The sequence below is a fragment of the Phymastichus coffea genome, unplaced genomic scaffold (genome assembly GCF_024137745.1).
Source record: "Phymastichus coffea isolate CEN01 unplaced genomic scaffold, Cenicafe_Pcof_1.1 PCOF00018, whole genome shotgun sequence".
In the NCBI taxonomy this organism is placed as follows: Eukaryota; Metazoa; Arthropoda; class Insecta; order Hymenoptera; family Eulophidae; genus Phymastichus; species Phymastichus coffea.
Genome location: NW_026706829.1, coordinates 5,192,517 through 5,336,695, shown reverse-complemented (window position 1 = coordinate 5,336,695; position 144,179 = coordinate 5,192,517). Strand labels below are relative to the sequence as shown.

The 144,179-nt window shown below is 35.6% G+C and overlaps 1 protein-coding gene across 1 annotated transcript; it reads right to left on the bottom strand.

Annotated features, from left to right (window-relative positions):
- Positions 1-28,115: 28,115 nt before the first annotated feature.
- LOC131675296 (ubiquitin-like modifier-activating enzyme 1) lies at positions 28,116-124,452 on the bottom strand. Its single transcript, XM_058954224.1, has 3 exons — positions 124,387-124,452; positions 123,822-124,313; positions 28,116-30,277 (listed from the first exon to the last, which is right to left on the bottom strand). The coding sequence occupies exons 2-3, from the start codon at positions 124,189-124,191 to the stop codon at positions 28,116-28,118; spliced, it is 2,532 nt and encodes an 843-aa protein (XP_058810207.1). The 5' UTR covers positions 124,192-124,313; positions 124,387-124,452.
- Between the last annotated feature and the right edge of the window lie 19,727 nt (positions 124,453-144,179).

Sequence of the window (144,179 nt, the reverse complement as noted above, 5' to 3'; positions counted from 1 at the left end):
ATTCGTCGCGGATAGGTGCGCACATAGCGGGAAAAATAGTCTTGGACGCTGAGGTGTGTCGGAACATTGTTTATTTATAACTTTTATGGCAAAAAAAGCTCTTTTTTTAGTTTTTTGCCAATATCTTTTTTTCTATTCATCGTATAGAGATGAGACCGGTGGCATTCGATTCGTCATTAAATTTTGCACAAGGATTAATATATAGTAAAAATGATTTGTTTTTTTTTCATAACAATATATGGGCTTAATTGCAAAATTCTCAAAATGTTCAAATCATTGTATATTGATCAATTTTTCAAATATCGTATCAATTTTTTCAGAATCAGTACATCTTTTTATAGTCAACATTATAGAACAAACCCGGTTCCTTTACAGTTAATTGTTTACAAGCTAGAGCGCTGCGAAATTTCAACTTTGGCGGTGTACCCACCTCGTCCTAATTTTTTTTCGACAAAAATAATCATTGCAACGCATAAAGGACTATTTTATCTATGAATAGTAACTTTTTCAGAATTTTTCTATCAATATTTTGCAAGATATAGCCTAAAAATCAAAATTGCTTAGTTGCAAAATAGAATTTAACTATGAAGGAATAAAGATATTGAAATCAAACAAACGGCGTTGTATTGGCAATAAAAAAACCTTTAATTTAAAAAAAAATGGTCATCCTGCGATTGATAGGAGCTGAGATAAAGTTGTTTTAGTTTTTAATGTATAACTCCGCTTGTTATGCATTTATCGGAAAAATCAATGCAGCGTTCGGTTTGGAAAATATTTATTTACACGCTGAATTTTTTTCTAACCGTTAGCAACTTAAGTTCAAGTCGAAAACATCGTGTTAACTACGAGCGCGGCGCGGCCGCGCCGACCGCCCGCCGCGCTGGTGGGGGTAAGGGGAAGGCGCTGCCCCTCACCGCCTTTCGGCGGCCGAGCTCTCTTAGTTGCAAAATAGATTTGTCGCGCTTCTAATTATCGTAGACAATTGATCTTTTTTTTTTTTTTAATAATTTTTCCCGTAGATTCCAATGCAAACATTAGTTTTGACCTACATACTGTCTTTCATGCTCAAAATACCATTGAAACATGTAAATCACTATAATTTTAGGTTTTTTTATCGATCAATTTTTATCTATAACCCAATTAAATTATAGGTAATTATAGGTACATTGTCAGATGAGAATATAGGAATAAATCATATTTTTATTGGAAACATTATTGTATTTTTGTTATAAATGAATAGTGTACACTATATCATTTACATAAAATTTAAAGTATTTACTTATATTTAAATTTTGTTTGATTAAATCGAATAAAAATCGCAGGTGAAGTCGGACATACAATTTTTCATAATCAATTTTTCCTTTTTCTTTTTCGCAAAGTAGTATTATCGTCGTTATCGCTATTTCATGATTCCGAATCTTCATACAAATTTATATAATTAGGATCCGATTCGTCATATTCAGGATTGTAGTTCAATCCAACAGTTTCTGATGATTCTTGCGAATATACAATTTGTTCGTATGCATTATCTAATTGTTCTTCAAGAACATCGATATCGTCGTCTTCTTCATTATTATTAATATTTATATCTGCACAATTAGAGCAATTTATGCCTTCGCAAGAACGACACAACGCATTACATAAAACACCTTTTTTCCGACAACCACAGCGGTTACCGCAACCTAATTTACACGAGCAAGATAAAGTGGAGGTTATACAATCAGGCAGTAATGCCTTAGTGGTGGTAATCGGCATTAAACCATATTCTGTTTTTTTCCACCCCCATTCTTCAGCATTCAATTCAACATTGTCCCATAATTTTACTTGGTAATATACTCTGAAACAATGTTGAACTGCAGCATCTTCTGAGGGTGGCAACGATTTCATGTGGAAATTGGTATTTATTTTTTTTTTGTTTGAACATTTCATACCTAATTTCCCGAAGGCTTTTTTCTTCGTACGACTCTACGACACCGTACATATAAGCTATTAATTTAAAGCCAAGTAACGCAACTATTGTAGGGAGTAGAATCTCGTCTTTCCTGCCTAATTGCCTGCATAAATACTGTAAGCTAGGATCTCTAGCTACTAATTTAATAAAACTATTTTTACCCTTTCTATAAAAAGCCGAAGTTGTATCACAACCCGTAAAAGCATGAATCACAGAAATTAAGTCCCTAATATTAGCATATTTAAAACAAGTACTGTTAAACAACTTTGCCGGTTCGGTACCAGCACTTTGTTTTAAATAAAATACTTTACTACTTTCACTAGCAATACGTGTTAATAGTACAAGTAAATCAATGTCCTGTCCAACTATAATAACAGAGTCATATTCTTTTTCTTCACTAATCGCGGTGTGTACAATAAGGGCATCAGCATCTTCCAGCAAGTTCAAGTCGAAAACATCGTGTTAACTACGAGCGCGGCGCGGCCGCGCCGACCGCCCGCCGCGCTGGTGGGGGTAAGGGGAAGGCGCTGCCCCTCACTAGTTGCAAAATAGATTTGTCGCGCTTCTAATTATCGTAGACAATTGATCTTTTTTTTTTTTTTTAATAATTTTTCCCGTAGATTCCAATGCAAACATTAGTTTTGACCTACATACTGTCTTTCATGCTCAAAATACCATTGAAACATGTAAATCACTATAATTTTAAGTTTTTTTTTAATGGAACAATTTTAAACTATATTATAATTATAATCCACTTTCCAAAATTACTATCGGATTAATGGGTTCGAATTAATTCCTCAATTTGTAATTTTTGTGTAACCCAGATTATTATAGGAAAAGATAATAATTAAATAACTTTTTACCCTAGGTAATATCTGTGTTGAACATTTTACTATAGGTAATATCTATGTTCAATCTATACTCATCCATCTCTTAGTATTCTCAAGTAATATAATAGGGCTCCTTCCTAAAGACGGCAGATGTTTCCAAAAATCCGACCGTTCGGGACTACTGGCCTTTGTTAGTCAGTCTGCGTCCTTCGACTAAGACGCTTCGGCCAGCTCAAGCCAGCTCCAGTTGCTTTCAATATATAATCTAACTGCGAGTTGTGAATGTTATTTCATTTGTAAATTGTTGGAAAGTAACAAAATTATCAAGTTTTGTGCTACGTTGAATAATCTTTATGGTCATCAATAGCCAATGTAAGTAACTATAATCAAATTTTACTAATATGCTATTCATAAAGTTACTAGGCAAGTCAGTGATTGTGCACTTATAAATTGTCTGCAAAATTATTTTACACCCAATTAGAATAAATAACTTTTACGCTGATGACCGTGAAAGTTTGTTTCGATACAATATAATTATGTGCACAGTCGTTGGCTTGTATTCTCTCTCTCTCCCTCTTTTTGTTAGTATACTTCAATCTACCTATTTTTTTGTCTTAATTTATTTGTACTACATTTACGATTGTACCGAGTATTATTATATATATAACTCTTGTATCGCATATATTTTTTTAAAATTCAAGATATGATATCAGAAACGAAGACGTTAAAATAATTCCAGCGTTGACACGCTTTACTCCGAATATTTCTTTTCTACAATACGGGATCTCTTCAAGCAATAATTCAGAGAAGACGACAAGATGGGCGGGGAAAATACTCTGAAACTGAAAGAGAGAGAATTAAGCAAATCGGTCGACCTTTTTCCACTCTCCTTTCTACATGAGTTTTATTGCTAGCCTAGAGAGAGAGAGAGAGGAAGAGAGACAGACAGACAGACAGAAAGAGAGAAATAATAATAGACATTGCCTGTTATGAACCATATTGAACACCCGAATAATATATTTCTTTTATTATTTAGAGTTCAAGTTTTATGACATGGAGCCGTCAACGTCGACGGGCTCCAAAGGAGACCGTTCAACAGCAATGCTGCATCTGCGCCAGTGATTTATTGCAGGACATCGTGGACATCACCGAGAGGCGCAGAGCAACGCTGCTAAATTCGAGTCGAGAGCGGAAAGATAATTATGGCGTGACTCACTTTCGTAATGCAACAAAGGTACACAGTAGCTGTTACAATAACTATACTCATCACAGAGTTGTCAATAGGACCACAAGTAATAAAAAATCTGTGCAGCCGTTGTCCTTGAATCAAGAAGCACTAGATATCGAAAATTTCGATTATGATCTATTTTGTTTTTATTGTTTAACCGACGCGACGGTTGATGTAAAAAAAAATCAAAAAAGACATTGCATAACGACGTCAGTATTATTTCGAACAAAGCTAGCATCGAACGTATTAAAAATAAGTTACAGGAAAAAAATGACACAGATAGAAAAAAATATGCTCACATCGAAGATTTATTCTCATCTGTCAATTTTAGTGAAAAAAAACCTAGGTATCATCGAAAATGTGCACAAGAATTTTTTAAAAATGTTCCTCTGCTTCTAGAAAACAAAGTATCTCATTTAGGATCTGTTACGTGTTACATTCAATCATATATAGAGGCTCATAAGGAAGATTCACAATTTTCATTGAACGAAATTTTAGAAAATTTTGTTGGAGATAAACCTTCCAATTACAACATTATTCGTAAATTAAGAGCGGTTTATAACGATCGATTAATTGTAAGCGTTAAAGGCCATAATTATATTATTGGTTTCAAAGATAATGCAGAAAAAATTTTGGCCGATTATTGGTACGAATCTAGAAATATTGACCCTGAACAGGAAAAAATGAGAATTATAGATAAATCAGTAGATATTTTATTGGAAGAATGCAGGTCTCAAATATTTGATTTAACATGTTATCCTCCAAGTTCATCTTTTCTTAAAGATGCTGAAAATAACATACCCCCGTTACTAAAATATTTTCTGGATGGATTTATAAAAAGATATAAAAAAAAACCAAAAAATTACGATTCCGTTGTACTCTCAATAGGACATGCTCTATTAAGTGCCGCAAGGCCAAGAACGTTTTTATCGCCTTTACAAATTTGTCTCGCATTTATATTAAACAAAAAATACGCTTCAAAAGATTTGATCACGATATTAAATAAACTTGGATTTTGTGCGTCGTATAGGGAATCGCTAATTTTTGAAAATTCGTTATCTACGCATCCTGTCAATACAAATATACTTACTTCTTTCGCACAATGGGTTTATGACAATGCTGATCACGACGTGAAAACCTTAAACGGGCATCGAACTTTTCACGTAATGGGAGGTATTCAGATTATTACACCTGAATGTCCGTTCAATGAAGATAACCCTATTGTAAGAAAAGTGCGAATTTCCGAAGAAGAATTAAGAAGTCATTTTTCAAGTACACCAGTCGTTCATTTTCGACGTAATAGACAAGGCCTACGAGAAATAATTATAACAAACATTGACGTGACTGAGACAGATGACAATTACGATAGTGATGTACTATCTGCAGATTTTTTATGGTTGTATGGAAAGAGTATAAAATCAGATAAAGTAAAAGGTTGGAATAGCTATATGGAACGGTTTACAAAACATAAAACTTGCGATAAATCAAAAATTATTTTTCTACCTTTCATCAATGCACCAGCAAGCGATTATGATACCATATACACTGCTATTAGTGACGCTGCAAATAGAGCCAGAAATTCTAAACAAAAATATTGCTTTATAACATTTGACCAACCGTTGCATTGGAAAGCCAGAGATATACTAGAGAATTGTGCAGAAGAATTTCGGGATATTAAAATATACATTCGTTTAGGTGGGTTTCACCTGCTAATGTCTTATCTCGGTGCAATAGGGTACATCATGGATGGAAGTGGATTACAAGATTTATTTGCTGTAGTTTATGCAATGGGTTCCACTGACAAGATGTTGAATGGTAAATTTTATGCGAGGGCAGTACGCGCTCATACCTTATGTCAAGCAGCCGTGTTTAAGTTGATGTGTGATGAACTTCATTTGGAAATGGATGAGAGTAAGTTTTTGAAAGATTTATTGAATGAAATCGAACAAATTAGCGATGAAAAAATTCAACAACCCCAGTTCAAAGCCGTTCAACAAAAATTTATCGACCATTTAAAACATTTATCGACATTATTTCCAACATCAAAATTATGGGTTCAATATTTCTATGCTGTGTCGCTGATGAAACAGTTTATTGAGGCAGAGAGAACAGGAAATTGGAAATTGCACATCGAAACTGTGCAAAAAATGATACCGTTTTTTCATGCGAGTGGACACTTTTTATACGCTAAATCAGCCCATTTATATTTGCAAGACATGTTATGTTTAGATATCAATAATTCCGAAATTCAACAGTATATTAATGGCGGGTATTTCACTGTTCGGCGTTCTAATGCCTTCAGACGTGGTGTTTGGACAGATATGACAATAGAGCAGACGTTAATGAAGTATATGCATTCCAGTGGCGGTTTAGTTCATGGGCGGGGAATGCGTGAATTTGTGATTGCCAGGTGGTTGAATGGAATACCTTCTTTTTTTGAATTTTCGGAGCAATTATTCACTTTATTAGAAATTTCATTTCAAACATCCAGTGAACAGCACGTAGATGCCGGTGATGCGCGATCTAAAGAAGATAATAAAAATATAGAAAGTTTTTATGACTGGTTGAAAACGCATAATCCTTTTAAAGAAAGCACTGATATAATATCATTGAGTACGGGCATGAAAGGAAGCGATAACGTTAATTGTCAAAACGCAATAAATGTCGGGCTTCAATCATACAATAAAATTATCGGTGGTAATATGAAAGACGTTAAATTCTCACGTAAAAACAAAGTTATAAATTTGAAACAAATAGATAAAGTAACATTTTCTAATATACCTACTTTAAAGCTGACTGAGAATGCAATTTTACATAGATTACTTGTAGCTGATCTAAATGACAATCAATTGAGAGACTGTTTTGTACACGAACTTGGGCCGTACCCAGTATCAATTTTTGATGAAAACGGAATGAGAAAAACAGAAAAATCGGCACTGTATGACTTGTTTGAACCTTTAGACGAAACACCCGACTATGGCACTCACATCCATGTAATCGATGGCGGCTATTTATTGCGCAGAGTTGTGTGGCCTACTCAAAGTACTTACGGGCAAATTATTGAACAGTACATTAAATTTTTAAAATCATTTTGTAATCCTAACTCTATAGTAGTTTTCGATGGATATCCCGATGAGAGCCAGCGAATGACAAAATCTGCTGAAAGATTGAGACGCGTGAAAGATAAATTATGTCCCGATTATATTATCAATCTTATAGTCATACCGTCGGTGTCTCAGGCTACATTTTTATCAAATGAGCGTAACAAGAAACAACTCATTTTCCACTTAGAGCAGGAATTAATGAGGTCGAATTTTAGAGTCAAGCATGCCAAGGAAGATGCTGATGCCCTTATTGTACACACCGCGATTAGTGAAGTAAAAGAATATGACTCTGTTATTATAGTTGGACAGGACATTGATTTACTTGTACTATTAACACGTATTGCTAGTGAAAGTAGTAAAGTATTTTATTTAAAACAAAGTGCTGGTACCGAACCGGCAAAGTTGTTTAACAGTACTTGTTTTAAATATGCTAATATTAGGGACTTAATTTCTGTGATTCATGCTTTTACGGGTTGTGATACAACTTCGGCTTTTTATGGAAAGGGTAAAAATAGTTTTATTAAATTAGTAGCTAGAGATCCTAGCTTACAGTATTTATGCAGGCAATTAGGCAGGAAAGACGAGATTCTACTCCCTACAATAGTTGCGTTACTTGGCTTTAAATTAATAGCTTATATGTACGGTGTCGTAGAGTCGTACGAAGAAAAAAGCCTTCGGGAAATTAGGTATGAAATGTTCAAACAAAAAAAAATAAATACCAATTTCCACATGAAATCGTTGCCACCCTCAGAAGATGCTGCAGTTCAACATTGTTTCAGAGTATATTACCAAGTAAAATTATGGGACAATGTTGAATTGAATGCTGAAGAATGGGGGTGGAAAAAAACAGAATATGGTTTAATGCCGATTACCACCACTAAGGCATTACTGCCTGATTGTATAACCTCCACTTTATCTTGCTCGTGTAAATTAGGTTGCGGTAACCGCTGTGGTTGTCGGAAAAAAGGTGTTTTATGTAATGCGTTGTGTCGTTCTTGCGAAGGCATAAATTGCTCTAATTGTGCAGATATAAATATTAATAATAATGAAGAAGACGACGATATCGATGTTCTTGAAGAACAATTAGATAATGCATACGAACAAATTGTATATTCGCAAGAATCATCAGAAACTGTTGGATTGAACTACAATCCTGAATATGACGAATCGGATCCTAATTATATAAATTTGTATGAAGATTCGGAATCATGAAATAGCGATAACGACGATAATACTACTTTGCGAAAAAGAAAAAGGAAAAATTGATTATGAAAAATTGTATGTCCGACTTCACCTGCGATTTTTATTCGATTTAATCAAACAAAATTTAAATATAAGTAAATACTTTAAATTTTATGTAAATGATATAGTGTACACTATTCATTTATAACAAAAATACAATAATGTTTCCAATAAAAATATGATTTATTCCTATATTCTCATCTGACAATGTACCTATAATTACCTATAATTTAATTGGGTTATAGATAAAAATTGATCGATAAAAAAACCTAAAATTATAGTGATTTACATGTTTCAATGGTATTTTGAGCATGAAAGACAGTATGTAGGTCAAAACTAATGTTTGCATTGGAATCTACGGGAAAAATTATTAAAAAAAAAAAAAAGATCAATTGTCTACGATAATTAGAAGCGCGACAAATCTATTTTGCAACTAAGAGAGCTCGGCCGCCGAAAGGCGGTGAGGGGCAGCGCCTTCCCCTTACCCCCACCAGCGCGGCGGGCGGTCGGCGCGGCCGCGCCGCGCTCGTAGTTAACACGATGTTTTCGACTTGAACTTAAGTTGCTAACGGTTAGAAAAAAATTCAGCGTGTAAATAAATATTTTCCAAACCGAACGCTGCATTGATTTTTCCGATAAATGCATAACAAGCGGAGTTATACATTAAAAACTAAAACAACTTTATCTCAGCTCCTATCAATCGCAGGATGACCATTTTTTTTTAAATTAAAGGTTTTTTTATTGCCAATACAACGCCGTTTGTTTGATTTCAATATCTTTATTCCTTCATAGTTAAATTCTATTTTGCAACTAAGCAATTTTGATTTTTAGGCTATATCTTGCAAAATATTGATAGAAAAATTCTGAAAAAGTTACTATTCATAGATAAAATAGTCCTTTATGCGTTGCAATGATTATTTTTGTCGAAAAAAAATTAGGACGAGGTGGGTACACCGCCAAAGTTGAAATTTCGCAGCGCTCTAGCTTGTAAACAATTAACTGTAAAGGAACCGGGTTTGTTCTATAATGTTGACTATAAAAAGATGTACTGATTCTGAAAAAATTGATACGATATTTGAAAAATTGATCAATATACAATGATTTGAACATTTTGAGAATTTTGCAATTAAGCCCATATATTGTTATGAAAAAAAAACAAATCATTTTTACTATATATTAATCCTTGTGCAAAATTTAATGACGAATCGAATGCCACCGGTCTCATCTCTATACGATGAATAGAAAAAAAGATATTGGCAAAAAACTAAAAAAAGAGCTTTTTTTTGCCATAAAAGTTATAAATAAACAATGTTCCGACACACCTCAGCGTCCAAGACTATTTTTCCCGCTATGTGCGCACCTATCCGCGACGAATGCAAAAAAAAACAAGCTGTTACCAGAAATGAGTTTTGAATATACTTATTTGACTGGACTATACATGTGTTTAGCTCTTTCGAGGGTCATAGAACATGAAATTACCAGCATAATCTGCGATTAATAACTGCTTATATTGTATTAATAAAATTAAGGGGTAGTTCACCCTCGAAATTATAGATAATAGGAAAACCCCGAAACACGTTAATTTTGTTTTATTATTTTCTACTAGAATATCATTTTTTAAATTTTTTTAACATAATTTTTTGATTTTGTAAGGTAAAAATACACTTAAAAATACAGTTTTTCCTCTATACAACGTAGAGGTTGCAACCCCCGGGGACCAAATTGTTCTGTGTCTGTTAGTTTGTATATAAGTATCTTGTGTTTTTTTGTTTCATAAAAAAATATTCATTACAACTAAAGATATTACTATAGAACTGCTTTTGGGGCTGTTTTTTGGGGGTGTGTTTCATCCATTAGAGAGCTATTTCCGCCGATAAAAAAAATACGGGTCTTTTATTTTTTTACGAACTATGACATATCTCAATTGCAGAAAAATCGAAGGCGGAGGGTTGGGGCGGTTCCCTAGTTAGTAGCACGTATCACCAGATACCACTCAAACCCGAATCTCGACCCATCACTGCCTATACCGTGCCCGGATTGGGACACTTCCAGTTCGTATGAATGCCATTCGGTCTCTCGTACGCCGGTGCCACCTTCCAACGGTTGATAGATAGCGTGATCGGACCTGAGCTTGGCGATTTCGCCTTCACCTATTTGGACGATATCATCGTAGTGTCATCCAAATTCAAATATCACCTGCGGCATCTTAGAACCGTGTTGGATAGGTTAAGCCAAGCCGGACTCTCGATTAATCGAGAGAGAAGCATCTTCTGCAAGCCGGAGGCTAAATATCTAGGTTTGCTGATTAACTGAGAAGGAATCAGACCCGATCCTGAAAAGGTGACTTTATCGTGGAGTACCCCCGACCAGGAAACGTACGACAGCTTCGTACTTTCCTGAGAGTTGCTTCAGGGTACCGCCGTTTCTTGAGTGATTTCGCCACACACGCTCAACCGTTAACGAAATTAACAGGGAAAAAGTGCGAATATGTGTGGGGACCAGACCAAGCGCAAGCCTTCGCCAAACTTAAGGCACTCATGATATCCGCACCGTGCCTCGGATTATCAGAACCCGATGGAATGTATGTGTTGGAAACGGACGCTAGCGCTACGAGAATCAGCGCCGTCCTGATTCAAAGAGTACGGATCGAAGACCGAATCGTCGAGTACGCTAGTAGAGTCTTTAACCCGGCGGAGCAGAACTACACTGCCACGGAGCGCGAATGCTTGGCGGTCGTATGGGCTATACAAAAGATTCGTCCATATATAGATACTGATTGTACTACTAATTAGACTGTCATCTAACCTGTACCGAATCAAAGTCGTGACGGATCATAACAGTCTGAAATGGCTGTATAACTTGAAGAATCCTATAGGACGTCTAGCCCGATGGGCCTTGCAACTCCAAAGCCATACTTTCGAGATAGAGTATCGAAAAGTGGTTGACAATGTATTGCCCCATGCGTTATCACGCGCGTTCGAGCCCACGAACGCTGAGGTCAATGCGATGGACCAGCCGAAAGAAGGGGACGACGCCTGGTACTCGGAACAGTTCCAACGCGTCAAAGCCAATCCAGAGGACTACCCAGATTGGAAGGTAGTTGACAAGGTGATGTACCACTAAAAGGCTAATAGTGATTACCAAGATGAGTACGGGTACGAGGATATCTGGAAGCTTGTCGTGCCATCGGAAGACCGAAAGGCGGTTCTGTTTGAAAACCACGACATTAAGACCGCCGGACATTTGGGACGTAAGAAAACCTTCGCCCGCATCGCCCAGTCCTAATATTGACCAAACATGCACGCAAATGACAGAAGGTACGTCCAAAAATGTCAGATCTATCAGCAGTGTAAGGTTGAACAGCGACTACCGCGCGGACTCATGAAGGATCGGATGTTGTCCACACCTAGGCAAGTTGTCGACTTATTCACGCGATGGATCGAATGCATACCTACACGTAGTGCCAATGGTAAGACGATTGTAAAGGAACTCCGGGAACGAGTGATCCTGCGCTTCGGCACACCTAGGATTTTTTCTCTCAGATAATAGCACTGAATTCCGTAACCAGCTTGTAGACGGATATCTGAGGGAACAGGGGATAAACCGGGCCTTTAGGCCGATCTATACCCCACAAGCTAACCCTACCAAAAGAGTTAATAGGACTCTGAAGATAATGATTTCCTCGTACCAGCACGAAAATCATAAAGAGTGGGACCGAGTCTTACCTGAACTCGCGTTCGCATTGAACACTGCTATCCACAGTTCCACGAGAACCAACCCTGCTATGTTCAATTACATGAGGCAGCCGGAAGCCCCGAATACCCTCCGTAAGCAAAGGGACGAGTTTGCGACCCGACAGGAGGACTTGTTCCGAATAGAGTAATGGAATGAGCATATGAAGAGTAACCGATTCGTTATTCAAGAAGCCCGAGAGATCGCCTCTAACGAATCCCTTAGACAGGAGAAATATTATAATGCTAAGCATAGGGCTTCAGGATTCAAGGAAGGGGACTGGATATGGAAAAGAAACCGTGCGACACAGGGTATTTCCGTAAAGCTAGCGCCGAAATTCGTGGGCCTTTACGCGATCATTAAGGTATTCGGAGTCAATTCATACTGCCTTGCCAACCAACAGGAAGAGGTCAAAGAATTGGTTCACGCCAAAGACGAAGGTAAAAGAACCAGTCGAGGATTAGCCATCCGAGCATCAAGAAGCACATTGGAGCCAGACGCAGACACGAACAATTAAGAGTGCGGAAGCGAGTTCTTAAATAGTTCCCGTGATTGTTATCGTGCGGAGTGAGTGGTGACAGCGCCATCGTAGGCCAACCACGAGGCTGCGGAAACCCTCCACCCTATAGAATAAACATTTTATTGAGAGGGAGAGACGGCAACCTGTGTAACAAGAGCAAGCGTTGCGCTTCCTCTTAGATCAAGATAAAGATCAGATTAAAGTAGATCAAGTGGGGAGAGAAAAAGAACGACGAAGAAGCTGTAGATCGCGAGGAAAAACGAGCGACACAGACGGTAGTAAGTCGAGAGCAGAGTCAGAAGTTTTTCCGAGTCGATCGGAGCAAGCCGGTAAACGGCCAGCGGTGAAAAAGTCAAAAGTGCACCGAGGACAAAGGGCCAGCCGAACGCACACACCGCCAAGTGCCGAGAAGAAAACCGAGAGGAGAGGACGACTGCCTGGTTCCGGCATCCGCTCGGGACGTTACTGGGGCAAGCCAGCAGGAGTTGCCCAGCGACGACCAGCAACACCGTGCGCAGGGCGCAGCCAGGCCTCCCGTTCCAGTATCAAGGTCAAGTTTTGTAAATTAATTTCTCTCTCTTTCTCTCTCTCTTCAACGACGGCACTGTGCGTAAATTTAAATATTAGGTGGGTAGCAAGGCGTGCACACGCCGGCTACCTGCCCTAATTACGGTCGGTCTCATAAATCGCTTGTTACGTGACAGTTTTGATGTCTTTTCAAAACGGCCACGTGTTAGACCGTTTTTAGCTCCGAGTGGTCCTGACTCGGGCGAATTAAACCTTTAGTACGGTACCCCGACCGTGTCAGCGAATGAATCGCGTTTTTGCCGATAATATGCGAGGTTCGTCCGCACGAGCGGTAAGCGAGAGTAATGGGAAAGAAAAGGGGGGAGGCTCCCTTGTTTATTAAAATGAACTTACACGGGTACGTTGGATAGATTTATATATATTTTGATACATCAAATAACACGTCTAGTAACAATATCGCGCTACTATCTAGTTCGCGATTTATTAAATAAATATTCTAAAATGCGCGGTCGGTCGTGCTTACACACCTGGTCCCGGTACGCAAACAAATGGATTCACCAAAAGGGGAACCTTGAATACGGTAAGTAGTATTGAAGCGAAGAGAGAGAGATAAAAAAAAACAATAAGGAAAAGATTTCGGTTTATCGAGAATAGAGGCCGTGAGTACTCACTCTGTTGTTCTGGTCCGAAATATTGTTTGGTTCGTTATGTGGGCAATCACTCCTTTTGAATTCGGTTTGTTTAACTGGTCCTATATATATATTTCTTTTCCTTTTGTCCAATAATATTCCAATACGAAATGAGCGAATATTGCTACGATTTTTGTTTACACAGAATTTCTAGAAATAATGGTACTCGGTACTTCGAATATTTGGTTATAACTCTTATATTTTCAAGCTCTTAACTTATAGATTGCAGGCTTCTTGGTTGAGCGCTCACTCCTGACTAACTAAGGATTGCTGCGTTGTTTTCGCCGGTTCATTATATATCTTTTTTTCCCTCGCATTCCGTCTCTCTCTCGCACATATACTTTAAACGTTTACGCTTCTCGTATCGGCTCGTCTTACCTAGCTAAGCACGCTGACCGAAGCATGCCGTCGCAGCATGCTGCCGCAGCGTGAATCAGCCTCTGCCGCACGTTCCCACCGAGTCGCACACACGAATACTGCTGATTATACTATGTCCGAACGGAAATCTCGGGTCCGAGATATTATTTGACAAAATACAATTATAATACAATGAAGCGTCACGTAACATCGCTCAAAGAGAAATCGCCCAGGTGATCCCTCGCCAGGCGACTTTCTCTTTTAGCTAAGTCGCTTAGTCGGTTTTTCATCAAGGCGATCATTTTCCGGACGACGCGCGTTGTTTTGTATAGATTTGTAAGCGCGATTAGTTAGTTAACTTATTCTCTTTTGTAATAGGTGTTAAGAACGTCGTTGTGTTTATTGGATTAAGAATTTGTGTAATACGGCTTATTCTTATGCGATTTGTTAAAGTGCGGTATTGCGAAGTTTAAGTGTAGTTGATTTAATTAGATTTGTTAAAATGCGAATTTGTGTTTTGAGCGTATAATTCATTAACAACTTCCATTTCTTTGCCTCTTTCCCCTTCCCGCCTCAATTGCTATGAGTGAGTGCGCCTCACTTGCCCACCTTTAAATAATGGTTAACGAACGAGCTTTCGTTACAGCTGATATACGGGAGGCGATAATAATCTACTCTCCCTGATAGTGCGACCGTACACTTAAGGTAAGCTGGCCAGATTTGCGTCGCGATTTTGTTAAACGACCGCACTTAATTGCTCTCCCCTCGTACCGGCGATCATGAGAAATTCGGTAGCGTGCATGCAATCGAATGTCGCAAAAGAAAGATTGTGGACGAACTAGCGATGCATGATATTGTCGCGCGCGCCGTATAAACATAAACATGCGGGCTAAGCGTATTGTAGAGTTTATTGAAAATAAACTAGTCCATTTTTAATTGAAACTATAATCTACTGTTGTCATTAGTAGTAAGTTGGTTGACTGACTCCTATCCCCTGCTGCTTTCCGGTTAGCAAAACGTGAATATTGCATAACGGCACGATTGCGCATCGCGCGAGACAAAGGAATAAAACGGAATTGGCACCCCGTTACAATATATATATATATATATATATATATATATATATATATATATATATATATATAATATTAAAGGAAATTTGCCAACTATGTCTAATAAATTTAAACTGTTTTCTTCAATCTATTTTTATTAATTTGAATTAGATAGAATAATATTTTTATTATATTATTGTCAGAAAGAACTCTTATTATTATTATTAATAACTATAGCTTATCTTGAAAGAAATTATATTTTCAAAAAAACACTTTTAGCAATGTAGAAAGATGCACGAATGCTTTCTTTACAAACGCATTATTTTATTATTGAAATTCTAAACTTTTATAGTAGTGGAATCAATATAAAAACCAGTTACAGTTCAGCAGCGGTTGAGTTTGGATGTGTCTGTTGACTATTGATTTATGTGATTGTGTCTTGTATCTACTTCGCTCGTGTGCTTAGATGAGTTATTAATTTATTGTTTTTGTGTTTTGTTGAATATTTCACCTGTCGAAGTCCGAGTCTCACAATCGATATGTCACTTTTATTCTTGCAAGAAACTATCAAATATTGATGTTTTTCCTGCTCGACCAAAGGCTCTATTAATGTTCCTGATGCGGTTTCATATTCAGGATGTTTATGTTTAACAATAGTATGTATCATAAAAGTTGCACTAACAAGACAACAAAATTGTCAAATGGATCAATTAAAAAATGCTATAGATATATTGCGAGTGCTAAATTGTTATCACATCTCTCAGTAGATACGTCTACAATCACTTCTTAAGGAGGAATGGGGGCTATTCCGATTAGCCAAGTTAACCCATTAACGCTCACAGGACGGTTTTTCGAGACCTGAGTTTGAACTATTACATGTCATGAATTCTTATGGAACCATTGTTTCTTATGTTTTTGAGTGTTCTCTTTCCAAAGATGCTGGTTAAAATTGTCGCTGAAAAACTTTTACGGTCCAAAAATCAAAAATAAATAAAAAAAACATGATTTTCTGATTTCATTTTTTTTTAAATCGACTTTTCGTTCCCAAAGCATTTTTTTTAATAGCTAAAACCTCTATAGATTGCGGCCTCGAGGTTTTAACTACAAGTTAGTATGGTTCTCCGGATATTAAAATTTTTCGTATAAACAAAATGGCGGCCGAAGTGAAAATTTTTTATCTAAAACTTTACAAATTTTTTTCTCGAATACTATAGATTTTCATGAAAATGTTCTAAGAACAAAAATGTCTTAGAATTAGTTATAAAATACTCTCACATTTTTTCAGAATCATCCGAGACAATTTTGGGATTTCGGAAGTCTGAATGAAAATTTAAAAATTATGTCGGAAAATTCTGAAAAAATTTGAGAGCGTTCTTTGTTTGTTTTTAAGACAAACATTCTCAGAAAAATGTTCCTAAAGAGTATATTTTTCGAGAAAAAAAATGTTAAAGTTTGCTAAATAAATATTTTGTTTACCAAAAATGAAAACGTCTTCAGCAATTTATATTATTTAAATGTTGCCCAATTCTTACCACGAGGAGGTAGACGTTACCGAGTATCTCGTTTTTTTTTTTTTTTTTTTTTAATTTTATAATTTTTTTTTATTTTTTTTTATTTTTTATGTAATTTTTTAATCATCAGCCATTATAACAAATGAATTTTATTGAAACATTGGACACAGAAACTTAAATTGCAGCCCTTACAAATTTTGTTACTTCTAACTGCACATTTTTCTTCATTACAATTTTTCTTTGTTTCATAAGTTTTTAGTGAATGGTACTTCTTTTTCTTTGATAAATATTGTCGACTAATCTCGAGAGCAAATTCTTTTGTACCAACTTTTCGACTATTTTTGTTGCACATTTTGTACAAAACAGTAGCATTAGTTATGGATGATTGTATCAAGCGTTGGAAAATAACGCATGTCCACTTTTTTGATCTTATTATCGGAAGGAGTCTGTTGAAATGCTGATCATGTACATCTACGCCCCCCATAAATTTATTATAATAAGTAAAAGCATTTGGATATTGTAAATCGGTTTTTTTCTTCTCAATTTTATCGTAACGTTTAACAGTTGATAGTGCAGTGACACCCGTAGCTGTAGAAAGAATTGATACAGACTTTGAATCAACAACTGTTATGAAATTAATTTTACTGCCTTTTTCATGTTTCACAACATAAGTACTTTTAGGAGCTTTTTTATCTATATCATTTTTTTCTGCAACTCTGTCACTTCTAACTGTTCCAGTTACTCTAAGACCAATTTTTTCATATGAATTAGTAAATCTGGACTTGTGAAGAGGTTATCAAAATAAATATGGCAAAGAGATATCTTTCTAGGTGGAGTACTGATAAGTAATTGTTGTAGCATTCCAAGAACGACCCTACTCCCCTGAGCACAGTTCGGCAAGAAATCGGATGCATTCGATTTCTTTCCGCAGTATACAGGGTGTCCAAAAAGTTCCGAGACACCCCAGTAAGTCCTGAGATATAACTATTTCCGAGGAGATTAAGGTCATTCCTTTAGTAACTTTGAACGAGGAATCCAATGGTGACCTTGGTTTTGACCTTGAGCTTGAACTTCAAGGTCATTTCAAGGTCAACTTTTTTTTTCAAATGGGAACCCCTATTTTTGACAACGGCAATCGAAAGAGCGGTAAATTTTACGTCCAAAACGGTATTTTAAAATTTTTTTTCATTGCCTTGAGAAGGTCGATTTAAGGTCAAATGCTTGAAAAACTGCCTAAAAGCGTTTTTTTAAAAATTTTTAAGATATCGAAAAATGACCTCTAGAAAATTTGTTCAGAACAAAGTGGGCCACTCAATGCACCAAAAACCTTTGACCTTTAACCTCATTTTGAAGGTCATTTCAAGGTCGAAGTGTTTTTTGTAATGGAAACCCCTCTTTTTGACACGGGATTCGCACATAGCGCGAAATCCGACGTTTGGATAAGGTATTATGTTGAGTTTCGATTGATCCACGACGTTCATCGCTAAGGTCATGTGAAATTCAGATCCAATATTATTCGCGAAACATTTACAAAATGTTTCGGGCTAAATTTATTAAATTCTACTGGGAGCATGTTACAGTGACCTTATCTTTGACCTTCAAGATCATTTTAAGGTTATTTCAAGGTCACCTTTGATTGTTTGAATAATAAAGTAACGGGTTATCCAAACCGAAAGTCAAGTTGTTTTAAATGAGGAGCAAACAGAGACATAGGTACAGTTTTTTTGCCGGATAAGTTTTTTCCATTCACTGCGTTTTGAATGTTTCTTTCTGATTTCGCGCTATGTGCGAATCCGGGGTCAAAAATAGGGGTTTCCATTACAAAAAACACTTCGACCTTGAAATGAGCTTCAAAATGAGGGTAACGGTCAAAGGTTTTTGGTGCATTGGGTGGCCCACTCTGGTCTGAACAAATTTTGTAGAGGTCATTTTTCGATATCTTAAAAATTTTTAAAAAAACGCTTTTAGGCAGTTTTTCAAGCATTTGACCTTAAATCGACCTTCTCAAGGCCATGAAAAAAAAATTTTAAAATACCGTTTTGGACGTAAAATTTCCCGCTCTTTCGATTGCCGTTGTCAAAAATAGGGGTTCCCATTTGAAAAAAAAAAGTTGACCTTGAAATGACCTTCAAGTTCAAGCTCAAGGTCAAAACCAAGGTCACCACTGGATTCCTCGTTCAAAGTTACTAAAGGAATAACCTTAATCTCCTCGGAAATAGTTATATCTCAGGACTTACTGGGGTGTCTCGGAACTTTTTGGACACCCTGTATATCGCAATCAAATAAGTAGCCATCTGCACTGCATAAAGCCCACATCTTTATTCCAAATCTAATAGGCTTAGATTTTATAAACTGATTCAGGGAATTCCTTCCAAAATATTTCACTATCATTTCATCGATGGAAAGAGCTGTCGAAAAAAATCCAAATTGTCTGATGTTTTTTCTAATAATCCTTAGCATCTTTCTTACTCGCCACACTTTGTCATTATCGTCCTGATCTTCAGGCATTGAGTATTTTATAGACGATTTTATTTTTTCAAATTCATGCCTCGACATTGCTGATATTACCACTTCTGATTTCAACATAGGATCAGTAGACCAATAGTCTCTTTGAGATAGCCTTCTATTGTAAATGGTGTGTATAATTATGCCAATAAATATGTTTGATTTATCCTCAGTGAGGTTATAACCGTTAGCAAGAGTAGAAGATATAATGTACTTTTTAAATTCTAATCAAAAAAATATCTCGAAAAGTTCAATAAATGAGTAAGATGACAATTTAGTTTTATCTTTTTCAGAGAGCAGTATTTCATTGGACAAAGTTTCGTTGAAAGGGTGTTCCTTCGGTTCCCATCTATACTAATAATTATTTTCCAACTTTTTATGTGTTGTAGAATGATTACTCAATACTTTTTCGTAAGATTCATAATGCATAAAACCGTCAACTTCAGAATCACTGTTACTAGCCTCAGAAAAGTTATCATCTTCAAACTCAACACATCCATCAGCTTCGAGAAAATCCGAGTCTTCAGAATCATCAGGATTCGGAATGTAAACAGCATCAACAACATCGTCCTTTTCTATGGCTTCTATTCTTTTTTTCTTCGTACGCGTTACTATCGTTGATTCAATAGCGCGTTTTTTCGTAGGATCAGGTTCACAAATAGGATCACTTTTCGTTTTTCTAGGCATATTTCTTAGGTATTCAAATTTTTTGAAAATCAAGAAAATATACGATACACTGTATACCGGTATTTAGAAGCATTAAGAGTGCAAGTCCGCTGGGATGGTCCTTTACATACGGTTAACAAATAAGACAGTAATTTGTATGTCGCACAAAAATTGTGTAACACAAAACAAAAAGATGATTGACAAATTCAATAATATTATTATTCAGGAGTATTCCCAAAAGCTATTGATATACAATACGTGAAATCATTAACTGGCATCATATAAATACAAGAATACATCAAGGTTCCTTGCGGTTTGAAACTTGAAATTTTTTCTCAAAAACCATGCACTTTACGAAAGTTTTTCTGAGAATAGAAATGTCTTAAAAACAAACAAAGAACGCTCTCAAATTTTTTCAGAATTTTCCGACATAATTTTTAAATTTTCATTCAGACTTTTCCGAAATCCCAAAATTGTCTCGGATGATTCTGAAAAAATGTGAGAGTATTTTATAACTAATTCTAAGACATTTTTGTTCTTAGAACATTTTCATGAAAATCTATAGTATTCGAGAAAAAAATTTGTAAAGTTTTAGATAAAAAATTTTCACTTCGACCGCCATTTTGTTTATACGAAAAATTTTTATATCCGGAGAATCATATTAACTTGTAGTTAAAATCTCGAGGCCGCGATCTATAGAGGTTTTAGGCATTAAAAAAAAATGCTTAGGGAACGAAAAGTCGATTTAAAAAAAAATGAAATCAGAAAATCATGTTTTTTTTATTTATTTTTGATTTTTGGACCGTAAAAGTTTTTCAGCGACAATTTTAACCAGCATCATTGGAAAGAAGACACTCGAAAACATAAGAAACAATGGTTCCTGAATTTTTTCCACGAGAATTCGTGACATGAGAATAGTTCAAACTCAGATCTCGAAAAACCGTCCTGTAAGCGTTAATGGTTAATCCCATTCATGAGATAATATACCTACTTCTTATTCGGATCAAGTCTAATCGTTAATCTCTATAAAAGATAACACAAGAAGCTATTTTGAAGCTATATTTCATGGATTAACTGAGAAAGTTGATATATTAACTGAAAAGTCTAGTAATTAAGCAGTGAGATCTGACTCGAAAGAAGTCAAGATCATCTCTTTCCAGCATTACTTATCGGTTTTTTGTGAAAGTCTTTCCTCGCAGATTGACTATCTCAACTCTGCTATTTCTGAATAGTCCGTTCGGATTGATGATATTTATGGTAGTTTCTATTGTTGAATTTAGTTACTAATATACCAGCCACTACCAAGGAGAACATTGTTGCAAAGTTACATAATCAACGCAAAAGAATGTATAATGTATGATTTACCTGAATATTTGTCTTCGTCAATGGATACAACAGATTTGATCTCTCATCTCACTAGTGTAAATTTTAACACCTCACAAATTAGCACTAATCTTCTTGGCAAGAAGGTTGGTGATAAAATTAGACCAATTCAAATTAGCTGTAAATCTGCTGACGATGGGCAGTGGTTAATTATAATTCAGCAAAATTAGTTAGCTCGTATCAGAATTTCAAATGTAGAACTCTTAAACAACGTGAACAACTTCGATGCAGAATTTCGGAGATGAATGGGAGAATTCAAGCTAGCGAGGTCTCTATCAACCTTAAATTCATATTAGTAAATGGTGTTCCTAAAATAATTGATTCAAGAAACACATAAAGGCAGCTAATAACCCTGCTCATGTGTTAATCTACTATCAGAATATTGACAATGTGAAAAATACGAGGGGGGTCAATAAGTCTTTACAAAAAGAAAGAAAAAAAAGTTTTGCGAATGTAATTTTTTTTATTTTTCAATATAATCTCCTTGAAGGTCGATACATTTTATTAAACGGCCTTCCAGTTTTTTTAAGCCATCAGAAAAATATGATTCCTGAAAACCCTCAAAATAGGCATTTGTTTCGGCGAAGACTTCTTCATTCGACGTGAATCATTGTCCGGCAAGCTATTTTTTGAGGTTAGGAAATAAGAAAAAGACACCGGGGGTCAAATCAGGTGAATATGGTGGATGGTCAATTAATTCGAACTTTAAGTCATTAATTTTTGCCATCGAAACTGCACACGTGTGAACTCGAGCATTGTCTTGAAGAAAGATTTTTTTTTATTCAAGTGAGGACGTTTTTCTCTGATTTTTGCTTTTAGCTGACCTAATAACAACGCATAATATTGTTCAGTGATCGTCTGGCCCTTTTCCAAGTAGTCCATGTAGATGATTCCATACGCATCCTAGAAAACCGTTGCCATAATCTTGCCATCTGACTTTACTGTCTTTGCGTTCTTTGGGGCTGGTTCTCCTCGGGTAATCCATTGTTTGGACTGTTTTTTGGCAAAATTGAAATAATTTTACCCTTTGATACCCCTGTGGCCTCAACTATTTTCTCGTAATTTTAATCATTCTATCACTCAACACCATATCGTGGATTTTGTTGACCATTTCGAGCGTACTCACTTCTACAGGGTGTCCTGAACGAGGTTCATCTTTTGTTGTTGTACGGCCGCGTTTAAATTCATTTACCCAGTTATAAACAGTCTTAAACACAGGGGCAGATTTGCCATGAACGGCGTTCAACTCAACTGTGATTTCTTTTGGTGTAAGGTCTTTTAAATGAAAATGTTTTATCACCGCTCGAAACTCTGTTTTCCCTTTTTCAAATAAACTAATAACTTTTTGTTCAACCAACGCTTATAAAAAAACGACTTAATGAATCGAGCTTAAACTTTGTACGATATCTAGTTAGTAGTATTGCTTGCCAAAAACATCATTATTTAAGCGTGACGAGCGCCATCTCTTGGATTTTGTAAAGACTTATTGACCCCCCTCGTAAGATAGAACAATTCATCAACAACGTGCCTTTCAACTCTTAACATGACAACATTATAATTCTTACTGAATCTTGGTTGGACAGCTCCATGGGCGAAGCTGTACTACGAATTCTGAACTATAAGTGCGTTATAAATGATCGTAGTTTCCTAGATAGTGGCAAAGCGAGAGGTGGTGGAATTCTGGTTTGGATTAAGGATACATGTTCCTATTCTATTCTTTACTCTTCTGATTATAATTTAGAGTATGTGATTCTCAGGCTGAACTTTGGTTCCGATTTCTTACTGGTCGTAAACTATCTACCTCCAGTATCTTCATTATTAGGTTATTGGGTTATTATCTTCGTCTGTATTTTCATCACCCATGCACTCCTGTTCAACACTTGATGATCTTTCACAACGATACCCATCTAATCTTCTACTTTTCATCTGTGATTCTAATTTGCCCAACTATTCCTGGATGAGCGTATATAGATTAATTGTAGCCTCTGTAACACATTCTATTGCTGATATTAGTTCTGCAACCATATGAATATTGCATGAATTTCTTGCAATTTCTTAATTCGTATCTTCCGTTTATATTACAGGAAACATACTGAACCTTGCTTTCTGCAATAACGATATAAAGATAAGTAATTCGATTGATCCCTTGACTATTTCTGACAGATATCATGAACCTTTTCTTATCAATATCCCGTATTCTATTACCTCAACTTACTCATCTACCATTAATAGGCCACAAGAATCCTTCAACTTCCTCAAAGCTTATTATAATTCCATTAATTCATCACTGCTTTTCATAGATTCCTGTAACTTCTTGATTATAAATCATCAATTGATGTACGTATCAGTGAATCGTTCCTACAACAAATTGTTTGAAATCATTAGTTGTTATACCCCTACCGTTAATCCATTCACCCCATAATTTCCTCAATGGATGTCTAACGAACTCATAACTTCTTCGATTAAACTGATAATTTTAGCACTATAGCATTATTAAATCTGAAAATACTAAAAATATTTAAAAAAGAGCTTCGGCGATGACACTGTAACGTCGAATAATTAATAATACCAAATAATTAATTTTATTGTTATTTTTTTAATTTTTTTTTGTATTACGACTTCAATGCATCAAACTGTACAATTTCGAGAAACGAAAATACCTTGGAATGTTTTTCTTCTCAAGGTTTCTTCAAATTACAAGAGAAGACAAGCTGACCAAATAGTCTACGATTAGAAAATAGGTATAAAAAATTTTACGACTTTGTTATGTGCGTTCATATGCTTCGGATGTCCTTGTACTAACAGCATGGCTGCCGACGCCCAAACCCTATACAGAACGCAGAAAAAAAAAGAAAAAACTCCTCTTATGCGTTTCCCACGGAGTTTTCATTTTTCTGTTTAGTTTAGTCATAATAAAGTTAGAAAATTATTTTATTCCATTGAGTAGTTTGTGCAGTTAGATAAAATTAAGTCGTACGATTTACAATGTAAGCTACGTTTCATTTAAGTTCCATTTTATTTTAGATATTTAAAGATGTAAATAAATAACATTTGAGAATTAAATATAACTCTCAGATTGTTATGTATATATATATTAATGACTTATAATAGATAATAATTAAGTAATAAAAGTATGTTAAGTCTTTGCACGGTAAAATTTTAAATAATAGTACTTTTATACGTGATTTGGCATGAGTAATTCCATCTATCTTAAGGAAACTGTACGCTTCCCTATTGCGGAAAAATTTTCACCAATCAGTTTTGAAGCTTTCATGCCCAAATCCTTCAGAGCCCCTTGCGGCTTTATTTTGAAAGAGAGCACATCCCGAGGGAATGTGCTAAGTAAGGCGCGAACAGTTTGCCACTGCTACGCTACCCGCAGCAAGAAGTGCTACGCTCGAAGGATTCACTCTCTCTCTCAAGAAGCCCAAGGATTCTTTTTTTGGAAAGTCAGTTTTAGTTTCAATTTTTGCGAGCGTGCAAGGCTCAAGTTTTACAATTAGTTATCAAGTTTTACAATTATCTTTTTAAAGGACTGCACTTAAAATAAAAAGTAAGTTTTATTTCAAGTATTTATTTATCACATTTCTTCACCTTTCACAATTCATTTTTCCCAATTCCTTATCGCTCGGTCCTCTCATTGAAAAACGAGCTGAATAGACTTGATACATTAGTTTAACGCTTAGAACTTAGATCATTTGGATCTTTATAAGTCTGAGTGGAATATTTTATCAAGTGTTCACTGACTCTTCTGAAAAGATTGGCTCTTGAATACTGGATTTTAGATTCAAGAAAAATAGGTATTTATAATCAACACCAATCTTTCCTTAGGGTAAAGTGAGAAATCACACAGAAAGACTAAACAAGAGCGAGCGAGACAGACCGTATGAGAGAGAACAAGACCGATTATAATAAGATACGACGGAATTACGAATTCGAGAAGAAATTGAAATTGGCGCTGAGAATTAATCGTGCATAATAGAATATTCACTAAATTACATAACTGACTCTCACATTAGACCGACATGAAGAAGTATGCGTCAAATAGAATTAAATTTGAAATAAAGCGAAATAGGAAGGCGCTAAAAAAATTCACCAACGAATCATTGTAAAATATACATAAATAATTAAGTAGCAACGAATAAAAATGAGTGAAATTAGACACACACACACACACGCGCGCGCGACTATCCTTCAACGACCACCTATCAAAAATAGGTGTCAAAGCCGCAAACGCCCTAGCAAGCGTTGGCAGATATTATACCAAACGTCGGGGGGCCAAAGCAACCGCGCAGAACCCTCCTGTCGTCGGTGGTAAGCTCGGTAATCCTCTACGGAGGGCCGTGTCGAAGAGCCTGCAGAACAGCAGCGCTACGAGTTGCCCGTACATACTGAACGGTATTGGACATAGCAGTCTCGGTAATCACCGGGATAGCGCCTATCGACCTATTAGCATGCGACAGAGCAGAAAAATACCGTGAAGGAGGGCGTACCGAGAAGAATCATGCTGATAGATATGTCCAAAGCAAAAGATGGACGCAAAATCTAATGCGAGAATGGCAGAGAAGATGGGACAATGCAGTAAAAGGTCGCTGGACTCATCGCATTATCCCGGACATTGACAAGTGGACAGGCAGGAGCCACGGACACCACACTTACCAACTGACACAGGTGCTCACCGGTCATGGCTGCTTCCGCAGTTATCTCCACCGCATCAGTGTCTATACGAGTGTCGAATGCCCAGCCTGTCCAGGCATGGACGAGGACGTAGAACATGTCTTATTTGTGTGTCCCTGCTTCGCTGAAAAGCGGATGCATTTCCACACGGAGAGGAATGACCCAATGAGTCCCGAAGGGCTCGGAACTTGCCTGTTTGGCTCGCCAACAGGATGGGAAACGGTAGTGACCTTCGTCACGTCAGTGGTAAACCGGCTGACCGACACAAGAAAAGATAAAGAGAGAAGACGCGACCGGTCTATCATGCATAGATAGAGCGAAGTGCCAGACTATGGGACTAGAAAGCGCTCCTAAACTGCCACAAAGTAGTTGGTAGAGCGTAGGTACCCCATCCGATGCAGAGGAACGTAGGCTCTGGGGTGTCCATAGGATAACAAGGCGCCAGCCTATCCTAAGTGCTCCCCTGCCTTTGCGAGAGAGTAAGGGACACTGGGTCGAGCTCAGACTCCCTCACCCGATGCAGAGGAACGTAGGTGTCGACGTAGAGTCTGTCCAGAGGATGACCGAACAATGCCGATAGAAGAAGACGACCGGAAAACGCCGAAAGAAGATGACGAGGCTGCTCTAGCCGAAGACGATGAAGACAGAAGAAATTGACAAATACGACGAATAACCATGAAGACAAAGCTGACACAGCAGAAGCCACCCTCCGCGAAGTAATGCCTAGCGGCGGTTTCCGCGGGGGATACAGGCTGGACACAGAGAGATGGGAGTTTAATAGGTATACCATGCTTAGGAGACTCCCACACAGAACGAGCCTGACGGTCGCTATCGTGCATAAAGCATTCTCCAACTCTCTTACAAAAAAAAAAAAAAAAAACACACACACACACAGAGGATGCACGAGTAAGTGAAGGATCATATAAATCTGAAAATTAAGATAAACTGTACTAAAGTATACGAATAACTAGACTTAGGAGAGCTACTGACGTCACGTATTAATTAAGCCAATGAAAAGGTGGCTTCTCGAAACTGATTGCCACCCTCATCATCGATGCGCAAAAAAGTGTGAGTAAATATTATACAGGCGGCGAAATATATTGAGAGACCAAGTAGAGTAATTAATCAGGAAAAAACGATTGCAATTACAAGAATGAGAGGGTGCATCTGACATCCAAATAAGAATTTAAATCAATGACAAAATTTTGAACACTAGTCAGGAGTCAATACACCATATAGATCGTATTATCATGCTATTGCTGTCTTAAATAGTACAACATCCGTGCTGTCCCATTGAGTAATAAGATAATATCACACAATGTCAATCGATGTTCAATGCGAAATTGGGAAAAGAAGTGACGCATATATACAGAATTAACTCTGATATAAACTCTAATATATGCTGCAAGAATTATGATATTGTATATATAGGTTTAACAAAACGTGCACTAAAAATCCGATCTCTGAACATAAAAAAAGCAAATTAGTTGGCTATGCGATACACATACGCAAGGCTGAATTTTAATTTAATTGAAAGAATGTAAAAATTATCGATTTCGATTGCCACTAGGAACGATGATTGATCTATAAAATGATAAACATCAAATATCACAGTACTAGAATTAACATGAAAGATAACATTAAAAGTTAAGAGTTAATTAATATGTATAATCGACTAATTCCATTATTGAGTGGGGAAGGCAATGGGTAGATCTGCCGATTGTACTATGTAATTTTAGCTATTTAACAAGCTTATTTTTAAATGACAAGACTTTTTTAAAACGGTTGAATTATATAAATTAAACATTTGTGTGTGTATTTTCAGTGTACTGTTTGTTAATTTCTTTCTTATTTTAGTTATGTTTTCTTGTGTTCTAATAAATTGATTCTGATGAAGTAGACAAATTGGCTCAACGAAACGTGATCGGGTACAATATATCTTTTATACAAAATCATGAAAGACGAAAATGTAACGTTTTTTAATCAATTATAATCAATAAATCACTATTAAGAACTAATTGTAAATCAGTTAGATTAAATTTTTCATACATGTAATAAAATGGTCTTGGTATCATATCATACCTCTGGAAAATTGTAAAAAATTGAATATACCATGTACTAAATTATTAAATGACAACCTCTAATAAAGTATGGACAAACCTTCTAATTCTTCAATCTTTGGAAGTTCAGCAAGTAACTGACTCAATCTTTCGTGATCAATATTTCCATTTCCATTTGAGACTTGAACTTGGGAATCAGTTTCAGCTATTTTGACTCCAGATTTAGGTGTGAATTCGGGTACTGGAACCGTTGATACAAGTTTTGCAATTTGTTCTTTATTCAAATTGATATTGATTCCATAAACAGTTGCTTTTAAATTAGCAGCAGCTACTATGTAATCTAGATGTAACTCATCATCAATGTTAAATTCTAAAGGAATAGGGCAACGCTTCGGACCAGACCAAAATGGTTGTCCACTCGAAGTAATTTGTTCGGGAGGAAAATTGAACAACAATTGTCTTATTTGATTATTATATTGATCTTGCCAGTGACAACGAGCCCAGATAATGCAATCTTCAAAATTTTTCGGCCTTTCATCAACTAAAGCCGCTTTTACTGATTCCAAAACTTCTAATGGCTGTACACCTGGCAGTCTCAATGTTCTCTCAACAAAATGGGGATCACTTATATATTGCGCAGCATTTTCAGCATTTTGTTTAAATAAACCTTCAAAATTATCTCTCGCCCATTGTAGTGTGTGTTCAATAGCGTTAGGAAAATTCTTTAAAGTACAGATGGGAATGCTCTTCTCCGGAGGATCTTGAGATGAACTATAAGACTCTGTTAAAAATGGTACCACCACCTGAGTATTTCCTTTTGTGCCAAGTGTTCCAGATTCAAGTAGCGGCTTGCGATAATAAACACATCGTCGATCAACATATATTCTAGCATCAACATTATCAAGTGCATTTGCAACACCATCCAAAGCTTCGAAAAATTCATCATTGTATATTTTCTCAGTCTCCGGTCCAACTCGATTTTCATGTGCTATTATATTAGTAGCCGGATTCATTTTTTTTATAGCTCTAGCAGCAGTAGATGATTTTGATTTTTGAACATCTGAAGGACGGAATAAGAATTGTCGATTAAGGTTCGATTTTTCTATAAAATCCATATCAGTAACAGTTATACGACCATCTTTAGTCGCGATCCCAAGCATAGCAAAATTTTTTAATAACTCACATCCAATAGCGCCAGCGCCTACAATGAAGTAATGTAAATTTGCAAGTTTATCGTGAAAATCTTTGCCAAATATTGAAATGAAACGAGTGTAACGGTTGTTTTCTGCAACTGAATATGCTTTACATTCAGAAATATTTCTTGGTATGCATTCAATGGCATCGAAATACAACCATTGAAAAATTGGGTGAAATTTTCCAGAGCAAGCTTTCATAACTTCTTGAGCAATAATGCCACCAACAATTGCATTCATTGGACTAAGTTCACCAGCGGATGTTTTACAAAATAAACTTAAAAGTTCTTCGTTCAAATGAATATCGAACTGATAATTCTTCTTAATATTTTGTGCCAGCTTCAAGAATTCTCGACAATCATCATCATTCCATACTTCGGGTAGACGTTTAAAATTTTGAACATATTGATGTAACGTAATAAATGATAAGTGAACCTGATATGGAGTATCTGGTTTTGCAAAATCACTTATAATAATGTTTGGTTTTCGGAAAGATTCATTTAATGAAAGAAACTTCAATGTTTTCGGCATTTTTACTTGGGTAACAATACCGCTTTGAATATATTCTGAAAATGTAGACGTATCACCAATACTAAAAGTGTAAGGTCCAAGAACTTTTATTTTTTTAGGATCACATCCATTTAACTCTATCATTCCTTCTACTTCTGAAAAAGTAACATAATCACCATCTTCCATGCCGTGTCTAGTATCATCTAAACAAGTTACAATACCCTGACTATCTCGTGAAATACTAGCTATCATAGCAGTCACTGGTGGTTCGCCATTAGCGTCTGTAATCAAAAAGTTGTCTCCAAAATCACAAAAAACTTGTGAAAATACACCACGAGTATCACCAATTATGAGAGCAATATTGTTTTTGTGAGTAATTTCTGCAAGACGAAGCTGTTCTTGCAGTGATGCTTCAGTTATGACAACAACCTTGAACTTAAGAATGAAATCTTCTGTTAATGGACCAGAAGAAAACTTGGTAGGTACATAATTGTTCAATTCTGATAGCTGTTGGCAACAAGATTCTGCTCTATTTTTTCCTGAAATACAAAAACAAAAATATTATTAATGTACCATTACTTTCTGATATAAATTGGTTTATTCCGATTTCTCTAGACATTACGACATTGAAAATTACGGTATATCATAATTAAACTAAATAAATTATTAAAATAGCCATTGCCTAAAACTTATTGTTCTACAGTATTCATTTCTTACAGACATTAAAAGCATACAAACTGATAATCTTTCACTAGTACTTAGCCATGAAAGTTAAAAAATTAGTTATTTTATTATTTTTGTGATCTTTATGACGAGACATTACAGTGGGTATCGCTATGCTTCGTTTTTTTCGCTCATTAAACCTGTTACAATGGCTAGGTTGAGTTGCGCATATGTTTACATGCGTGTTAATCAAAGTCCATTATTTATTGCAGACACAGTAGTGACGTAGCAAGAACGGAGACGACCAAACGGTAAATGCAAAGACAACACGAAAGACGGATTGAAACAAAAAGAGAGATGATTAGAAATACACACACACACATACACATACACACACACACACAATTAGACCAGTCGTTTATTAGTTTTGAGAGCATTAATCTTTCTAGTATTGTATTTTATGTAGAAAGAACGTTATTTGTATTCCGAAAAGTATAGTTGAAATTAAAATATTAAAACAAAAAATGACTTTTTAATTAATAATATTATTAAAATGGTGTATTAATTCTTTTAATCAATCTTTTATCGAACGAAAGTGTTGTATTAGTGAATAAACTAATAGAATACTCGGCAAATAGTCCAAAGGAAAAAAAGGACAATATAATACAAAGCTAAGAAAAGGAAAGATTGATTGTTAACGTCCCAAGAAGCCTCTTTTTAATTAAAAGGGAAAATGAAATTGAGATAACCGGACTACAGAAGTAAGGATGAACTTCAGATTCACAGAGTTCCCTAAATCATTATTCTTTTAACCATAAAATATTTTGTGGTACATATTTACATATTTAAGTAAGTGTTTGATTATTCCTGTTATGTCTCGATAAAACTTACACAGGTAAGGTCGATAAAACTTACACAGGTAAGGTCGACAAAAGGACACCGTAAATTCGGATGCCTTTGTTGCTGACTCTGTGGAAGAGCTCTTAAAAAAGTCTTCTCACGAAGTCGAGCGGCAAAGGCGGGCGAAATTAGTTAATACCACAAAAGTTATAACCGATTCGCAAGCGCGCGCTAGATGTAAAATGAATCCACCTGTACGAATGGCAATAAGAACGGAGCGCACTAACTTCGGCAAATACCTCATTTTCCGAACTCGCTATGAGCCAAGGTGGGGAAATTAGCGCCTCGGCAATGCATTCTTTATCAACGATTGTCAGTCTAGCTCGAGCATCACGACCAAGTAGTAGAACTTTCTTTCGATAAGTGTCGAATCGTTCAGTTCTAAGCCTATTTTTTGTCATTCTGATTTTTCAAAAGTAAATATCTAATCACGCAAGTGCAACTGGCAGATCCACGTATTCTTATTTTATATTTATATTCTCTCGGCGAACTTTTGCTAAATACGATTGTCTTAGAATAGCACATTCGTGCAATCGTTGCTGCATATAGAAGGAATCACATAAAATTTACAACAATAAAATAAAGAAGCTGACGCGCGACCATTAATAAAGGAAATATCAAAGCCAGATGAACAAAAAGGAAAAATAATAAATCTAACTAACGGACTGTACCTAACACATCGATAAGTAGAATTAATGAGAGTTGACATCTCCCATTAACTGAGATTACATTTTTGTTAATAATTTATTTGATTTACAGTAGGTTTGCTAATTTTATTGCTTTCACGCTATTGGATACTACACTATTTCGGCATATAATCCGTTTTATTTCATTAACCTTTTCTATTCGTGCGGAGACGTGAATTATCTCCTTAAAAAATAACATAGATACAAAACGTAACATCCAATTAATCTACAAGGATTTTTCTTTATTTTGTTAAAGTAATCGCATGAGCAATGCTTATGTATTGCTCCGCTTGACAATTTGAGCACTATTTTTACAGCAAAAGTCTGTTATAATACATATACGCATAATTCTTAACAGCGCTCAAGTTATATGTCGGATAATGTGATTTCCCCAACCAAATATAATATTCGCGTACTATTTTAATGCTATTGTGTCCGAAATCCGGATTAATTATATTAATTAATTAAAAAACTACATCAACCTATTTCTTCCCAAGGCGCCATTTTATAGTCGATTTGTTTTTGACCGAGGAAAACCTCAAAATAATCGAAAATGTATACTAGAAGTCACTTTTCTATTGTAAAATTTCCCGCTCTTTACGAATCTGCAGTCAGAATTAGGATATTTTTCACGGAAAATTACAAAATGGCGTCTTGAATGTTGATGAAAATTTAGTATTACATTAGAATTTTTCTTTCAGAAATTAGTTGCTGAAATTTATAGAATCTGGATGAAAATGTAGATTTACATTGAAAATGTTAGTTCTTTGATAAACCTAGGCATTACGAATTTTCCTGGAACATTTTTCCAAGATGGCGGCCAGCAACATGTTGAGAAGCGGGGAAATCTAAAATTTTCTAAATAAAAGCCGATTTAGAGAATGAATATATACTACCTATACTTTCGATGTCGCTGAATACAATGCTAGTGTCAATTTCAATTTTACAAAATGGCGGATCCAATATGGCGTCGTTAATACCAAAATGATGAGCACCAGTGAGTGGGTACTCAATTCCTATGTTTTCGATATCGCTGAATACAATGCTAATGTCCGTTTTCAATTTTACAAAATAGCGGATCTAATATGGCGTCGGTAGTACCAAAATCAGGTAATGTTGATAAAATTGCGAATCTAATTACTATATTTTTTTCTGGATTCTTTGTCCCTACAGTTGGATAAATCCTTTGTCTTCTCGAGTATTGTAAAGTGTGTATTTCTCTAACGGTCTTTTTCAAGATAGTTGGAGCATATTCACTCTTTTTCTTCGGCTGCCTCTCCAATAGTCCTTTTCAGGATAATTGGCGAACTTTCCCATCTTGTGGAGGATTGAAAAGTGCGTATTTCTCTAACGGTCTTTTTCAAGATAGTTGGAGCATATTCACTCTTTTTCTTCGGCTGTCTCTCCAATAGTCCTTTTCAGGATAATTGGCGAGATTTTCCATCTTGTGGAGGATTGAAAAGTACGTATTTCTCTAACGGTCTTTTTCAAGATAGTTGGAGCATATTCACTCTTTTCTTCGGCTGTCTCTTCAATAGTCCTTTTCAGGATAATTGGCGAGCTTTACTATTCACCGAGTATTTTTTCAAGATAATTATTTATTAGATTCGGACTCAAAAAGAAGTTTCATAAAACTGGCAAAATCATGCCGAAACGTAAGTCGATGAGGAATGCCAGTGTTGATAGCAGTGTTGTAGAAAACAATGATCATAGTGATGAAGATGAAAATGATCATGAAGTTATGTGGGTACCCGATGATGATAACAGTGACGTAGAAGGTCTCAATAATGACGGAGAAGCTGATGGAACTTCTAGATTCACTGATGCAGTAGCCTTATCTTATGAAGAAGTGTATCAAAATTTTTCCGCGAACGAGAAAAAGTTAGAAGCCTCACATAAATACGAATGGATAGATCAAGAAAGACCATACGATGTTCAACTTGAATCAGAAATATATAGTTTTGAAGCAATAAAACAAAATGTATTAGGAAAGGAACCTCGAGAATTATTTGAAATGTTTTTTTGTGATAGAATGAGAGATTACATTATTGAAGCGACAACTGAAAATGGCTTTGAATTAGATGCAGATCATTTCAACAAATTTTTAGGTATTATCATTTTTTCCACTTCCAATATTCGTAAAAGCTATTACTGGTCGACTGATGAAATATGGCATTCCGATGTTGTTTCAGAAACGATGAATAGAAATTTGTTTGAAAAAATTAAGTCTAATTTGAAAACTTCGAAAAATTCGGATAAGACTGATAATGACAAAGTTTGGGAAGTTCGTGTAATTTTCAACATTTTCAGAGAAAATGTAAAACAGTTTGGATTTTTTTGCTCTTCTTTATCAATAGATGAAATGATGATTAAATTTTTCGGTCGCACGCTTCTAAAACAATTCATCAAAGACAAACCAATACGTTTTGGAATAAAATTATTGGCCCTTTGTACTTCTAATGGATTTGTTTTAGAAATAGATATCTATTGTGGAAAAAATGATTGTCAAAGTGACACGAAGTTCTCTAAATGCAGTTTAGGATCTCGGGCAGTGATGAAAATGCTTCATGTTTTTCTAACATCGGTCGATAAGAATGATGTAGCTAAATATCATCTATATTTTGATAGATTTTTCACATCCCCTGATTTACTGGTACACTTGAAAAAACAAAACCTGCGTGCAACAGGTACGGTTAGAGATGATCGTGTTTTTACAAAGGAGATGTTTCCAAAAGAGTTGGATAAATCAAGTAAAAACTCGAAAACATTGATCAAAAATCCCGAACAGAAGACATTGATAGATAAACATAAACTAGATAAAAAGAAAGCTGTTAGAGGATCTTATGTTGTAAGTCATGATAAAACCAGTGGTATAAATTACATTACGGTAATGGACTCGAAACCAGTGTCCATATTATCTACAGCCGTTGGCGTTACACCTACTATTCCAATGGAACGATTCGATAAAGCAGCTAAACGTAAAGTACCAATTGAATTTCCTGGAGCATTCAAGACATACAACAAATTTATGGGAGGAGTTGATCTTCATGATCAATACTGCAGTGATCTAAAAACGAATATTGGTTCAAAGAAATGGACATGGCTTATTTTATGTAGATTGATCGAGTCTTCACTGACAAATGCTTTGATTTTGTACAATATGGTGAACAAAAAGAGAATGTCTAGTAAAGATTTTGCAAAAAGTGTTGCAAAGTCTTATTTAGAGCAACCGATTGAAAAGTTATCAAAGCATTTGAAACTCACAATACCTGATCGTAGACGAATGTGTATAAAGTGTACCATAAGAACAATATTTTATTGCTATGAGTGCAAAACTCATTTCTGTGATACTTGTTTCAGAGAGTATCATCATATCCACAATAAATCCACAAAATCTTCACAAAGAATATGCAAAGCTAGCAATGACTGCAAGAAACGTACGAATATTTATTGCGAACAATGTCAAGAGTATCTATGTGCAAATTGTTTTGACTCTTACCATCTTGAAAAAACAGGTACGCTTGATGAATAATTTCTTCCACTATTGCATCAATTATTTTGGAAAATACTAGAAAAAGTGCTAAAAATTCAAGACAAAATGTAGCACTTAGATTTGCGATTTTATCAACACAAACTGATTTTGGTATTACCGACGCCATATTGGATCCGCCATTTTGTAAAATTGAAATTGACACTAGCATTGTATTCAGCGACATCGAAAGTATAGGTAGTATATATTCATTCTCTAAATCGGCTTTTATTTAGAAAATTTTAGATTTCCCCGCTTCTCAACATGTTGCTGGCCGCCATCTTGGAAAAATGTTCCAGGAAAATTCGTAATGCCTAGGTTTATCAAAGAACTAACATTTTCAATGTAAATCTACATTTTCATCCAGATTCTATAAATTTCAGCAACTAATTTCTGAAAAAAAATTCTAATGTAATACTAAATTTTCATCAACATTCAAGACGCCATTTTGTAATTTTCCGTGAAAAATATCCTAATTCTGACTGCAGATTCGTAAAGAGCGGGAAATTTTACAATAGAAAAGTGACTTCTAGTATACATTTTCGATTATTTTGAGGTTTTCCTCGGTCAAAAACAAATCGACTATAAAATGGCGCCTTGGGAAGAAATGGGTTAATTATTTACTCGGTAGGTTCCCTAAAAGAAACTGTTAATACATTCATAGGCAGCTGTATACGCGTTGCCAATTATGAAATTATAACAGGCACGAAAGGCAACTTTCTGGCTTGAGTCTAATTACCCGCTGAGTAGCGTCACCTCACCTCCCATCTTTACCTACTTCATGGACTCTTTCATCTAAGCGACAATGTTTCGAAGTAATAGCAAGTGCTTCATAGACGAACTTCAGAATACCATAGTTTACCGATTTCGCATGCAGCGCCACTACACTAATACTAACTCTAATACTACTAAATATTAATGAATTTATTTATTTATTTATTTATTCCAGAGTCATATAGATAAATTATATGACAATATACATCCATACATTACACATTAAATGTAATCCAGGAAAGGAAATTTATTCCTGTTTGCTGGTCTAGTGTAAAATTAAAACTAAAAACTTAAAACTACATGGAACACATACATAACTTAACTAGAATAGTCTCGGCGTGTCTGCTTATGCTGAAGTAGCAATGCACTACTTTAGTAAGCAGATCACCGTTCATTTCACCTATTGGTTCTATATTACCAATTTCTGTTTAATATTTGTTTTGCCGTTGTATAGTATCCCGTGGTCGCATTCTTATTTCTTCTGTATATCAGTTTTTCAAAATTGTTAGGTCTTGCTGGGCATGTAAGTCCTATTGCTCATATTTCCCGGTAATGTGAGTAGATGTCTTTGTGTTGCATTATGGTAGAACATTTACTAGGTGATCTGAATACAATGTCATCAACTACAACTATATCATGGTAGCTTGGTTGAGTTTCTAGATAAGATATTTAGTCCAATCAACAGAAAAATTTTCGTGCAAAAATTAAAGGATGGATTCAGCAAACGTAAATCGCTTCGGAGTAACGCAAATAGAAACTCTATAAAAAATGCAACTCGAGATTTCGGTCAGATTTTTTTTTATAAAAGCTCAAAGTTGTCGAAAACAGATTATTTCAATCTGCAAGTCACGGTATGTATTTTACCTAAAAAAGTTTAAGATAAAAATTGTAGACAATTCCAAAAGCTACACTTTAAGTCATCGCGCGATTATTTCCATTTGTTAGTTATTGTAAAAAGTCAGAAAAACCCCCGAAAATAGCCATTTCTACTATATCGAATATTTATTGTAAAAACGACTTTTTTTAATGTTTATCTCTCTTAAAGGAAAGCTCTTGTGATTTAAAAAAAATGAGTTGTCACACGATTATATATTTTTATTAGTTACTGAGTTCTCCTTATTAGTTAACTAAGAGACACCCGAAGTACGGGGCTGTAACTTTTTTTTGGCCGAAGACATCGAGTTGCAAAAGAGCTAAATCTCTTTGTTAGAACGTAAATTTTGATAAATGATTAGGGGCGAACGAAAAAATTAATTTGCAACACCTTATTTTTGACGTAAATCAAGTGCACCTCTTTTTCTATGTAAACAAATAGATTTGCGGCTTTCCTATGCATTATAGAAAATTCTTTCTTAGAAATATATGTCACTGAGTTGAAAACGAATATTTTGAAAAAAATTAATTTTATTTTCGATTAATAGGAGCCAAGTTAAGGTTTTTTTTTTGAAAAATCGCTATCGTTGTACTAATGAAAATTAACAAATCGGATTATCGGCTTTCGATTGTTAATACATTACATTTTCTTATTACGATACGAGGCTTTATATAGTTTGGCTCTTTAAACAATGATAATTAGGTTTTAATTCAACCACGAGAAAAGCCGGCGGCCGGGGACAATGGTGAGGGCCTCTCTCGCCCGCTTGATAATACTGAAAGTCTGCATTCAAATAGACGCGCTCCGCAAAAATCAAGCAGTGATTCAAATTGTAGCATTTGGAATTGTCTACAACTTCTATTTCAAACTTTTTCAGGTACATACCGTGGCTTGCAGATTGAAATAATCTGTTTTTGCCAACTTTGAGCTCTTATAAAAAAAAATCTGACCGAATTCTCGAGTTGCATTTTGTGTAGAGTTTCTATTTACGATACTCCGAAGCGATTTACGTTGGCTGAATCCATCCTTTAATTTTTGCACGTAATAGGCTTTGTATGTCTCTGTTGATTGGACTAGTTGAGTTAATGAATTTTTTGTAATGTTTTCCTTGTGTACCCTTGTCGAAGTACAGAAGAGCTTTCTTATTTCCCGAATAGTTGATGTCTCCTTATTTTTTCTATTATTCAAACTATCAATAGTCTTGAGCTCGTTTAGTAGATTTTGTTGAAGAGCATTATGGCTCTCGCATAACTATTCTTTATACTAATTTTTTCTGCTCTTTTCGGGTATTCCAGTTTGTTAAATCTAGTATTTTATACTATATAAAAAAATAACAGACACGTAGTTTTTTTTATCGACGGAAAAAACTGTCTAAGGGGTGAAAACCACCCTCAAAAGTCACGTCTAAAAACAGTTAAACAGCAGTTACTTTTGTTGTAATGAATATTTTTTCATGAAACAATATAGAAAAAATTTCTTACTTAAAAAACAACAAAACCACATAGTTTTGGACTCGGGGGGTTGCAACCCGTACGATGTACATACTAAACTACATTTTTGAGTGGATTTTTCATGTACAGAATCACAAAATTATCATAAAAAAATTGAAAAAAAAATTTTAATCTAGGAAATGATAAAATAAAATTGACGTATTTCGTCGTTTTCTCATTTTTATGTATTTCGGGGATGAACTACCCCTAAACCCTATTAATACTATATGAATAGTTGCCGATCACCAATTTTGCTGATTTTTCATATGTTATGATGTTGAAAATTTAGCTAGACAATGACACTGTTAGTCGGTAGGAAAAGAGATGTAAGGGCTGAAGACCACTCTCAAAAACTAACCCTAAAAAAACTATTACAGCAATATATTCGGTTTTGAATATTGCTTTGCAATTGAAGAAGATCTTATCTGCAAGATTTGTGAAAACATAGCAATTCTGCAATGTGCATGGTGCAAGACACTACTATGCCTGCGGCGTTTGTTTACGTTTGCGTTGCGGCGTTTGCGTAGTATTATTATTGCTCACAATATCAATAGTGACAAGAATACGGATCTTATATACAATACAATCATGACCTTTAAAAATTTGATTAAATTTCAAGAAGAATATGATGATACCATCAAACATATTAATATTGTATTAATAAAATAAATAAACATACATCACTTGTCCTGAATCAACTTGTATAGGGGTGAATTTTTCTGCGGGTTACTCTGTCTATGGAAATATTTGTCAAGCGGTTGACCGACCTTGGGGTAAACCCGTCCGATAGCCATTCACATTAGGTTAAGCCTTCAGGAGGTGAAACTGTCTTAAGGATGAACTGAGAGCTTACGTTTATGTGAGGGTTAACTTCACGAGTGGATTATTTAAGAGGTATGCGAGTGAGGTTAATCAAGAGATGACAATGATCAGAAGGTATACGGTTGGAATTAATCAGGGGATATGAAAGTGGGCTTGATGAGAGAATGAGGTTATCCAGGGGGTACGCCAGTATGGTCGATCAGTATTTATCAAAGAATATGCGAGTGAGGTTAATCAGGGGGTATGCGAGTGCGATTAATCAGGCAGTATGCGAGTGTGGTTAATGAGCGTTAATCAACGAATATACGAGTGTGTTAATCAGGGGGTTATTCAGGAATGATTGTTATTAGGGTGATTGATTAAGTTGATTAGGGGGTATGCGTATGGATTTAATCACTGGGTGTTTAGGAGATATACCGGAATGCTTTAGATTTATTCGTATTATTTTTCGCAAGATAAATCGTTTTTTTAATTTTTCTATGATCCGTTTTTAAATTCGGATGGTAAAAATATATACTCTAAATACAGTTTTACCTATGTACAACGTAGGGCTGGCATCCCCTAGTGACAAAATTCTCTATGGTTATGTTTCTCTTTCATATAAATTTTTTCAAAGTTTTTTTGTCGAAAAGTAGTCATAAATACCGAAGATATTGCTGTACAGGGTTTTGGGGGTGGCTTTTGAGGATGGTTTCCAGATCACATATTCCTTTTCTAGCATAATAACAGTATAATTCTCTTATCAATTTTGTAAACGTCATAGCAAATGAAAAATTAGCGAAATTGGTGATTGGCAACTATTCATATAGCAATGGTAGGGTTTGGGGATGGATCACCTTCAAAATATTGAATAACGAAGAAACTCCGAAGCTAATAAATATTATTATATCATTTTCTAAATAAAAATTTATTTTTTAATTTTTAAGGTAATTTCGTGATTTTTATGCGAAAAATCCAATCAAAAAGGTTGTTCTTCCCCTTTACATTGTAGGAGTTGCAACTCCCAGAGACAAAACCTATATAGTTACATTCACTTTTTTATAACGAATTTTTCAAATTTTTTGTTGTCGAAAAATATTGATATAAACCAAAGATATTGCTGTAATAGTTTTTTTAGGGATAGTTTTTGAGGGTGGTCTTCAGCCCTTACATTTCTTTTCCTACAGACTAACAGTGTCATTGTCTAGCCAACTTTTAAACGTCATAGTATATGGAAAATCAGCAAAATTGGTGATCGGCAACTATTCATATAGTATTAACCCTTAACTGCTATGTGGGGTAGATTTACCACAAACAATTTTTAAAAATAAATAAAATTCATTTATTTTTTTTTTCAACAATTTTTTCAGTGTGTGTAACATTAAAAATTCTTAAGCTGAATATTTTTTTTGTAATAAAAGGTTTGAAATATACTAGAAAAAATTTTCATAGCAAAATATCTCAAATTCTCTGATTTATTCGATGTTTTTTGGGCTGGGGTAGATTTACCCTACCGATCAGTTACGTGGCCAAAATGAGGTGTGTAAGTTAAGGATTAATAGGGTTTATGGGTAGAAATACGTAAAAATGAAAAAACGCCGAAACACGTCAATTTTATTTTATCATTTCCTAGATGAAAATTTATTTTTCAATTTTTTTATGATAATTTTGTGATTCTATACATGAAAAATCCACTAAAAAATGTAGTTTTTCCCTGTACATCGTACGGATTGCAACCCCCCGAGTCCAAAACTATGCGGTTTGTTGTTTTTTAAGTAAGAAATGTTTTCCATTTGGTTTCATCAATAGAGATTCATTACAATCAAAGTTACTTATGTTTAATTGTTTTTAGGGGTGACTTTTGAGGGTGGTTTTCACTCCCTACACAACTTTTTCCGCCGATAAAAAAATACGTGTCTTTTATTTTTTTATTAAGTATATCATATCTCAATTGCAACAAAATTGAAGGCGGACGGTTGGGAATGTTAGATCTGTTCCTATGTTACAAAAGAATTTGTTCATCTCATCTGCTATATAACCTGTGATTCTGTTATTTTTTTATTGTTGTTTATTATATAGTTGATGTTGTTACCTTTTTTTGTATTTCTACCTATTTTGTTATAATGAACCATAGTTTCTTTGGGTTACGAGGCAGGGTCAATAAGTCTTTACAAAAAGAATGAAAAAAAAGTTTTACGTATGTAATTTTTTTTTATTTTTCAATGTAATCTCCTTGAAGGTTGATACGTTTTATTAAACGGCCTCCCAGTTTTTTTAAGCCAACAGAAAAATATGATTTTTGAAAACCTTCAAAATAGGCATTTGTTTCAGCAATCACTTCGTCATTCGACGTGAATCGTTGTCCGTCAAGCCATTTTTTGAGGTTAGGAAATAAGAAAAAGTCACTGGAAGCCAAATCAGACAAATATGCTGGATGGTCAATTAATTCGAACTTTGAATCGTTAATTTTTGCCATCGAAACTGCACACGTGTGAACTCGAGAACTTGTCTTAAAGAATTGTCTTAAAGAAAGAGGTATTTTTTTTGTTCAAGTAAGGACGTTTTTCTCTGATTTTTGCTTTCAGCTGAACTAATAATGACGCATAATATTGTCCAGTGACCGTCTGGCCCTTTTCCAAGTAGTCGATGTAGATGATTCCATACGCATCCCAGAAAACCGTGGCTATAATATATTTGCCTTCTTTGGGGCTGGTTCTCCTGTGGTAAACCATTGTTTGGACTGTTCTTTGATTTCAGGATGTGAGTGTGTCAAAAGTTTTTCGGATTACGACGTATGCGTGCCAAAAGAGCCTTAGAAGTGACCACACGGGTTCGTTTGTTTTCAACAGTGAGCAAACGCGGCACCCATTTTGCTAATATTTTTTTCATCCCTATTTTTTCATGCAAAATTAAAATAATTGTACCCTTTGATATCCCTGTGGCCTCAACTATTTTCTCGCAATTTTAATCTTCTATCACTCAACACCATATCGTGGATTTTGTTGACCATTTCGGGCGTACTCACTTCTACGGGGCGTCCGGAACGAGGTTCATCTTTTGTTGTTCTACAGCCGCGTTTAAATTCATTTACTCAGTTATAAACAGTCTTATACACAGGGACAGACTTGCCATGAACGGCGTTCAACTCAACTGTGATTTCTTTTGGTGTAAAGCATTTCAAATGAAAATGTTTTATCACCGCTCGAAACTCTGTTTTTTTCCATTTTTCAAATAAACCAATAACTTTTTGTTCAACCAACGCTCACAAAAAAATGACTTAATGAATCGAGCTGAAACTTTGTACGATATCTAGTTAGTAGTATTGCTTGCCGAAAACATCATTATTTAAGCGTGACGACCGCCATCTCTTGAATTTTGTAAAGACTTATTGACCCTCTCCTTATGTTGAGCTGCTTGAATAAGATTTTTTTATATTTTTCTTTAGCATTTTTTTATTATCTTATCCATCGTTTTGATATTATTTTCATATTCTTTGTGTTATTAATTGGATCATTTTTCATATATTATATAACTTTTCTTTAGTTTTATAAGAATTTATTATTTATTTTGGAATCCATTCTTTTCGTAGTAATATACGAGGTGTGTTCAAAAAGTAAGGTGACTTTGTATTTTTAAGAAAAAATATTTATTTATTTATCAATATTTATGTTGTCCCCTTCAAAGTAATCCCACTCAGATACAATACACTTATGCCAACGGTTTTTCCAATCCTCAAAGCACTTCTCATAAGCACTTTTCGGTATAGCCTTGAGCTCTTCCAGCGATGCAGTCTTTATCTCTTCAATCGTTGCAAATTTCCGTCCTTTCATAGGTCTCTTTAGTTTTGGGAACAAGAAAAAGTCACATGGGGCCAAATCCGGTGAATATGGTGGCTGAGGCATGATTGTGGTGTTGTTTTTGGCCAAAAAATCTCTCACAAGCAAAGATGAGTGAGCAGGGGCATTATCGTGATGCAAAAGTCATGAATTGTTTTTCCACAATTCTGGGCATTTTCTTCGTATTGCTTCTCGCAAACGGCGCATAACTTCAAGATAATACTGTTTATTGACCTTACGTCCATATGGTAAGAACTCCTGATGCACCACGCCATGGTAATCGAAGAAAACAGTGAGCAAAACTTTGACATTTGATCGAACTTGGCGTGCTTTTTTCGGTCTTGGCTCATCTGGGCTCTTCCATTGGGACGATTGGACTTTGATTTCGATATCATAACCATATACCCATGATTCGTCACCAGTTATAACCCTTTCGAGTAAATATGAGTCGCCGTTGACGTCATTCAACAGTTCTTGAGCGATGCTCATGCGACGGTTCTTTCGGTCAAAATTCAGCAATTTCGGAACAAACTTCGCTAACACACGTCTCATGCCCAAAACGTTAGAAAAAATTTCATGGCACGAGCCAAGCGATATATCAACATCCTCAGAAACTTCTCTGATAGTGATTTGACGATTTTCCAGAACAATTTTCTTCACTGCTTGAGCGTTTTCATCAGTTATTGACGTGCTTTGGCATCCAGAGCGAGGCTCGTCATTGGCATCTTCCCGGCCATCTTGGAAGAGTTTGTACCACTTGTAAACATTTTTTTTACTCAGAACAGTTTCACCGTATGCCACCGTCAACATTTCAAGTGTTTCGGAGCACTTTTTTTTATTTTTTACACAACATTTGATGCAAATCCTTTGATCCATATTTTTCGATAGCAAGAAATCGCTGAGCACGCAAAACACTTATAACCTTTACGCCTCTCACAACCAAACAAAAAATGCTATACACTTGAAACTTGGTACAGACGTTCGGGAAGAGTGTACCAACATAACAAAACAAAAAATCGATAATCGAAAGTACGTTGACCGTGAAATTTGAAAAGTCACCTTACTTTTTGAACACACCTCGTATTGTTACTGTTTGTATTTGAATTTTAATTTTTTTCTTCTTTATCAATACAATATTTAATTTTTGCGATCAACTCATTTGTCAATTGATTTGGACCATTCGTTATATTGATTTTAATCTAATATATTATGTGGGCAATGGAATTAAGTTTTTGATAATTAATTTTTTTGATTTTGTAAAATGAGCTCTTTGTTTTTGTTATACTGTTTAATATCATTGGTAGATAATGATCATTGAATGGTATGTTTAAAAGGAAGGTTTCGTAATTATTATCTTCTAATTTGATGAAATAAGTATTTATGTATGATCCCTTATTGTTATTATCTAATGATGGTCGTGTAATATCTCTGAATGCTGGATGAAATCCATTTTCCATTAGTGTTTACAGAAATCCTTGATCCATTATATCTTGACTCATTATATCACAGTTGAAATCTCTTATAATAAGTGTGTTCTTACATTTTTTGTTTGATTTAAATAATTTTTTGTTGACTGTATGAATTGTGACTTTCGTAAATCACGTGATTTATAAATGACTAATAATACTATTTCTTTAACATTGTCTAGATATGATTTAATTTGTAGGATATTTAGATTATTTATTTGCATTATTTCTGTGATTTCTTTTACATCATTTATAATATATTTTACCACTTCATCTGATTTGTTAATTTTACTATCATTATAGTTGTAACAAAGGGAATTAGTTGTGCAAATGGGGAAAATGGTTGTTCAATATCCCACGGTATAGAGCTAGCCGCCACTCTGTTATCTACGTATGAGTATACGTGAATCCGCCTTTATGATTAATGCAAGCTGCCATTTCTCGTAGCTCTTTCAGTTGAACTCATCTTAAGTTACTGACTTATGATTCTTGTCTTTCGTGTGCTGTGTAGAGGGTGTTATTTATCTCCCATAATCCCCTAGACAAAATCTGTTCAAATATTTCTGGAAAACGAGTTTAGGGCAGACAAAAGTAATGAAAGAACGTAATACAGCGAATAATACGATAATCCTTTTAATAGGATTAGCAATACAGTCCTCAATACGGGCCGAAAGACTTTCGCGCGCGTGTATAGATTTACATACAATGCCGGGGAGAGAAAAAGAAAAAATATAAAATTTGTCGCGATCTAACGCTCGGTGCGGCGTACTAAAAGGGTTATTCGGCGCATTCACTACCTACTTCGTGGTACTATTTTAACGTGAAAGTCGCGGTTAGGGTAGATGCACCTACCGTGAGTTGCGGTCACGATCAGCCGTAACCGTTAATGCCAATGCGTCTATCCTCACACCTCTGTCCGATGTGGATGCTGCTACTATTAACGTGCGCTGGATACTTATGTCGGGTGTCACTACTCGCTAATATCTGTCACTGCTACTGGTGATGTGGTGGCTCAAAATTGGTCACTTATGCTGCTGCTTGTTCTCTGCTCGCGTAATACCAATGACACCTCACGTAATTTTGCTCGGACACTTTTTTTAATGCACAACTCTTGTTTCGATTGTCGATTCTAACGATACTGTTGATACTTTCCGCGCGCGCGCCCCCTCTCTCCAAATTGCTAGCTCGTGCTCCTCAAGTGCTGCCCAATCGCAAACGAATCGATACGTATAATCGATTACCGTTGCATAGTACATATTGTAACCTTCACTATTATATAATAGATGGTGTTTCAGATGCCAAGTTTCCGTGCATATTATCATACTTGGTTTTTTTTGCAAGGTATTAATGAATGTTATTAATTTATTATAATTTGCATTCAAGCTCCTAATATTTATATTATATAATTTTATTTTCTGTTTTTATATGATTGTTTAGCGGGTAGGTATCATTAGTAATTGAGGAGAATGATTGAGTACTCGAGACTTTGATAATAAATATTTATTTTGTTGCTATTCAGTTAGCTGTCAGAATTGCGACTCAAGAAAAAATATAGAGAAAACTAAATGATGTACAAATAACAAAAATGCGCTGCAACGGCAACTTCACACGAGAACGCGGAATTCGGCTGTTCGTCGCGTTCGCCACATAATTATTTCATTACTAATATTATCTGTATTACTATCCATTTTTATTTGCGCTTCATACTGTTTTTACTGCTCGAGCTAATTGTTGATAAAGAGGCAAATGATGTGGCATTCGATAATCTAAATCGCGCTTCAATTACCTGTTGTTTTGTAGTAACGTGTTCAATTTTCCCAAAGTAGCGTTGATGTCTTGACTGAATGGGGTAGTCAGTCATTTCAATGTATTTTTTAATTTTGTTTTTTAGTATTTCATTAAAATTATTATTTGACTTTTACTGTATCAACTTTTAATACGTTGACTTCCGTGAGCGTTTACAGTACAATTTCCATTAGGCCACGCGTACCGCTGTATATAAATAAGTGTTACACCGATATGGATAACGTAGCCCGATCAGAAACTCTACTGTCACCTGAATACGGGTGACGTTGCAATCAGTGTGTTAATAAAAAAACAATGCAAGTAAATAACCAAAATAGAGAATTATGAAAAAACAAAACAGATTTTTAGGGAAAACTTTACAAGAAAACAATCGAAAAAACGACAAGTAGAATAGGTTAATGATTGTCGAAATCAAGTATTATTTATCGTTAGTTTTACAAACAACGTAGAAAATAAAGAAAGTACAGAAATTGAAAATTAAGAATCCTATGAATATACCACAAATAATGAGAATAATAAAATTAAGAATACAGATTTGATAAAAAACGAAGATAAAGAAATCATTTTTGATAACGCACAGCAGATAAATCGTGATGCCGAAGCTTGTGAGAATTTGTTAGAAATTTTTTTACGAATCAAGCCTCGTTGAAATTAAAAAAAAAAGTTGGAAAAAGATCCTTTAAAAGTAGAGGCTTTTATTGATCATGAAAGTATTAGAATGTACAAAAATAATAGCTCCAGCAAAAAATGAAAACATAGATAATTAATAAAGAATTTATAGTAATAGTTAAAAAAACAATGAAATTATTCTTTACGATAAAAATGAAATATTTCATAAAACGTAACAGTACAATTAGATTTCTTTTAATTAAGAAAATTTTCTAAACAACATTAAATTAACCGAAGATGCAAGCTTCGACATTGATGAAGATAAAATATTACATTCAGGTAATATAAATTTTTTAGGCCAAAATGGAATAAATTCGAAAAATGATTTAGAAAGCCACAAAGAAAACATAAGAGAAAAATGAACTTAAATGAGGAAGGTAATAATTACAAATAAAACACAATGCCTAATTAAAAATATTGAGGATATATTTTAGGAAGAAGGTAATCCATTAAGCACTTGTAATGTTGAATAACACGGAATTAATTCCAAAAATGATAAACCTGTTTATGTAAAACAAATCCTATTACCACACAACTTGCGAAATATATCTATCGAAGAGGTGAAAAAATTCATTTCAAGTAAATTAGTCAGCAAATCTAGAAATGATTTCAACGTTATCATATGGGTAGTGAAAAAACAGTCTGGCTGATGGAAAAGTTAGATGGCATTTAGCTATCGACTATAAAAAGTTAAACGAGAAAACTATTACAAACCCACATCTAATATCATACATAAATGAAATGTTTGATCAATTCGGGTAAGCCAAATATTATCACGTGGCTGACTTCAAATCTAGCATTCATCAAGTGAAAATCACCAAAAAGACAGTATACACCATTGGGTCGATTTAAATTTATAGTTTTTCCAAATGGTCTAGTTAACTCACAGAGAACTTTTCAAAAAATTCTTCATACAGTATTAGGGGACCTCATTGGCATAAGTTGTGTCATTTTTATTGATGACCTCATTGTATTTGGAGAAACAATAGACAAAACTAATAAAATATTTTACGAAGTACCTTAAAATTTAAGAGAAGCAGGTTAATAGATATGCTGTGTTCATTCTGGCGGATGACATCACCGTGACCGATAGAGATGGCACACAACGTCACGTTACGATGGGAGTTAGCGGAAGACGTTATGTGATGATGGGAGCTGATGGAGACGTCATGAGACCGATGGGAGCTGGTGGATGACGTAATGATAATTTAATTCATAAATTTATTGTGGGACAGCTGCATTAGTACCACGATAAGTTGTTTATAGTTTTAATCAGTCCCGCTATTAGTTATATATAAATTGATCAGTCTCGCAATCGGTTATGATAGCTCTGCCATAATGTATTAGCATGCTAGCAGGAGTATGCCTGCAGCTAGACAGTGTAGCAGTTAAAGAGTATATCTATAGAGACGGCTATAATAAGGGCTATAGTGTGAAGCAGTCAGCATGCTCTAACGTAAGTATGGTCCTGCTGGAAGGAATAGTGCGAGCGATAGTTGCTGCCATGCTCCGAGGACATGAGAAAGAGAGTAAAAACGAGAGAGCGCAGTCATTCGTCTGTCACAGCCCTGTGAGCAGGCTGCTGTCTTAAGCCTGCTCAGCAGTAATATTCAACTCTCTCTATCTTACTATCTATAATAAATGATTAATTAAATTAATATATATTGTTTTAATACTTTGTAGAGATGACGATAAATGAAATATTTTGCTATATTTTTTATAATTATTTTCAAATGTTTTCTTTTTACATGCGTCCAATCTATCACTCATATGAATTAATTATGAGCGGATTTACAAAAGAGCGCTCTACATAAGTACTGGTTAAGTTTATCCCTACCATTTTTATAGTTACAAAATACATTTCAGTGGCGCTGTTAGCAGTTGAAATCTCCCAATTTTCTACATCCCACTAGTACAAATTACCTTCTCAAGCTGAGCAGCGCCGAACAGCTGCGTACAGCACCAACATCTTCCATGAAAGCTAAGATTCATTCGTAGTCAGTACAGATTTCCAAATCACTCGACTGAGAACTATATATATATAATGCCTTCTATTGAATATTAAAAAAAAACCATACAAAATTTATTGAGAACATATTTACAACGGAATATTTCTGATACTGAAGATTTTATTCGATAGAGATTTAACAAAGGCAGCATCATATAATGTTAGGGAATATATACATAGTAGTCCTAATTTTAGTAGGGCGATAGCACAGAGATATCAGACATGTGCTTCACATTTTATTTCTCTTGAATTTCAATTCAATATCCTTATAGAAGTCGGTGGCTATATACCAAAAACGCAGTCTTCAATTTCTCATGATCAACAATCTCAAGAATTGAAGGTGTAGTATGGTGACCTATACAGTCTGCTTTCAAGAATCAAATTCAAACGGCTATCATTGTCAATCGTATTCATTCAGATCTCAATTCTTTCTGACTGGAGCATATAAACTTTTAAAATCATAAGGAAAAAGTTTCTTTCTACACATAATTGTTTGAAAATAAATACTGAGACGGAGGTTCAGTTCACTGTTAAAAAACGAAATGAAGAAGAGACTATTGAAATGGAATATTTCAATACTGAAAATATTCTTATCAATAATATAATCCATTCGATTCTTGGTTTGAAAATAATATTAAACAAGTAATATTAAGCAGTATAAAAGAATTTCAAGAAAGAGACTCAGCTTGGACTCTGAAAACAGTAGTTGATTTAACAATCATTACAAATAAGCATAATCCTTTGTAACGGAGAATCGTCCGTTCCCGCCTGGGTAGCTCGCGGTCGTCCGCAAAAATTATTTATTTCGACGATTCGGGAAGTAAAAGACGTTCCCACAACTGAATAACGCGCCGACCAAAACCACGTTAAACGCACAAATTAGGATTCCGGATGAGGAACGATATAGCGGCGAATAAGCACAACAGCGGATTAACCCACTAATCCTTTATTCGTCAATAAAGGCTTACAAGACGGCAATCTCGCGCCGATAGACTCTACGAGTGGCACAACAACAAATCGCGAGCACGAAGGTGAATCGGTGTCTGGTTAACCTACCGATTCCCTTTTAAACCTACTTATTACAATCAATACCTGATAAACAATTCCGCCATTAATTTAGCCGACGAGGTAGATGGCAGATCTGTCACAATATTAATTCACTAGCTGGCGTCCGAACACGGCACCAATCTCGACCGTCAGCCCTTCTGACGGTTGGAACACGTCGTTGGATAACGTCACTGGTGCGCTTCTTCTCGATGAGCGCTTCGCTGGTGTTATTGTCGTAGCTGTTAGTTCTCTTACTCGACCTCTCGATCGCTCTACAAATATTGCTGACTAAAAACCGTTGTCGCTCGTTGTCGTTCCTGCCACTGCGATTGTTGTTCCACTGTCCTTCGCACACTCGATGTCTGCAGCAGTGACGATGACCGCTCACGCACGTACCCGCGCACCTCGCCGGTTACCCACACGCACCGGTGCCGGGTATCCTTCGGAACACGGCTGGGTGCGATCCAGCCACAACATCCTGCTTCTCATCCGTGCACCAGGCGTGCCTCCGAAAACGAAACGTTGGCGAAGTCACGGGAATGGCTCCGGAAAAACCGTTAATAACTCGGTCTAATCCGCCCACGTAACGTTCCCTGCTACTCTCCAGCAGTTACTCTCTCAAAATTGGCGCGGGGATCCGCAGCTGGAGCGCTCAACGCTCTCTCCTCTCTCTTTCTCTCTCCTCTTCCGAGCCACCTCCATCGCTCCATCCATCTGTCCAGCCCGTTCGCCGTACCTCGAACAGAAAATTCAAATATGAGTGTACGTGCCACACACACACTCTCAGCTTGGCGCGGCGCGCGGACAATGGCGAGAGCCAAATGGACGAAATCGGCATAGCCGAAATTCTCCGCCATACCTCTCCAACTATCCCCATATATTCCAATGCCAGTTAAATTTTAATGTAATATGACGTTAATAATCTTTATGGTTGGGCTATAACACAGTCTTTATGATACGAAAATTTTGAATGGATTAAACGTATTGATAATACAGACCTTTTTTATGTTTCGGATGATGATGATATTGGGTTCATTTTAGAAGTAGATTTGGAGTATTCCAAAGAACTACATGATAATCATAAAGATCTACCTATGTGTACAAAGCATAGAGCGCCACCTGGTTCTAATATGAAATGTTTATGAAAATCAATGTGTTTCCACAATGAAATCTAAACATGAAGTTTATCCTTGCTTCCTTGACTATATAAATAAAGGTGAAAATTACACAGGTAAAAAGATTAATTATAATGGTATACAAGATCTTGCACCACAAGCAAACTATAGTATTCTAAAAACATTTTTGTACGCTGAATCCAAATCTATCCTCAGAATTATATTTCAATATCATTTCGGTTTTAGGAGCTCAACCCAAAAACAACACAGGGCAACAGTCAACAGACTTAGAACCGTGACTAGGTACTCCCGAAGGTTTTTGAGTTGCTGAATCCAAATCCAACGGCAGATTTTGTCCATCACGTCAGGTTCCCGAGATATCCTTACCTAAAAGTGCAAAAAATACTATTTTGGCTAACTTTAAGGTTATGTCAGATCTCTACTAAAAGTTTTTTTTTAACAGCCGACGGCATCTCAAAGAAGAACTCTAACCCTTCAAAACCCTTCTTTCAAATTAAAAAATTCTTTTTTTCGTTGAGATATCAACGTTTAAAGTTTTATATTTTAACGATATTTGAGAAAATGAAATTGACCTTCAAATAACCTTGAAAAAGGTCAAGTTTGATGTTCTCGTCAGTTGACCCCCTCTGCACCATACAACTTTTACTTGAAACATTTTTCGTATACTTGGCAATGTTTTTAGTTATTCTACGGTCAAAGTTAAAATGGGACACCCTGTATATATACACTGCCGGCCAAAAGTTTGGAAACACTTCGTTCGGATTTCGAAATATGTATTTTTCCAGGAGTTTTGCCTCGAAAAAAGTATTTTTTGCTCATAATGACACAGAATCAAGCCTTTCCAGGTAACTTGAGGGTTAAGGTTTTAGATAAAAGTAGTATGAACTTAGAATTTTTGCCAGTCCGTTTGTTTTCATAATATTGACGATATGAGAGTTTATTATCGATGAGAAATTTATTGTGATGTTCTACTTTTGTTTCCTTTTTTGGCTTTAAACTTTTATCCATATTACTTTGGTTTGTCAGTATTGTTTTTTTATAAGTTTTGTATTTGATTTCCCTCATTTGAGTCAAAACTGTAAGCGTCTTTAAGTTGTCTCGAATATTTTTTTTTATTTAGGAATTTGTAAAAGTTTTGGCTTACATATTTATATTATACGGCTCAGTCATGGGAAAACGTAAAGAAATTCCACTTGAAAAAAGGGGAGCTGTATTGGCATTACATAATGAAGGTATCTCATATCGTGAAATTGCCAAAAAATTGAAAATTTCATTGAAAGGTGTGCATTCAACGATCAAAAGATTTGAAGACACGGGTAATCATCACGATCGTCCTCGAACCGGACGTCCAAAAGTAACTATTTCTCGCGAAGGTAAGCATATAGTGGTTACCAGTAAACGGAATAGACGGTTAACAGCTCCCGAAATATGCGCAGACATCAACAGAAGTCGTGAAAAACCGGTTTCACTAACAACTGTAAAAAGAAGATTAAACGCTGCCGGACTCAAAGGATGTGTTGCAGTGAAAAAACCATTACTACGTAAAGAGAATAAAAAGAAAAGACTACAATGGGCTAAAAGGCATCGAAACTGGACGATGGATCAATGGAAAAATGTGCTGTGGAGTGACGAATCCAAGTATGAAATATTTGGCTCTCGACGTAGAATTTATGTGAGAAGAAGTGCGTCCGAAAAAATGACACCTCAGTGTATAGTGCCTACTGTGAAGCATGGAGGTGGCTCAGTGATGGTGTGGGGATGTTTTTCTGGCCATGGAACCGGAGATTTAGTGAAAATTGATGGAATAATGAGAAAAGAGCAATATAAAAATATTCTCGTTCGTCATGCGATTCCCTCTGGATTAAGAGGACCCGGCCGTGGTTTTGTCTTCCAGCAAGACAACGACCCAAAACATACGTCGATCCTCTGCCGCAGTTATTTAGAGCAAAAAAAAGCTGATGGTGTCTTGGAAAATATGACATGGCCGCCGCAATCGCCAGACCTCAACCCGATCGAACTTCTGTGGGAAGATCTCGATCGAAAAATAAGAACATGTTGTCCAACATCCGCTGGAGACTTATGGGAGAAGCTAAGAGAGGCGTGGGCTTCTCTGGAACAGGAAACTTTGGACAAACTTATCGAAAGAATGCCACGGTTGGTGAGAGCAGTCATCAAAAGCAAGGGTGGATTTTTTGATGAAAAAAAAATCTGATATATTAATACCTTTTCTTTATAGACTTTTGTATTTTTCTTTTTATGTCTAGATACACTTTTTCTTGTTGTCTAGATATATTTTTTCTTGTTGTAAAATATACATTTTTTGTTGTTATACTATGTTTCAAACAAGTGAATCAATAAATTTCCTAATTAATTCATGAATACATATTTTTTCAACACTGTTTCCAAACTTTTGGCCGGCAGTGTATTATAAAGCGAAGCACCGTGTTGTTCGCTATAACGTCGGTGATAAAGTCTGGGTTCGAAATCGCGTGCTTTCCTCTGCAGCACAAGCTGTCGCAGCTTGTGCTGGACCCTTTCGTGTATCATCGCGTGTGGGTGCCAACACGTACCAACTCCAAAGTGATCAAAGATCCAAAGTATCCAAAGATGGAGTTGATGTGGGTAAAGCCGCCGTATGCGATCTTAAACCCTGCTACGCCGAGGAGCAGTTTCCCGACGAAATAGGAGATGATGATTCGCCTACTAAAGATGAAGATCATAAGGCAATGGTCCTTGAGCACAACACTGAATTAGCGTTTTCCCATGACCGTAGTTTGAGCCCTGCCGACACTAGTAAAACGCATGCGACAACGATGCCGAAAAGACGAGGTCGACCGCGCGGTTCCAAAAAAGTCACGCCAGTGATAACGGTCACATCGCCGCGACGTTTGCGCTCCAAAAAGGTAAACCTGCGAGCGTAACTAACGTCCATAATCGCCTATCTTTTCCTTCATTTTGTTTTGCTCCATTTGCTTTGCTTTTCCACTTTCACATGCTTGCTTGATGCTTTACACGCATATTTATCCTTGTTTTGATCATTTAACATCTTCTATTTTGTTCAGTAGCACTATGGTTATGACCCTTGAGAAGTCAATCCTCCTGTGGGAAAAGGACCTTAAGAAGGTCCAGTCCTTTGTGGCCGGGCTACCAAACGATCTCGAGCCCCAGTCTCCACTGGAGTGACGCTCGAAGATGTCTTCGAGCTGACCGGTCAGCTTAATGCCACAGTGGATTGGTCAACGGGCCATCGCCGCCGCCGATGATACGGCACCAAGGTCAAGCCCAGAGAAGCCAGATGTCATGGACCACCTGGCCCGCATCTCCGAGATGCTACAGACACAGCTGGAGGAACCGGAAGAAGAAGAAAAGGCCAAACCTACCCCCGAAGAACACTACTGGGCCGCTCTCCAGGAAGAGTGGGCCCCGCTGGAAGCGAAAGCCCGAGCAGCCCAACGTGCCCGCATAGCAGCCGACACCGAAGAAGCGGCTTGTGCCAACGTCTTAGAGTTCGCTGAACGCCACTGAGGACGCGCCTGGACCCTGGCTAGTAATTTTATTGACAAGGTCCAGGGTGCGGTCAACCTCAAGAAGATACATGAGGCGGCCACGATTCAATGGCAGAATGAAAGGGAGCAGCGCCGCAAGGCTGAAATGAAGAGGCAAGAGTTGAAGAAGGAAAGGGCTGCCAAGAAAAAGGAACTTGAGGCCATCTAAGCTCAGCTGGCTGAGCTGCGCAAAAGGCAGGAGTTTCTCCAGTGTGAGACCCGAGCCCGAGGATCTCGAGCCTCTAGCCGAGACCGAGCCGGCACGCGCCCAGCTGCAGCTATGGCTCGCCCTGCGGACCCTCCGGTCCGTTCCGCAGTCTCGACGGCCGAGCAACCCTGCGATCGATGGGGAAGTCCCCGAAAGGATCTTATTAACAAGCGGTATTGCAACGTCTGCTGTTTAACAGGCGTTGCACGAGCCTCCAGCTGCCCAAACGCCGCCATACACCGGATGTGGGTCGACGGATACCTGGCCAGATATTTCTACGATTTCCCATCCCGGTTTTGCCGCTCTCCATCCGAAGAGGAAGACCATTTCTCCGGCCGCATAAGCGCGAAGTATCCTGCGCTTAAGCGAGGGCATTTCCTATGCCCCGGCACCGATCGGCACTGACGCTACGTTTTCTTTGTTATATTTTTCTTTGTAAGAGAGAGAGGCATTAAACTTATAGTTCCTTCCTTTATTTCCTTTCTTTTATTTTATTATTCAATTATTTATTCTTATTTAATACATTTTTTTCAGTCCATTATAATAATAAATTCATTTGACTATACCCATAGTATAATTCATTTATTGACCCCACAGAGAGAGACCAAAGTTTCGCACCGGTACGCCCTGGCTACCTGTGACTGGGAAAGGGGCATATAACAAGTGTGACTGCTGCTCGTTATATCTCTCTTCCATGTCATAATATACTTTTATAAATTAAATGTATATAACATGTATCACTTAAGTTTCAGCGGGACAGAGAGAGAAAGAGAGACGGATTCTATTATCGAACGCGCAGACCGCGAGGAAGTCACTCGGTTTCTTGACGCGAGAGATTCGGCTGTTAGATTTCGACGCGAACGCACGTGCCCAGCTAGCGATTCAATTCCCTTGGTCTAATTAACCGAAGCCTTCATCGACGAGAGTAACGACGAGAACCAAGGGAGAGACGACGGATAGAGGAAGCGAGCGAGACTGTTTGTGTGTGTTGTGTGACGGCATTCTGCCACCGACGCCTGCCTCTTTGTAAATTGAGAGCCTGCTGTGGACTGACTTCCACGGGGCAGCGACCTGTAAGTAAAGTACCGTCGCGCACCTTATCTCTCTCTTAATTTGGCTTCTTGCTCTCTCTCTCTCTCTCTCTCTCTCTCTCTCCTTCTCTTTCTCTCTGCTTATCCGCACTTATATATATTTCCTTATTATTTATATTATAAATATCCTTATTATAAATATCCGTGTTATCGCCAATAAATATCATGCCTGTTGTTCACGCGCGTTGTCTTAATTCGATATTCCGCCTATACTGTCGATCCCTCGAATTTCGCATTTAGGCATGCGGGTCTAGCACCCCGACCTAGCATTGGAGCCACGACGCCCCGACAACACTTGGTGAATGAGAGTCCCCGGTAAGAGACGAGCCGAGTAAGACAGCCTAACCGAGCCCGGATTCATTTCTTTTCCACTTACTATTATTAATCTTCATGTCAACGAGACAATGCCCCGTTACAAATTTAAAAAAATATTTAAATCTTTGTTAGTGGCTTAGACGATGCTACGAATGAAACAGGTAATGTAATTGATCTAATGAAATATTTAAAAAAAAGTACCTACTTTTTTTAAATGTTTTATTAGATAGTAAGTAGTAATAAGATAGGCTTAAAATTTGGATATGACGCTGTTTAACAAAAACGTGGGACCAGTAGAACTTATAATAACGTTTTAGGTATGATCTTTATTAGTTATATTTAAATTCACTCGAAAATTGCATTTTAATTGGATGTAGATTATACTGTTACGAGTTGGTTATTAATTTAATAATAAACAACGCGTACCAATGTGACTTTAATAGGTAAGGCTCACTTATGTTTCGAAATGTATATTTATCTAGCTATGGTATAAAAATACAGGCAAAAGGGAAAGCAAAGAGATATCGTATATGATGTGTTACAATACCTGGAATCTTATCGTTGAGATGTCTGTAAATCGGGGCAGGAAATATGGAAGGAGACTAGTCTAGTGTTTTACTGACCAAATAATGTTTATGGAGGATTTGACAAAATGTTTTAGGCACATTTAAAGCTGCAGTTCTTAAATATATAAAGACACCGAATTCACGTATGGGTTTAGTACGGAGATCTGAGATACAGTCCTTGACTTGAAATTTTTTTAAATGGCCGCCACGGCGCACACTGTGGTATTATATTAAAACATCAAAAAATTATATTCAAAATGAAATATCTCAACTTAGAATTGACCGATTTTGATAAAATCGATTTCAATGTAAAGCTAATTACTTATAGAATACAGGAAAACCTACAACGAGTGTCGAAATAAATTTCCTATCCTTCAAAAAGTTCGTGGAAATGCAAAATTTTTTGAGACTGTAGATCTTTAAAGTAAAAATTAAAAATAATTATATCTAATAAGAAAATATAAGTTTAAAGATAATTTACTGAATAAATAGAAGTTGAAATTCATCAAATGTCAGGTAATAACAAATTCTTGGTGATAAAATTGTATTTAAATATGAAAATTCTGTTTGACCGATAGTTGAAAAGTATTTAATAAGCCACACAAAGGAAATCACAGTATTGAACTTTTAATTATACTTCTGGGTGTTTAAAGTACTTAAAAATTCTATAAAAATATATGATGAATTTCAACTTCTATTTATTCAGTAAATTATCATTAAACATATATTTTCTTATTAAAAACGATTATTTTTAATTTTTACTCTAAAGATCTACAGCCTCAAAAAATTTTGCATTTCCACGAACTTTTTGAAGGATAGGAAATCTATTTCGACACTCGTTGTAGGTTTTCCTGTATTCTATAAGTAATTAGCTTTATATTGAAATCGATTTTATCAAAATCGATCAATTCTAAGTTGAGATATTTCATTTTGAATATAATTTTTTCATGTTTTAATATAATACCACAGTGTGCGGCGCTTGCGAGATTTTCTTATAGCTTCCAAATTTTATTATTTTTTGTTATTTGCAGTTTTAGGTAAGCCTTGCTTGCTACATCGCAATTTACAGAGTAAGACATTAGCTTGCCACAATCTATTTGTGGCGAAAGTTCATGAGAGTGCAATGATTTCTTGCTGACGTGTACAGAATTTGAGTTTTTTTAAGAGCTTGACTTTCAGAACTTTATATTAAAAATTAAGAAACGTCGTAAGACGTCACAATACTATGTACATCATTATAATTTCATTGTCGTTTTTTTAAATAAAATTCAGTAGTTAAAAAGAACTTTGATGTACAAACTATAGAAAATGTTTCTTTTTTTAATTTTTAGAGAATGCAAAATATGATAGATGCAAACAGTGCCGAATGTGTCAATTAGGTTATCTTCAATCAGATCATGACTGTGTAAAAAAATATGAGAATTGAGCAAAAAGTATGGAGCTAAACATAACAGTCGAATTATTCTCAATCAATCCGTTATTAGAAGCAGTCCGGGTATATACTGCCGTTATTATAGGAGATGATGATTCTAGCACTATAGCTGCAGTCCGTAGAGATGCGAAGGATGAAATTGAAAAGTGGTCGAATTTGAACCACACTGTGAAAGCATTCACAAATAAGCTACATGAAATAAAGTCATCCCAAAACTCAATTAACTACTTTTCCAGTTATTTTTCTACTGCTATACATCAGAACAAAGGATGCTCAGAAAGAATAAAAGTAGCTTTAGAATGCGTGGTTCCACATGTATACGGTGAGCATGAAAAATGCGGAGACTGGTGCGAATATCATGTTTTAAAAGAAAACTATAAACATCATAATCTACCCAGTGGTAAACCACTTGAAGATAAAAAATTACGGCTAAAACTTACCATGCCAAAGATGCGCAATACATAGAAATAAGATGCAAATTGCATCTACTAGATGTGTTTTGGAAGATTTTCTGACTTATTTACGAAACGTAAAAGTCAAGAAGTGTTAATGATAACAGTTGTTCTTTGATTCTTGTTGCTCACAATGGATTTAGGTACGCATACAGTTTATAATATTTGTATTATATAATTTGCAGTAAAATTAAATTTGTTTTGACTTGCAGATTTGACATTCCTAAAATTACCTAATTAATTTCTAGTTTGAACATGACAGAAAGTTTTCCGAGACTCTGAACGGTTATGCTGATTTCGTAAAAATTCATACGGGATAGTTGTTTGGAAAGAAAAAAAGAAGAGAAGAACCTTTCTGTAGCTAGCTTCCTATCTATTCTATTCTTAATGAAAGATATTCTACCCCATGAAAATACCGTCGGATTACACAACGTATTGAATGATTTATTAGCCTTAAAGAAAATCATTGATAAGTTATCAATTACCGACTTAGACATTAAAGATTTGGCGAAAAATAAGCTCACAATGTTAACAGAGAAAAATAACACATTAACAGTATCGACGAATAAAGTTTCATTGTAGATTTATAAGGGAAAAATTACATCAAAGGGTCTAGCCGGGTAAGATGGTCAAAATGCCCTTTGAGCCGTTCGGAAAAGTACATAGGTCATTATATTTGGTATGTATAGAAACTCATTTTCTCAAATTTTCAGACCCCTAGACTCACTCGTTGCGTGGGGGGGGCCATTTTGTGTTTTTCGTTATTTCGACGATATCACGATCAATTTTTGAGCTAGGAAAAACATTTTTTTTTGGTTTGGTGGGGTTTTTGAGACCCCATCAAACCGTCCAAACGAAAAAATTTTTGGCGCCAAATTCAAATTTTTATAACGTTCTAAAAATTTCAAAAATTTCTTTTTCGAAAATGAAGATATACTCCACCCTGGAAAAAATATACATTGTGTAATTATCCTCTAGAAATACGCCTATATTTCTTTAAAATTTTTAAAATATGTAGAACACCCCTAAAAAAATTAAATTGGATGAAAACATGGTTTTTCGCTTCTAGCGCCGTACATTTAAATTATACGTTAAAATAACACAAGCCGACAAGGAAAAAAACCCAGAAACCAGACAGTACGTTCCCAAAGGTATTTGGTGTGCTGAAACCGAATCTGACCTCAGAATTGCTCCATCACCCTAGGTTTTCGAGAAATCCTAACCTAAAAGTTCAAAAAACACAATTTTTCACTATATTTCGCGTAGTATTACGTCGTAAGCCAATTTTATTTTAAAAAACGAGTAATACTATCTCAAAGTACTACTCTTACCCTTCAAAACCCTTTTTTCAGATTTAAAAAATCTTTTTTTTCCATCGAGATATCGTAGATTGAATTTGAATGATATAGCGATTTCGTTACGGCACGAAATAGTGGCGAATTTCCGAATAAGGAGTTATAGTGTAATTATATGTTTTTTGGATCACTGAATCCAAATTTAACGTCAGAATAACTCTATAATCTCAATTCCCTTAACCCTAGAGGCCCATAACCTGCGACGCTGTATCCCCTGACCGACATACCCCAATTTCCTAAACCCTCGAGCACTTTAACCTACTGCGGTATAACCCCCGACCCTCACACCCCGATTTCCTTAACCCTCGAGCCCTTTAACCTGCTGCGGTATAACCCCCGACCCTCATACCCCAATTTCCTATTACCACGACGCTATAACCCCCAACCCTCATACTGAAATTCGCTACGCAGAATACCTCAAGCCTCCAAACTATATTCAACCCCCGAGGCCTGCAAGTCTGCAACCTCAGACTCCTTTGCCAGAATTTCCTGAATCAGCACTTCAAGCTGCTATCGTATAACCGTATGTCTCTACATTTCAATCCCTTCAATATCCAAGCCTTGTATTCTACGCAGCTTTCAATTACGCGTTTTAAATCTCATTTATTCAGTTTGTGAGTGTTGCATCTGAATATCTGCAACCCTACAGTTTTTCACTTCTTTTTTTATGAAAACGCTGTCGTTTATCTTGAAATGAACGTATAAAAAATTTGCGTCTATGATGATCTGTCAATGTATCGTGTCGGTGTAGAGCCCAGCAATAGTCAGCCATCATGCTCTCATTCCATCTACCTTGATAATGTTCCTCTTTGTTTCTGAAATCTTGATGAAATCTTTCACCCATTTCTTCACTGAACGCCCCAACATTGTCCGGAAAGTATTCCAAATGTGAAAACAAAAAATGTATTTTCAGGCTCATCAAACACCCTAATTTTTGAAAATTCTGTAGCATTGTCGACACAATAGTTTTGTATTTAGGGTCCCGGTGGTTTCCGAGAAAATTCTCGGTGACACTTTTTAAACTTATCCAAGCATTTCTCTCATTAGTCGTCATTGTCAAGAGGAATTCATCATCTTTCATAAGTGCTCGAATGTCTGGCCCTACAAATATACCTTCCTTAATTTTCGCTTCAGACAATTTAGGAAATTTTCCCTGAAGATACTTGTAACATTCGCCTTCCTTATCTAGTGCCTTGACGAATTGCTTCATCAAGCCCAGTTTTATACGGAGTAGAGGTAACAAGATATGTTTAGTATCAACAAGGTTCTCATGGACGACATTGTGTGATCCAACAACCATTCCGATTCTTTTCGTCCATTCTGTCCGAACCCAATGTTCTTCTCGTGCACGACTGTCCCAGAGACACAAAAAACAGGGGTGCTTCGTATTTCCAGATTGCAAGCCAACTAATATATTGATCATCTTGAAATCGCCACAAACGAGCCATTTGTGTTCATTGTAATTGATTTTCTCAAGAAGGAATCGAAAGTTATCGTGAGACTCTTTCATCACAGTGGAATGAGCAATGGGAATAGCTGCATACTCATTCCCATTGTGCAGAAGTACTGCCTTGAGACTTTGTACAGATGCATCCATGAAGAGTCGCCAGTTCTCTGGATTATAACCTCCTTGCACTCCATATAAACTGATAAGATGCTTCATATCGTTGCAGTAAATAAGATTATCCACGCAAGTAAAATATGGCCGAAATTTAATATCTCTCTTCCTGTAAATAGAAACTTTTGTCTCAGGTAATAAAAGATTTCTTTCTTTTAGTCTTGAAGCTAAGAGTTCTGAAGAATCTTTCGGGAGATTCAAATCACGGATCAGATCATCCAAAGAATTTTGGTCGAAAAGTTTGGGCTTTTCTGAGTCAGAAAAATCTTCTTTATCACTACTGCTGCTTTTGTCTGTTACCGGAACTTCTATTGGTTGAAGTTTTTTTGGCTCAGAATCAGAATTTTTTTTTCTTTCTATTTTTCCATACTGAGCTGCTGTTACACTAGAAACGTTCGGATAAAGGAGAGAAGCTTTGTTATTATGATTAAAACCTAAAGTATCACATTTACAAAAGTAACAGTCACCATGGTGATTTTTAGGTTCACGATATATTGTTGGTTGGAGAACAACTTCGGTTTTAGTTTTATTCCAGTTTTTCAAACTTCGGCCACAGTCTTCACAAATATATTTAGGAACCCATGGTTTGTCTAAATCCTTCATAGGTGTCTCGTAACATTCTTCAAACTGATCTTTAATGATATCAGTGATTGATCGACGAAGTCGAGCTACCTCAAATTTACCGCAGATATTACAAAAGGAATCGATTTTTCCTTTGCATGGAATTCTACATGCCGACATCTTCAATAACCTATAAGTTAATTGGAAATCACGAGTAATATTATAAACTTATTCTTATAACGAAATGGGTAAATATAATTAAATTTCTAGAAGACAAAGTAATAATAAAGATCAGTAAAAGTACTGCACGCAGTGTTATATGAGAAATAATAGAAAGTATTTAATTCCAGTGACTTCTCCGTTAACCTGCCGCTCAAACACGATCTCTAACACGGATGAAGAGTAGAACACAAAAACTTGGAGTTTTCGAGCAGTGTTAAAATACGAATAATATTATAAACTTATTCTAATACCGGAAGGGGGAATGATAAAATTTCTGAAAAATGAAGTTATAATAAAAATCAATGAAAGTACTGTACGCAGTGTTGTACGAGAAATAATACCAAAAATTTAATTCCAGTGACTTATCCGTTAGCCTGCCGCTCAAACACGATCCCTAACACGGATGAAGAACAAAGCACAAAAATTTTTAGTTTTTGAGCAATGTCATACACGGTTATCCTCAAGTAAGGAAATGTAGGCCCTAACCGATATCTGCTAACGTAGATACTTTCTTCATCGTTAGTAGACCAGAAAAATGTAAGATTAAAAATCTTAGCTGATCGATTTCGCAAGTTATAGACACTTGTATGTAAACGTAAATTGTACTTGTATACGTAAGTTGGATATGAATTTTCCTATCACAGACACAAATTCTTCTACCTTCTTTTACCGCAGAAATGACGTCTATCGTTGTTCCATTGACCCAGCGGTATTCACCGTCCACCAAACCCGAATTTCTTTAACCCTCGATAGGGCCGGGAGTTATAGCTTCGCAGGTTAAAGGCTCGAGGGTTAAGGAAATTGGGGTGTGAGGGTCGGGGGTTATACCGCAGCAGGTTAAAGGGCTCGAGAGTTAAGGACTTTGGAGTATTTCGGTCAGGGGTTACAGCGTCGCAGGTTATGGGGCTCTAGGGTTAAGGGAATTGAGATTATAGAGTCATTCTGACGTTAAATTTGGATTCAGTGACCCAAAAAACATATAATTACACTATAACTCCTTATTCGGAAATTCGCCACTATTTCGTGCTGTAACGAAATCGCTAAATCATTCAAATTCAATCTACGATACCTCGATGGAAAAAAAAGATTTTTTAAATCTGAAAAAAGGGTTTTGAAGGGTAAGAGTAGTACTTTGAGATATCATTACTCGTTTTTTAAAATAAAATTGGCTTACGACGTAATACTACGCGAAATATAGTGAAAAATCGTGTTTTTTGAACTTTTAGGTTAGGATTTCTCGAAAACCTAGGGTGATGGAGCAATTCTGAGGTCAGATTCGGTTTCAGCGCACCAAAAACGTTTGTCGGCCTGTGTAATTAGCGCCATCAGATTCTACGTCAAAAAATACATCGGAAAAATGTATCACACATATATCATTAGCTCCATTACGTCATGAGAAATGAATGAAGTTCCGTCGCATGGAAAACTAAGCCAGGAGAGGGCACCACGTAATTAGAAAAAATTAACGTGATTAGGATATCTATATACATATTGGCTTAACTATACCCAACAGAAACTATAGCTTTAGTGCATGTAGGTATATATTCACTTGTTAATTTATTCTAATTAATTGGCGCCCTCTCGAGGCTTGGTCTCCTTGCGATGAAATCCGCAATCCGGAACTGCATTCTCGAAAGGCCGAAGTTAGACGATTAAGGTTCAGGCGTTCCCCTCATTTGAACTGCTGTACGGACGCTTGCTAATCAAAAATACTCTCTTCGATTCTAGACAAAAGTATTAGTAAATATTAATTGCTAAATATTCAGAATTTTATTAATATATGCACACCAACAGTCGAATTAGAAATTGCATTGATCTTCAAAAGTGGGATAGTTAAGAAATGTTGGTAGTATATGTTACGTAAATATTTATATTTATTACAATCTACAATAACATGAGTCCAATCCTGTGTAAATAATGTGATGTGCTAATCTTATGAAAAGACTTTATTGATGGGAATTAACAATACCTCAAATACATTGTTCTATGTTGATGTACTTATTGTTGTCACTCAGTGGTACAGCCAAATTTTTTTAGCGTGTGCTAGACATTTCAAAAGGTAAGCTGTGAAACATTTTAAGCATGCATTAGGTATATTTCTAGCAATATATACTAATTTTATTTCATGACAATGTTACAGTAAATTATGGCATTTATTTATTTTTATTTATTTATTTAAATCCAATTAAGATATACAGCAAAATTATACAAATAAGTATATCTGCCGCACCCACAGAAAAGTATGCAAACTTTTGTTTGTGGGATTGGATTCCTTATAAGTAGAAAAAAAAAATAAAATTAACAATAAAATAAATAATAAAAACTTAAAAATAAAAACTTAAAAACTACTTACAAACTATTGCACAAATATATATAAATAATTTTTAATTATACACTATATTATACAACTTTATAGTAGTTATTTCGGATCCAGAATTTCAATGTTTTTTTAATATTTTTAATATTAGTTTCTAGAATTTTTAATTCATTAGGTAACATGTTAAAAACCTTAATAGCTATGATATTGCTACTGTTTCTATACTTAGATTTATTGATCTTTGGTAATTGAACATTTTTTCTCCTTGTTACGCTGTTTGATTTTTTTAGATTAGTACTAAGTTCAGCATAGTAGTAAGTAATTGATTCTAATGCAAATAACTGTGGTATACTTAATGGATAATTATGTATAACAAACGTTCTCTTGCAGACAATTTTTAGAATCTTACTTTGTAAATTTTGTAGTGGGTAAATGTGTGTATAATATGCACCACCCCAAGCAATTATACCATAATTCATAATTCCACCAAAGTAAGAATAATACAGTTGAAGCATGGTATCTGTTTGTGTAAATTTTGACAATTTGTAAAAAATAAACAGTAGGTATTTAGATTTGTTAACTACGTAATCAATATGATTTTTCCATCTCAAATTACAATCAATCAGTATGCCAAGATATCTATAACTTTCCTCTCTTTTTAATGAGTTGCTTTTTATTTTAACATGCATGCTAACCGGTATACTGCTGGCATAACTACCAAATGCTATAAAAACTGATTTATTCACATTTAATGTTAACTTATTTGTAATGAGCCATTTAGCAACTCTTTCCAGATAATTATGCATGATGGTAATTGTCATTTCCCATGTTTCGGCACTAGAAGCTATAACAGATTCATTTGGCATTTCAACCAGCAGATCATTTATATACAATATAAACAATAGAGGCCCAAGTATGGTTCCTTGGGGTACACCGATGCTAATATTTTTATAATCGCTTACAATACCATTTATTTTTACCCTTTGTTTTCTATTAGATAAATAGCTTAACATAATATCATACGCTTTACCTCTTATTCCGTATCTATAAAGTTTTTTAGAAGAATTTTATGATCGACACAGTCAAAGGCCTTGGCCAAGTCAAGGAAAGTCCCAATTGTCGGAATACTTTTATCTAAATTATCATAAATTATACCAGTCAGTCTTTTTAAAGCATCTTTGGTACCTAGCTTTTTTAAGAACCCATATTGCCTATCAGAAATTATTTTGCTTTTCGATATGAAACTAAATATTCTTTTATGTATGATTTTTTCAAATATTTTAGCTATGTTGGACGTTAAAGATATTGGCCTGTAATTTTCAACTTTAGTCTTGTCTTTGCCTTTATGTATAGGTACAATTTCAGCCATTTTTAGTGCATCCGGCCATATTGCCTGTTTAATACATTCATTAAACAGACAAGCTAGAGGTTCAGCAATGTAATTTATAATTTCTTTGATAACCATGGTGGAAATATTATCTACTCCACCTGATTTTGGTTTCAAGTTCTTAACTATGCTTTTAATTTCCTCTTTATCCGTGAGATGCACATACATCGTTTTTTCATTATTTATTGGTAAATTAAGGTTATCTCTCTCACTTTGTTCAATATACTGACTCAAATGTACACCTATCGAGCAATAATAATTATTCATATATTCAGCTATTTGGTCATGTCTCTCAATTTTATCATCAATTTAGGCATGAAAATTAAAAGAATTGCTCGCTTGTTAAAGTACTGTTTTTTATGTATTTTTCAAAACAAATTCTTCAGTAATGTAATAATTCTTACAAAATCAAATGCAAGGTTTACTATACTGATCAGTAGATGATAAGAATTTTACGCTAGAATTTAATCAGCGATTATTGCTTAGTAGTAAAACTATTATGTAGAGCTGTTTACTGGAATACAAATTTTCAAGACATTCTGTACAAGGTAAATTAATTTAATTACTCTTCTAAGATAATATTTTTATGATAAATGAAAATTAAAAAAAAAATTTTTTTCATTTGTTTTTTATGAATCAAAAATTCTTAAGATCAAAGTGAAAGAATCTAGGTAATATTGAATGTTTGATGATCTTGATTATAAATGTAATTCTTTATAAAAGACAAGTATTTTAGCATTCATTTAAGATTTCAATTCGTTATTTAACACGTTTCGTTTACGATTCTAAATTTTTTATATTCATTATATTATAATTTTTCAAGATTTTTTGAACATTTAAAAATTATTACATATTGAAATAAAAAGCAGGAAAAAAATTGACGAATCAAATGTATTATAAATAATTATTTGTCAATATTATCAGAAAATAAATAAAAAAACAATAATATTTATTAGATTAACATGCTCAACTCAGTTTTCGAAGTGGCGCTTTTTTTCGAATATTTGTAAAATTCACCTCTGTTACCAACCACCTGACTTTTAGCCAATCAGGCATCGGCATTTCGACAGATACTATATGCTGACCTGTATATACCTATTTACAAAACCTATACATCGTATTGTGTTTTCACTTTCAGCCCATTCAAATATGCACAAAAGTTTTCAAATAAAAAATTATGAGAATTCGTTTTGTTAGTGTAAAATCGTTATAAATAATTTCCAAGCTAGATAATTTTTAGCAGTAAATTTTTATAACGATTTTACACCAACAAAACGAATTCTCATAAAAAACGCTAAATAGCTTTTCTTCACAATTTTTCCATAGAATCGATAGGTATAATTCGTTTTGCAAAATTACAAAATTTTTAAATTTTCACTTGTTTATAACGGTTTTACACTGAAATAGCTTCTTATAAACAATTTGAAAGACAACAGAAAGAAATACGAGTATTTTTTTTTCGTTTTTATACTGTATTCAATAGTTCGTTTGGTGCTTCCGTCAACAGTTTTGGCCTCTGAGCTTTATGGAATTAATTATTAATTGTAATCACATTAATTATATTAATTAACTTATTAACTACAATCACATTCTTGTAATAGAAAACTGAAGTTTTTAAAAAGGTTTTGTTTATTATAATAAAATAAACGTGTTAGATATTTATTGTAAATACATACTTTGATACTCCCTTAATCAGTTTTGTCCTGGACCTTACTAACTTTTATTTTTTATAACAGTTTTCTATTATTCAAAACGATACCAATGTCATGCAATGCCTTTATAGAGTGTTTTTCATGACGAGTGCTCCAAAACATAGTCGATGAAGTCCGTCTTTTCTTTCCGTCTTAGCTACTAGCGAAATTGATACACTGAGTCTCCCAAACTGGCGCACTCAGTGCGCCAAACTCACGAGGGCGCTGCTGTGCCAGTTGTACCGTAGTGGCTCCCAGAAATTGTTTTCCGTGCAGTTGGAAAATCAAAGTAAATATACCATGCAGTTTTCGTTTACATTTTTTACAACAATCGCATAATAATAGATCCTTCAATTATTTTAAAGGCAAATCGATTCTCCTTTATTGTAGGCTGGATTATTTTTCTGAAATTCTTTCATTACTATTTTGCATATCACTAAAATAGATATATTTGTTGAAAAGCAAAATATTGATTGTTTATTTGTTCTTTACGGGTCAAAAATGTGTGAAATCGTTGTATTGAATGTTTTGAGTTTTTCTTTACTGAATTCTTGGAATAATCGTTAAATATTTTATATTTCAGGTGTCATTATGGCTACTTCAACTATTTATAAAAAATACCCTGGTTGCGGGTTATCCGAAAACAGGATGGTCGGGCGCAAACAAATAATTGAAACAGATGATGAAGTTATTGCCTTGTCCGACTATTTTGCAACAAACGTTGAACTTGGAGATATTTTATGTCAAAAGTGCAGCGGTATGTCACGTTTAGCAAAGTCAAAACAACGTAAAATTGAAGAAGCAGAAAAAGTGATAAATACGCCACCGTCCGACAGCCAAGAATTCTGATCATCTTCAGATTCATCATCATAGACATCAGTTTATAGCCCACCGAAAATTCAAGCTACTGACAATGAGAAAGAAACAATTGAGTTACCTTTCAAAAGAGTTGTTTGTACTCATGATTATTGCTGCCTGTGTCAAAGTAAAACAGGAATTATTAATGTTCCATTTGAAGCCCGGCGACAAGCTTTTGTTGAAAGGGAAATATTTATCCCAGATCGTAACCGATGTTGCCAAAAACACTTGATAAAGAAACGATTTTATGTTGAAAACTTGAATAATTTAAAAGTACATGCGTATTCGTGTACTACAACAGCTGAAGATATTACTAAATTACTCAAAGCTATGAGAATCACTTCAGATAGAGAATTACACGACAGAATTGCTGACTTTTCTAACTCTGAACAAAGAATTCGCGCATTCACAGGATATTCGTGGGAACAGATAATACAATTAAAAGAAATGATGGTTTCTATAAGGAATACCGATAATCGGACGGTCACACAAGCTCTTGTGTTTCTTTTCAGATTACTAACCTGTAATTCAAATGAGATCATATGTTCCATACTTGGACTTGAGCGTCCTCAGCAAGTCTCTGAGTTTTCAGTCTATTTTGAACTCCTTTGATAGAGATGTTTTACCTTCGCGCTTTGGCTTAAAAGCCGTCAATCAAGAAGATTTGATTCTTAATCATTCAACAATTCTCCTTCACTCTATTTTTTATCTCTTTCCATTTTTCTGTTCCCTCTATTACGTCTATCTATCTCTGATACTCTCTTATAGCTTCTTCGCTCCAGTCGTTTATCATTCTTTCTTCCTCTTCTTTTCTTTCTTCTGCTATTTTGTCTCCCAATTACACTTCTGCAGGTAAGTGGTCCGACTTTACCCTCTCTTTTATTTAAACCCTTTTTATTGCCTCATCACCTTCCTCGTTACCTATTACATAGTCTATCGTTGACATTCTTCTCGCTCCTATATATGTAATTTCTCCCTCTTCATCTCCTTCTTTTCTCCCATTCGTTATCACTAAGCCCATTTCTCCTAGTCATTTTATCATTTCTTCTCCCTCTGCGTTTAACACTTTATCCTTGGCCTTTATTTCTTCTAGGTTTTCTTCTGTCTCCCATTCTCTCCCTTCACTTCCTGTTCTTGCGTTGAAGTCTCCTCCTATAATTATTGTTTTTCCTCTGTTCTCCTCTATCTCTTTAATTAGGTATTCATAGTTTTCCTTTTTCTCATGTTGCATATATACCGTTGCTATCATTTATTTCCTCCCTCCGATCTTTATTTCTCCTGCTATTACCTCACTTGTCCTTTCTTTCTTCCATTCAACCTTACTCATCCCTTTCCACTCTCATACCGCCATTATTCCTCCCCCTATTTCTTCCCCTCTTCTTCCTTCTCGTCTTGAGACTCTTCACTCTATGTTATACCCTTTCAGTTGCTTCTCCACCCCAGTTTTTGCCTCTTGCCTCTTCACCCAGGCTTCGGTTAGCCCTATTATATCAAATTCTTTAACATATTCTCAGTCGTCTTCCTCCATGCTCCTAATCCCCGCCACTTTCGAGAATAGTATCTTTACTGCCTCTCATCCCTCTCTCTCCCTTCCCTCCTCTCTCTCTCTTTTTTCCCTATTGTTTTCGAAACCCTTCCACCTATTTTTCCTACCATTTTTCCCTCTTTCTCGCTCCACCACCATTCTTCTTCTTCTGTCTTCAACCCGTTATGCCACATCTTTACCTCTTTACCTTTACTTTTTATTTCTGTCGCTTTCCTTCTTACTTCCTCTCTTATCTTCCTCTGCTTCCACGTCCAGTCCTGATCTATAAAGATCTTTTTCTGTCCCAGCTTGTTTTTCCTCTTCATGATTCCTTCTTTTTGTTCCCATGAAGCGCATCTAATTTGACACATCTTTTTTCCTGTTTCTCTCCGATCATCCCTCTCCGCTGTCCCTCCTATTCTTCTCAGATTCACTATCTCCCCTTTCATTTCTAGTTCCTCTCTTAACAGTCCTCTGCCTCACCCTTCTTTTCCCATCTTAACCCACCCTCTAAGTCTGTCACTATTATATTGTTTATCCTACTTTTTCTATCTATTTTTCTCTCATATACTCTATTTCTTCCTTATTACCTACTTTTGTTCCTCTTTGCTTCTCGTGTCCTCTTTCTATACTTTCTTTTAATTTCACGCACGCTTCGAAAAAAGGAATTATATTATTCTAGATAGTTGGTAACTATTCCACAGTAATGCTTTTCAGAAGAATTTGAGGGAGCACTTTTAAACCAAACACCGAAAGCAATTTATTCCATTAGTTCTTTTCAGGATTGTTCAGATTTCTTAGTTTTTTTAAATATTTTTTTTCGAGGTGTTGTAAAAAAGTGTAGTTTATAAAAGATTTCTCTTATAAATTGTTACTAATTGATATTTCACTAAATAGTAAATATTTTTAATATATGTTTAAATTTTCAAAGACGACAAAATCGATGAGTCGATTGTCGATTTTTATGAATCTTAGTCGGCCGCAACTTATTAAATTTAAGAGAGAAGATAAAGTATCTAAGGCACTTATTCCTGATGTTTATTATTCTGGTGGAGATTCTGACTCAGATTCTGACTCAGATTCTGAATCAGAAGTGGCAGTATCAAAATCCCTAATATTTCTCATCATAAAAAATTATAAAACTATAAAAAAGATTTAAAAAAATTAGAATCTGATTATAAATATGTGCTGAAAGAAGGAGAAATAAAATATTTAAATATCCCTGGAAAAGAAATTTTCCCAAGCAATATAAAAATAAGTAATAAGAAATTCATCATTTGTTACATTATTTGAAAGGTTTTTTAGTCTAGACATAAATAATTATATTCACCAGTGTCCCTAAAAAAATGATTGCGATCTAACTATGATAGATTTTAAAACTTTTCTTGGCAAAAAGATATTGGTCTACAAATCCATTATTAACACTTAAAGGCACAAAATGGCATAAGCGGTACACTTGTCTTTGAGACTTTGTAACTCACGCAATGGATGACTAAAAAAATTGAGAGACATGTTTCAAAAGCTTAAAATTTGCCTTTTCGATGGCATGTACGAAATTGCTCTATAAAATTATTAATTATAAAAAAATCAGTTTGTTTATAAAAAAGCATGAATTTTTCGCTCTCTTTTTTTTATGAAGTGTTGAAAGGTTTCTTCGCATGCCATCGACCTGGAACCTTTCCAACCGGTGGAATAAATGTCTGAACTTTGAGAATCCATTGTTCAAAGTTCAAAATTTTCACTTTAGTCTTTGCAAAATGATGACAGAATTGCAAAATTATCTCGATTATGTTTATGATTTTTTTCCTCAGCAAACATGTGCAAACCGGCAAAATTACCAAGGATAAAAAGTTCTTAGAATCACTCAAAGAATACGTTCAAATTTTTTTAAAAAGTTTAAAGCAACTTTTCAGTTTTGTAAATGACAAAATTATTGCAAAATAAAAATATTGTTCAAAACACTTCGAAAAAATTTATATTTATTCTTTGATTTTCCAAGCAATTTTTATTCTTAGAAATTGTTCTCCTAAATCTATTACTTTCAAGGAAAAAATATTTAAAAATCACATTTGTCACAGATGTGAAAATCTGCCCGTCGACTTATGATCCGATCTCGAGTCGCGAATAGAAAATCTAAAGAAAATTCTCGGTCGTGATTTAGGCATACAAAAAATCAGAATATCCAAGGTCGATACGGTTAATATTGTCTCCATTTTAGCAAAACTTTCATTCCATGACTAAGTCGACATTTAATATTCATTTTGTTTGATTATCACCGTGATTTGATCGATCAAATATACTACGGTAATTTCGAAAACATTAAACATTTTGTGACAGGGCTACAGCGTGTATGCTGGTCTTGTGCGCGGCACTCTCTTCGCGAGAATGCAACGACCGAGCATGTGCGTTGACAAATAGTATGTGCCCGTGTCGTTGCAGGGCTAGGAGAGGGGAGCGTTGTGGCCTGCGAAGTGGTGCCATGGGCGAGAGCGAGAAGAGCAAAAGAGAGAGAGAGAGAGAGAGAGAGAGAGAGAGAGAGAGAGAGAGAGAATAATAGAGAAAAGAATTTAGGAAGAAAGAGTGGGAAAAGAGCGGCGCATGGCGACAAGAAAAGGTGCGAAGAAAAGGCAGAGCAGTTAGGCGTGAGCCGAGTGAAAGAAAAGCCGCCTAATTAATGAGGGGTGAACTGGAAATAACAACGACCGCCTGATTGGGAATTTGTACGAAATAAGCGACTGCACGAGACGATTACTCAAGGCCACAATACCAGTGTACCAGCTCTGAATGAGGCCGACAATGAACACAGCTATTCCTAAACCAAGGAAGACGGGCCGTGGTGCGGCTAGCCCTGTGCCAACACCGATCGTCGTACTGATGCAGTTGCCAGCGAGATTTTGCTTCCGCCAAGGTCGCCTCTCCGTTAGTGGATCCGCAACCCTTGGTGGGTCGCTCTCATGAGTCTTCATTTTTTTTCTCTCTCGCGCCAGCTCTCGCTCGCTCACATCATTGCGAATAAATTAAGCAACGCAACGCACACGCAGAGCGAATTCGCTCGTGTGTTTTGGCGAATTTGTAACAGTACAGGTTGAGCGAGCGCGCTCTCCCAAGCGTGATTATATTTAAGTTTAAGTATCATTTACATGTGGCGTAAATAAAATAATCGACTATTATAAATTTTCTCGTCAAATTCTTGATATCGCTCTACCCCAATCAGAGAGATCAGTTGATCCGTGGAAGTCCGCGCCGGCTTCCTTCACCGAGGCGGAATCCATGAAAATAATTCGCAGTGTTCAGCCCAAGACGCATGAAGGCTGATCACTCTCGCAATTTTTCCAATTTCATCATGCTACACATAAATTAGTGAACAGCTGGAGAAGAGCACAAACCAAGTATTATAACATTACGTTTGATTGCGAGCTGTTTTTATAATTTCTAAACATTCGACTAAAATTAGATCATTTTTTTGGAAAAAATGGCTAAACGAAGAGCTTCAGAAATTTCGAGAAGTTAGAAAATATTCAGTTATTTCATCAGTCCTGTTCACCAGACTTCTTAGTCCATCTAAAAAATAATGGTATAAGAGCAAACGAAGTGGTTAGGGCAGACAGAATTGATACTAAGTGTTCAGTCGAAACCGACTAAAAATCAAACCCGTCTGCAGACACACAATCATCACATACATTACGACCACACCAGTCAACACTATAAGTTAGCGCGCCATGTCACTTCAAAAATACGCCTTAAGCTAACCTCCGACTTCTCCTATGACAGCAGTTTGCATTGCTATTATCGTTTCACTGCATTTGAATTTTAATTTTTCTTTATACGTGAGTGCAGTATTATTTTTTTGTGTTCTGTAGTTTTCATCGAATCATATAATTTTCAAATAAAATCAAAATGTACGAGGGTGGTCAGATAAGTACTTAGCCTACAAAAGAAAAACGAAAATTTTGGAAAAGTGGCGTTTTATTTTTCAACATAGTCTCCTTTTAGTTTGATACACTTGGCCCAGCGATGCTCCAACTTCTTTAACCCGTCTAAAAAATACGTTTCCTCGAGGTCTGAAAAGTAGGCTTCCGTGGCAGCGATTACCTCCTCATTCGACTCAAATTTCTGCCTGGCGAGTGACTTTTTCAAGTCTGGAAACAAAAAGAAGTCGCACGGGGCTAAATCTGGAGAATACGGTGGATGGGGCAGCAGTTCGTAGCCTAATTCGACCAATTTGGCCAGGGCGACGGCGGAGGTGTGAGCCGGTGCGTTGTCATGGTGGAAGAGCACTTTTTTCTTCGCCAAATGGGGCCGTTTTTTCTGCAATTCGACGTCGAATCGGCCCAATAATTCGGCATAGTACAGCCCTGTGACCGTTTTGCCCCTTTCCAGGTAGTCGATGTAGATCACACCTTGTGAATCTCAGAAAACGGTGGCCATCACCTTTCCAGCCGATGGGGCAGTCTTCGCCTTTTTCGGAGCACTTTCGCCGGGTAAAGTCCACTGTTTCGACTGTTACTTGGTCTCTGGTGTATACCAGTGGATCCATGTTTCGTCGACTGTCACGAAACGACGCAGAAACTCCTTCGGATTGCGCTTAAACAGCGTCAGACATTGCTCTGAAGTTGTCTCACGGTTACGCTTGTTGTCCGGAGTGAGCAAACACGGCACTCATCACGCCAACAGCTTTCTCATGCCCAAAATTTCATGCAGGACATGACCCATGCGGTCTTTTGAGATGCCTACGATCTTAGCTATCTTGCGCACCTTCAATCGTCGATCTGCCAATACGAGATCGTGAATTTTTGTCACGTTATCCTCCGTGGTAGCCGTTTTCGGAGCACCTGGACGTGGCTCTTCAAAAATCGACGTGCGACCACGTTGAAACTCGTTAAACCCATTTTTGACGGTCGCCATCGAAGGAGAAGAGTCGCCGTACACAGCATCCAAGCGCTTTTTGATTTCGCTGCTCGATTTCCCTTCCAAAAACAAGAATCGAATCAGCGATCGATACTGCTCTTTTTCCATTTTTCAAAAATCAACGGACACACTTTCTTTCACACGCTCTCAAAAATAAACTACAACTCCGATCCGGCTAAAATCTTGACAGTAACCATCGAGAAGGTGGTACTACGTGATAGAATATTTCTTTTGCGAGAGTGGCGCCATCGGGCGGTGAGGCTAAGTACTTATCGGACCATCTTCGTATTTTATACTATGCGTAACCATTTTAGAAACTTGATTAGCGAAAGCACTTAATTTACCTAGATTAACAGTGATTTCAAACAGTTCAAAAAATAGGAAAATCTTCACCAGGGTAAAAAAAATTGCTTCAATGATAGCTATATGAATAATGTGACCAACAATAAAATGATAATATAGATAACTGTAATAAAAGTCATAAGAATAATTAAGGGAGGATATACAAGCAAAATTTTCAAAAAATCAATTTGTTTTAAATATCTTAAAATATTCCAAATGTCTTATAGAATACGCCAAAAAAGGTTTAGAATTGATATTCAATATATTTTTCGAATTATAGCATGAGACACATCGGTCTGCCAGAGCAGCTGCTCTGTAGTCTCTAGCGGTATTTTGACTCTCTTAGAGAATTCAATTGCCTATTCATACCTACCACTCTTATTTTTAAATATAGAGATACAACAGACTGTAGAATGGACTCATGTATAGCGCTGGTATTGCTGATTAGTCGGTAGGTCATATTATTTGTGTGTAAAACGTATTTTTTTCTTTAAATCACGCTTTTCTCAAAACATCATTTTTTGAACTGACGGGAAAGTTAACTTAAAAACTAATCATCCGATCAAGCTAAAATTTTTTTCACACACATATATGTTACTATTTCCCGGAACATGAATGTACTTGTTCCAAAAAAAAAATCCATATATAAACCTGTTTAAAAAATCTTCAAAAGAAAAAAGTTTTTCTCTGGATTGATGAAATTATAATAATATTTTAATTTTTTATAATATACGCACATTCATATTCTTAAAAAATCACTATTAACATGTTTTTTTTTCCAAAATATTTCAAATTCAATTTTAATGCCGTTAGAATTTCCGCCGACTTTTCATCACTTTTTTTAAGGATATTGAAATCGCCGTCATTTTGTTTAAAAAAAAATATTTTTAAGCACTTAAATATTTGTTCTTTAAGGCCTATATAATTGTAATAAGTTATATAATAGTTTCTTTTAAATATAGCCATAACAGAAGGCTATTGTACTTATACATCCACCCTTCAAACAAATCAGGCTATCAAATAAATTTATTGATATGATACGAGATAATTAATAAAAGATATATTAAACAAGTTTCTTATACCTCTAGGCAGAAACTTATAATAATTTCTTGCGAAGTAAATGTTCTATCCATTACGATTCAAATTTGGGACAATAGTGATAATCTTCAAAAAACTGTTTGAAGCATAGCAATTTCTTACACCAACTACAGCGAACTATAGCTACATTTCTACAACCCTCAATTTTACAATGTGTATTGTAAGAATCCTCAAAATCGGAATTAACAGGATTTTCAAATTTTCAAGATTTCTCTTCAATATATCCGCTGGTGTACCATAAATACTTAAACAAATTTTTTATATTTAATTCTATTGAATCAACGATTATCCATTCGGCAAGTCTAAATATGAATTATCGATGAGTAACGAAATATTTGAAAATACAGACAATATCAAGTTCATGTGAAAAACGAATGAGTCACTCACAATAACAGGTATCTCGGAACTTATTTACATGCGTGACTACGATGTCATAAAAGTTAGATTATGTCTTTCTCTCTCCATTCTATTTATCATTTAGTTTTTTTCCTCACTCACGGTATTTGATGCATTTAAAATTTGAACATAATACTTAGTGTACGTATTTGTATTTATTCAAATGACAAATTGTAATAACAATAAAAAAATGTTACTACTCCATCCATAATTCTAACATTTATATAAGACCATTTTTTTAATTTTTTAGTATGTTGGTTGAACAAAAAGTCTATGAGAATAACTTATCAATTCTATTTAAACTATTTTTAGAATACATACATTTTCGAATATTATTTTAATTATATTTATTACTATAAATAATAACTCTTGAGTGGTCTTTAACTCTTGAATTTAGCTGTAAGTCGAAGTTAGTACTCCCCACCAATACACACGTAAGATTGACAAAGTGTACGGAACATTTTCAGTATGTCAAAATAAACAAAAACTGTTAATGTATGCTATTATTTCGAAAGAAGATCCCAATCTTCTACTGATTCATGGTAAAAGATTCGAAGAGCGGTTATCCCCTTGAAAAAATCAATTTAAAAAATACAGAAATACGTCAACTGAGATAGATATATGTGTGTGATATATATTTTTTCAGATTTTTTTACTCAAAATTAACTTGTTAAAGTCATTTTTTATGAAATTGTGTATAAATAAATTGTTTATTTATACTTAAAAATAGATCAAATCTTGTCAACAAATCAATATTTTTTATCCCTTTCAATAACATAAATTTTCCACTAAGTTTCGTTATAAAATATCAAGTTATTTTATTGAAAAACCTTAAATCATCCCTCGACGACCAAAATTTTATGGGGCGGTCTCACCCCCTAAAAAACTTTTCTTGCAGATAAAAAAAATCATGTCTTATTTTTCAATGTTCTACAACATATCGAAAAAAGATTGAAATCGGCGAGGACAGTGATGAACATTCGGTTACCCACCCCAAGCTTCTTTTTCTTCTATTCGTAACGCATCTAGGTGTGTTGTACACTTGTGACTGTTCTATCATTATACCGTATCCGAATTCCGCGTTTCAAATTAGTTTTGCTTTAAAGAGGGAAAATAAGAAAATTCTCAATTGTACAATATATAGCTATTATTTGGTCATCAGCATATTATATTAATATTAGCCTTGGGAAGTACTGATTATATATTTTCAAGTATAATTCGATAAGTAGCCTAGTAGTAAGAGTAAAAGTCCAAAGAAAGAGGTATTGTAACAAATATAATTTATATTCTCATACTATTTTTTAAAGAATTAAGAAAAATGTAGACATATCATAAATTGTCAAATCCTAATTAGTTTATTCTTATTTGAGCTCTGTAAGTCCATAGGTCATGGTAAATTCAGTAAATTATAATTCTTGTTTGAAACATTATTGAGTAGTTATACGATTTAATTCCTTTTTCAAGTTCTGTTAGATCGACCGACGGGTGAATGTTTTTGAGTACCGCTTCGAAAGATTATTTATTTTTTTTTTTTTAATGTATAAAAGTTTGTATTTTTTCTTTGATTCACTTATTGTTTACGTAAATAATTTTGAATTTTCTATTTATATTTTTATTTTATTATTAGGTAAACATTTTAGGGAGTATTTATTTTTTGTAACTTGACCTAGAAAGGGCTTTTAGGGGACTAATATTTAATACGCCACTTATAAATATCAGCAGTATTTTGTTGATTTAGTGACTACGTCTGCTGATTTTGGTGTGTTTACATTTTCAGTTCCTTTGTTTTTCGTTGCCTTCCTTTTCTTTCATCACTTTGAATTGATTGCTAAGTTTGACTGCATTGCTGGAATCGCCAAGCCAATAATTTTTAATAAATATTTGCCTTTTATTAAACGATCCATTTTCTTTTGGGCTATTTCTTGGGTCTTTTATTTAGTAATATTTTCCATTCTGTTATATTGTTTTCTCTATATTTCTAGTACGTGTTATTTACACTAATTGTTTATTTGCAGCCACGTTGGCTGGGTTTAATTTAAATGTGAGTATATGTGTTTTTTGCTTGCTATTATTTAATCTGCGTGAAAATTGTACTTATAACTGGAAATGCTCGGATTTTCAAGAGCATTTCACTACATATCCGTACAGGACGAACTCAATTGAAACAATGACTTAAAGAATAAACATTTTTTATTTAGTCCAGCATAAGAATGGATAATTATTACTAGAACAACAAATCATAAGAAATATTATTGGTTACATAAACATTATTCATCTTTTAATTTGAAGATCTGAGCAAATTATATAAATTTACTAGTAAGTCTTGTCGTTCTCATTGTTGTTAATACGTTATACCACTGATTACTGTCTAGTGATCAGATACTAGGTAAATAATTCCTTAAAAATTCCAAGAGATAGCGTCCAATGCATAACAGCTTCTATTACAGCAGCAAGCATCACTTCTAAATAGAGTGCTACCAAAGTTTCATCAAATGGTACCATTTTTATCGTCGATCAAAGTGAACTTTTGATTATTATTAACAATAAAAAAAGTGAGCGATGATAAAACATTTTTGTTTAAAAGGCTTTATACTTTAAGAAGTCAAAGCTGAGGTAGGTACAGTATATGGTGTATGTTTGCAACTCTTTACAATTGGGTAAATGAATTTAAACGTGTCCGTACTTCGACTCCAGGTTAATATCATTTAAGCCATTTTGTAGAAGTGACTATACCGAAAATGATCAATAAAGTCTACGACATAATGTTGAGTAACCTAAAAATAAAATTACATAAAATAGTTTAAGCTACAGGAATTTTAAAAGGTACAGTAATTTCGATTTATTTATGAGAAATGGGACATGAGAAAAATTTCGGTTTGCTCTTACAGATGCAGTAGTATGGTGGCCGCTGAGACCATCTTAGTGTTCATCCACCGTAATCCCGATGATTTTTTGCATCGATTCATAACTGTACATAAAACATGGATACACCACAACACTCCTAAGACGAAAGAACAATTAAAATAGTAGATTGATTGTGAAAGGTCAACCAGCTCCAAAGACGAACATAGTGAGATCGTCCGGCAAAGTTACTGTTTTTTGGGATATAAGTGGAATTATCGTCGTCAATTATATAGATGTAGGATTTATTATAATCATATCATATTAGAATGAATAAACTAGATAGATAGCTTCCATATTTTACTATAGATATGTACGAGGTGTGATCAAAAAGTAAGGTGAATTTTGAAATTTAGCGGGCTACGTCCATTCGATCTTCGACTTTTTTATTTGGTTATGTCGGTACACTCGTCTAGAACATACGGTCCAAATTTCAGCTTTGTAGTATGTTTGGTTTGTTTGTGAGAGGCATCAAGGTTAGAAGTGTTTTGCGTGCTTCACGATTTGCTGCTGTCTAAAAACATGGATCAAAGAGTTTGCATTAAATTTTGTGTGAAAAATGGAATCAAATGTTCCAAAACACTTGAAATGCTGAAAGTGGCATACGGTGAGTCTACTTTAAGCCAAAAAAATGTTTACAAGTGGTATAAACTCTTCCAAGAAGGCCGAGAAGACACCGACGACGAACCTCGTTCTGGACGCCCCAGCACATCAACAACTGATGAGAATGTTGAAGAAGTGAAGAAAATAGTGTTGGGAAATCGTCGAATTACCATTAGAGAAATTGCTGATGATATTGGCATCTCATTTGGTTCGTGCCAATCAATTTTGACGAGTGTTTTAGACATGAGACGTGTGGCAGCGAAGTTTGTTCCGAAATTGCTCAATTTCGACCAAAAGAAACGTCGCATGAGCATCGCCCAAGAGCTACTGAATGACGTCAACGATGATCCAGATTTACTCAACAGGGTTATAACAGGTGACGAAACATGGGTATACGGTTATGACGTCGAGACTAAGACTCAATCGTCCCAGAGGAGGCATTCTGGATCACCAAGACCAAAAAAAGCACGCCAAGTTCGATCAAATGTTTTGCTTACAGTTTTCTTTGATTGCAGGGCCGTGGTGCATCATGAGTTCTTGCCACAGGGTAGAATAATAAATAAGGAATATTACCTGCAAGTTATGCGCAATTTGCGCGAAGCAATCCGCCAGAAATGTTTGTGGAAAATTTGTGGAAAAATAAAAATTGGCTTTTGCACCATGATAACGCCCCTGCTCACACATCGTTGCTTGTGCGCGAATTTTTGGCTAAAACCAACACAGTAACGATGCCACAGGCACCGTATTCCCCAGATCTGGCCCCCTGTGACTTCTTCTTGTTCCCAAAACTGAAGAGGCCCATGAAAGGACGGCGTTTTGCCACGATTGAGGAGATAAAGACGGCATCGAAGGATGAACTAAACAAGATCACAAAAAATGATTTTTTGAAATGCTTTGAGGATTGGAAAAAGCGTTGGCACAAGTGCATTATATCCGAGGGGGATTACTTTGAAGGAGATAAAATAAAAATTGATGAATAAATAAATATTTTTTGAGAAAAATAAAAATTCACCTTACTTTTTGATCACACCTCGTATAAGTCGATGTTTGCTTTTTCCTGATTCAATCAACGTACCTTTACAACTTTAAAATAACCCAAATCCTGATTATTCAAGTGCACAATCTTGTAACACATAATGATGGTTAAAGGAAGCAATCAGTAACTAATCAAAGGTTACATAGTATTTCAGTATTGTGTAACGGTCCTATTTATGAGCTGTTTATTAAATGACTACATCTAGTCTAACGTATTTATCGGTTAGTCAAAACAACACATTAAGCGGCGCTACCTCACTGTTTACGCGACTGTATACAAATAAGAGTCGAGTCAAAACAAATAGCGTGACGTCACAAATAATAGACATAGATATAATGATCCATGATATTGAGAAAAATATGTTAATTATAGATAATTTTAATATAACAAAGTATCGATTATATAGATTTTAACATATAGATTCATAATATCTCACTCAATTATAAATTAATAATGAATATTAATATATAAAGTTAATTTATTTATTAACATATGAAATATTAAAAATTTATATGTAAAATAAACAAACAAAGAACATGAGTAAGAATTCGTTTCACTAATAACAGCTGAATAACAACTGTTATTAATAAATAAACATTTAATAATTTATTTAAACAATAAGCTATATATAGAACGAAAATATTAAGTTAATACTTGATAATGACAATTTTATAATTTAGAAATCATGAATAATTAATCTAATTATCGTATATTAAGATTAGAAGAAAACCGTTACGAATATGAAAATTTAGTCATAATTCAAATGTTATTAATTAATTAAAATAATTAATTTTGGAAAATACTTCCAAAATTAATCAACTACATAGTTATGTGAAATTCTAATAATTTTCTATTGTAAATAATGTAATATCACGTTAATTAACTTTATTAGTTAATAACTTTTGACGACACTATTTGCGATAATTGTATATTGTATAAAATCAACAAACAACAAATTCTGTAAAGTTTACATGTGTTAAAAACTTACTATTAATAGTCATTTACTTATAAATTAAGAAAAATCATTTCTCAAAATTCGCGAATGTCTCTCGAATTTTCGATGAAATCTCTCCTGCAATAATAAGCGGGAAAATCTATGTATAAATAGGCCTACCTTTGCACAGGCTAGATTCATTCACTTCTAGCCTTGCAAGGTGAGCGCATGAGTCTGAATAAACTTGGCTTATACCTAAGTTCTTTCTCTCATTGTGATTAACCGAGCAAAACTGTCCTTTCCTTATAATTTGAGCTCGACTTATAGAACATTTCGCGCTATAAGAAACTTGGGCCGAATTATATCCTATTTGATTTTCCTCATTATATTACAATTACTTATATATATTACATTTACCTATATTTATAACTTACATTTGATTTACTTATTTGATCAGAAATTAGAGTAAAATCATTAGAAACAAATTCTTACACATTAGCCGTATTACAAGAGTTCGAATTATTTTATAAGTGATACTAACATCACATTTGGCGACCGTGACAGGACTCTTGTTACGTTAGTTAGAGCTAAGTATTTGTTATTTGTTTCATATTAGTTTGTAATTTATTTGTAAATTCATTATGCCGAAAAGAAATAGGCATATGAAAGCTATATTATGTAAAAATGCGTCACTAGAAAAAGAAATTAGTGAACTGCGAACTTTGTATTTAGAACTTGCTGAATCATTTGTCAATTTAGGCAATAATTATAAAAAGAACATGAAATTGTTTGATGCTAGTTTGAGAAATATGAGTTCTGATTTAAATCATTTGGCTGATACCGTAGAACATATGTTAGCATCTAGGCCTGCTCCAGGCGCATAAATTGCATTATTATTTATAATAAATTTGATTACTAGGATATATAATTTGAATTTGTTCAATTATTTGTTAAATCCTATATATCATTGTAAGTTGATTGATTAGTATCATCTATATATATTATTTATTATTGGTATTAGATTGATTGTATGTTTTGGATTCTCTTTGTTGATATTACAATGTCAAACGAAAAACGTTCAATGTATAATTCTACTGAATGTGCTCCCGAAACAATTCTTAACGAACTTAGTGAATCACTAATTGGTGAAGAATTGACCGTGCAACAAAAAAGAACGCACGAATGGGAAAAAGCCGTAGTAGATGAATTAAAGACATTTCATACTGATCAATTTAAATTACAAAATGATTTTAAGACAATTTGTGAAACTATTAACAATTTAAGTAATAAAGTTGATAGATTAACGAATAAAATGGTTGAACAGGATCAAATAATTAAAAGTTTAGAATCAAATTTAGAAAAGTCAAATGAAATTATTGCTATTTTAAAAGATAGATGTGAAGATAATTTTAATGATATTGTTCGAGCGAAAAATAATGTTACTATGGAAATGAATGAAACATTTTCAGTACTTCGTGAGAATATTGATAAAATTAAGAATAATGAACAAAATAGATCAATTGTTAATGAAACTATTATTGAAACTATTAAGCAACCTGCTTTAACGTGTCCAGTTTTTGACGATAGTTATAAATATCGACCAGTAAAATATTTAAATGATCTCAAACGTTATTTGCAAGCAAGTAATTATAATACTGCTCAATTGTTATGTTTGTTATCTCAATCTATGACGGGAGTAAATTCTTCTTGGTATGATTTAGTACAGCGGGAAATTAGAAATTTTGAAGATTTTGAAATGTTATTTAAAGAGAAATTTTGGAACGCTGAAATACGTAGAAATATTACTCGCGAAATAGAATTTGGAAAATATTTTGGTGGAAAATTATCACGTTATAATTATGCTATACGTAAGATTAATTTAGCTTTTGATATAAATGAAAATCTAGATGAAGAAGAATTAATAGATAAATTATCTCGACATTTTGATAGAGATGTGCGTTTATTAGTTCAAGCTAGACATATAAAAAAGATATCAGAGTTTATTAAAGTTTTATCTTCTTTGGATAATGATGATTACATCAGTTCACGTCATGCTCAAAAAGATAGCGGCGGAGAACAACAAATTAATAGCATAACAATTGAAAATAGTAAGTCGAATAATAAGAATAATAAAGTAAATAAAAATAAGAATATTGCAAAACCGATTTTACAAGATGTACCTAGTACTTCCTCGGGAAACGAGTAAATGTTGCTTCTCGGAAATCGGATAAATGCAAAAGCTTGCAACGAGTTGCAACAATAAAATCAAGTAACAATTTATTATCAAAAGAATTATTAACTATTTTTGAAGATCCTAGACATGAAATTAACGGTGAATTATCAAATAACGATAATAGTAGTGGGGGCAGAATTTGTCCTGAAATATTTCTTTTATTAGAAAACATTCCAGTAAAAGCTCTACTTGATTCGGGTAGTGAAGTTTCTGCTATTTCAGAAGAATTTTACAATCAAAACTTAAGTAATTTTAAAGATAAACCTACTTTGCCGATTAGTGGACACGTTATTAAGGTAGCTACAGGCCAAAAATCGGTGAGATTGAAAAAACAAATTTATTTGAATGTAAAATGGGGTAGTCAATACATTGACATTATCTTCATAATTATTCCTAGATTAATTAAAGATTGTATTATCGGTTATGATACTATGAAAAATATAAAGCTCAAACTTGACACATTCAAAGTGCAAATTTATTTTGAAATTAATAATACTTTGGAAAACATGAAATATAACGATGCATTTATGGATGAAAGTACATATCAAAGCTTAACTATTCAGTATGATACTGTCTCGGATTTTGGGGATGACATACCATCACTCATTGATCTAACTCGAAATGAAATAGATGCAGGCATTACAAATAATGATTCTGATAATCTAACTCGAGGGGAAATTAATGAGAAAGTTGATGAAAGCTCTAACCTTACCGATGCTCAAAAAAATGAGATAGCTTCGCTTGTGTACGAATTTAAAGATGTATTTCGTAAAAAATTAGGTTTATTGAAAGTATATACTCATAAATTGATTTTGAAAGATAAAGAGCCATATTACTCAAAACAGTATCCTATACCGTTAAATTATCGAGAAAATGTTCGAATTGCAATCAAAGAAATGCTAAAAGATGGCGTTATTCGTCGATCAATTAGTAATTATATTAATCCAATTGTTATAAGCATTAAAAAAGACGGATCAGTGCGATTTTGTTTAGATGCTCGAAAATTGAATAAAAAATTAGTTAAAGATTATGAAGCCCCACTACACATAGATGATATCTTTCAACATTGTTTTGGAATAAAGTTTATTTCTAGTTTTGATTTAACAAGTAGTTTTTGGCAGATTCCTCTCGAAGAAGAAAGTAAAAAATATACAGCATTTATTATCGAGGGCAATACCTACGAATTTAATGTAGTTCCTTTCGGTACATGTACTAGTACAGCAGCTTTAGTGAGAGCTTTAAATTTGTCAATTGGCGATTTAAAACAATTTATTATACCATTTGTGGATGATATACTATGTATTTCTAAAACCTTCAATGAACATATTTATCATTTAAGAACATTATTTACATGTTGTCGAAGAGATAATTATACATTGAAATTTTCAAAGTCAAAATTAGTTCAAGAAGAAATTGAATTTTTGGGACATATTATAACTCCACAAGGTATAAAAGCTCAAAAAAGTAAATTAGAAATAATTCAAAATTATAAAGCTCCAAAAAATTTGAAAAGCTTGCAAAGCTTTCTAGGTTTCGTTAATTTCTATACAAAATTTGCAAAAAATTATGCTGAAATATGTAGACCTTTAATGAATTTATTGCAACAAAGTAAAGGCTATCAATGGTTACCTGAGCATGAAACAGCTTTTAATAATGTGAAAAAAATATTTATTGAAACAATCACTTTAAAATTTCCTGATCCTAATAAACCTTACATATTAACTACCGATGCCAGTTATCATACTATAGCCGCTGCTTTGTCACAATTAAATAATGAAGGTGATGAAGAAGTTATAACATTTATATCTAGAACTCTAAAAGGAGCAGAATTAAATTATTTTACTACTGAAAAAGAATTATTAGCTGTAGCTTGGTCATGTTTAAAATTAGAAACGTATCTAAGAGGTGCGAAAGAAATAATTATTCGTACTGATCACGAAGCGTTGAAATTCTTAACAACTTGTAAATTTACAAATGCGAGATTAGTGAGGTGGTGCTTGTTTCTTCAAGACTACAACATTACGTATGAGTATCTTCCAGGAAATAAGAATAAGGCCGCCGATTTTCTATCTAGACATATCACAGATTGCAGTAATAATTATACAGATGAAATTGAAATTGCTATGTTGATGAAAGAACCTTCACGAAAGTTAATGAAATACTTCAAGAATATGGAGTCATTACAACAAAATGATGATTTCATACAAAATTTAAGAAGTAAAGAAAATTTCAACCATAGATACATAGTTTATAACAAATTAGTATATAAAAAAGATAAAATTAACAATAAATTATTATTACCAGAAATAATTATTCAAGAATTGATCCAAGAAATACATGAAATATATGGTCATATTGGATCTAGAAAAATTACAAAAATGTTACAAGAAAATTTTTATATTTACAAGCTTCGCAAAAAAGTAGCTAAAACGATAAATCGCTGCGATCTCTGTCAACGTACAAAATATTATACGAAAAAAATATCAGCTATAATGCAGCCTATATTAGTTGAAAAACCAAATGATTTATTATCTATAGATTTTTATGGACCATTACCAACTTCACGAGGAGGGGTTAAATATATTTTAACCACAATAGATTGTTTTAGTAAATTTGTAGTTATGTATCCTATAAAAAGATCAACTACATATACTACTATTAAAAAAATATTCGAACATTATATACCAAATTATGGTAAACCATCAGCAATTATATGTGATCATGGAACACAATTCACAGCTAAAGCATGGAAAGAAAAGCTTTTAGCTAATAATATAAAATTAGTATTTTCTAGTATTCGACATCCACAAAGCAATATTGTAGAAAGAATACATAGAGAACTGGGAAGATTTTTAAGAGCATATGCTAACGACAATCATAAAGGTTGGGCTCCATTAATTCCCAAAATACAACAAATAATGAATTGTGTATATCATGAAACAATTGAAACTACTCCTATAGAAGCTCATCTACATATAACACCAGATAGATTTTGGCATCGGTGGATACCTAACACCAAAACAAAGGTACCTACAAATTATAATCAAGTAGAAGATATTAAGAAAAAAATGCACAATAAACTTATAAAACGTGCAAATAATTTTAATAAAAATATATATCATTATCAATATAAAGTGAATGATTATGTATTATTGCGGAGTCAAAATATAAGTAATAAAGAAGAAGAAATTATTAAAAAATTCTTAAACTTATACGAAGGCCCGTATATAATTAAATCCATAATCGGTTTAGACACATATTTATTGAAATACAAGAATGGTAAAGATAGAGGTGTATTTCATACTTCTCTACTAAAACCGTACCAAATTTAGCCACTAGGGGATATATTCTCTCTCCAATCAAATTTGCATATTGATCTGATATATGTAAACACTGGAGAGAGTACACTATCAACTTCAAGATGGTGGGAAAGAGTCAAAGTACTCAGACCAATACGTCTGATCTAAGACATTATATCCCATTCCCATCAGCCAAAATTTTTGTACCATCTCAAAATATGGTGCCTTGGTCTGTATGCAAAAGCACACAGACACCATCCAAGCCTGCTTGGGTGGCAAAGGCGAAAAACGAAAATCAATGTAGGAACAAGGCTAAAATTACGTTCCTGCCTTCGAATGTGCCACGTCCTTCTGCTCCTGTGCCCTCTACAGCTTTACCTACAATTTCAAGAAAGAAAAAGCGCAGAATCCAGAAGAAGATCAAGAAACTGGCCGAAAAAATTACAAAAACCAAGGAAAAAATTGAGGAAATAAGAAAGCAAATGAAAACAAATAAACCAGAACGACATCAAACACCTGGAAACTTTTTATAAATTGTATTAATAAAGAAATAAAGAAAAAATATATATATAAAAAAAAATAAAAAACCAATAAAAAGCTCATAAGAAACTCATTCATGAGACTTCTTATCAAAAATCATTCAGTCTCAAGAGGGGGCTATGTAACGGTCCTATTTATGAGCTGTTTATTAAATGACTACATCTAGTCTAACGTATTTATCGGTTAGTCAAAACAACACATTAAGCGGCGCTACCTCACTGTTTACGCGACTGTATACAAATAAGAGTCGAGTCAAAACAAATAGCGTGACGTCACAAATAATAGACATAGATATAATGATCCATGATATTGAGAAAAATATGTTAATTATAGATAATTTTAATATAACAAAGTATCGATTATATAGATTTTAACATATAGATTCATAATATCTCACTCAATTATAAATTAATAATGAATATTAATATATAAAGTTAATTTATTTATTAACATATGAAATATTAAAAATTTATATGTAAAATAAACAAACAAAGAACATGAGTAAGAATTCGTTTCACTAATAACAGCTGAATAACAACTGTTATTAATAAATAAACATTTAATAATTTATTTAAACAATAAGCTATATATAGAACGAAAATATTAAGTTAATACTTGATAATGACAATTTTATAATTTAGAAATCATGAATAATTAATCTAATAATCGTATATTAAGATTAGAAGAAAACCGTTACGAATATGAAAATTTAGTCATAATTCAAATGTTATTAATTAATTAAAATAATTAATTTTGGAAAATACTTCCAAAATTAATCAACTACATAGTTATGTGAAATTCTAATAATTTTCTATTGTAAATAATGTAATATCACGTTAATTAACTTTATTAGTTAATAACTTTTGACGACACTATTTGCGATAATTGTATATTGTATAAAATCAACAAACAACAAATTCTGTAAAGTTTACATGTGTTAAAAACTTACTATTAATAGTCATTTACTTATAAATTAAGAAAAATCATTTCTCAAAATTCGCGAATGTCTCTCGAATTTTCGATGAAATCTCTCCTGCAATAATAAGCGGGAAAATCTATGTATAAATAGGCCTACCTTTGCACAGGCTAGATTCATTCACTTCTAGCCTTGCAAGGTGAGCGCATGAGTCTGAATAAACTTGGCTTATACCTAAGTTCTTTCTCTCATTGTGATTAACCGAGCAAAACTGTCCTTTCCTTATAATTTGAGCTCGACTTATAGAACATTTCGCGCTATAAGAAACTTGGGCCGAATTATATCCTATTTGATTTTCCTCATTATATTACAATTACTTATATATATTACATTTACCTATATTTATAACTTACATTTGATTTACTTATTTGATCAGAAATTAGAGTAAAATCATTAGAAACAAATTCTTACACATTAGCCGTATTACAAGAGTTCGAATTATTTTATAAGTGATACTAACATCACAATTGCAACAAATAGTGTCAAATTTTACGAAGTCTAATAAAACAGTTATTGAAAATAGATTGGAAAAAATTGTGATCAATCGTTTCCAGCTCTTGACAAAAAAGGAATGGGGAAATAAAATCATCATTTTTCGAAAATTTTCGATGATATTCCAAGGTTCGAGCTACCATATTAGAGCCACCATCTTGAGTTTTCAAAAAGGTCATGGTTCAATAACAACTACACATGAATAGCTTTAAATGACACCTCAGACAACTTATGATAGCTAGTGTAAGGTAAGTGAGAGAGAGTTGATTAAAGAAAGAGAGAAACGTGCGACTTATGGAGGCGCAGACCGCGTAGACGTATGCGCGTCCACACACATGGAACTCTATTTTGGCGGGCTAGAAGTAGAGGGCGAATAGGCCAAGCAACAGGGATTTTTTCATGACAAAAATACTACCTGGAAACCGAGTGTGCAATCGTGTGCAGATAAGTTGAGACATCATTGGTGTTATGTTTTGGACACGCAACTCCTGTCACCCTATTTGTTATAAACATTTTAAACGAAAAAAAGGCATTTTTTTTAGTTTTTTGTTAATAACTCTGCGAATAATGTAGCGATGTTAATGATATAGGTACACAAAATGTAGGTAAAACAATTACGAACAAAACTAGACCTCGAGCGACAAAATCGGATAATTAGGAACCGAGGAAAACCCGGAAAAGTGGCGAAATTTAACATTTATTTAAAAATTCATATCTCCGTCACTTTTTATTTTGTAGGACTGAGTCTTTGCGAAAATGTAGTGTTATTTATGTACTTCATGTGTGCCAAAAGCTGACGCTGTGAAGTAAATAGTTTTCATGTAATCGTAATTTCAGTTTTTCTAAGCGATATTTTTCATCATCTCTCCTTGCGACAGTGATTTTTTCATCTTAAATTTGAAAACGGTTTTAAAAAATGCAGATTCCACCCAACAAAACGTATATTCTAGTTTTTCACTTAAATTTTTGCAAGTGTGTGATAAATGCCGGGAAAGTCGACTAAAAACGGCTGAGCGCACGGAAACGTTCGAGTGGTGGGGGGAACAGCAGCCGAAGAGAGGCACACATATATAGTAATAGAGGCGCGCTACGCCCTCATATAATTTTTCCATCTCAATATCTCTGCAACCATAAATGTTATCTTAACAATTTTTTTTTATTTCGGATCTACTGAACTCCGGGAAATCAATTATTTATTTAGAATTTATAAATAATCAATAAATTAATTACTTTCCGATGTTCTTCAAAATAAATGTTGTCATTATGTTTACGAAGCTGGATTTTGGTCCAGCCCCCATTCCCTTTTCTTTTCATCTATCTCTCTCCTTCTCTCTTTCTCTGTCTCCCTCTCTCTGTCTCTTTCTCTCTTCCAATGGAATACTATTTCTCCCTCTCTCTTATACTTTCTCTCTGCATATTTTCACAATCATTTATTTCTTTACCAATAAAATTAAGTTAAATTTTTTTTTAATTTCAACAATTTATGCTTAGCCTTTTATTATTTACGAATTCTAAATAAATATTTGATTTCCCGGAGTTCAGTAGATCCGAATTAAAAAAAAAATTGTTAAGATAACATTTATGGTTGCAGAGATATTGAGATGGAAAAATTATAAGAGGGCGCAGCGCGCCTCTATTACTATGTGTGCCTCTCCTCGGCTGCTGCTCCCCCCACCACTCGAACGTTTCCGTGCGCTCAGCCGTTTTTAGTCGACTTTCCCGGCATTTATCACACACTTGCAAAAATTTAAGTGAAAATCTAGAATATACGTTTTGTTGGGTGGAATCTGCATTTTTTAAAACCGTTTTCAAATTTAAGATGAAAAAATCACTGTCGCAAGGAGAGATGATGAAAAATATCGCTTAGAAAAACTGAAATTACGATTACATGAAAACTATTTACTTCACAGCGTCAGCTTTTGGCACACATGAAGTACATAAATAACATTACATTTTCGCAGAGACTCAGTCCTACAAAATAAAAAGTGACGGAGATATGAATTTTTAAATAAATGTTAAATTTCGCCACTTTTCCGGGTTTTCCTCGGTTCCTAATTATCCGATTTTGTCGCTCGAGGTCTAGTTTTGTTCGTAATTGTTTTACCTACATTTTGTGTACCTATATCATTAACATCGCTACATTATTCGCAGAGTTATTAACAAAAAACTAAAAAAAATGCCTTTTTTTCGTTTAAAACGTTTATAACAAATAGGGTGACAGGAGTTGCGTGTCCAAAACATAACACCAATGATGTCTCAACTTATCTGCACACGATTGCACACTCGGTTTCCAGGTAGTATTTTTGTCACGAAATCACTCTTTTCAAGCCCTGTTGCTTGGCCTAGAAAACGATTTTGTTGATCGACGTGAGCACACGTGCGTTTGTTTTCCTCACTCGACTAAACTCAATCCTGTCGTCGATCTTCCGCCGCCGCAGTGTTGTGCAGTCGTTCTTTTTTACGCTTATCTGTGCTGTGCATGCTGGTCTCATGCCGCCCGCACTCCTCGTCTATTGCAAATCCAGGAGATTGTTTGTACGTGCGCCTACAACGAAACCTAGCGTATCGCAGAGCTACTACTGTAAGTAACGGTTCGAAGTCTATCTCTTCTTTTGCTTATACGCCTATTTGCCAAATTCTCTCTCTCTCTCTCTCTCTCTCTCTCTCTCTCTCTCTCTCTCTCATTCACTATCTCTATATCTTGAATCTGGTTGATCACTTCTTCTTGACTTTCTTTCGGCTTGAACTATCTGTTTGATTTTTATCATTTGTTTTTCTTTTTGTTGCTCGCTTAATATTTACAAAATTGATTACATATTCTCCTTTTATGACTACATCAGAGGTTATTTTTGTGTCTTCTTTTAGCTTGTGTTATTTGGCTTTCGAGTCGCTTCGATAATCTAATACGAATAAAATTTTGGACTAGACTATGTGATTCCACAGTAAATTCAACTTTGGATTTTGATTTCTTTACAACATTATAATCAACTTGGCCTTTGTAATAATGGCAGCATTTCGTTCCGGGCAAACACCGAGTACAGCTAAGAATATTAAAATACACTACTGAAGGATTATTTCTAGCCCAAGTATATTGGTGAATTTGCATCGTTACATTAAAAACTTTTGATATAGACTTATCAACCTCTGTATCAATTAACGAAATATCGTTTGAATTTACACGAGAAATGCGAACAGTTTTAATACAATCTTCCACTACTTTTGAAAAACATTCTGAATTTGATATATCTTGTCCATATTTTACTTAATCAACTACAACATGTTTGACCACAGCATCTATTTTATCAACAGGTCCCTTTTTATGGCCATTTTCGCTAAAAGTATTAATGATTTTGTCTATTTGTTGATACAATTTAGGTATGTATTAAGGTATGGCTAAAAACATCAATTTATTGCTGTGTAAAGTTGCTGGACTATCGTTCACGAAATTTAGAGTTGAAATTTCTGATAATTTATTTAAATAAGCACATTTAAATTTTAATTAACTATTTTTCTTTTATAACTAATATTTTATTAATATATAATGTAACGGGGTGGATTAGCTGATACAAATAGGGTTTATTAAAGAACAAACTCCCACGATGCAGAGCTAACCGCCGCTCCGTTAAACACGTATGAGTATACGTGTATTCGCCTTTACGTTTGATACTTTCGTTCCAATGTCTCCTTTTCCAACAGAGTTGAACTCACCTTAAGTCACCTGACTTGTGACATTCGATCTATCTTAGGTGTGAGTGACCTAATGTTTACTACACCTATCCTCTAGATGAAATCGATTTAAAAATTAACCGGTGACGGATCCGTTAAACTAAAAGGGAACGAAATAACGCATTGCGACGAATAAAATTAAAATCGTTTATAACTAAAAAATTACAGTCTTCGTTGGGCCAAAAGACTTGCGCACGCGAATAGGATTTACAATTTATTACAATAATACTGGGAGAGAAGGAGAGAGAGAGAGAGAGAATTCAAAATTCTACGGCGAAAACTAACGCTCGGCGCGAACATACAAACGGTCGCGATAGACAAAATACCATAAGTATTCTGTCGCACAGAAAAAGGGAGGTGCACCTACCCTGCAATGCAATTACAGTGATCAACCGTAATTGTTGTCCAGCAAAATAATCGGTGCTCCTGTGGAACCAGCTGCTGCCTCACTTAAAAGATCGATTGTTGCTCCGATAATTGCTGCTGTTTTGCTGCTGCTACTGAGATTGATTCTGCTTTATTTGCTGCTGCTTTTGTTCTACTTGCGATCACTCGCGCATATATCAAAAAACCAGAAAAACAACATTTGATCGGCAAAACGGCAAGAACACAGTAGAAACTTAATTGGTGGTACTCTCAAGAACAATAGCTGAGGCTTAACTGAAAAATTGAACTCTCGCGCGCCTCCTCTCTCTCCTAGACGTTCGCTCTAGCATCGCAAACGTATCGATTCATCGAATCGACTACCGTTGCAATAAATATTTTTGAATTTTCCGTAATAATGGTACGTCTTATATTGCGTCTAAATGTATTTAATAAATTAAATTCAAATTCTATGTATTATTCGCTTGTAATTTAATTAACAAACTTTATCCTTTATATAATCATTATAATATTGAAAACACAAAATTGTGCATTGTAATCATGATTTTTACTAATACCATTTACATAGAATTTGTTTTATTTTCGACTTAAATTAGTAATTAGTGAGCTAAAACCATTTAATTAAATTATTATTAATAAAATGTGTTTTATGAATCTTTTGACTAAAATAAATTTTGCACAATTAATTTAAAAATCTAGACATAAGATCTTAGTTATTGCATGTATAGATTAAAATTTATGTCGCGTAATGGACTGATATGATTTTATTTATTAGTTTAGGAATATTCCAAATATTTATCAATTTATTTGACTTTTTTAGCAAAAATGGTTACAAAATTTCGGGATATTTTCATGGTTTATGCTGGAACTATGCATCTCATAAAAAAAATAGTTTTCAGGAGTTTTCAGGAAGCTACAATTTTTTTCTATCTTGTAATTTTTTTTATTCGTTAACTGAAAAATAATATATAATTTTCTTTCCTATGATCAATTTTTACACTTCTAAAAAGGTGGAAACCGTTAGAGAAATCATGAAGCAGAATGTAGATGAAATTCCACAGTCTCCTTGCGCTATATCAACAGCTACTCAAAAAAAAACTTTACGATCATTCTGCGTAAAGTTGGCACGAGCGCGATAAAGAGACAAGCGTCCTTTTGTGAGCCATCAGTTTTGGCTCTTGAATTACAACCTTTTCCTTATTTCGGTGTAAAAAGATTTTTTCATTCTTATACTCACACTAAAGCCTAAATTGCGTCCGTAATAATTACTAAATTGTGAAAAAAGAATTTAAGCTTAACTAACATTGTGGTCCGACGTTGCAATATAGTAAAATGTGAAAGCTGTCCATCTACTTTATTCAATCTACTATAATTATAATAAATCCTATATCTGTACAATTTACAACTATTATCAAATTGCAATTTCCATGTTTCAACAGAAATAATAATCGAGTTTTCATAAATTGCGTAAATAACCATCTGACAACTAATTGTCCGATTCAAAGTAAAATTTGTAATATCGTCGGCCGTCTTTGGCCGGGAATCCTTTCCCACTATCACCAAATTATTTAAGGAGGAGGTAAGGGAGGCGGTGTATCGCTCCCAGCAAGGCAGAAGAGGAAAGGCGATCACAATAAACACTCTAACCTTTTACCAACCAAATATATTTATTATAAAATCGTTACCTTGAGCGATGACGAACAGAACAATCTATCAAACCGTAACCTAATACACAATAACTTCTTACCAACTAAATGAGATGACCGGCACGTGAGCGCCTTGCCATCTCATCACCGACTTGATACACAATAAAAAAAGAAAACTTAACCACTGGTTCAGCTGTGCCAGCCCGCGAGAGTCTGGCACAACGCACAAGTCGCGAATAGCCAAAAGGGGTAAAACCGATTAAGGAAGAGAAACGAGAGGAGAGAATTTAATTGGCGAAGTCTGCTGGGCTGGCGCGTTGATCTTCTTTCTGCAGGCTGGTGACTTCCTCAGATATGGCGTGACTGGGCGACAAAGGCCCCTCTCGAGAATACTGTGCTAGTGTGTTAGCTGGTATGCTCTCACTCGCGGGGTCACTTCCTTAATGCTCGCTTCTCACGCCCTCCCCACTTACTTACCTAATCGGCAGCACGCGGCACCGCCAAGCGTGGCCAGTGTCACTCGCCTAGCCGCACTATAGCTGCACTTTCTCTCTCTCTCTCTCTCTCTCTCTCTCTCTCTCTCTCTCTCTCTCTCTCTCTCTCTCTCTCTCTCTCTCTCTCTCTCTCTCTTTCTCTCTGGTAAGCATCACAGCATCTTTTCAACGGCTCTTCAACAAATTCAGTTTATCTAATCATCTGGCATCACACCTTCGAGCAAACTGTTCCAGGTAGTGCATCTTCCACGGGGCTAACAAGTGTATGCTGTTTCATGCATAATTATTTGCATTCTGCCCTGGAATTTGCATTACTTGTGCAACCAGCCTCACCTAACCTCTTTCACCTGGATCAACACTGCATACGTTACTCTACTAACTGAATCAATTGCTGCATCACAATTGCACCAGGACATCTCATCATCTACCTGGCCGTTCTAGCTCTACCAACAACGAATATCATCGCTAGAACAACTATTTTCTCGTCGGTTAAGTGAGGAATATTTTGTCCTGCCTACATTTTGCCACTACTCTGTATTGTTCATTTTTCTTTATTATTTGTTATTACTGCGAACCTGTAATCGATCACTTTAATTTTTAAGACTACATTTCACCTCGATTCATCTAGTGTAATTCACATCTTCATCTTTATTGTTATTTTCATAATCATTCATTTTAATCTTAAGTTGTAACGTATATTTAAGTCGGGTTGCGTCATCTTGCGAATTTTCCGCGCCAAATTTTCCCCCTAAGTTCTATTTCGCGTTCCGCATTACTGTGAGCATCATCTTCGCGCGCATTTTGATTTTCCCGCCACACCCTCTGTGATAATTCGCTTTTCCTCGGTAGAGGTCACTCTACCGAGTTTATCATAGCTGGCTGGTTGCGTGCGCATCCGCGCCACTTGAAATTGCGCGCGAACATTCAAATTATTATAGACACTTCATTTCTTTCTAAACCTATCTCGCCTATTTATGTCAAGCCGCGTGTGTGCCAAGTGTGGATTGATCGTGCGACGACCTGATCAACTCCTCCTCTGTAACTCCTGTAATTCCCTGTACCATAACTGTTGCATTTCTCCCAACTCAAGACCAGCCAATCACAACTCTGCAGAATTTAACTGCTGCCTCAACCGCTCGCCGAAGGTTGATACTGCCTTAGCCAATACCGTCTTGGATATCTTCGCTACGCCAACAGGACACTCCCCCTCTATTATTACACACGCCAGGAAACGTCTAGCCTCACCAACTCAGCCATCATCGCTGCCGATCACCAAAGCCTGCAGATCTGAGCTACCTCCGACTACAGGTCGGAACTCGGATTGTTCGGCAATGTCTGAGGCACCTGAGTGGTTCCGCAGGGAGTCGCAGCTTAACGCGGAGCGGCATGCGAGGGAAGCGCAACTCAATTCTGAGCGCTTTGAGAAACTTTGCGGACTCTGGACTAAAACGCAGGATGAGTTTCGCGAGCGTGACGTCCATTTCGCAATAGTCGACGAGCCTGAAATCTTGGTCCATGGGTTACCAGCGGAATTTCAAGGTTCCCTCTTCCAGGCCGCTACTTCTGTCCTCATTGCGCTGGGCTTTGGTGGAGAGCACAACCTCCCTGCGATTATTGCGACAAGGGAGTGGAATCCCACCGCTGCCTCTCGCTCTACTGCGTGCACGGATCAGTCGCAGTCCTTCTCTCACTCGACCCAAGGTGCACGAAAGAAGTCCTTCACCTTCCTGCTGGATTCGCCATCCTCTCGGGACAGAATAATCAAGCTTTCGTCCAGACTAAAGGGGCATACTGCCCAGACGATCTTTGGCTGTGGAGGTGGTTTACGAGTACTACTGCGTCCAATCTACCCCAAGCCTGTCTTCGAGCTGCTATCCAAGGCCAGAAAAGTGAGTGATGACCTCGGATACGCGTGGCCTGTGGTGCGAAACTTGCGGGTCTTCTGCCACGCCACGCCGCAATCGGAGCTCATCCCTATTGTCTCTGAGGCTGATCTACGTGGTTTGCCGAGGCTGGCATCTCGCCAACCAGTCGCATCCTCGGCGGGAGCCCCAGGCCACCCTCACCCTTCGGCCGCGCCTTCCGCTCCTCTTAGCGGTCCCCATCACGATCCCCGACTCCCTCGCTCTGATCTTCATATCCGACCGCCTGCAAATACACCAAGCTTCACTTTATCTGCCTCCTCTTCTCAGTCGCCAACCCGTAACCCAGCTCAAACTTCATGACATTCAACGGTCCCACTAAATAATTCTGTTACCACCTCCATCCCATCTCGATCTTCCCTCACCGTTACGCACATCAACATAAACGGCCTAAACGTACCGTGGCATTTCTCTCTCTTAGAAGCACAGGCACATACAAGTTCATATGACATTATTGCCATCTCCGAAACCAAACTTTGTAATGTCATCTCTGATGACCACCTCGTACTAGCCAATTACAATTTTTTCCGACTGGATCGCGAGGGCAAGGAGGGTGGTGGAGTTGGCTTCTATTGCCGCAATAGTTTGACAGTAAAATTACTCGCTGCCTCTGATCCCACGTTTAACAACTCACCTGAATTCATGATAGCCGAAATTCAAAATAAAAGCCACCTAAAACTTTTATTTGCAATAGTCTACCGCCGTCCATCCGCCAAAATCCCATCATTTTTCTTCAACACCATCTCTTCCTTTCTTCCTCTCTTCAATGATGTCATTATCACTGGTGATTTCAACTCCGACCTTACATCACATCTTCCACACGTCCTGGCATTGCGCGATCTCATCGATTCACACGCACTTAGGGTTGTCTCCACCGAGCCTACACACCATCCCATTACTGAGAGTGGAGTGACCACACATACAGCGCTGGATCTTTTTATAACAAATCCCTCAACTCACATCCTTAGTTTCACCAAATCTCTCTCCCCATTTGTACCTTATCATGACCTAATTGAGCTATCCATACTTTTTTCCTCGCCCGAAGAACAACCTAAAACCTTTGCTTCCCGCTCTCTCCATCGTCTTGATAAATCTGTCCTGAACTCTCTTATCACCTCCAAGCTCTCGGTCTCCCAGGATTACCTGGGTGATTCTCTTCGTCGAGACACTCCCTCAGTCGATCAACTTGAGCGAACTTTCACCCTTGCGGTTTGTGGAGCTTTTGACGAACTAGCCCCTTCTCGTCTGGTTACCATCTCCTCCAAAAAGAAGCCGTGGGTGACTGATAAGCTGCGTGTCCAAATGCGGATCCGTGACGCAGCCTATAAACGCTTTCGAGCCTCCAACTCATCCTTAGCCCTTCAACAATATCGCTCTCTAAGAACTGCCATTTCAAACGAGCTCGATACTGGGAAAAATAACCATATCCGTCATAATATTGAACATGCCAATAGCTCCAAATCCAAGTGGAGGACTCTCCATGACATCGGCCTAACCAAACGACTTCTGCCGTCACCACTGCTCTTTTTCTCAGCTGACGAACTCAATAAATACTTTGCTACAGTTGTCAACAGATCTCCAGCCCTAACCCTCACTACATTTGACAATATCTGCAGTTCCCCCTTGCATTTGACCTTTACTTTTCCTCCTTTTGTCTTTTCAAAAATTAAACAGGCTGATGTTGAGAGCGAGATCAGGGTGTTGCGTTCTAGGGGCAGGGGTTGTGATGGACTTACGGGAGGGATGCTTCTCCTTGGACTTGACACCGTAGCTTGCAACCTTACTGATATATATAACAAGTCCATTGAAACATCTACTTTCCCAGCCACGTGGAAGCGCACCCTTATTCGTCCTCTTTCCAAGGTCAGATCACCCCAGTCTCCTTCTGATACTAGGCCCATAGCACAGTTGTCTGAACCTTCAAAAATCCTTGAACGATTATTGCACCGACAATTTTCTGACCACCTGGAAGCTAATGACCTTCTGGATCCCAGACAGGCTGGTTTCCGTAAGGGACACTCTACGGAGACTGCTTTAGTGGGCGTCCTTGACGACATGAGGTTTGCCATTGATAGGAGGCAAATTACCATCCTTGTCCTTTTTGATTTCTCAAAGGCCTTCGACGGAATTCCACATGACTTGCTTATTAATAAGATCAGAGCATGTCACGTTGGTGACTCCGTCTTACGATGGTTCTTTAGCTATCTTGTCGACAGGGTGCAGGCTGTCATTGACCATGGGGACACTGTTTCGCGGTGGGAGCGTGCCCGGACGGGTGTCCCGCAGGGAAGCGTCCTTGGTCCGCTACTGTTTGCCATCTTCATTAATGACCTCCCACGAGTTCTTTTTTTCTGCAAGCATCTAATTTATGCTGATGATACTCAGATTTACCATCACTGCGTCCCTTCCCAGATTGTTGAGGGGCTTGAGAAGGTCCAATTAGATGCACAGGCGGTGGCGGATTGGGCGCGAGTGAACGGTCTCCAACTCAACGTCGCCAAAACAAAGGTCATGATCGTTGGTAGCGAACTTCACGTCCTCGCTATTGACCTAAACTCGTTGTCCAGGCTCAAGATTGATGATGTTGAGATTCCATTCTCATCATCGGTCAAAAGCCTTGGACTTACTATCACCTCGACCCTTCAATGGAAACCCCACATCTCCGACATTGTTAAGAGAGTTCACCTTGGTCTAAATTCCCTTAAATTTTACAGAAAATCACTCACCATTGAAACAAGGAAATACCTGGTTCAAACATTGATCTTTCCCCACTTTTCTTACGCCTCCATAGCCTTCATGCACCTTGATAAGTCCAGAACCCTGGCCCTTCAAACAGCTTTCAATGCCTGTGTCCGATTTATCACAGGCTTTATACCTTTCATCCCCACACCAAACATTGACTCCCATGTGTCCTTCCATAGATTGCGTCTAGGCTGGCTATCTCTTGAGAGTCAGCGCAACATCTCTCTCATCCTTCGTACATACAAAACCGTATGCTGTCAACACCCGTGCTACCTTACGACTTATGTCAAAACCCCAAATCCTCCTAATCTTAAGCACTCCTCCCGCAATCCCCCGATTACCCTCTTTGGCCGGTGATTTTATTTAGTGTTTATTCTGGCCTCTTCAGCATAACGTACTGTGTTATGCTTGCCTGTTCACCACTAGTCACTTAAGTTCATCACATCCCATTTAGTACGCCCTGCTCTGTGATCGATTCTATCTTGTCACCTAACCTATTGTCAATCAACATATCTCTATTCTTTCCATCTCATGCGAATATTGTATCATTTATTGCTATGTATGCTTCATAATCTCACACTCATTCTCCTTAATTATATTGTTTAACTTATGTTCATCTTAAATCACAATTTATTTGTATAACTTTATCGCTTATTACTGCGCTCTAATTTAATGTATCTGCATTGTATTCTGCTCATAGCCTACGGGGTTATACCCCACGGCTTAATAAAGCTTATTCTATTCTATTCTCTCTCTCGGTGATTGACAAGAGCGCATGTTGTTGCGCGCTCCTGCCCACTAATACTGCTGCTGCTCTCTCTCTCTATCTTTCTTGATGAAGAGAAACCGATGCTGAAACCAAAGGCTGGTATCAGGCACGAAACATACGTGCGCCAGATGCCCGCCATGAGCCCTTGCCGATGTCGGAGAGAGAGAAGAGACGCACGGTGTAGGCCATGACTAACCTACACCGTTACAAATTAAAGAAGTGAAATGTGCAAACTGTGACTGAAATTACGTAACTAACAATAAAGGTTGTTGTACAAGAAAACTCCTACAACAAAAACTCTTTCCAATTCTAAGGCCAAAATAAAAAACAATTGAAGTAAACACAGATGGACACGATGCTAAATCTGCTTACTACGCTCATAAAGAATATAAAATAAGTATATAAATAAGACTAGCAATATGGAACGCTAACGATTTAGCGTAGAGAAGTATAGAAATATAACATTTTCTCATAAAAAGCAATGTCGATATAATGTTAATATCTGAAACATACTTTACACATGAAAACTTTCTGAAAATACAATAACACATGTTATATATTACGAAGCACACGAAGTATGTAATAGCTATATTAATAAAAACTACAATTGACCATCATAAAACTGAAGCATACAAAAAAGACTACCTACAAGCAACAAGCACTGCAATCACGAATAACGGACAAATTATATTTTCAGCATTATGTTGCCCTTCAAAACATAAAATAATTACAGAACAATATAAAAAATATTTTGGTAGTTTAGGGAATCGCTTCCATACAGGAGGCGACTTTAATGTCAAAAACCCATCGTGGGGATCAAGATCAATAACCCCAAATCCAAAAGGAGCACCTGTATAACAGTAATGAAATTTGAAAACTCAACACCAATATCAACAAACGAACCTACCTACTGACTTTCCGACATAAATAAACTACCAGACCTTATAAATTTTGCAATCATTCAAGGCTTAAATACTAAACATTTAATAGCTAAATTGTATCTCGACTTAACATCAGACCATTTTCCGATTATTACTGAATAGGTCTCTGTAATTATATTAAACTCAAAAAATATACCTCTTTATAATAAAAAAATTAATTAGGATACCTACCGAATAATATTAAATGAAAAACTTTCATTTAACATACCACTAAAAACAAAATAAGATATTGATATCGCGATTGAAAATCTAAAAAGCAAAATTTAAATCGCCATTAAAATTGCAACTGCAGAATATTCGTTAAATAAACAACGAACTCAACAAATTTCAAAACTGTTACTGACAAAATAAAAAAAAAAGAAAATTAAGAAAAATACGGCATCCGATTAGATTAAAAACTAATAAAACAAAATATAATCGGTCAATTAAAGGACCTAAAAAAATACTTTACGACGAAAAAAATAAAAATAAAAAGAACTATTTAAGGGGTCTACCCACTACTCGACTTTTGAAAAATCGATTTTTTTTTTTACATTTTTCGAATGTATTTGTATGTAAGAATATTGTGTCAAAATTTTATAAAGATCCGAGCAGTGTAACTATATATTTTTGTGACCTGTACATCACTACCTCGGCGCGCCTACCTGAGCGCGCTACGCCAGCTGCACGCGCTTGCCCGCCCCTTCTGCCGGCTAAATCTCTTAGACAATAAATGCTGCTGCTACCTGAAGTAAATCGTATATTCTCTTTTTCGACTATATTTTCGACCTTTTTTCTTTGAATTTAAGTGTTACTATATAGTTTTTGGAGGGAAATAAGCCAGCTCTAGTGCTGTTCTTATATATATTTCGACAGTCAGTTTTGTCTGTGATCTCGTACGACCAGCATCATGCCGAAAGGGAGCAGAACAAACTGAGTTCGTGCAGGTTTGACGGGGAAGAAAAAACAACAATTTCGCGGGAATCAATTCTCCGACGAAACCGGAACTGACCATGCAAGTAAATCAGCTGAAAAACTAAAAAATTCAAAAGATGCCACCTTAGACATACACGAAGATCCCACGTCTGGTTACGTGTTTATAAGTTTTGCTGCAGTTTTTTGTATGTTACAAGAATATTTAAAGTGTAAAGTGTGTAACGGAGCAGTTAAATTTACGAAATATGCTCAGCATGGACTAGGTTTCCAATTGTGTGTAGCTTGTGAAAAGTGCGGAGAAAAGTATATCAATTCTTGTCCCAAAATTGGAAATGGCTGTGAAGTGAATCGTCGCTTAGTATTTATTTTTCGGTTACTTGGAATTGGACTAACAGGTATAAATAAATTTTGTAATCTGATGGAACTAGGCATAGGACTGCGTTCGAAAGCTTATTATAGTAAGCCATCGCGCATCTCAACGGCGAACCGCAGGAGTAGTCAATCTTCTAAAGAGTCCAGGTCAGCACGAAAGAAAGCTAGATTAGCAGAGAATGAAGAATTTGAACAAGAAGAAGATGAAATGTACGGTGCTGGTATCGCAGATTGAGTTTAGGTAAGATTTTTAAAGAATTTTTCATTAAAAAAAACTTTAAACGCGTTTTTCTCAAAACAACGTTTTCAAAGGTGGTACCACCATTTTAAGCAAAACTACTCGACCGATCCTCTTGAAATTTAAAACACGTATTCTACATATAAAAGCCGAGGTTTGCAAGCTATTTTACATTACAATATTATACTTTTAATACATCTTAACCTCAAAAAACAGCGAAAAAATCAGTGTTTTTTTTTATATTTGTGATTTTTTGGCAGCGATTTTGTTATTTGTTGCTAAATATTTGTAAATATAGCTCGCAAACCTAGCTATTGTCATACTGAATCTAAAGAAGTTCGATTTTTCTGTTTCAGACGAGCCGTTCTTCAAAAAATGGTGGTACCGTTCACCTCGCTTATTTTTTAGGACTTACGTTCAGCCATGGTTTTTGTTCACAAAATTTAAATAAAATGGATTAAAAAAAATTTTTTATACAGTTTTAGACATTATTTATCACACCTAACAATATTTATATCAATATGGTTCACAATATGTTTTAAAAAAATTCCCAAAAGTAAGCATTTTTTTTGAGGGCGAGTAGTGGGTAGACCCCTTAACAAATCTATCTATAACTGTTCGGGCCGGAATGCACGTCGCAAGGTCAGTTTTGCCCAAATTTATTTTGGCCTACTGCATAACAGGAGGTCGTGACGTCACTCGGAGAGAATTTGCACCGGTTTCTTCTAAGGGTCAACGATTGTCCATAAACTTGTTTTCTGTTTTGCTTCCTGTTTTTTAATGATTTAATAACACTTTTGTTTTCTTCTTTTGTATTCCTATTTTTGCTACTTGCTCCAACTCGCTTGGTGACGTCAGCAAACAGGCTACTACGTCCTCTGCAGACTTCAAGAGGGCAGCACTTCTCAGCGAGCATGATGGTTTTCGTCAGCGATCGCAGAGGTGGGAGTAATTTTGGTACCCCTTCCATAAACCCATTCACTGGAGTGGGAGACGGCGTCGAGGCGCTCACCGGAGTTGATGCCTGAGAGACGGACGAGCTGACCAACCAGTTCTGTTCCTGATCACCAACGGATCGGTCATCTCTACTTCCGGCTCTCGACACGGCGGTGATAGTGAGTTCTCGGTGTGTCTATCACTGGGGTGTACGGCGCTTGCCCCCTCTTCTCCCCTGAGATCTGGTCGAACAACCAGCGAACGCTCCAGCATCTGCTTCACAACGATTCCTCCGGCAACTGTCCCTGCTCATCTTCGTGACGGCCCTGGCGCCTGATCACCTGATATGACAGTGATTTGTCTGGTTGCTCGTGTCAGGCAGCGCTGTCGTCCCCAAGTTGGAAGCCTCTCAGTCTAGCGAGGAGATCCGGGTTGGCGTTCGCATCTGGGTGATTCTCACGGGAGAGCCTTTCTATCATCTCCGTGCGGTCTCGCGAATTCGGGGAAGTGTTTTTCATTTATTTAATTATACTCTCTTCATTGTATAAAGTAAAGGTGAATAAATCTGGATATTCTGTACGACGGTGATATCTCTCATATCAGCGACCCTATCACTCCTCGATCAAATCGGCATTTCCTAGCGAGCGTGATTTCTTTAGAAGAAACCGATCGACTAAAAATAACCTCGCGAACAATAACTAAAGCATCAAATTATTCACTCTGGAAAGCAACAAAAAAAATAATGCTTCCGCAAAAATTTCCAATACCTAACTTAAAAAATGATATGACATGAGCAAAAACAAATATTGATAAAGTTCATACATTTGCTAAACATTTACGAATCATATTCAGTCCATTAGAACGTAAAATAGCGAAGAACAAAATTTACTAAATAGTACGCAAAGTAACAATTATAATAATCATTTAACAAGACTTGGTTAGGTGACGCGAGTGTAAATGGTCGCATGTGAGGAAGCTCTGTGGTATTTGTTTCTGTAATTGGATATTTCAGTGTTTGGTGTAACAATTTTAGTGTTTTATTATAAAGCTGCGTGCGTTGATTGTGAAACGTGACCGCATGTGCCGTCGCGCAGGGCGTGGTGAACCGCGATCTGTAGTGAAAAAAAGTTATACGTGCGTAGAGGTTAGGGTAGTTGGTTAGGTAGGCAGGAACTGGGAATTGCATAAATTGGCAAAAATGTATGGAAAAGTTAAGGAAAAGGAAAATAGAAAAGTGATAGGCACTAAGAGAAGTAGTGATAGAGGTGAGAAAAGTGAGATAAGTGCGTGTGAAAAAAACATTAGCGGCATTGCGGAATCCGGGGGTAAGGGGGAACTAAAAGGCTCCAGAGAGTCAAAGCGTGAAAAAGCCGGCGCGGCCGGAAATAAACAGGTGCCGATTACAGAGAGTTTTGCGAAAGTAGTGAAATTTGATAATAAAGAAAAAGTATTAGAATGCTGAGGATGCGAAGGTTTAAGGTTAAAGATAGGAGAATTGGAAGAAGCTATGAATAAGGAAAGGGAGGCGTTTATTGTAGAACGAGCAAGTATAAAAGAAAGGATGGAGACGGAACTTAAAAAGATTAGGCAAGAAAACGTTACGGAAAAAAAAATAAAGTAGAGATTAAAGCATCGGAAATAGATTTAAATGAAAAAATGGAGAGACTGGAAAACGAATGGCTGGAATTTAGGTTAAAAAGGTGTATTAGATTAGATGAGTTCGAAAAGTTAGTCCGTAATACAGTTTCCTCGCGCGAAACAAATAATTTAAGAAACGAAGGCAGCATAGATAGTAGTATAAGGACGATAGGAGTACAAGGTGGGTCGGTGAATGGGGAAACGAAATCGGTGACCGGTACAAGTTGTCTCTGGGAATTCTAAATAGGCGCAATGAGAAAGTTAATCAAATTGCAGGATGAGATGGATAGGAAAGATAACGTAGTTTTTAGAGGCCTGTCTCTAACCAGCGAATGGCGTATTGGTTTAAATAGGTTTATTAAAGAATCGCTAGACGTTGAGGTGAAAATATTACAGGTAAGGAAAAGCGGTAATGTATATACAGCTAGATGAGGAAATAAGGAAGGCAGAGATTTGATTTGGAAGAACAAATACAAACTAAAGGATTCGAAGATTTTCATCGAAAATGACCTCAGCTACGAGGATAGGAAAAGGAAAGAAAGTCAACTATTATTGAACAAATCATTTCTTTAATTTTAAGCCCAAGTGTTTATTACTTTTCTAATCAAATATAACTCAAAAAGATAAAATTGTGAGTGAGATCCCAAAAATTAAAACTCATAAAGATTCTTTGTAAGTTTTAATTTTCTCTAATGGGAATTTAACTCTCAAAGATTACATCATTATCCCGCTATAGCCGTTACTGTCTTTTTAGACATTTTATGGTTTATTTCAAGTAATTTTTGTGTTCATTAAAGTAAATTAGCCCTCGGACAACTATTTCAATCATTTTATAGTATGCATGCAACATTTTGTATTCAAACTCAAAAAACAATTTGAAAAGCTTATATAACGTGAGTTTGAAAAACGGAAAACGACTCTAAAAAGTTTCAAAGTATTCTTTCAACCAATTAAGGAGCATATTTGTCTGGGGTAACTATTGGAGATGTAATATAAGGGTTTTTGACGTCGCATATTACAAATCTGAAATCAGATTTCCGAAAATCAAAATTATTGATCCAATGTGACGAACAAAATTTTGAATATTAATGTTCCGATCCTTTAAAAAAATTTTTGAATAATAGTAATGTAAGAAAAATCCTAAACAAATAATATGTAATGAAACTCTGTGAAGGATACTTGAAAAAAATATTTCAGAGTCCTAGTTGTCCCTATCAAGAGAAAACCGATTTTTTTTTGTTAAACAGAAACACGTTTCTACACGTTACTTTTTTTTTTATGAAGTTGTTAATGAATAAATTATTCAATCTTTTTTAAGTTGGGCTGTTGGATATATCCGTGATACATTTTCTAATAAGTCAAAATTCCAAAGTAGTTCATAAACTCATCAAATATAATAAAAATTTTATTATCATAATTGAAATATTTTTATTTCTTTTCATTACAGAAAAAGTAGATAATTTGTTAGCATCCATAGTCTCCAACAATTTTCATTTTTTCAACATGAGTGAGACCGATTGTATAGTCGGTCATTTGGATAACTCTAGATCTTGTAAAAGTCATGTATTTTAGAAGGAAAATTTAATTTCTTTTCAAGATTTAGATGCGCAAGATTTGAAACATCTTCGATATAGAGTACCAAACTTTCCTCTGATTCCTGATGGTTTTATTTGTGCAAATCATCGAAAACAATATTTAGTAGATTTTCCTGAACGTCAAGTAAACTGCTGCAACCCTTTTAATAAACATTCTGGAATTAGAAAAGATTTTAGAACTCTTTCTTTAGAAAATTGTGATAAATTGTATAGTATTTGCAATATAATAGCTCCTTCTGGTGGGAAACTTTGTACTACGTGTCGAGCTTTTATGCTACAGAAATTTAACGATTGGGAATCAAAACAGAATATCTTGGCTGTTGAACAACACAGTTCTGCAAACATTCAAAAAAAATCTGAGATAAAATTGCCTTCTTCAGCAAGTGCTGCAGTAACTGATCAAAGTTAATTTTCTGACCCAACAGTGTCTGATGGCATCTTGGGGTTTGTTTCTGAAAGCCAAGAAGAAATTTTGAAAGAAGAAAGTTTAAAAAGAATCTTGGATGATTTTGAGCTTCCGATGCCAAAAAGAAAAAAATTATCTCAAGAACGACAGCAACAAAATTTGGAAAAAGTAATTCAGGGGATTTACGAAAGAAGTATTGAAAAAATAAATGATGTTTTTAATCTGACTTACCTGTGAGCCAAATAACTGAATTGCAAAGAGATAGTCAAGTTCTAAGTCAAATAATTAACAATCTACGCATGACATACAACAATCAATCCACCACCTCTGGAAAAATCAAGATTTTAACCTTGTTGCCTGTAGAACTCACTTATAGAGAATTCAGAAAGTATATCTGTTGTTCTAGATACATGATAACAAAAGCTAATCACATTAGGGAAACACATGGTGAGTTAATATTCAGATAAATATTCTTTAGCGATAAAATTTACAAGCCGGCTGAAATAAATTGTTTTCCGAATTTCCGATACTTCATAAAACATTTTAAAAATTTAATTATCATATGAGTGAATTTACAAAACTCATTTAAACTCATCAAATTCGCTCATTTACAATATTTATTCTAATAATGTTTATATTTTCTGTTCTCCATTCATAATACCTTATTTGTATTGTCTCAGAATTATTTGAAATAATAAAAGTACTGATCTTGGTACTATTTTCTGATTTATAATTATTTATATTCCAATTGATAAGGTCTATAAATTTCAGGTGTACTAGCCGACCCACCTAGAAAAAAGTTTTCTTTTTACTCTGAAGAGCTTGTAGAATCCATAGGAAGTTATTACAAAGATCATAAGAATAGCCGAGCTTGTGCTGGTATCAAAGAATATATTGTTGTGGTGAACAAAAATACGAAAGTGAAAGAAAGATTACAGAAGAGATTGCTTTTGTTCAGTCTCAGAGATTTGTACCATAATTATCTAGACGATCGTGCGGACGAATTAGAAAAAGTTCCCAGTTTGTCATATTTTGCTGAGCTACGACCAGACGAATGCTGTTTTGCTGGTGCTCCTGGTACACATTCCGTTTGCATTTGTATGGAATATCAGAATGTAAAATTGAAAGCAAGAGCACTATCATTGTCACTGCATTACAGAGAATTATTAGATGTTTGTGTTTGTTCAGTAGATGACGAAAACTGTATGTTTAAAAACTGCTCTGAATGTCCCGGGGAAAAAGCCATTCAGGACTTTTTGCAAACTAAAAACCTTGTAAAAAAAATGGCTACATCAGGTACTCAACTTGTTCATCCGTTCACTTTACAAGTAGTAATGAAGAAACAACTAGCAATACTCGCGTAACACTTATTCAAAAGGTCGAGAATGTCAAAGTATTCTATGAAGGATTTGTGAAAGATGTTTTGAAATTAAAAGAACATCATTATGTCAATAAAACTCAGAAATATTGCTTCGCATTCATAAAGAATAATTTGAAGTATGACACTGGTTTAGTAGTAATGGATTTTTCTGAGAACTATTCATTTATAGCTCATGATTCCGTTCAAGCTTTCTATTTTAACAATATTCAAGCTACGGTACACCCTTTCGTCCTTTACTATAGAAGCAATGATGAAATGAAGATAGAATATGCTAGCTTTTGTGTCATTAGCGATTACTTGAAGCATAATGCATACGTTGTAAATATCTTTCAAGAGAAGGTGATAGAAATTATTAAAGATCTCTTTCCGGAGTTGAAAAAATTGATATATTTTTCAGACGGAGCCCCAACACAATACAAAAATAAGTAAGTTTATTTTTTTAGCTTCACATATTTTTGCGAAGCTTGTTTAAAGAATGAAAAAAAATTACGGACAATTCTCATCATTTTTACAGGAATCATTTTACAAATATTTGTTATCATGAAGATGATTTTGGAATCAAAGTAGAATCCTATAATTTCTTTGCCCCTAGCCACGGTAAAGGACCCTGTGATGGAATCGGAGCTGTAGCGAAACGCATTGTCAGAGATGCATCTTTGCGATTGCCAGTAGAAAAGCAAATTTTGAATGCACGTAATATGTTCCTGTACCTGAATGAGCATATGGAAAAAATCAAGTAAGGTATTATTTATAAAACTGCTTTTTCATACAATAGACTTTCGAAAAACTGAATATTATTCAATTTTTTGTAAGGTTTCTATAGGTTAGCAGCGATGAATGTGAACGTCGACAAAAAAGGTTACAGAAACGATTTGATACAGCACAAACTGTCAAAAATACTAGAGGATATTTTTACATGAAACCGATTAATAAGGACAGTGCCGAGTTTAAAATTACAACTCTGTCTGACGAGAGTAGGCCTGAAAGTATAAGTAAAAACTGAACATGCAGAAAAAAAAAATTTTTTATCTTTTACCATAAACTAATATGATTTATTGCGCTTCATTTTTGTCCTTCTTCAAAAAGTAATTCAACCTGAACTCTGATATAACTTTGAATTTTCGCGCTACTTGTGTGCTCCACCAATCACAATGCTGGATGTTGGCGAATCATCATTTCTTGGGGTAGGAATATGTATTTATAGAAGATGCACACAATTTTGCCCTTATTCTTAATATAATATTATCATAATGTTAATTACAATAATAAACCGTAGATAATTTTTCAAAATACCCGAAATTAGTGATCTTGAAAAATCACATAAGTCAACAAGGAAGCAAAAGTCCAGCGATGTTATTATAGGACTATATTCTACAATACTAGAACTGCTTAGAAAAACCTTGTTTGATGAAAAAGATGATGTTGGTATTTTTTAAATGTACTTTCATAATAGCAATATTTTACTATTTTCGGAATAATAGCAAACTTTGAATACACATATCTTTTGTCCTAATTAAGCTAGCAAGATGGACGGCATCGTAAATTAAAGCTCTTTTCAAGGCAAACAAAAAAATATCTTCTAATTTTTCAAAAAGGGTCAAAGTGACGGAACTATGAGCCCGTGAGTATGATTCAAAATCCAGCAATTATGAGTGCAATGAACCAGCGGGCACATTCAACAGAGTGTATTTTCAGGTTTTGGACCGCCATGTTTTCAAAAGTAGATGAAAAGACAAATGGAATGAGAGGTTGCTCATCCTGATATCTTCAAAACTCACGGAGTTATGAGTCTTCAAAAATGGCCAAAAGAAAGCTCATTTTTTCACCTAATTATATATATATATATATCTCGGTATATATATATTTTTAAAAAAAACTAAGATAGCCAAAAGTCCTCTTGTTGCATGTACCATAGAAAAAATCGCCGCCAAGATCGGTTGACCCACCTGCGCAGCTTCTTTTAAAAATCTGTTGGTCAGACCCATATATATATATATATATATATATATATATATATATATATATACATATACATTGTGTTTTAACTCTCACATGATATTTATTTATGTTTTAAAATTTAACTTTTTCGTAAAATCAAACCTTTTTTATTACAAAATTCAGTCGTTTATCATACAACTCGTTATAAAAAATCATTTGAAATTGAAAATACATTGAATCGTTATTTAACAATAATAATGAAACGGAAAATGCTCAGAATCACATATGGAATACATCTAAACTTTTTTCGAAAAAATTTGAGCTATTTTTGGCCATTTTCGAAAAATGACCAAAAATGGCGAAATTCAAAAAATCAAAAATAGCCCAAATCGTTTCAAACAAATTCAGACGTATTTTACAGCGGATTCGAAGTACTTTTTATTCTGTATATTTTTTTTGTAAAATCGTTCCTTTTTGAGGAAAAAAACCATGAAGTTTTTCATAGTGCTGTTGCAAAAAAGTGGACATCTTGAAAATATCAAAGCAAAAGTTGATGCTCACAACCACATTTTCGGAAACGTTAGACATTAGAACCACGATGTCTGGTGGACTTATGGCGGTAAAAAAATTGTAAAATTACAATAATTGATTTAAAAAAAAATATGATAAAATTCCATGATTTTTCGAAAAAAACCTTAAAAAATTAAGTTCTTCGAATTATATTGAAAAATAAGTACGATTTTCTGAAAGAGTGACTTCAAAAACCTCTGATAAGCAAATTTGGCGGAAAACCAAGGAGGTTTTCCATTTCATTTTTATGCTTGAAAATGCGTGCACAAAAATGACTTTTTTTGCGTTAATGGATTAAAATCAATTTGTTTTCGTCTTTATATTCGCTTAGTAGAGATGAACATAATGAGTAGGTTTCGTTTAAACATTAATTAAAACCATCATGGTGTCTTGAAAAACTTTTGTTACAGATGGTAAGGTAACTTAAAACTTAAAATTGTATGTCTTGTTTTTATTTATTTATGAACAAACTATAGATTGGATGAATAATAGTTTCCTGGCTTTATTATTGCGGTTAATTTCGTCTATCGAATAGATTCATTTGAGTTGACAAAGTCGTAAATTTTTTAATGTAAAAATTTTTGTAGTGCTAAACAGGAAAGTGAAAACTCGAAAGGAAACGTGTAAGAAAGGTTCTCTAATTCTATTTTTCTTCATCTCTCTGCGTTCCCGAATAGGGTTCGAGCATCGGCAGGCCATGTTATTAACGTAAGGACGCCCTAAGTCAATGGACGCGCACAACAAAGTACTAAATCTTCTTTTTTTTTTATAGCTATGTTTTTCAAATGGTAGGATATTTGGTCAGCTTGTCTTCTCTAGAAATCAGAGTAAACCTTAAGAAAAGAAACTTTCCAAAGTATTTTCGCTTTTTAATGGCATTCCAAATTTTGTATAACAAGATACGCTTTTACCGTAAGTTAGAATAAAATACAATATGATTATTAGTTATCTGACGTTATACGGCACCTATCTTTATTGAAATTTTTCTCATGTTCAATTTCTTATCAAAAATCGAAATTTCTGTACCTTTTAAAATTCCTGTGACCTCAACTATTTTGCGCAATTTTATTTTTCGATTACTTAACACTACGTCGTGGATTTTATCGGTTCTATTCCGAAGTAATCACGTCTACAAAATGGCCTGAACGATGTTCATTTGCAGTTGAAGTACGGACTCATTCAAATTCATTTACCCAGTCGTAAACAGTTGCAAACACAGGGGCAGATACATCATGAGCTGCATTTATCTCAGCTTCTTGATGGATCTGACTGAAACTTTGGCAGCACTCTATTTAGAAATGACGCTTGCTGCTGCAATAGAAGCTGTTATGCATTGGACGCTATCTCTTGGATTTTCTAAGGAATAATTAATCCACCCTCATACACAGATACAAGTTCGCATGCGACTTCAAGCTTTAGATCTGTAGCAATTTTTTGTAATTCAAATTATTCAATATTAATTAGCAACCATAATATAGCAATATTATCATAATTTTCATCACATGTTTCAACTACATCTATAAAAAATTACTTCTTAACTTCCAAACTTTTAAATATTTTTGTTGCAATACCGTCTTTGTAGGATTACCTTTTTATTATTTTACTATTTTGTTCAGTAACACTGTTCACTAACAAAGACAACTTTAATAAATCCGCCTCCACCATCTATTCCAAAATTCAAATAAAAATTGCATTCAATTTTTCTATCTTTTTCAGCACGCTTAAAAAATGCTTCTAAATGATTACAGAATACTAAATTTTCAGAACACTCTAACTTTTGATTACTTTTCGTATTTATGAAATCACATTTTTTAACCCCGAAATATTTATCAAGAGTGTGATTCTTATTTTCTAATTTAGTTCTCATATTAGGTTCAAGTAATTTTCGATCTTTTCAACTCACACGGAGTGCTGTAGTAATTTCAAGCACTGTATTAATAAAATATTAATTTCATTGCGCGTTTATGAATGTAGCTACTTATACTTTACATCAAGTTATTTTTTTTAAAAACGGCTACACGAACGATTTCAATTTTTGTTGGGAACTTCTAGTTTTCTATATTTTTACTAAAATATGAAATAAAATCGAAACCTGTTGTTACGTTGATTTAACTTTCATTCATACCGGAACCAAACTAACCTGTGCACTCGAATACCTTGCGAGTAACGATTATCTGACAGTGGAAGAACTTTACATAAAAAGCCGGAGCACCATACTGGATCATCTAACCTTGCTACGCCTTTAAAGCCGATGAAACGTCTGTAACCATCGCATTAGAACCAACCTAGATATCGGAGATCCTCTGGTCGAAGTTGCTGCGCTTGATATTACCCAAGTTCAGTGGTCTACTGGCCTACAGTTTCAGAGGACTGGAAAACCTTTCGTAACCTTTTCGTAAACCTACAGCATAATAACACCTCACTAGGCAATGCCAGAAAGATCATGTTCCTTAAGACGAGTGTTGAGTGCCTAGCTTCGGAGGCTGTGCGTAGCTTCCGCGCAGTCAAGAGCGACTACGCGTCGATCGTCCGTCACCGCTTCAAAAATTCAATACCTATAATTGTAATCATCTTTGTCTTGAATTTCATTCGAATAAACTGAACAATTCTACCGATTTGTATATAAAATATACAATAAAAGACTAATAAAAGAAAAAAAGAATCATTAGTGTGCTACCGTTATGAGGAATACACTAACATTAAGTCTCACAGGAACAAAACTATTGATCAGTAATTCGCTATTGATTTTTGAGGAGTAAAACGTATAAAGCGATAAACATAAAGTTGATTGCGATTTATTAAGAGCCTTCATCATCTATGACAACCGTAAGATATTAGTTCAACGAATTTAAACATAGCCGTACATCCATTGTCGATAAAGAGCAGCCAGGCCGTTGGATAAACGTGTTGAATGCAGAAATCGTCGAAGAGTTTCATGAATTCATTCTTGCTGATCGCCGAACGAAAGTCCATCTTATACACGTAAGGCCCAGGCGATGAAATAATATCTGAGTACGGTACTTCGGAATAAATGAATGTCGTAACCTATATCTTTATTTTATTCTCGAAGTGTACTCAAAGACAGAGCTTGACAGAAAGAGACACCATAATTAGAAACGCTTATCTCTCTTACGTACGAATACACGCACTTATACACATGTGTCACTTACACGTATCATACAACTCCATACATTCCCTCAACATATTTACACTACGGAACTCCTCTCCTTGTCTTACCCCATTCTTTACAAATACTGTTTTACTAATAAAAATTGCTATGTATCGATCATTCTCCAATACAAAATAATTAAAATAATCATTTTTAGGTTTTAACAACGTGCTTATTAGTTGACTTATATACCTTCTCAATGATCTTCCGTCATCTACCTTTACTAAGTAATGTAACTTTTCTTCACGCTTATTTAATGTTTTACTTATTTACTTTGTTTTTAACATAATTTCTAGCTAACACATTCTTTCTCCTATTTCAAACTTCTCCGTGAGAATATTTTGATTTACTATTTCTTTGTTAATAAGTTCTCATAGACACAACAAATCTTGTTTATTTTTGTCTTACAAATTAAACAACAATTCTGACGGTGATCACCTTAAGATAACATAAGATATTGTACAATACTTTGCTTCAATTTCTTGCGTGGTTAAATCCAACTTTTCTCTCTTTAATAACGCTCCCTTTATTGCTTAATCATATCGTTCGATCATTAGGCGTTGAATGAAACAGGGCTGTATTCTAGTGCAAACTACCATTGTCTTTCATAAAATTTGAAAACATTCCTGATTTAAAAGTTAAATCCTTATGGATACTAGTACTTTTGATAAGCGAAACACGAGAAAATGTATTTATAAATTTCAATCATATGGCTTGTAGATATATATCTCCAGTTACATCGACTATGCACCAAGCAGACTAAAGAAAGTGTCATCAAAAAAAGACTCTTAAGAGACGCGCGGGAGGGGAGGAGAGAAAATATATAAGAGAGCGAAGGATGTAGAACGGAGGATTATTGTACGTGAAAATTTGGCTCGATGTGTCACCGTTGGTAGAAGAGAAAAGTTTACGTGAAGATTTAGCTATGGAAGTCACCATTGATAGTAGAAAAGAAGACTTTGGTATGGAGTTGCGGTACGCCGTGGATTGCTACAGGAATCTTCGTTTTGGTTTGGTTGACTGGCGATTAGGTGAACTGGATCATCTCCGGCCAATACAGCACAACCATAGACGTTTGCTCTATCACAACCAACGCCCGAGCCCATTGAAAGCAAAGGTATGGCAGCTGGTGCAACCGACACAGTGTAAACTCTCTTCTCTCTCTTTCCGCTCCTCAAGAATCAGCTCTAGTGCGCGTATAATAATCGTGGTGTCACTAGACTCCTGATAATCGGGTGCTCCGCGGTGCGCAGGATTGCGACCGCTGAGCGACCATTGTCCAAATTGAACGAGGAGGCTCATCGTTGTCTGCCGTGCAGGACTGCCGCTTTGCAACGGTTGAACACCTCTCCGGGAACACCGCTTCGCTCCGAAGACTTATTTGTACGGGAATATGTATTACGATTCTTTATTTTTACTTATTTTTTCGTAATTTCTTTTGTCCTTTATATATATATATGACTATAATTGTATTGTTATTATTAATAAAAAGATGATTTCAGGTTTTATAAGCTATATAATTAAATTTTAAGAATTTCTTCTTTTCGTCTAAGGCTCTCACACGTGAACCTCGCAACCTGCATGCCTAGCAGTTTTTTCAATTGCTGAAGCATTTTGCCTTCCAAATCCCCGAGTAAATAATCAGTAAATAGAGTCGTGAGCAAATTTTATTGAAAAAAACCAACTTTCCCTTTACAATATATAGTAAGGGGCTGAGTATACCCTCTTGAGGCACTATTTTAAAGGTTACGTAAAAATTATTATTTTAAATTACGTAATTATTATGTTTTTAAATATCTTCATATAGTCTGCCGTACGTGATAAATTTGATAGACTGAATTAAATTTTTTGAACATCCAATTTGAGCAAGCAGTGATAGTAAGATATCTATACTGATACTATCGAAACCACTGTAGAATGTCAAGAAGAAATGATTTTTTTTCTAAGAATGCCTCTTCAAGTTTCAATATAATTATAGTACTATTGTCAGGACATGATTTACCTTTGCGGAATCCACTTTGCTTTCAGGAAGAATATTATTGTATTCTACCCACCAGAATAGTCCATTTTTTACAAGTGTTTCAAAGAGTTTACAAGTGCATGACGTTAACAAGATAGGCTTTACTCCAATGTTATTGAATTTTGGTATGAAATGGACATAAGGTTTCCAGATTGGCGGAAAGTCGTTATTACTAAACATTTCATTAAAAATGTCAAATAATATTAGTTTAAATTTAATAGGTAACTTCTGCACAATTTCAAAATCAATACCGTCGATACCGGTGGTCGAATTTATGTTTTGTAGAATAAAGCGCTGTGTAAACTCAACAAAATCTAAGGAATAGTCGAAAAAATCGTTAGAATTACAATTTGGAATCCACGAGGCATCAGCGACCAGGTTATTTTGTGAGCATAATTTGTCAAAAATGGACAAAATTTGATTAGATTTTTGTAGATTGTCAGTTGTGCTATGAGTGGGGCTTGGTCCAGCAGTTTTTAAATACTCTACACTATTGCATAACAAAACTGAAATTGGAGTGAGCATTTAGACTTTCGGCAAACCTGAGAAAGTATTCATTTTTATATCTAATCGTTTTTCAGAATAGGGCACATTGCTTTTTGAAATTAATGAGGTTAGATAGATATTTTGTGAATTTCCATTTTTTGAAATTGACTCGCCGTAATATTTTCAATAAAGCACATTCATTGTCCCACTACGGAACAGGATTGTTATGATTGGTTTTCTATCAAAATTCTTTACTCTAGATGTTTACTCTCAACGAGTTTCATAATAGGGTTGAAAAAGTGATAATAGTTTTCGCTGGCAGTACAGTTCGTGTATTCCTCGATAAAAAAGACTTCGTAGTTGTTTACGAGATACTTTTGATATTTTTGTCATATATCTGTTCGTATACTTTTGATTTTCAAACTTTTCTTTTTATAAACGTGTTTTGAAATGCTAATACTTACATGAATGGGATAATGATCAGATCCCCAGAGCTAATCATTAACTAAAATAGATATTTTATCACTTAGATTAGAAGATAAGAATAAATTTATATTGGAAGTATAGTCGCGATTTATAGCGACGTACATTTCGGTTTCAATATTATGAATAAAAAGACCGTGATCATCCATCGCATTATGAAATTATTTTCCGTTGCTGTTAGTTTTCTAACAATTCCACACAGAATTATGCGTATTAAAATCTCCTACAAGAAAGCAGTATGTTCGATTGTTTACATTGTCGAGGACAGAATCCCGTTGAACAGGCTCAAGTGTGAGGCCAGGGGATCTGTAACGTGCGATAATATTGATAGGAGAGTAATATTTTTAAAAGTTCGATTAAAGTGTCAAGACTAATTATATTCTGTATTTCGAAGAAAGCTAAACTTTTATGAATTAGAAAGAGTATGTCACCGTCTTTACCAGTCTCTTGTCCTTTCTAATCGGAAGAAATGCAGGGTGTCGAATCATATATTTTTCTTGGAGACCAGATTCGACACATGATAATGTCTACAGCTTAGCACTAGTTCGATGTCAGTCAATTACTCTTCATAAAACTTCTAATGTTCCAAAAAATTAGATTAACTTTTAGATTTGATTTGTTAATTGCTCAAGTCATTTTTGACGCTAAGTTGGTTTACTAGTTAAAACTTTCTTGACTATTAAAATTACTACTGACTTAAAGTTTTAGGGAGGTATTGCTCGCTGATATTTTTTTCATCGTCCTATTAATTCCAGATATCAAGTTACTATCAAAGATAATGTCGTGAGTATCTTTAAGTAAGGAAATGAGGTCGGTTGTATTATTTGTATATTTTTTTGCAATATCTAGAACGTGAAGGCTGCCATGAGTGACGGCTAGAAAATTCGCGAACTTATCTTAGCTGAGAGGACACTTTTTTCTTCTAACTTGAACAGTTGAGAAACAGATGAGAGTTTTGCTTTGATTGGGTCAATGTATGCTTTATATGAATTTTCATCTTTTCTTTAAGTGTAAATTTCGTCGTGATCTTCTTTTGCGAGATTTAGAGGCGAGTTTGAGCTTACATGTGAGAAGATAAAGCTAGTTGTTAATGATCTAAACTTTTTGATAGACTGATGAAACAAAAGAGTAACAAGCTTCGACAATGATTTCAGAAGAATAAGCAAATCGAGTGAGTTCAGGAGGGATAGATGTATCTATAAATTCAATAATGAATACATAACTCACTGTGTTTGAACAATGAATCAATAGATTCTATATTATTAATCGGGCCATCAGTTATTTTTGTTTTTTTCGTGCTTGAGGAATGCTCGAAATTTTCGGATGATGTAATATTATTCGCGATGTCTGTGCTACAAATGAATCACTTAATTATGTCTGAGCTAGAATAGATAAAGTACAAGAATTCTCTGAAATCAATATTGATTATTGCAGGAATTTTAGAAAAATCGTTAGGATCAATATATGTTTATATTCGAGAACTCAAAATGTGTTCGTAGCTTTCTTTAGAGATAGATGCTTTCAAGGTATAGGTGACAGTCTTAACGTTTAATTTATCTAAAATGTCTTCTATTATATGATGAGGAAAGCCAGAGTTACTTTGGAGAAAATCAATCTTTCTTGCTAGTAGCAAGCTGTCTGATTGTAATTTTGATCTATAATTTTTATGGAAGAGTAATTGTCAATAATATTTTCTACTAATTCTTTGGAAGCTAAGTAAAGGCAAACTAGATTTTTTTATTGTATAGTAGAATAAATTATACTTTTAGCTTTTTAGCTAGAACAATTTCACCAATGGTACATGTATAATCTGTCAATGTCAGACCTTCAGCACAGTCCACTATCAAGCCTGGCTCTTTAACTGGAAACTTACTTTAAGTTGCAGTTGCACAACTAATATTAGATTCTTTGTTGACTTTGTCCGTAAATATATCGGACTGAGAATTCTGAATGAGTTGACTATTAACAAGAGCCATTTTTCGTTGTTGATAGGTTGTTCCTTGGAACACCCAAAATCGAGAGCGCTGCGACGGACCAACCTCTGGAGTTTCGCGCACTAGAAACTCGCAAGCAAAAATAACCACGTCTACTCTCGACAATGGCCCAAGCCAAACTCAAGTACTGTTTCATTACAACACACCAACATAGTCATCCAATATCGTCGTGACCAAATTGCCTGAATTGTGCTACGAGCTGCTGTCACATCTACCGCACTCACTTTATGTAAACTTGGTAACATTCCTGATGAAATTAGAAAATTTCTTAATTTTCTTATTGTTGAAAAGTATATAAGACATGCTTTCAAAAGAAATTCAACTATGGTCGCTGGTGAAGAAAGATTTACTTCTGCTCGAAAGACACGGTTTTTAGCAAACAGTGGTTATCAAAGCAAGATAACGTAGTGATAGAGCCTAGTTTTCAATAGTAAAAATTGTTTGAAAAATGTTGCTGTAGATACATTTTGCAACAATTCCAACTTTTCTGGCAACCAACAAAAATGTTATAAAAATGTTGCCAAAATGTTCAAAATGACCGCCTTTGTTTCTAAAATAATGCAAATGTTGAGTTGACATTTAATACTTGCTTGTAAAAATGGTGCGCGAATGTTGGTCTAACAAAAAATGCCTTATCTAACATTGAGAACAGATTATTGCAAGATTCAGTAAATATTTCATAAACATGTTTAAAAATATTGTAAAAATGTAAAATTGTAAAAAAACACAAAATATACCTCACGAAATGAAAAATTATAACGAGCATTCTAGAAATGTTTTGGTAACAATATTATGGAAACAAAAATGGACATTACGCATCTTGTGGCAAAACTTTTATATCATCTTTTTGGTTGCTGCAAATGTTGAGGATGTTAAAAGACGTATGTTCCAGCAACATTTTTTAAATAATTTTTGTTGCTTAAGTTTTCAGTAATATTAATCTATTGAATCATTACAATCAAAAAGTACCTTGTAATAATAATTTAATTTCTTTAAAACAAAAAATCTACATAAATAAATGCAACATTTGATAGTATCAATAATAATAGACATTTAAGAAAAAATATAATTCAATTTGGATCTTCCACTTCAAAACCCTGTATCCATTATGAACTAGGTCAGAATGCATCAAACAAACTATGTATTTGTATTATAATTAAATTAAAAAATTACCCATGTTTTTTCTTTTAATGTACTTGCAATTATTTTTTATATTTACAATTATTTATAAAAGATGATTTAATCAATTTTTAGAAGTTTCTTATATAAAGACAAATTTCACTTTTTTTATCCATGATGCAGTTATTTCAAATCGATTAACTATAATAAATTCAAATCTGATAAAAGTTTTTATTGTGATTCTTTACATAAAATCACTGAAGTTAATAGTTTTTCAAAATGACAAAAAAATTAACTCAAGTAATTTTTTCCATTTAACTATAAATGATGTAGTTAATTTAATGCTGTTTGCAGTTAGTTTTTCCTGATAGTCAAGTAACTTTTGCTACCTATTATATTTTTTATGACTTTTACACTAATAAATTTAATTCTAACAGTGTTGTGCAGGTTTTGGTTGTGACTTTTCCCATAGAAAGAACAGGTGCTCATAATTTTTCAAAACAATCTTTACAATAATTTATTTAAATAACATTTTATAAACAACTTGTAAAAAAAATACTAATAAATTGTTTTTCAATTTGTGTATAAATATATAGTTAGTTTGATGCTATCTTGCCTTAATTTTACATAGATTTTAATGAGTCAATCAAAGTATTAAATGAGGAATATATGTTACTTAAAAATTACAAGAGGTTATTACCAAATGACTTGTATACCAAAAAATGGTAAAGTAAACAAATTTAAATAAATAATAAACTTAAGTAAATAAACTTAAGTAAATGTCTATGACTATATCATGAAAAATCAATAAGAAAACTGTAATAAATTTATATGCAGCTGACTCATACATTAGTTATTTTATGTATTGAGTTCTGCCTGCATGTAACTCAGACTATTTGCCAAGATTTACAATTTTGATGAAGTTCACCTCACTAGCTGCAACTATCTAAGCTATAAACATCTTCTCCATATCGTACTCTTCCTCAACTTATCCAAGATACATAAATAACTCGAGATACATAAATAATTAAAATGGTTGGTTGCTAAAAACATTTGATATTAAGTTTCCAGAAAAAGGAAGAACTTTTATTATATCTTAAATGATTATCAATTAGCTTATTGAAACTCTTCAAATCCTAATCATATTGTATTTAATGTAACTAACATGTAATATGTATTATTATAGTATACATGTACTTCATTACTAAAACTGTCTAATATCAAAATTTTTTCTTTTTTCTGTTAAAAATGTGTAAATACCTTTTGTATAGAATAATTAATTACAATACAATTAATATAATATTATAATTTGTATGTTTATACATTAGAAAGTACATTCTAGATAGTTTGTCTATCTAAATAATTTCTTCAAAAGTTACTCTAACTTAAAAATATCATTACTGTAAATTAGGGAATCTTGAATCTAAAATAATTTTGGAAGTTTTAGACAATAAAAGCAGACAAACTTTGTAAATATATGTTGAAAAATTGCAGGAAACTTTTACATGTCTTTGTATATATGCATATGTAAGTCATATTTATTTTAACTTTTAAAAATAATAAAGATCAAATATATAATTTAATAAGTCATCACGAATAATTCTTGCTCTTACCTATGTCACTTTCATTTAAATAAAACTGTGATCCTAAATCATCAATTTGACAAGCAATATTATCATGTAAAGTCACTGATTTGACTCCTCCAAGAATCACATTTTTTGCCACTTCAACACCTAATCCACCTAATCCAGAAATAAGTACATCTGAACTTGCCATACAACGCATAGCATCATGACCCAATACATATAACTGTCGAGAGTAGAGTCCTTCATCAATGTCTGAGTGTATTTGTACTGATTTGGAGTTAATTTTTGCCATTTCTGAAAAACTTGAGAGGTTTCCTGAACCTCCTGGTGAATTGGCAACACGACGTTTTTTGTTAGGAGGATTAACAGAATTTTCCACCACTTCAGCACTAGACATCGGACTTTACAAGAACCTATTTAATATACTGTTGATTGCTGATAAAAAGTTATAGATATTTAGATAAAATACTAATAACGTAACTGCAGCTTGATGGATACTACAGTGATGAAATGATTATTCTGAAAAATAAAAGCATTTATCATAAATTGATTAACTCTGAATACAATAGCTCAACTGAGGCCACTTGCTCACACAATATTCAGAATATGAAAACATCAGATATTATAATCATTTTATTTTATTTCACACAAAGTGTTGTATATACTATTTCAATGTTGAATATGTTTTTAAATGTCTAATTAGGATTTGTTCTAAATTAAAAATTAATACTTCTGATATGTAAAAAAACAGTTATATTCGTTCATACTTCAATAATAAATACAAAAAATAATCTGAGAAATATTTAAGGATATATTATTCAAATAAAATCTGGCATGAAGCTTAATTAGTAACAGCAAATTCATAAAAAATAATCAATCGAGCAGAAACTTGTGTATAGTTATAATACTGACTAAACCTTAGAAATTCATAAACTACATTATAAGATATTTATATTCAAAGTTTAGATCTCAAAATTCTTTGAAGTTAGTTTAAGAATATTTTAGTATTTTTAAACTTCACAAATATGAATAGTTAACTTGAAAAGGTCAATATTCTAGACAATTAAGTTTGATAGTTCTTATTAAAAAATTATTACCTAAAATTACGACGTTCGTCAAAAAATATTAGATAAAATTAAAAATATGGTTGAAAACACAAACATAAAATTTCCTTCTTTCTCTCTTTTTAAAACTTTTTAATGATATTCATATATATTCACTAATTTCCTGCCTTAAAAATATGTTGAAGGGCCTCAATATTACCGATCTGTCAGAGTTAAATAATTACTATATACGTTTGACATGAAGTTCTAATGCTAGGATTGTTCCTAAGCCGCACAAGATCTAAACAAAGAGAACTTACCATTTAGAGAAGATACCATTTAGCACATAAAATTCAAAAATTTAAGATAATCGGGAAAATAGAGCTCTGTGAATTTAACACCCGTTTATCACTTTCATTATTTATAAAATATCTAATGATTTGTTCGATAACTGCACATCACATACCCGCAATAATATAAGTTATTGAACATTTGCTTAGAACAGATATAAAAAATAAGGTAAACAACAATTTTCACGCAAAGGCTCTATAAACAGTGTCGTATTCAGCCCTGTTGATAATAATGACGTAATTAAAAGGCGTCATCCTCCTTACCCCAGCCAGCAAAGTGTAACGGACAGTGAAAAAAATACCATTCGAAATATCTCTAATTAAACTTTCCAAAAATGCTCATTATTTTAATTGAACCCCTTCAGTTGTCCAAAAAAAAATTAAGAACTATGATAATTTTTTCGTTTTTTGCAACTGCGATATCTTTATTAATACTTAATATTTTTGCAAAGAAACAAGGCAAAAAATTGAACCCTTGCTCGTTTTAATTGCACCCCTCTTACTTTTTCAAAATTATTAATATATATGTCACAAACAACAATCTAATTTTATTGTATGTTCTTTCCAAATAACCCTATAGCCTATCTATTTTGAAAAAACATACAATAAAATTAGATAGTTGTTTGTGACATATATATTATATAACGGAGTGATTAATCCGTTCTGTTTCGTTATTTCGCTCGACACGCAATCGTACTGGAATGCTCGCGGTGAAATCGAAATATTCGCGTTTATTAATCGGAGCCCTGCTAAAACAAGGACATTCAACCGGATTGAAAATCCAATCCGCTTTGAATCTATTTCTGAATCTTACAAATGATAATTGAAATTCATTAAAGTAGAATGAATCTTAATTGACTTTAATGTTTTTTTATCCTGAAATTAATTTTACATATTATAATAATTAATTTCAGGATAGAAAAATATTAAAGAGATTCAGATCGATTCCAGTTTGATAAATTTAAATTGTCATTTGTAGGATTCAGAAATAGACTCGAAGCGGATTGGATTTTCAATCCGGTTGACTGTCCTTGTTTTAGTAGGGAGAGCAGGTGGGGACGGGAATCAGTCAACCAACTTACTACTAGCTAATAATGAAAATAGTAAAATTATCGTTTCGATCATGAGTTAGTTTATTTTCCGATAACACTACAAGACGCTTGGCCCGCGTGTTTATATTTACGTAGCGCGTGCGACAATAACATGCATCGCCGGATCGTCCGCAGTTCTTTGGTCGCAAAGTTAGTTTACATGCACGCTACCGATTTTTACAGAGTTGCCGGTAAAAAAGGAATAGTAATTAATTAAGCGCAGTCATACATTAAAAATCGCGGTACTAACCTGGCCAGCTTACCTTAATATACGGTCGCACTATCGGGGGGAGGGGGGAACAGGTTCGTATTACCGCTTCCGGTATCTCAGTTTAATCGAAGGAGGGGATTGGAGCTCTCGGTATGGCTTACGATGGCGAAACTCCTCACCCATACACACACTCGTAACGGTAGCAACAAAAGTATAAGTTTCCGTAACTGTCAGCTGGATCACTTCCACACTCGTGGAAAACTTGGAAAACTCGTGTTACTGTTATATGTAGTTGGATGCTCGGATTGCTAATCCTCGATTGGTTCTTTCATATTCGCGCGCATTCCGTCCCGTCTCGTACCGAGTTCCCTTTTTCTATTTTTCCCAACCGGTAGGTGCTGCCCTCGTAGGTAGCCGCGTGATTGAGACGGTAGCGCAAACAAGACGTTTACCGTCACAATTAATAATTTTGAAAAAGTAAGAGGGGTGCAATTAAAACGAGCAAGGGTTCAATTTTTTTGCCTTGTTTCTTTGCAAAAATATTAAATATTAATAAAGATATCGCAGTTGAAAAAAACGAAATAATTATCATAGTTCTTTTTTTTTGGGGACAACTGAAGGGGTTCAATTAAAATAATGAGCATTTTTGGAAGGTTCAATTAGAGATATTTCAAATGGTATTTTTTTCACTGTCCATTACACTTTGCAAGCTGGGGTAAGGGGGGTCGTGTTCAGCTTGACTTGGCGGCAATCTCTCTCTCTCTCTCTCTCTCTCTCTCTCTCTCTCTCTCTCTCTCTCTCTCTCTCTCTCTGGTGAGCGCCGCACGCACTTTACATCGGCTCCAGGTTTTTACAGTTTTACTAATATAATTTTGTTGCACCTCTGCGAGCAACTTGTTCCAGGTGATGTGTAGTCCAAGGGGCAGCTAGGCTTGAGATAGTTAGTGCATAATTTGCCCTGGAATTACACATTACCTCAATCTACAGTTGTCACATAACCTGTTCCATCTCAATCCGGACGTACGTGAGACTTCAGCAGCTACTGGTATCATCTGGCATCATTTCGCACTACATAGATTTCTCCTGCACATCGGTTTCCTGCAACATCGGCTACTAAAGAACACATTGTCATCGCCTACGCACCGCTTTAGTAAGAGAGAAACATCAAAAATTTAATTTAATAATTATCCGGCTGTGCCCTTAATCAATTTCTCCTGTATCCGTCATCGTTGCCTCTTCGATTGAGTGATTTGTTTTATTGTTTCTGTTAGTCATCAGCCAATTTATTATTAAGCGACCTATTTGAAGTACTCATAATTCCGAGCGCCATTTATGTTAAGTTCCTCCGCTAATTAATATTCCCGCTAATTTTTCCAAATTTCCCGCGAAATTCGAAATATCTTGCATTTCATGTACCTGCGGGTAGGAGTCACGAATCTCGTTTACTCTTGTTCGCGCCAAATTTTCTATGTATCACATTCATACTATCTTGACCATTTCGACTACGTTAATTTGCTCTTTCCTCTCCAGTTTACTACTGTGGGCAAAAAGTAAGGTGAATTTTCAATTTAAACTTCGCGGGCTTAACATTTCGGGCTAGTTCTTTTTTTCTTGAGTTGGTAGGACTGCGAATGACATCTGGGACAAATTTGATGTCAATGTCATCATCAGTAATATATTTACGCTTGTATTTACCAAACGACCAAGAGTGCATGTTTCGATTTTTACAATGTCTGATTTAATTGAGCAAAGAAGTGCCATCAAATTTTGTTTGCGGAATGAAATTTCGGCTGCGGAAACGTTGAGGATGTTGCGGAAGGCCTTTGGTGATTCTACCATGTCGCAGAAAAATGTTTATAAGTGGTACAAAGACTTCAAAGAGGGTCGAGAACGTGTTGATGACTTGGAGCGCTCCGGACGACCATCGACGTCAACAGATGACCAACACGTCAATAAAGTGAAGGAATTAGTGCTCGAAAATCGTCGGTTGACTGTTAGAGACCTTACTGATATGATCGGAATATCAGAAGGATCTGTGAAAACAATTTTGAAAGACCATTTGGGCCTACGAAAAGTCAAATCTCGTTTGGTACCGAAAACGCTCAATTTCTTGCAAAAAAGTCGCCGCGTTGATGTGTGTGAAACAATGCTTTCTGACTATCAGGACAAGCTCAAATGCATGATTACGGGAGATGAGACTTGGATTTATGCTTACGACCCTGAAACAACCGACCAATCAAGCGAATATCGTGCTAAAGGCGAGGCCAGACCGAAAAGAGCACGTCAAAGTCGTTCAAAAATCAAGGTCATGATGACAGTTTTCTTCGATTTTCGTGGTGTGGTGCACTATGAATTCCTTCCACCCGGCCAAACTGTTAATAAGGAATATTATTTGAGCGTTATGCGTCGTTTGCGTGAAGCAATTCGTCTAAAAAAACCAGAATTATGGGCCAACAACTCTTGGTTTTTGCATCACGATAATGCACCATCTCACACTGCACTCGTTCTTCGTGACCATTTCGCCAAAAATTCGACGCATATCGTTCCGCAACCACCGTATTCGCCTGATTTGGCTCCGTGTGACTTCTGGCTATTCCCAAAACTCAAGAGACCACTCCGGGGAACGCGTTTCGAGTCGATTGAGGAGATAAGAGCTGAATCGAAGAAGGCGCTGATGGCTATACCGGAAAGGGACTATTTGGCATGTTTCGAGGATTGGAAAAAACGTTGGCATAAGTGTATTTTATCGGGAGGGGATTACTTCGAAGGGGATGACATTGATGTAGAAGAATAAATAAAGATTTTTCATTTTACAAACAAATTCACCTTACTTTTTGCCCACAGTAGTATTTACTTGTTGAGTTTAACGTAGTTCGACTCCCTCTTAATCCTCTAAACCTTAAACCTGTAATCCCTTACGATTTCTTAATGTCAATTAGAGACTGTGCTAAGTGTTACCTTCCATTACGACGACTCGACAGATCTCTTTTGTGCGGCTCCTGCAATTCGCTTTACCACCTTAACTGTATATCCCCAAATTCTAGGCCGATATCCAAAACTACTGAATTTATATGTTGTGCTGATTCGTCACCTTCCAACCAATTACCGATCGCCAATACAACCGCGCTATTCGCCACGCCTACCGGACACTCTCCATCTATACTCGTCCGGGCCAAGAAACGCCTAGCCTCGCCTACTCAGCCGTTATTGTCGTCGGTAACCAAACACCACTGTACTGCGCCTCTTCATTCGTCACCTGAGTCCTCTGTTCCTGCAACCAACGTTTTCGCTGCGAATCAGTACAACCTTCAATCGTCGTCGCACTCAATCTCACATCAAGGCGTAGATCGCTCTACTACCATGGTGGATGCACCTGAGTGGTTCAAACAAGAGGCCCAACTAAATGCCGGCAGACATCAAGAGATGCGCGATTTGTGGTCCCAATTGCGCATGGAGCACCAGGTCAGGGATGCTCTTTTTGCAGTCACAGATGAGCCGGAACTTCTCGTCCACGGTCTTCCCTCTGACTATCAAGGCACACTCTTCCAAGCAGCAACTTCATGCTTGTTGCGCTCGGTTTTGGCGGGATGCACAATCTGCCGCAAATCATACATACGCGTGATTGGAGCCATTCTTCTGTCTCTTCCCAAAGCTCTTTATCACTTCCCGGCGCTGCTCGTCGGTCTACTCGCTCATTCGCTTTTCTTGTGGACTCTCCATCGATCAGGGATAGGATTCTTCGTTTCTCGCCGAAGTTAAAGGAGCACACCGCCCAGTCAATCTTTGGTACCGGTGGACCGACGAGAGTCTACGTTCGCCCCATATGGCCGATGCCGGTCTTCGATCTTCTCACAAAGGCGAGAACGGTTAGTGCTGAGCTGGGTTATGCCTGGCCAGTGGTCCGTAATCTGAGAGTGTTCTGCAGGCAGACTCAGCGCTCCGAGCTGATCCCCATTTTAACTGAGGCTGACTTACGCGGGCTCGTGCCTCTCCAACGCGTGACACCGTCTGCCGCGAGGCCACCCTCTCAGCATACTCATACTCACAGACGACTGTCCCCCCTTACCCTCTTCGCCCCATCAAATTAATACCAACCCATTCTGACATACACTGAAATCCAACAATTTAGCTGAGTCAAACTTATCTTTCACTGCTGCGCACGTCAATATTAATGGATTAAATGTACCCTCACATTTCTCTCTTCTTGAGGCTGAAGTCCTGACCGTCCCTTACGACCTAATAGCAATCTCCGAAACCAAACTCAACGAATTTGTATCAGATGCTCACCTTGCTCTTCCGGATTATAATTTTGTACGACATGATCGTGTGGGCAAAGAGGGTGGAGGTGTTGGTTTTTATTCGCGGAACCCATTGATGATCAAAATACTAGCCGAGTCTGATCCCGTCTATGATAATACTCCTGAATTTATAATTGCCGACATTCAACAGAATCGACGTAATAGGCTACTTTTTGCCGTAGTTTATCGTCGTCCCTCAGCCTCCATCCCCACTTTCTTCTTTGACTCCATCTCTACTTTTCTTCCTTATTACAACGATATCCTAATCATAGGTGATTTCAACTGCGATCTCACCTCTGATCTTCCACATGTTCGTGCTTTTCGTGATCACCTGGACTCTCTTGCTTTAAGGGTTGTTTCTACTGTACCTACACATCATCCTATCTCAACCACTGGGGAAATCACACACACAACCCTTGATTTATTTATCACCAACTACTCAACTAACATCTTACAGTTTGCTCAATCTAATTCACCCTTTGTTCCTTATCATGACTTAATCGCCGTCTCAATCTCAGCTACATACATCAAAAATACCATGAAAACTTTTTCCTCCCGTCCTCTCCGACACATTGATCCCTCAGCCCTTAATTTGATAATCGACACTAATCTCTCAGTTTTCTCCTCCGGACCTTTACCGGGCCTCTCACACTCACTTGATCAGCTTGAATCTATCTTTACTCTCAATGTACTTGCTGCTTTTGATCAGCTTGCCCCACCTCGCAAGATCACTATCCCATCCATGAAAAAGCCCTGGGTCTCTGGGGAGCTACGATCCAAGATGCGCACACGTGATCATCTTTTCCTTCGCTACAAAAAGACAGGTTCTATTGAAGTACTTTCCCAATACCGGTTACTTCGTAATCAAATCTCAAATTCCCTAGACACTGCAAAGAATTCCTTCATTCATGACACCATCCACAAAGTCTATCACACACAAATGGGGAGCCCTCCGGGACATGGGTGTAGCTTCCAACCCTCTTCCTTCTCCACTACTCCTCTTTTCCCCTGACATTCTGAACGTTTACTACGTTTCAGTTGCCTCTCGTCACCCTGCTCTAACTAAACAAGCTTTCGATGATAATTAATGCTCCTATATTCGAACCGATTCCCTCTCATTTTCCACAATCCTTCACCTTCTCTACTGTCTCCCAGAGTGAAGTTGAGTTCGAGGTCTTTGCCCTTCGCTCCAAAGGCAAAGGAAACGACTCTACTCTCCTCCCGAATGCTAAAACTTGGTCTTAGTTCTCTAGTTCCCTTCCTCACACTCATAATAAACCAATCCATCCTCACTTCAGTCTTTCCCTCAGCCTGGAAACGCACTATCATCTGCCCTCTCTCAAAAACTAAATCACCCCAGTCTCCCTCTGATACACGGCCAGTAGCTCAGCTTTGCGAGTCCTCTAAGGTCCTGGAGCGCTTACTTCACAAGCAACTCTTGAACTATCTGGAGGCCAGCAATTTCTTTGACCCAAGACAGGCTGGATTTCGCAAGGGGCACTTTACTGAGACCGCTCTGATTGGTCTGTTGGAGGATGTCAGACGTGTTGTTGAGATGCGTCATCTCACGATCCTTGTCTTGTTTGATTTCTCCAGAGCGTTTGACAGTATTCTCCATGACTTGCTTGTCCGGAAGCTGCGGGCCTGTAATCTGGCTGACTCAGCACTTCGCTGATTTTTTAGCTATCTGTCGGGTCGGTCGCAGGCTGTGGTTGTTCGGGCGGGCTCATGGTCTGACTGGCTGCGTGTCTGTTTAGGAGTCCCCCAGGGCAGCGTTCTTGGACCTCTTCTATTTTCCATTTTCATTAATGATCTTCCCAAGGTACTGCATTTCTGTCAGCATATGATATATGCTGACGACACTCAAATTTATCATCATAGCTCTTCTTCTGAAATTATTCCAGCCCTCACTAAAGTTCAACTTGACGCCCAGGCAGTCGCGGACTGGGCTACCTCAAATGGTCTGCAACTAAATGTTTCCAAGACCCGTGTCATTGTTATCGGCAGTGAGCTTTACTTATCCTCTTTACATCTTGACTCCCTCCCCTAAATCTCCATCAATAATATCATCATTCCATTTTCCTCATCCGTAAAAAGCCTTGGACTCACGATATCCTCATCATTACATTGGAAAACTCACATCAACAATACGCTCAAAAAGATCTACATGAATCTAAATTCACTTAAGTTTTACAGGAAGTCCCTTTCGATTTCTACCCAATCCTACCTAATCAAATCCCTCATCTTCCCTCACTTCACTTATGCTTCTATTGCTTTCCACAACCTGAATAAAACCAGGCGGCTTGCTCTACAAGTTGCTCACAATGCTTGCGTCCGTTTTGCTACTGGTTACATCCCTTTCATCCCATCTTCTGACATTAAATCCCACGTCACCTTTCATAGACTACGTCTGTGATGGCTCTCCCTTTAATCTCACAGAAATATTTCACTAATCCTTCTTGCATACAAAACAGTTTGTCTTTCTCATCCCTCATACCTTACTACCTATTTCCAATCTCCAAACTGTCTTTATTTAAAACGTTCCTCTCGCAATCCACCTTCAGCTTTCTCATATCCAGCTCCACGTACTTCGACTTGGAACCTCTCTTTTACAGTTCGTTCCATGTACCTGCTAAATCAACTATCCATAACTGACTTTGACATTTCTAGATATAAGAAGCTTAAGTCATGACTGTTCTCTCTCTTTACGGTCCTGGAACGTCAGCACTTCATCCAGAGGGTTACGTCCGAATCTTTAACAAATCTCTCATCCCTTCGAAAATTACCCACAGTATCCCTTCCTTTCAACGTCTCAGCCTTCACTGACAGTCAAAATTACCTGCAAACACCTGGTTCCTACCTCTCCTATACTTTCCCTCCCTTTAACTCATAAATCCTGGAATATTGAATCTTCCTCCGTCTTCTGTCTAGATCTTATTTCTTCTTCTCCCTCTTCTCCTCCCTCTATCCTTCCAACGTAGTTGTCACATGACTCGCATTAATTGTCGTTACCAACTAGATTTATCTGCCTCCTTGAGGTCATTTTTTTTTTTTTGAGGCCCACCTATCCTTTTTGCTCACACGACTCTCTTCCCTCTTTCTTTTATGCGACTTATTTTCTCCTGTACTCTGCGACCTGTGTATCTCCAGTTTTGTATTGTTATTTATATTATTTTATCTGTGTGATATTATTGTCTCACACTCCGTCATTTCTTATTGCCTTTCTTATTGCGTTTTATCCTGTTATGTTTCTTGTTATAATGCCAATGTATAGCGTATGTTATCTAATGTGTTTTATTGTTTTATTATTATTGTTTATTATTGGTTTATTAATGTTTGTTATTGCTTATTATTATTGTTATTTTATTGCTTTATTGTTTTATTACTGTAATAGTACTTTATTTTTCTTGAAGCCTACGGGGTTATACCTTATGGCTAAATAAAAAAATGGTTTAATCTAATCTCTCTCTCTCTCTCTCTCTCTCTCTCTCTCTCTCTCTCTCTCTCTCTCTCTCTCTCTATAAAAAGAAAACACCCTTACTCTTATACATCTTCGTTTCCCTTAGATAAAGCTTCATTTAATTAACTTTGCAGACAAATATAATATGTATTATGTTATGTATTGTCGACTTATTTTAAGAGGCCGATCGGGGACCGATGCATCGGTCTTGTTGTTTACGAGAAATAAATACATGATATGAATTATTCAAGACTGGTGGGAATGCTTTGGCGGCGTAGAAAGTAGAACTCTTTGATACTTCCGCATAAACAAACAATGGAATTAATCATTTGCGTAAAATCATGCACGATGTATAAATAAAGTGATTAGTACAAACATAATATATATCTGAGAAGCAGTTGTTTTGTTGCGTCTAAATACCATCGGCGGTATTTAGTGCTTATTTAATATTTGAAATTAGAATTTGTTTTTTTTTAATAAAAAGAGAAACGAATGAAAACACAACGCGTAAAGGGAAAAAGCCAACCGGCATAAAAAACCCTTTTTATTGAAATACAAAAGAGTAACACTACAAAATTACACTTCAATGTTCGCTTAACATAACACTGACGCTAGAGAAATATAGCACGTTGGCGACGAATTCGGTACAAATGAGAGAGACAAAGGCATCCGAGTCTATTGTCTTCTCGGTAGAATTTTGAACACTCGTATTAATTGCGCAATAACACACCTTTCAAACTAGCCAGAATTATCACCATCGTAGACAGGAAAGAGATTTATAGACGTATCGGTAGATGATATTCGCTTATCAGACGAAATCGCACTAACGCGAGAACGACGGTTGCTATTGCACAAAAAATACACGTATGAGCTTCGCACGCAACAATTATTGTTCGAAGAATGACGTTCCCGTCTATTCGTAAAAAGAAAGGAACGGAATCATCCTTAGATGGCGTTCGCTTTTGGCAAATTGCTGCCACTCAACTCATAGTCGCACCTCCGACACACACATACACATACACACACACACACCCTTTCGCCTTTGAGCGCGCGCAAGCGCAATATAATTTTAGCCTCGTTTTTATGTTTGCGACGCAACATGCTCCCGGGCGAGGCTGCGAGATTGATGGTTAACAACTAAAATGATTCACAGTGTTAAATGAACTACAATAAACAATAAATTAGATGAATGAATGAACAAACATAGTTCTAATTAGAACTAATAATGGCATAATATCTCATTAATCTAAAAAACAAGAATTTTGACTAGCCTGACTAGCAGATGAACGCAGTTTCCGTTGGAGTGACTGATTCGTTGATTAGATTAAATCCCAATAAATTTATACTTAAATCGGATTCTTTTGACTCAATATAAACCGAGCTGAGTCTCGCGTCACAGCAATCACCCTGTCGGTGTGATTGCTAAGCTTCTGGCTGTAAGATTTCCGATCTTACCTTTCTCGGATCCGGCTTCATAATTGCTTTCTCAGAATACGACGTGGTTCAACTCTTTTAGGACGATCCGCGGCGCGTACATTTGAGGCATTTCAATTGCGATGATAAGAGAAATATGAACGAAGAATTCCGACAGATTAGTGAACTACAGTACATTAGATATACCATAACTAATTGTAATTGCACTTAATCAGTAGGCAATGGACATAAACGCGTGATGTTTCGCTTATAAACGCCGGTAGCTGTCCTAACAAACGCAACTCTGGCTACGCCGTCGCTTCCAGGAAATACTTCGGTGACAATCCCAAATGGTCATCGAGCACTATCTGGATTGTCCTCCATCAAAATGACCACAGTGCCAGCCTTAATGTTGCTTGACGACTTAATCCATTTCTGACAAGTTTGCAACTCGTTCTGGTATTCCTTGTGCCATTTACTCCAGAAATCCTGGCGCATTTTGGTGATGAATTTATGGATGGCTAACCAATTGCTTGGAACTGAAACAATATCGGTTTCTGATAAGAAAGTAATTGGTTTTCCTACAAGAAGATGACCCGGAGTTATTCTGTTGATCTGCTCGTACGTGAGAGTTTGATCCTTCAAGAAGCGTTTGAGATGGTATTTAAAGGTTTTTATTTTTAAGCAAAATGCCAAATAATTCTTTTTGATAACGCGAAACTGGCAATACGATCCTTAAACTCGGGAGTGTCGTGAAGCTTGTAAATTTCGCCGAGCTCTTTGTTAGTACCGACAGAATTTGTCCCGTTATCTGAATACATATGCTCTATCTATCTATCTATCTATCTATCTATCTATCGCGTACTGATGAACCTACAGAAGGCAGTCAAGAATCCACCAGTCGAAAGATTGGTAGTAGTTCAATGTGAATAGTTTTTGAGACCATACAGATGAACATACAATCGTATGTCTTTAAAATATTTTTATTACGTTCTTTTTTCTCTTTAATCAAGATGGAACCGACAAAATCAACGTCAGTGTGACTAAAAGCAGGAGCTTCCTTGAATCTACTTTCAGGAAGATCAGCCATTTGAGCGTGCAAAGTTTTAGGCTTTTGACGAATACATTCAACACACCTTCGAACGACTTTTCTGACTTGATTCCTTCCATTGAGAATCCAGAGACGTTCTCTAATGACACAGAGACTCGACTGAATACCTAAATGTAGATTTGATTCGTGTATCTCTCGAGTAATAAGATCGGATACATGGTGTAAACTTGATAACAAAATGGGACGGCGTTGATTATAAATCAAAGCAGATTTTTTCAAACGCCCTCCTACTCTTATTAAACCTAGTTCGTCTAAGAAGGGATTTAATTCGTCAAATTCAGTAACTTTACGGAAAGGAACTGTAATTTCATCAGAGTTGGTCTCATGAACAGTGACTAAAAGTTTGATCTCGGTCGCGAAGCATTCTCGCTGAATCATACCGAGAATCTTCTGCTCAGCAACTGCCAATTCTTTGCACAACAGTGTTCGCCCTTTGGCTCTGTACCTCGAAGATTGAATTTCCGGGCCAATAATTTTCGAAGATTCATTGGAAATTTTTCCCTTTGAAGGCTTCCATCGCAATATCAGAGCCACAGCTCGAATGAGAAGTTGATACAAAGAAAAGCAAACGTAGATTGTTGAGCAATCATCAAAGACAGTAGAAAGCAAACAACTAGCTTTTTTCAAGCCTGGAAGATCAGTGATTGGAGGCAACACTCCCTGTGGCCAATAATCTTCGGCTCGAGACAACCAATTCGCTCCAAAAATCCAAAGGGTGTTTTTTAAGAACTCTAATGGTAATTGACCTCTGGAAATAGCGTCGGCTGGGTTATCTTCAAATCTAATGTGTCTCCACTGAACCTCTCTTTCAATTTGCTGAATGTCAGCGACCCATTGAACCCGAAAGGTCTCAGAAGGTGGGGAGCTTTCTTTAGCCAAGAAAGCACTACAGTCGAATCGGACCACAAAATAACTCTTGAAAGTGAAGCTTTGATTTGAACCTCCTCAAAATTGACATAAAGCTTTTTTAAAAGCGAAGCTGCGCAAAGTTCCGTACGAGGAATGGTCATTCCATTAAGGGGAGCTACTTTCGATTTACTATGAACGCGATGGATGGTGACGATGCCTTCTTTGTCCTTGCACCGAAGTTACAGGTAAGCTCCATAACCTACCGATAAATTATCACAAAAACCGTGACACTCAATTTCGACTACGTCGTCTGCACATATTCTACAGGAAATTGAGAACTCTGATAAATTTGGAAATTGTTTGGTAAACATCTTCCATTTAAATAAATCTTTTGAGGAAGGGATTCGTCCCAGTTGATTTTAGATGCATGAAAATCTTGCATCAAAGTTTTAGCCCAAAGAACGACGGGTCCTATGAGCACTAGAGAGTCGTAAATTTTTGAAATCTCGGATAACATTTTCCTTTTACTGGAGCCAATCTTGGGATCGATCGCACCTACTTGGTACATGAGGACGTCCTTTTGAGAATCCCATGAAATGCCTAGCATCTTCTGCAAAATTTTTTCCTTTACACCGCTATCTAACCTAATAATTTTTGAAACCCACCTCCATTCAGCAATGCGATCATTTCATCGCGAATATCGATAATTTCATGGAAAGAATTGGTACCGGAAATGAAATTGTCTATGTAGAAATCGCGCATTAAGAGGTTGCAAGTACAAGGGAAATCTTTGGCTTCATCTTCAGCTAACTGATAAAGAGAACGAATAGCTAGAAAAGGAGCGCAAGCCATACCAAAGGTAACCGTATTCAACCTACAAGTTCTGGCTTTTCCGTCTACTAACCACAAAAGCTGTTGGAATTTCTTATGGTCAGGATGTACAAAAATTTAATGATACATTTTTTCGATGTCCGCAGTTATAACATATTTGTGAGATCGAAAACGAAGAACCCGATCAAACATACTAGGCTGAATTGTCAGGCCTGTCATTAGTGTGTCATGGAGTGAAATACCCGTTGACGTTTTGGATGAAGCATCAAGGACAGGACGCACCTTTTTAGTCTCGCTAGTTTCTCTGATAAGGGGATTATGTGAAAGAAAACGTCCACCCTCAGCGTCCTTATCGCATACTGACATAAAACCTAGCTTGTTGTACTCGTTCATAACCATAGAATATTCAACCTTAAGACTAGAGTTAGCTTCGAATTTTCTACAGAGTGTATAGAAACGATTGAGAGCCAGTTGTTTGGACTCTCCTAAATTGAACTTACTGTCCTTAAAGGGAAGACGAACGATGTAAGGTCCTGACTCGTTACGAGTGGTGTTAGCGTCATAATGATTTTCGTAGGTTCGTCATCCCGCGATCGAACTGGTTCATGATCGAAATCTTCAATTTGCCAAAAACGTTCGATTAACTTGTCTATCTTGACAACATTACAAGATGATGAGAAGAAGCAGAAATTGAATTTGAACCTCCCGCTACTATCCAACCCAATGAGGTTTTTTCTAAAATGTTTTGGGAGCCCTTATGTTTAAGAGTTACTTGATCGACTGCGAACGTCGATAAAGTAGTTCGGGCTGCTATTAATACATCTACTTGTTTCGATAAGTGAAATTGAAGATCTGCTGATCGCAAATTCTTAGGGATACTGTAGATATGTCTAGGAAATGCTTCATTATGTACGATTCCTATGATGTTAGGCATTATTAAAAAATTTAATTCAAAGAGCCCAGCTGGATAAGCATGTGAAAAGTGCCCTTAGACCTTTCGAAAAAGTGACAAAGCCCAATGTTCCGGCTTATAATGAAACCCCCTCTGCCAAATTTTCAGACCCATATTGACCCATGGGGCAAAATGGGACACTATTTTGTGGTTTTAGGTTTTTTGACAATAGCTCGGTTGGTTGTGAAGATACCTAAAAACTGTAAATACAAAAGTTGTAGGGTTTTTGAAGAGCTACAAACCTATAAACACCAAATTTTTTTTAGCGCCAAATTCAAATTTTTAAAAGCATTCGAAAATTCCAATTTAACGCCAATTTTGTCCATTCATACCTGCAACTCCGAAAAAAATCTTGAATGTTTCTCATAGATAGGAGTACATGTGTGAATTTTTTCAGATTTTTATAGGTGGTAGAAGGTACCTAAAAAAAAATAAAACCCACTAAAAACGAATAAAAAATCCAGTTTTTCGATTCTAGCTCTTTTTGGTTTCATTCCACGATAAAATCAATAGCGCCATCGTATTCTACGTTAAAAAATACGTCGAAAACATGCATAACACTTTTATCATCAGACCCATTACACCCTAAGAAATCGACGACTAAACTCCCAATCTTAGCCTGCCCACATGTAATACATGGAAAATCGAAGGTCGCACGTTTCATTGTCGATTTTTCATTACGCGGTAGAGCTAACGATGAAAGTATGATACATGTTTTCGACGTATTTTTTAACGTAAACACAATGGTATAACTGGTTTTATAGTAGGCCTAATCCCGAAAACGATAAAAGCGAAAAACTAGTGGAAAGCAGCTGTTTTCCAGTAGTTTTTCGATATTTTTTTGACTATAGCACTTTTCAATTACATTCTACGATAAAACCAATCGCGCCATCGGGTTCTACGTTCAAAAATACATCAGAAACATACATCATACCTTTATTATTAGTATCATTATACGACGAGAAATCGACTATTAATCTCTGAAACTCCGTTGAAAGGCTGAACCCAATATTATTATTATTCCTGGCTACATGCATGACTTATGTTTACTACTCGTACCTTGATAATGATAAAAAAATATTATTTCCCTGTTCACGACGAAGTGCTAAATATTTTAGGATGTTCTTTGTGAAAAAAATCTGTAGGATTTTTCATCAGATTTTTGCACTATTTGGTACTGCGGCACTGTTGAATAAAACACGTAGTTTCAAAATCCTTTTTACTTACTTTTATTTTGCACCCGAATCTCCGATAAAAAAATATTATTTTCCTGTTCACGACGAAGTGCAAAAAATTCTAGGATTTTGAAAAGTGATAGAAAACTATTAAATATTTCCAAAACTCAAAACAGCGGTACTCCATCGACTATTCGATCGCAGTGCTGCCCTGGTGGCCATTTGCGAAACGATACCTTGCCACATTAAAAGAACCTCCCCCTCCACGAGATACTCCGGACCTGTCTATACTACCGTGCTCGATTCTCACCGCTGATAATTTATGAATTCGCCATAAACCGTATAGCGCTACGAGCGCTTGGGTCTGTATGCAGCACGGTCTGTAGGTCTAGTCAGAAACATGAAACATGGACATGAGTAGACATGAGTGAGTTCTGACTTCTTTTCTGTGTTTTATCTTATCTTCTTATTATTATTTTTATTTTTTCTTATCTCGTGGAGGGGGAGGTTCTTTTAATGTGGCAAGGTATCGTTTCGCAAATGGCCACCAGGGCAGCACTGCGATCGAATAGTCGATGGAGTACCGCTGTTTTGAGTTTTGGAAATATTTAATAGTTTTCTATCACTTTTCAAAATCCTAGAATTTTTTGCACTTCGTCGTGAACAGGAAAATAATATTTTTTTATCGGAGATTCGGGTGCAAAATAAAAGTAAGTAAAAAGGATTTTGAAACTACGTGTTTTATTCAACAGTGCCGCAGTACCAAATAGTGCAAAAATCTGATGAAAAATCCTACAGATTTTTTTCACAAAGAACATCCTAAAATATTTAGCACTTCGTCGTGAACAGGGAAATAATATTTTTTTATCATTATCAAGGTACGAGTAGTAAACATAAGTCATGCATGTAGCCAGGAATAATAATAATATTGGGTTCAGCCTTTCAACGGAGTTTCAGAGATTAATAGTCGATTTCTCGTCGTATAATGATACTAATAATAAAGGTATGATGTATGTTTCTGATGTATTTTTGAACGTAGAACCCGATGGCGCGATTGGTTTTATCGTAGAATGTAATTGAAAAGTGCTATAGTCAAAAAAATATCGAAAAACTACTGGAAAACAGCTGCTTTCCACTAGTTTTTCGCTTTTATCGTTTTCGGGATTAGGCCTACTATAAAACCAGTTATACCATTGTGTTTACGTTAAAAAATACGTCGAAAACATGTATCATACTTTCATCGTTAGCTCTACCGCGTAATGAAAAATCGACAATGAAACGTGCGACCTTCGATTTTCCATGTATTACATGTGGGCAGGCTAAGATTGGGAGTTTAGTCGTCGATTTCTTAGGGTGTAATGGGTCTGATGATAAAAGTGTTATGCATGTTTTCGACGTATTTTTTAACGTAGAATACGATGGCGCTATTGATTTTATCGTGGAATGAAACCAAAAAGAGCTAGAATCGAAAAACTGGATTTTTTATTCGTTTTTAGTGGGTTTTATTTTTTTTTAGGTACCTTCTACCACCTATAAAAATCTGAAAAAATTCACACATGTACTCCTATCTATGAGAAACATTCAAGATTTTTTTCGGAGTTGCAGGTATGAATGGACAAAATTGGCGTTAAATTGGAATTTTCGAATGCTTTTAAAAATTTGAATTTGGCGCTAAAAAAAATTTGGTGTTTATAGGTTTGTAGCTCTTCAAAAACCCTACAACTTTTGTATTTACAGTTTTTAGGTATCTTCACAACCAACCGAGCTATTGTCAAAAAACCTAAAACCACAAAATAGTGTCCCATTTTGCCCCATGGGTCAATATGGGTCTGAAAATTTGGCAGAGGGGGTTTCATTATAAGCCGGAACATTGGGCTTTGTCACTTTTTCGAAAGGTCTAAGGGCACTTTTCACATGCTTACCCGGCTGGGCTCTTTAGAACTAATGCAATTAGAAAAAAATGAAGCTTTTACAAATTGATTTGAAACAGTGCTCATACCGTCCACTGCTCCTATATTTACGCTACAAGTTTGTTTGATTAAATTAAGAGAATCAGCAAGTTTTTGAGTCACATGATTTACTGTACGCAAGAATCTAGAAGGGCACGTACTATAAAGCGATTCCCTGTTTGATTGTGAAATTAAATTAAGGCAGTTGTCATTAACTGTGAATCTGAAGGGTAAGCAATTGAGGTGAACGAAAACCCAGTAAGTCATAACGACTCAAAAGCATTAGCTTTGGGATCGGTGACATTCTGAGAGGCGCCTTTATCCTTTTGATTAAGTTCGATTTTGAATCTCTTCTCGGAATATAACAAGATGTGATGATCACGGCTGTATTTCTTGCAGCGATTGCTACTTTTGCACGGTAGAGGATGCACTGACAGACAATTAAAGCACAGCTTTTGATTTCTCACGATATTTCAACGTTCTTGAACTTTGAAACCGTTGAAATCGGGACACCGGAATACAACATGATTTTGGCTGCACTTTCTCGAAGTAACAACTGGAGATTTTGCAATGGAATCTGCGTCAGACGATGTAGTAGCTAACGAACGAGCATTAGTTCGAGGAACCTTACTCAGCGGAGCCCTTTTGCTTCTCTCACCAAAACGCTTCTTAGTGTTGTTTTTATTGGCTTACTGAAGCTGTTTCTAAAGATCTAAGTTTGAAAACCGTTGACTGAATAAATTGAAAAAATTCCTCTAGCGTGGCAAGCTTGCGAGGATCCTTCCTATCCTGCCATCTGAATAAAATTCCTGGAGGAATACACCTTTCTAAAATCCTCACAATAATGTCCTCATTCATTTTAACATTCACCTGTTCTTATATGTTAAGATGTTGGCGTGCTTTATCTATCAAGGCAGATAAATCATTGGGAGTAGTACTTGTACGCGGCCGCGTACAAGTATTTTTTCTAATTTTAAATTTTAATATGTTCCATGTTCTAAGTCACATCGTTAAATTATTTGCAATGATAAAATAATTGAAGTCGGTTTTATCTTCGTAGTGCCTTCATCATCGCATTTGCATTTTGATTTGTATGGTATTTATTCTAGTTCGCTCGCTTCATATGGTCTGTCTCGCTCGCTCTTGTTTAGACTGTCTCTCTCCCTCTCGTTTAGTCTATATCGCTCTTTTAGATGACCGCCTTCGCTCCCGCGTGTCAACCTCGTGCTCTATTGCTGGTCTCCGAAGCGCCTCCTGAAGCGCCCCCTTTGGTCGTGTAATATAAGTGTGTACCCAGGTGTTATGTGCGTGAGTCTCCAGGTGTTGTGATCGGAAGCAGTGTTTGTGTGTGGCGCTCAGGATGTCGCCGATGGTGCGCAGCAACCTGTCACAGCTGATTGCCGGCTGCCGCGTCATCGACTATTTTCCGGTCGCCCCAGGAGTGTCAGCTTCTTCGAAGTGCTCGTGTTAGTGTCTGGGAGTTTCCCGTGTTTTTCTTTCCAGCCAGCAACACGTGGTTGGCAGTGTATGTGGGCGTGCGCTCTCTTTTCCTCGTCGTGCGCTCTGTTTTTCAATCATCCGTCGGATCGTGTTCTTCAACTTGTTGCGTCCTTTTCTCGGGCATGGGTAGGCGAATATGGAAAAAATTAGTG

Excerpts from the sequence above, each read along its gene's own strand:
- LOC131675296 (XM_058954224.1), bottom strand. The coding sequence starts at position 124,191 with ATGTCTAGTGCTGAAGTGGTGGAAAATTCTGTTAATCCTCCTAACAAA. Across the intron at positions 30,278-123,821 it reads TTTAAATGAAAGTGACATAG|GAAAAAATAGAGCAGAATCT; the intron begins GTAAGAGCAAGA and ends TTTGTATTTCAG.